Source organism: Sus scrofa, chromosome 10, assembly GCF_054392235.1.
Source record: "Sus scrofa isolate SSC_HxYL_T2T_F1_AM1 chromosome 10, Sscrofa_HxYL_maternal_Yorkshire_Landrace_v2.0, whole genome shotgun sequence".
NCBI classification, from domain to species: Eukaryota; Metazoa; Chordata; class Mammalia; order Artiodactyla; family Suidae; genus Sus; species Sus scrofa.
Window position 1 is genome coordinate 35,621,128 of NC_139392.1, and position 144,179 is coordinate 35,765,306.

Below are 144,179 nucleotides of genomic sequence, written 5' to 3' on the forward strand. Positions count from 1 at the left end.
TCTTTTAAGAATGCCCCGACAAACATTACTGTGATAACTTCTCCACCACGAGATGTATTTGGACATATTCTGATCATGTGTAAGGTCGCAAGATTTACCCAATGCCATGGATCCCTGTGGTAGACCATGAATACAAATATGATATCTCAGCAAAGGACAGTCCAGAGGACAAGAACTCTTCTTTTTGAAGGAATTTACAGAGGCAGAGTCTGCCCGAGTCTTTCTTTTTTCACTGGAACTGCCAAATCCCTCTTTAGTCTTGCATTGCACAGAACTGTCCAGTGCAAGAAGACCATCCAAGAGACATGTGAGAATCTTTCCCTCTGGGAGCCCACAGGGGGCACTCTGTTGCTCCTCCTGCCGAGGCTGATCCATAATCTGGAGTCCAGAAGACAGCTTGAAGCAGATTTTAGAAGTGATTTACATAATGTGACATGTTTTCAGAGGACGCAGGTAGTACTCATAACATAAGTCAATGGGGGATGTGGGAGCCAGGCTGAACACCTTCCTCTAGGACCATGCAGGCTTTCCCCTCATCCTTTTGTTCCTCAGTCATCCTGTAGATCCTCAAGTTTCATGGAAAAGCCCTTCCCCCACCGTTTGCCAGCCTCACTGTTGAGTCCGAGGATGTATGATGTGATAAAGCTGTCCCCATGTTGATAAATCAGAAAACATCCCCCATCCCCCATGCTCTGTCCTTCCAATGCCTCAGTCCATGTACAATGTTAACATCCCCCAAGGGGCAGAAGAATCACCCAGACTTTGCCCAGTTATGGATCATCTTCCATTAGGGGGATCTCTGTAAAAGAAGAGGTGGTTATTATGTTAATCCACCAAAAAACACTGCCAAGATCTGGAATTGGGAGTTTTAGTAACATATCTACAATCAATCAATCAATTTTTAAAAAAAATTTAAGTCACACCCAGATGGGCAGTATCTCTGGAGCTCCGGACTGCAGGTTTGATCCCTGTGGAGCACAGTGGGTTACAGGCGGATCAAGCATTGCCACAGCTGCAATGTAGGTCATAGTGTGGCTCCAATCTCATCCCTGGACCCACAATGGCCAAAAAAGGAAAAAAAAAAATTCTTGAAATCAGCGAGAAGAAGAAAGAGTTAAGCACATAAACCAAGCCCTCTGCACAACATTATCCACTGGAACATCTCACACCCAGCTCATCAAAAATAAATTCTAAGGCTTCAACCATGCACCCTAACAGTCATACAAACCAAAAGGATGGTATGAAGTAGAGGAACGCTATGGGTAACCAGGAGAGACCCTGTTTCCACTCATGATTGTTGCTACTTCCTGTCAGTATCAGCTGGAATCAGTGCTTTGCTTGGCAAAGTGGGGCCGGTGCCTGCTCCCCCAGCAACAGAGCCCTAATTCACCTGATGCATTTTTACTATTTTCCCATGAGCTGCCATCTGCCTTTCCTTGCGATAGGCACATATACATCTTTCATTTTATACCTGGTACACATCACCTGTTGTATCCAGAACCTCTCCAGGGCTGGGCCCTCCTGCCTGCATCTGGGGCTTCACTTCTATCAGGTGTGTGTCTTCTGATCCTAAGCACCCCTCTCAGAAGCCCTGCCTAATTAAGTAAGAAAGGAGAAGAGCCTCCTGGCTCCCATGGATGGCCTGAGAGCCGAGTGTCTCCCACTGCAGCCTGTGGCTGGGTGCTTTTTTGTGCCTCCTGAAATTTCAGTTAATGGGCTCAGTGCTTGCAAGAGGAGGCTCATTCCTTCCTGAAGTGGCCTTGCCCATGGCCTCCACAAGCAGAGAGAGCAAGATGCCTTTATGCGAAGGTGGAAGCACTGATCTGGCTCTGAGCTCAGGTCAGGGAGGGGGCTGTTCAGGGGCAGCTCAGGCTCCTGGGCAGATGCTTACCATCGGTGATGGTGATGCCCAGGCTGGTGGATGCCACCTCCCCTGCCATACTGGGAACCATGTCAGGATTGTCAGAAGTGGGGCGGGTGCCCCCTTGACATGTGGGCTTTGACTAGACTCTGGAGAAGCTCCAAAGAGCCTAAGATGCTGTCACAGGTTTCCAACTCCCCTGGGCCAGTGTCTGTGTCCCCTGAGCTGGGGTACACTGGGGGGCTCTGGTGGTCCATGGGTAAGGGGCAGCCTGGCCCAGGGAGGCCAGGTACCCAGGGCCTAAGGCACTCAAGCTGCCACTCACAGCCTCATCATAGGACGGGAACACGACAGGCACACCATCCACCACCACAAAGTCAGGGTTGCTGCTGGAACTCCTGGGAGGCCCCCTGTGGGGAGGAAAGCAGTGTCAACCTGTCAGGGGACACAGGATCATCCCCCACTGCAAGTTGGGTCCCCAGAGGAGCCCTTCTGGGATGTGGTGCAGGAGCTTGAGCTTCCCTGGCAGGTCCCCTATGGCAGCTGGGGTCCCCCAGGCCCATGCTGCTGGCAGGAGGGGTTTTCTTTTCCTCACTCCTGCCCTCTGGCCTCCCTCTGCTCTTCCTCACCTCCTCTGGTCCCCACAGTCTCCTCATGCTTCCTTCTCCCCAATTTGGCCTCATGGCTGTAATGTCCTGGGCAAGGGACCATGTGGCCCATTCCCACACATTATCCAAAAGTGGCCCTGTAGTGTCCCTTGGAGGGCTGCTGGAAATGGAAAAGCTTGGCAAACTATGAAACCCAAGTGTCCCTTTTCAGTTACCCCTGGGCTGCTTCTGCCTCTTGTTTGTTTTCTGCTACAGTATAAAAATCACACATTTTTCATCAAGACAGAAAAACAACAAGAACAGGAACAAAAAGGAACTCGGAGCACCTGGTCAAGGTCTCTGGGCTCACGGTCGCCTCCTGACCCTGAGGGCACCTAAGCTTCACCCATGCTGCCCAGGAGTGTGGGTTACACTCATGGCTCCCAGCCTCGCCCTGGGCCTCCTGTCCCCAGAACCTGCAACACTGAGTGGCTGAGTGTGGGCATGTCTGTTGCCAAAGCCATAGCTCCAAGGACCACTCTGCTCCTGGCCCCAGAAGCACCAGGGGGGATAGTAAGTGGCCAGTGGAACTCAGATCCTTAGTCCTCTGTTTGGAACTGGTTCTGAGTGAGGTGACCAGAGGTAAAAGAGCAGAAAGAAAAGATAACCCAGCCGGGGGACAGCCCCACACCCAGTGTGCCAGTACCAGGGGTTCCAAAACCTGAGGAACGAGACTCCAGACACTGGCATCTGAGGTGGAGGGAAGCCTCAGGCCACCTCCCTCTGATGCTTGAGTTTGAGTCCACTGGCTTTTCCCTTTTTTTCCCTCAATACATTATTTTTTTTCTTTCTACTACAGCATGGTGACCCAGTCACACATACATATATACATTCTTTTTTCTCACATTCTCAATCTCCCAGGACTCAGCAGGATCTCATTGCTAATCCATTCCAAAGGCAAGAGTCTGCATCTGTTAACCCCAAGCTCCCAGACCATCCCACTCCCTCCCCCACCCCACTGGCCTTTTAGAGCATCTCGTTTAGGGATTCTGGTGGAGGGGGCTGGATCCACCCTTCTTAAGGCCACCCAGAGACTGGGGGAGCTTGTGGGGCCCATGCACCCCCCCAAAGGCAGGAACCCAGAGGAAAGGCAGAGTTTCCTCCAATTCTGTCTTCTCTGCTCTTTCACAGTCCTTGTTAGTAGATCCTGGACAAGCCAAGCTGCTCACCTCCCTGCCTCCGTGGCCTTATGCTGGCCTCCTTTCTCACTCTGGCATCCCTCCCTCCTCACCGTCCCTTTCACTTACAGGCCCCCTGGGTGAGCACCCCAATGCCTCTGTGCTCCCTTTTGCCTTAATAATGTCCAGCACCCAGACCCTCTGAAGTGGCAGCCCCTCCTCACCCCCCACTCCTCAGTCTGTCATCAGCATCTCTTCAGCACCTAGCCCTCTGGGACCTGGAGGAAAAAGTCATTCCTGGACCTGCCCCTGAGAATCTTCTTATCAATTTGCATTGCAGAGACCAACTTTCCTACAACCAGAGAGGAACCCAAGATGGAAAGACTCAAGGGGTTTTAAAAAAATGAAATTTTGTGAAAGAGTTTTAGGGAATTTTTTCTTTTAGGGCTGTACCTGCAGCCTATGGAAGTTTCCAGGCTAGGAGTAAAATCAGAGCTGCAGCTGCCAACCTATACAACAGCCACATCAACTCAGGATCTGAGCTGCATCTGCAGCTCACAGCACAGCTCACACCACAGCTCACAGCAATGCCAGACCCTCAACCCACTGAGCGAGGCCAGGGATTGAACCTGTAACCTCATGGATACAGGTTAGTCTGCTTTGTTATGCTGAGCCACAACAGAAACTCAAACTCCCACCCCTGTACTTTCTTTTTTTGTCTTTTTGTCTTTTTAGGGCCACACCCACGGCATATGGAAGTTTCCAGCCTAGGGTTTTAATCAGAGTTACAGCCACAGCAATGCCAGATCTGAGCCACATCTGTGACCTACAACAGAGCTCACGGCACCACCCACTGAGTGAGGCCAGGAATCAAACCCACTACCTCATGGTTCCTAGTCGGATTCATTTCTGCTGCACCACAAAAGGAACTCCCTCCCCTGTACTTATTAAATGACTTCTCCTTCCAGGAACAGTGATCCACCAGCAGTGGTGCTGAGTGGCTCTTGGTTAGAAGGGTGCTGCTGTGGTTTGTTCCAGACAAGCCACCAGAGGGGAAGGGGCACTGAGGGGGCCAGGCCACATCCAAGGGACCTTGACAAACTCCTCTCAAGTGGTGATGACAGGAAGGATGAAGACACTGACCGCATCTCACCTGTGCAGCACAGGAGCATGGGGACCCCCCACCCTCTGCCCATGGGTCCCCCCCCACATGCTCAGGTCCTACTTGCAGGTAGAAGCTCCTGAGTCCTGCCCTAGCTCCCCATCCAGAGCCTCTCCCCCTGCCTGGGACTTGCCACATTTCTGCACACTGGGTTTCTTCTTCTTCTTCTTTTTTTTTTTTTCTTTTTGCTTTAGAGCCACACCTGTGGCATATGGAGGTTCCCAGGCTAGGGGTCAAATTGGAGCTGTAGCCAACAGCCTATACCACAGCCACAGCAACACCAGATCCAAGCTGCGTCTGTGACCTACACCACAGCTCACAGCAACATCAGATCCTTGACACACAGAGTGAGGTCAGGGATTGAACCCATGTCCCCATGGAACCTAGTTGGTTTTGTTAACTGCTGAGCCACAACGGGAACTCCATGCACACTGGTTTGGAACCCCTGTTGAGTCACGCTCCTTGGATTTTGTCCCTAATTCATTCTGTGTATTTCTTATCCTCCTTGTGGCCTGGAAGTTCCAAGGTAGGTAACAGGCCTGCACATCGTGGACAATGGGGGTGCCCTGGGGGTGGGGGGGGTGCAGCCCTGACTGTGCTCCCCCCCAATGATACCTGCTCAGGACCAAAAACCTGGGGCAAGAGGCAGACAGGGGCTCCTGGGGCAGGGGTGAAAAGAGGAAAATGAGTCTGTCTCCAGCTTGATGTTCTGAACTTGGACAACCCAAAAACCCCAGGAATGTGTTTTTTCTTTCTCCCCTTTTTCCCCTTAGGAGCTCAGCTCTTCCCTCTTCAAGGCTGGATGTCCACTCTCTGTGGCTTGGGGTGGCTCAGGGTGCCAAGGGTCACCCAGGGCTGTGGCACTGACCTGGGGGGAAAGTGGGCCTTGAACTTCATCTGGAACTTCCTGGACAGGATGACGAGCAGCAACACCAGCAGCATGCTGGTGGCTGTGAGTGCCATGATCTTCCACATGGTCAGCAGCGTCTCATGGGAGCTGGGCCATGTTTGCTCTGCCAGGAGAGAAAACAAAGCAGCATGTGAGACACCTGGACCCCACTGGCATGGCTTCCCATGTGCTCATTGGCTGGACTTGACTTCTTTCTCTTCCCCAGCTCCTCTGAGCTGGTCCTCATTTGGAGGCCTCCAGATGCCTGTTAACAAGTGCTTCCTGCAGGCTGCCTTCAGGGGAAAGGCATGTGCCCAATGTGGGCAGAGCTGGGGGTGGGGGGTGCAGGGGGCATGCTCTGGCTCCCTGGTCTCCATGTGCTCACTCCCCTGGTGTGAGGAGACCAGTTCTAATGTTGGTTTGCTAGTAATTTGTTTTTGTTTTTCTTTTTTGGCCACCCAGAGGCATGTGGAGTTCCTGGGCCAGGAATCAGATCCAAGCCATAGTTGTTACCTTAGCCACAGCTGGGGCAACAAGCAACACCAGATCCTTATCCCACTGTGCTGGGGCCAGGAACTGAACGTGTGTCCCAGTGCTTCTAAGATGCCTTAAGTCTCATTGCAACACAGTGCGAACTCCAGGAATTAGTTATTAAGTATGAAGCATGGGTGGTTGCAAATAGCTTAATGTTTTTGCAGAGAGATCTGGTCTTATCCACAATAATATCATTTGTGTTCTGATAACACACCCCTGAGTGGAAGAAAAAGGTGGAGATATGCATCACTGGGTCACATCTGGGGCCTATGTCCCTGTCAGTGGAGGGGACAAGTTGGGGTGAAGGCAGAGTGCACAGAGACCAGGTCCTTTCACGGGTGATAGGGGTTTAGGGATCCTGTTCAGAGGGTCAGCATTTTAACCTGGGCCCAGGCAGGTTGAACAGGGCTTGAAATCACCAGCTGCATGCATCCTCAAAGATGAGTTTCCAGGTCTTGTTCCTAACACTGCGTGTGGGGGAAGAGGGACAGGGCTCAGGGTACAGCCACCGGCCACTCAGTGTGGTCTGGATCTGGACAGTCCGGGGGTGGCCTGGACATGCTCACCTGACTTGATGCAGTAGACTTGGTAGGAAGGAAACCACTCCCCATACTGGCAGGAGATGTACATGTAATCACTGGTGAGGCTGTAGCCGGGGTTGCAGTAAAACTCCACCACGGTTCCATGGTTGTAGCTCACACAAGGCCGTGGGTGGCAGATAAAATCACTCGGTTCACCATTGGAGGGAAGGGGCAGACTTGGGATGTGGGGAAAAATAAGAGTTTCAGAACCACATGCTCATCCTTGCCAAGCCCTCAAACCTGAGGTCAAGCCCAGATTACATGTCTCTCAGAGATGGGCTTATACGTTCATCATCAGACCTATTCATCATTGGCTTATTTACCAGCCAGCGAACATCAGCCCCCACTGTCCTTTCTGGGGAGGTCAGACAGAGCCTGTGATGAGATTCTGAGCATGCGCTGTCATCACACAGCAGACTGAAGCACATCATAAAGGCAAGGTTCATTTTACATGCAAAGGGGAAGACTAGTTAAGACAAAGTGTTAAGCTACTCCATTAAGGATGCCCACTATTATGTGCCAGACCACCTAGTAAATAAAATGAAGATGTCTATGGACCAAATCTTCACTGAAAACAACAGCTCTGCTGAGCATGTCTCTGTGGCTACAGGAGTCATTTGGGGCTGTCCAGAGCTCTGAATGTCACTAGACTGATTCTCAGATGCCCTCCAATGACACATATGAGGCTGTTCTGGTGGCTCTGCATGCAGGCCCAGGCCACAGCCTCCTGGGTGCCCTGACCAGCAGGGAGGAGCCCTGGGTCCTGGACTAGGTTCTGTCAGCAACACACTTTGTGACCTAGCAGAGGTTCCTTCACTACTTTAAGCCTTAATTTTCTCCTCTGTGAAGTGGAAGCTTATCCTACCCCCCCTTTTTTTTTGCTTTGCTTTTTAAGGCCACACCACAGCATATGGAAGTTCCCAGCCTAGGGGTCAAGTTGGAGCTTCAGCTGCCAGCCTACACCACAGACACAGCCATGTTTGATTGGAGCCTTGTCTGTGACTTACACCACAGCTCATGGCAACACTGGATCCTTAAACCACTGAGAAGGGCCAGGTATAAAGCCCATGTCTTCATGGATATTAGTTGGTTTCATAACCTTCTGAGTCACAACAGGAACTCCCCCAGATGCATTTCTACATGGAAAAACAAAATGACACCTCAACCACCTCCGTCTGCCTGGCATTATTAGCACTCGGTCGCCCACCTGGCCAAAGATCCAGGAACTGGTTTTCCTGAGACAGGCTGCATTCCAGACCTTCTGAAGGAAAAGGCTCCTCACATTCCTGTCCCAGTATCCTTATTCTATTCTTTCCCTTGTTTCTGCATTTATTTAGCACACATTTTTTGGATGGCCACTGAAACTCGTTATTACATGGATCCCATCCCATGGGGCTTGCTAAAGTCAGATGATAAGTAAACAAGTGAATACTGATGTGGCTGGATATGCCTTCTCTCTCTGCTGAATAAAACATTGACACCAACACACACACACACACGTGGAGGTGACATGGTGACCTGCATTTCCACCCCCTGCCCCTGGCCCTGGGGGCTGGTTGGCTCCTGGGACCCAAAGGAGCCAGATGCTCTTTCATGGCCAAGAAGGTCTGAAATGTAAGCTGGCACTGGCAGTGGACAAGAGAACCAGGGCTGCAAAAGCTTCTAAAAGGCAAGGCTACCTGGCTTCCCCTGCGATGGAGATGGGCTGGGGACAGCTGATGTGTCCACCCCATGAGGGAGACACTGATGAGCCCCAGATACCAGAGCAAGGGCCCCAGGCTAGAAAGGGAGGCCAGGGTGTGCTGGGGGGTACATCCTGGGCAGAGGGGATGACACACAAGAGGGCAAGCTGTGGGCATGAAGACAGGAGGGGACTTGTGTCAGGAGGGAGGAGCAGCTGCCCACAGAGGAGGAGGGGCTGCCAGGGAGGTGAACATGCCGCTCCATGAGCCCCATGCAGGGAGCTGAGATTCTGTCCTAAGTGACAAGTACTTATAGTGGCCTAGACCTACTTTCATAAGCAGCTGCGAGAACAGGGAGCAGAGGTGATGAGGTTGGCATGGGGTGGCTTGGCAGGATAGTGGCAGTGAGTGACAAGTGAGGAGCATGATGGGACCTCTTTCAGAACCCCCTGATTCTACAACAGGCCTTGCCAAGAGACAGAATTAGGGGGACAAGGAAAGAATCAAGGATGACCCCAAGATTTCTGACATTAGTATCTGGGCAAATAGGGGTGCCATTCACCGTATCAGGTTTTTGTTGGTTTGTTTTGTGGGAAGAGAGGGGTGCCGAGCATCTGGCTTTACATTGCTCATGTCCAAGCTTCCAGTGAGACCATCATCCAAGTGTCAACCACCTGCAGAAAGTGCCATAAAGAACTCAGGAGTCATGAGCCTCAAGATAAGACTTAGGACCACTGGGCAAACTCACAGAAGGGGAGAGGGTAGAGAGAAAAGAGGAGTGGTCCCCACCCAAAGGCTGAGAAATTGGATGGATTGAAAGAGGCTGTGGCCAAGCTGAAGGGGATGTGTCACAGAAGCCAATAGATGAGCTGTTTGGAGGAGGAGGCAGTGGTTCCCAACAAGCTGAGAAAGATGGGGACAGGAGAGGGAGCCTGTGATAGGGATAGAGTAGCAGAGGTGGTTGTAGAAGCCCCAGTGGGGGATCACAGATAAGGCAGGAAACCTGGGAGAGGTTGAGGGACAACTGTAAGTTCATGAAAGCCATCAGCACAAGGCAGGCTTGCTTGACTTGTGGAGATGTAAGAACTGCCTCAGGTCATTGGGTTGGGGGTGGGAGGAGGTCTGCATTCAGATTCAGACCCAGGGCAGGAGTTTGAGGACCACCCTTCTGCTGATTTGAATACACACCCAATGGGATACTAAGGAGGAGCTGCTACTCTAAGAAAGGAAGAGGCTGTCTTTTCCAAACCTCCATGTCCCTTGGATGATAAAACTGTAGCCCACTGGAGATCCTTTGTCAGAAACTTCCTTGCCTGCCAGCTTGCATCTCTCTCAAGCATCCTATCTCGATAAATCTGTTTCTTGCCTATCACTTTGTCTCTGGCTGAATTCCTTCCACATAGAGGCATGAAGAACCTGAATGTCAGTGAGTCCAGACGCAGGATGAGTGATTATAATTTTTAAAACCATGGATTCAAGGCCCAATCTGGCTTTGGGTTGGGTTCTTGTCCAAGCACATGGGTTCAAGTCCCAGTCAGTGTTCTGGCTGGGTTCAGGCCATTAGTTCTGTCAGTTCCACCTGGATTTGGCCCTGTGGGAGTGACCTTGAGGACACAATCTGAGCAGAGCCCCAAGTGGCCAGTGGAGAAGGGGTAGCATGTTCTGAGGAGTGGGGCACAGGGAGGAGCAGTAAATGACTCATTAGAGAAGCTTTGCTGAAGGAAAGCAGCCCAAGGGCAGTGGGAGGGCCAGGAAGACCCTGCCCACCCCTGCAGGAGCCTAGACCTCATTTACACATCCTCTAGGGAGCAGCCAACACAGACGACAATGCAGGTGATGTGGAATGGGAGGAGGAATGCAAGGTCATTATGAAGGTGAAAGATGTGATCCTAGGCACATAAGTAGACAGACTGGCCTCCCTTGGTGCACCCCCTGCTGGGATGCAGGTCTGTCAACATCCAGGGGAGCCAGGGTGAGAATTGTGTTGCCAGAGTTTCCAGTGGGAATTTTGACCTTCCATTCAGCACTTGCTCTTCCACAGCAGTCCCTGAACCATCAGCTTTGGGATCAGTTGGGGGCTTGTTAGAAATTCACAATCACAAGCCACAGCCCAGTCCTACTGAATCAGAAACTTCATTTTAGCAAGATCCCCAGGTGCTTCAAGGTACAGTCTGAGAAGCATGGACCCAGACCACGAGGACAATGATGAGGAGGAGAAAAAACTCTCTTAAGGCTTGAATCTGGCCCTCAGCTGGCCTGGCAGCACACAAGGAGGTGGTGGGAAATCCAGCAATGAATCCAAAGGCATCACCTTCAGACCAGCAGCACGAGGCCCACACCCCTCCCAAGAGCACAGGCACTGCACTGCACACATGGGGAACCACCAAGGCTCTGCCTGCAGGAGTTCTGCTGGCTTCTTTTCATCAAAACTGCCACGGCACCTGGGAGTTCCCATCATGGCACAGTGGTTAATGAATCCAACTAGGAACCATGAGGTTGTGTGTCTGATCCCTGGCCTTGCTCAGTGATTTAAGGATCCGGCATTGCTGTGAGCTGTTGTATAGGTTGCAGATGAGGCTCAGATCATGCATTTCTATGGCTCTGGCATAGGCTGGCGGCTACAGCTCTGATTGGACCCCCAAGCTTGGGAACTTCCATATGCTGTGGGAGAAGCCCTAGAAAAGGCAAAATGACAAAAAAAAAAAAAAAAAAAAAAAAAAACAAAAAACTGCCGCAGCACCATGAAGATGGCCCTGGGGTCATCTAAGTTAGGTTAATGGTTCCAGGAAGCTGCATGGCATGTTCCAAATCCGAAACCCAAGCTATTTCCAAGGCTATGTCCAAAGCTTTCTTTTGGCTCAGGGAATATATGGCACATAACACTTTCCACTTTTAGGCTCCTCTAACAACATGGAAGGCCAATGTATGTGTCCACTTAGGGAAGCAAATGATGACAAGGCTGAGGCTTTGCTTATTTCCAGGCTGGATGGAGCCTGGTGTTTACTTGCTTAGAAGTGTGCTGACAGGTGAAATTTAAGATCAATATCATGCAGCAGCCCTGGGGGAGGGGTTCTGATCTGATTCTAGCTCAGAGTCACCACCTTAGGGTGTCCCTGACCAAATAGGTGAGGCATCCAATGACTGTAAAATTTCAGTCCAAAAAAAAAATGGATTTCACGTAATAAATCCAAAGTGTGTCTGGTTTGGTGACATGGTGAAGCCACAGAGGAACTCACAGTTGAGGGAGCAGGTATAAAACTGATTTTCTCTGACAGCTTTTTGCAGCAAAGACTGGCTGGTGCTGGACTCTAAAGCTGACCTGTATTTCTGGGCACTGATGAGGTGTGCTTCCTCCTTTGTAGGGACCAGAGCACCAGACCAGTCCTGCCTCACTCACCACACGGTGAAAAGAAATCACGTGACATCTGCAGCATTACCATGTTTGGAAGTCTGCGACCATCTTCCCAAACAGGATTCCTACAGTTGTGACACCTGACGGTCATTGGGCAGCTTAATTTTTTGGAAGGGAGAGAAATCAGGGGCCCAAGATTAAAGTTAACACAAATTAACACAGAAAGCACACAGGTAGGGAATTCTCATTGTGGCTCAGTGGTAATGAACCCAACTAGTATCCATGAGGACACAGTTTTGATCTCTGGCCTGGCTCAGTTGGTTAAGGATCCGGTGTTGCCTTGAGCTGTGGTGTGGGCCAGATCCCAAGTTGCTGTGGCTGTGGCATAGACTAGTATGTGCAGTTCTGATTCGACCCCTCACCAGGGAACTTCCATATGCTGTGGGTGTGGCCCTAAAAAGGAAAAAGAAAAGAGAAAAAGAAAGTTCACAGTAAAGGAGCACTTAGGGTGAGTCTCTCCTGCCTCTTCCTGCAACCAGTGAACCTTCTCACCATTAGAGATCATGCTGAATATAAAATGTGGCCAGTGTATCCTGGCAATTTTTAAGTTCCTTCCCCACAAACTGGACCAAGGCACCATACTGATGCATGAATGTGTTGATTTTCCAAACTTTTATTTTCCCTCTCATAATTTTTTTTCTTAAATTTCTCATGCCTTCTCCTTCCTATCAGCAAATCCTAGCAGATGATGGGATAAATAATTGAGCAGCAAGTTCATCAAAATGGGAAGCAATTGGTTATGCTCTGTTCCTAACTAAGTGTGACTACACACACATGTGTTGTATAAGTTACATGTATGTTTATGGTCCTATATTGCACATAGAAAATAACCAGCCAGGTTTCCTGCTCACAAAAGTGCTTCTAAGGTTTACATACATATTTCTTAGTGTTCTGCTAAAAGAGAAAATGCTAGTCTGTGAAAAGTACAATGCTTTCCTGACATCTGAATGTTTTTGAAAACTGCTGTCTCCAGTGAAAATAGGATAAGAGGGGAAAATCAGCCACCAGAAGAGAAAAGGAGAGAGTGTGAGAGTGAGAATGTGAGAAAAGACTGGGGAGACATAACTCATCCATGGACTAAAGGAGCTTTGTATAGTACAGAGCTTACACTTCCCTGGGTTCAAATCTTGGCTCACACACTTAGGAGCCCTGTGACCTTAGGTATGTTATTTAACCTCTTTCTGAGATAATATTAGTTTCCATCTTCTATAAAATGGGAATGATAATACCTATACTGCAGAGCTTTTTATAACAGTTAAAAATAATAGCTGTAAGTCAGCAAGCACAGTGCCTGACACAAAAATATATGCCCAATAAATAGATAGCTACTCTTATCAGTAACTATATTATGTATAAACATAGTCGCTATATTACGAGCCAATGAAATAACATGTAAGCAGAAATGAAAATGACAACTTTTAATGAGCTCTTATGATGAGAGCGGCAGGCACTATTCTCCTTGATCCTAACAATTTTGCACAACAGATGTTGTTATTGTCTCATTGTAAGGGAATCGAGGCTCAAGAAAGTGATGTTACTTGTCCAAGTTCAAATAAAGGGAAGAGCTGGGATTTGACCTTGAGCGAGACTTATTCAGAGGTTGTGCTCTCCCATGGAGTCTTGCCATGGGATTTTAAGTGTGCACAGGGGCAGGGGAGAGTAGGCCACACAAAGACCAGATGTGAAAGCAATGGTTTCATGATCTTCTTGGATGTGGGCTGTGGAGTGAGGTCAGCATTTGGAAACGCCTTGGAGCCTCTAGAGGGAAACAAGGTGAGATTTCCCTCCTGTTCATCCTCAGGCATTATCAGGATGCTGTGGGTGAAGCCAGAGGAGAGGCCAGCTCAGGACAGGGCTGTGGGCAAAGTCCAAGGAGGCTGGCCTACTGGGGTTTGGGAAGCCTTGAAGACAGACCATTACACCAGATGCAAGAGGTGGAAGGAAGACAGGAGGGGCAGCTGCTGCTTCTCATGCCAAGCCAATGAGAGCATGTGGTGCCGATTGGGTTGTGTCCCCCCAAAGTTGTGTTGAAGCCCTAACACCAGGTATCCATGCATATGGCTCCCTTTGGCAACTGCAGAGGTCAGTAAGGTGAGACGAGATCATATCACAGTGGGGCAGGCCCTCCATCCAATATCATAGGTAGTCATTTTTATTTACTTATTTGTTTATTAGTATTTATTAATAATATTAATACATAAGTATTTATTTATTTATTTTTGTCTTTTTAGACCTGCACCTGCACCATATGGAAGTTCCCATGCTAGGGGCCAAATCAGAGCTGCAGCTGCCAGCCTACACCACAGCCACAGCAGCTTGCTTCTGAGCCACATCAGTGATCTACACCACAGCTCCCAGCAATGCTGGATCCTTAAACTACTGAGTGAGGCCAGAGATTGAACCTGCATCCTCATGGATACTAGTCGGGTTTGTTACCACTAAGCCATGATGGGAACTCTGCTATTTAAAAAAAAAAATTGTATTGGCATATAGGTGACTTACAATGTTGTGTTAGTCTCAGGTGTACAGAAAAGTGAACCAGTTATACCCATACATATACCCATCCTTTTTCAGAGCCTCTTCCCATAAGGTTATTACAGAGCATGACAGGTGTTCCTCTACTAGGAGGAGAACCACATGGAAAGCAGATGGCCACATGAAGATAAGGTCTCATAGGGACAATGACACAAGACAACAGAGACAGAGAATGGGAGGGTATAGCCATAAGCCAAGGAAGGCCAAGGCCACTCAGAAAGAAAGGAACATTGTGGCTCAGGGGGAATGAGACCAACTAGCATCCATGAGGATGAGGGTTCGATCCCTGGCCTCACTCAGTGGGTTTAGGATCCAGTGCTGCTGTGAGCTGTGGTGTAGGTCACAGACTCAGCTTGGAACCTGCATTGCTGTAGCTGTGGTATAGACTTGCAGCTTCAGCTCCGATTCTACCCCTAGTCTGGGAACTTCCTAAAAACCCATAAAAAGCAAAAAGCAAAAAAAAAAAAAAAAGCAAAAAAAAAAAAAAAAAAAAAAAAGGAAGGGCTCTACCCTGGGTCTCAGGAACATGATCCTGTTGACACATGGACTTCTAGCCTCCAGAACTGTGAGAGGACATTTCTCTTGTTTTAAGTCACCCACTTGTGGTATTTGGTGATGGTAGCCCTGGGAATCGAGGACCACCTGTGTCTATCCCTGGCTGGGGAAAAAATGGCCAAGCCCTTAAGACAGGTGCACAGGGAAACAACTAGGAACCAGGAGGCCTCCTGGCTCATGTCAGAAGGACTCACTGGAGTAACTAGACACAGAGATTTCCTCAAAGGGATGTAAAACACACAGAGAGATTTGTACAAGGGAGTGGTTATGTCCTGAGATACGCTTTAGTGGACAGAGCAGAGTAAAGGTGATGTGAGATGACTGCAGCCCATGCCTTCAACCTTAAGGACCCCTCGGGGAGGTAGGAGGCTCTCCTATTGGGAAGCAGCAGAAGGAACAAGGCTGAGGAGAGAGTCACTCACAGTTAACTCAACGGGCCACCAGATATTTAAAGTTTGACTACTATGAGCAGGATGTTCCTCTTGCATGCTATTTTAGTCATGGCTGTCTATAGAAGTCTTGTCTTCTCAGCTTCCTATATATTTACATTTCTTCCCAATTCAAAAAAAATTTTTGGGATTAAGATTTTTATGGTGTGAAAATACAGATTAATGTTTGCACCATTGTAGGGACTAGTTTTAAAATCTGAATTCCAATATAATTGGCTTCATCTTAGTAGTAGTAGTAGTTTTTTTTTTTTTTTTTTTTTTTTTTTGCTTTTTAGGGCCACCCCTGCCCCTGTGGTGTATGTAAATTCCCAGGCCAGGGACTGAATTGGAGCTACAGCTACTGGCCTACACCACAGCCACAGCAATGTGTCAGATCCAAGCTTTGTCTGCAACCTACACCACAGTTCACAGAAATGCCAGATCCTTCACCCACTGAGTGAGACCAGGGATTGATCCCACATCCTCATGGATACTAGTTGGATTCATTTCCACTGAGCTATGATGGGAACTCCTTCTTTTTTTTTTTTTTTTAATGGCTGCACCTGTGGCATAGGGAAATTCCCCGGCCAGGTATCAAATCCAAGCCATAGTTGTGGCAACACTGGATCTTTTAAACCACTGTGCAAGGCCAGGGATAGAATCCACACCTCTGCAGCATCCAAGCCACTGCAGTCAGATTCTTAACCCACTGCACCACAGTAGGATATCCCAGCTTCTTTTTAAAATTCCAGCTGTTTCCACCTCCTTAAAGCCTGGACCAATTACCTCCCTTCCCAGAAGTGGGAGAGATGGTGTTATAAAATGAATTTGGTTCTCACCCACCGAAGAACAAACAGGCCAGCATGTGAGCAAAGTCCCAGACTTTTCTGCAGGAGTCCCTGGTGCTGGGAGGAGGAGGTGGAACAATCAGATGCAGGGCCATGTCCACCAAGTGCATAAAATTTAAAGACATCTGGGCACATTTAGAGTCAGGCACCAGCTCTTTACAATGATGAAACCCCAAACCACAAAAAACCCTCCTGTACAAAAAAGAAAATTACAGTGAATATGGGTGTTATGTTACAGGTCCTATGAACAAAACGAATGAACGGCACAAGGCACACAGCTGGACATGGAAAGGTGTGACTATTTCACCTGCCCATCATCCCCAATGTCTACTCACTTTGAGGAAAAAGGGGAATCGTCACTGCTTGTGAAGAGAAGGAATGAGCCCCAAATGCCCCTGCCAAATACTTCTGTGGGCCTCTTGGCCTGCAAATGCCAGGACTGACTGGAGCGACTTATTACCTTCTGTGTTGCACCTGTTTGCAAGCAGTTTTATTACCACAAAATACCAGTCATATGAGTTTCCAGAGAGGGAAGAAGGAAATAAATCCTGCCTGGAGCTGCAATGGAGAAGATATTATACAGTTGAAGGCCAAACACCCTCATTTTCCTATTTGCCCTGGCCATCTATTTTCTGAGTGTAATGAAGTCCCCCTCTTGGCACAAGCTAGTTGCTCAAACCACTGGCCACAGCTCTGTGGTGGCTTGGCTGTGCAGTCCTTTCCCTGACCTGACATTTAAACATCCAACATCAAAAAATAAAGACTTCTGCTTGCACTCCTGTGAGATTTTCAAAAACATGACACTACAAGGCAAAGCAGAAATACATTTTTGTAAGAGCCATGAGTGCAGCAGCAGAAAGGGACTGCTCCACCCCCTGCCCCCCAACCATGAATCCGCCTCAGCCTGTGAAAAAAGGGGTAAAAGATCTCTCTGCCATGAAAGTTGTGGAATACAAATGAATTCAGAACAGTTTCCCCAGGAGAAGCGTGTGTGTAGGATTCCTGTTTTGTATGAGTGGCTTTGATGGCAGAAAACATGCAGCATCCACAGTGACACAATCTGAAAGGGGCTTTGACAAAGCCACAGCACCAGGGCTTCCAACCTACTCCGTGACCTATGATTCAACCCAGCCCTGCATGCCTGCACCTGAGGTCTTTCCATAAAGACACGAGGGTTGGTGCCTGGCTCCAGATCCACTGTTCCCAACAGGCTGCCTTCCCTAGCTGATAGCTGATGGGTTGGGGGTGGGGGTGCTTGGGGGAGGCTGGGTCCGAATCTGGTGGGACCTAAGTGTGAGTATGCAGTGGGAGAGGGGGTTAGCCAAGTCCCCCTTTGAAATACTCTTCTTTCCTTGATTTGGTGGGATTTGGTCCAGAGTTCTGCCACCTCTTTTCCCCTTTGGTGGGAAAGAGGAATCACTTCCCTTCTTTGACATCAATTCAAAAATATCTGTAATTGACTGAAGTGAAAAAAAAAAAAAAAGAATTACAGGAGACCAAAGAAGCTAGAGGGTTGATGGTGGTCAGGTGATTCCACAAAGGCTAAAAGGAAGGCAAGGGACCTGTCAAAGGATGAAGGTGAACAGAGGGCCTGGGGACAGAGGAGGAGGGAGAGTTCAGGGCTTTCCATCAGGTCAGGGGTCATAGAGTTCAAGAGAAAAATAGCCTACGATGTCATAGTCCAGAAGCCCGGGAACTTGGTTCCACTTGAAAAATAAGAACAAAATCTCTTGGTTTTCCTGTGACAGAAAGTTCAGTGTCTCTGGATTCAATATAGAAGAGAAAAAAAAAGAATAATGAAGCTTCTTAATGCCATGCACAATCCATTCTTGAACACAAGAGAGTCATGTGCCTGAGAAGAGGAAGATGAGACAGTGGCAATTATTTATTGTATATAAAAGAGAAATTAAGCATGGGGATCCCCGAGAAATGCTGGCATGACATGCAACAGCTGTTTTCTGGTAAGCACTCTGCTGTAATGTACACACGGTTCATGGAAGTGCTATTAGAATAATTTACTATTGCTTGAAAATAATAAATTAACAAGGTTGCTTGCTATCTTGCATTTCCCTATAATAAAAAGCCCCATTAGTGTCACAGGCAAGGTGGCTGTTGGACAAACAGGACCGGATACAGGAATTATCACTGCCTATAGGATGTGATACAGTAATAGAGGTGCCAAGGTTGCAGCACGCATTTTGAGTTTGAAAAGCACCCTCTGCATTGTTGCAGGCAGGACTTCTCCCTGGCTAGTGTCACTGATGTGAGAGGGAAGAGCCTGAGACTTCTGCCTTCCCAGGCCCAGGGAACACACCTGTCTTCACAGGGAAACAGAGAGCCTTTTGTTTTTGAGAATAAGATGGGAAATGCCCTGAGACATTGAGAGATGGCAGCAGGGTCCCTGATGGGCGATCCACTCACACACTTGAAGGCAGGCATTGGAGGACATGGGAGAATTTCCATGTGATCTGGCCAATCATTTCATTTTGCAAGTTTCTAAAGAGGCAGAACTAGAGAAAGAAGTTTCGTACTTGACACCAGCAAGCTCACTGTCCAAATCAATCTTAGGAACACAATCTTGGGAATGCAAGATGTGAATACATAAAACAGAGCCACTGGGGTAGGGGTAGCTGGAACCAAGCTACCTTGGACCACCCCTCCCTGGCTTCTCAGGGAACTCCTGGGCCTCCGGGCCTTGAGGACAGGGCCAAACCACATGATCAATGGTTTCTGCACCTTGTATAATCCTCTTACATTGGGGAAGAAGAGGGGAGGGTATAGGATCAGATAAGCAGATAAAGCAAACCCCCTTTCTCTCCCTTCCTGTGGATAGAGGCCCTGTTGCTACACTAAGCACAGAGAGAGATAAAGGTCTTTCATTGCTCTTTTCTTCATTTTCTGCAGATTCTGTCTCATATGGATTAAGCACTGGAAGGATCACGGGCAAGGGTGCAGGGAGCATGAGAACCCAGGTGAGGTGGGTGGAGACCTGGCCCTGGCTGGCTGGTCTCCTCTGAACCGTGTGAGGCCTGGGTGGCCATGGGTGAACAGATGGTCAGTGCTATTATCATTCCAGTTGGGGTGAGCAGCATGTGAATTCCTGATAGCAATGACCCCATGACACAGAGTACACTTGGTATGAGAGGGAGGGGAAGGGAGGAAAGGAGGAAGGAAAGAAGAGAGGGAAGGAGGGAGGAAGGAAGGAAGAGAGAGAGAGAGAGAGAGTCAGGGAGGAAGGAGGGGAGGGACAGAAGGAGGGAGGAGCAAAATTCCCACATTATCCATCATTATAGGCAGCATGGCTTGGGCCAAATTGTATAGCATATCTTCTTCTTCCTTCCCAAACTTCTCACATGATAAAAGTCCAGGTTACAAGGAACATTAGCAGAGAAAGAAGTGGCTCATGGGCAGCTGAGTAGAGGCAGAATGCATGGATCTGGCCTCTCTCACAGGATCCAGTAGGGAAGGAGAAGGAGCATAGCCCAGGAGTCAGGTCAGGGTTGGATCTCTAGAACCTTTTGATTTCTGGCTCTGCAACTTACACCCTGAGGCCACATTCCCAACTTACCTGCTGAGGTCTGTCAGGGAAGAGGGCATAATAATACCCAGAGTTGTTCTGAGGCTACATAAAGACAAGAGAAGTACTCAGTGCCAAGAGGACCACCCGCCAGCCTCAATTTCCTCTCTGGCCAGTCTATTGGTGATGAGTTGATGGTGTGAATACGAGTCTCAGGAAAAATGTGAGCAGTCATCCAGGGGAGGAACTCTTTATCACCCAGCCCTTTGTTTGCTCCCAGAGCCATCGGAGGATGGGATGGCCTCTCTGGAACCATGGGTTCTGATTCAGAGAAGTCAAGCAATGAGTCAGCTAGGAAAGACCCTCAGAAAGCAGCTCTTCCTGTTCCCTCACTTCCCATCCTGATGAAGTGAACCCCCCAGCCCACCCAGCAAGTAACACAGTGAGGATTTGAGCCCAGGCCCTAATCTTCAACAGGTAGTCTGGGTCCTAGAAGTACCTAGATGAGCAGTGTAGGTAGATGGTGTGGGCTCAAGTGCCCCATGCCTAGGCTGCTGGTGAGCAGGGTGACCTTGGAAGAGCCAGGAGGCTCTCTGAGCTTCTTCCTCTGCTGTTAGCACCACACTTACTTCTCATGATGCTTGTTAGGACAAGAGGTCATGTAATAAATGTTCCTGAGCAATGTCTGGCATGAAGCGGGCATCTCAAACTTTTGAAGGGACCAGAGGACATTTTAGTTATGATGGCTACAGGTTTTTTTGTTTTTTTGGCTGGCCCAAGGCATATGGAGTTCCTGGGCCAGGGATCAGATCCAAGCTGGGGATTGAACCTGCCTCCCAGGTCTCCCAAAATGCTGATGATCCTGTTGCACCACAGCAAGAACTCCAATGATAGCTACAGGTTGATGAGCTCATATATCACATGCCAGGGAAGGAAGGAACAAGGCTCTGCTTGAAGTTGCTCCTAGGAATTTGAACTTCTGATTGTTCTCCTCTCAATTCAAGAATGTAGATGCAGAGGGAAGAGGAGGAGGTGAGTGGCCTGGGTCCCCCATGTAGAGGCAGCAAGGTGGTGCCAGAGCTGGGGTACCAGGGTGGGAAGATTGCTGGTACTTCCAGCCCCGAGGCCTTGCATAACCATGCTACCAATTCATTTCTGAAAAGGGGGTTCCAGGGTGCAGAAGGTGCCTTTTCCAGGGGAAAGGCAAACCAGTGATGCCTAAGGATTTCTTTCTTTCTTTTTTTTTGTTCTTTTTTCTTTTTGTTTTTTGTTTTGTTTTGTTATGTCTTGTTTTGCTTCTTAGAGCAACACCTGTGGCATTTGGAAGTTCCCACAGGCGAGGGGTCAAATCAGAGCTGCAGCTGCCTTCCTACACCACAGCCACTGTGACACCAGATCTGAGCCGTGTCTGCGACCTAAAACATAGCTCACCACAATACATCCTTAACCTGCTGAGCGAGGCCAGGGATGGAACCTGCATCCTCATGGATACTAGAGTTTGTTTCTGCTGTGCCACAGTGGGAAATCCCTCTAAGGCTCTCCAAGCTCTGAATTCCATGATAAGTGATCCCAAACCAACACCAACAAATCCTGCTGTGACTCAGTTCTGTCATTTCCCTTGATCGACTTAACATTCAACACAGAAGTTTCCAGCTAGTTAAGGGATCCCACTTGCCACTTTCTGACTGAGGATGGGTGGGCAGGAAGGTGCAAGAGACCCAACTCTCCCTTGTTTGTCAGGCTGGCAAGGCAGCAGGAGGCACACAGCTCCATGGGAAGGTGTCGGACTCTAGTTTAGGGATGGCACAGTGACACGTGTCCTCACCATGAACGATAATTTACAGCAGTCTTTTTCAGACAAGGCCTGGCCTCCTTTCTGTGCTTTGAACTTTCCTTTTGTAAAATGGGAACCTCCTTGCCACAGGGTGGACTTTGATGATACTGCAGGTTGTTATTCACCAAGGGTAAAATGCAGGGCAGCTCTTAGCAGAGGAAGCCTGGATTTCTCCACTGTCTTTTCTGTTCCTACACAGGATTCACTTTGAGGTCACAAGTCACTTCTGCACAAGGCAGGCTTCCTGGATGGAGAGATGATACGGGCTCCTCTTGTAACAGAATGAGTTTTGTCATGGGAATAAGTCACACTGCAAAGGCAGCTCGGTGGCTGGGATCCCTCCCTGTCCAAACTGGCTTTGAGTTCTCATCCCAAATTGGAAAATTTCAAGTGATTTTACATTTGGCCAAAGTTTCTTATTTTTGCTTCTTTTCTTATATAAGGATGCAGATTTAAGAGGACCCCTGGGGGCTAGAGGGTTCTTAGGCAATCACATGGCTGTATTGCCTATTAGCAAATCAAAACTGATTCAACTTGCATCTGTGTCCATGTGGGCTGGGAATGAGTGGGAAGGGCCAGGGGGTGGGAACACAGTGGGCTTTCTGAGTTTGGGGACTGGCTGGATTTAAAAACAAAAAGTTCTGTGTGTTCCCATCATTGCACAGCAGAAACAAATCCAACTAGGAACCATGAGGTTGTTGGTTTGATCCCTGGCCTCACTCAGTGGGTTAAGGATCTGGTGTTGCCATGAGCTGTGGTGCAGGTCACAGATGTGGCTCAGATCTGGCATTGCAGTGGCTCTGGTGTAGGCCAGCAGCTATAGCTTCCTATTTGACCTCCTAACCTGGGAACCTCCATGTGCTTCAGGTGCGGCCCTAAAAAAGCAAAAGACAAAAAAAAAGTTTTGGATGTTCAGCTTCTAATGAGGTCAGGTTTGCTTGTTCCTGGGAGCAATGCCTGCCACAAGGCTTAAAAAGCCCATGGATAGCTGAGTGCTGAAGGAACCATCACCCATAACATGGGGAAAAAAACTGAAGGCTCCGACAGTTCCTGGGAAGATTTAGTCCTCTGATTGGGGAAAGTAAACACACAAGTGCAGCAAAACCTCCTGGGGCCCTGGGTTCACACTCTCAGTCTTCCTGGGAAGTCCAAGTCCCTGCTGTCTTGGGGGCAGAGCCCAGGCATCAGGTGGCAGAGCCAATCCAGTCAGAGCAAAAGGTGACCCACCATGCCCACCCCCATGCCCCCAGTTCCTTCAAAACCAGAGACCCTTTGAGAACCCCTTCAATGGGGCCTCAGAGTAGGTGACAAGCTTCTCTACCACTAGGGGCCCAGAGAAACTTACAAAGGGAATGTTGCAAATGGAGCCCCACCTGTGCAGAGAGTGAAATTCCACTGACCACAGGCGGGATGAACCAACCTGGGGGCAGAGATCTTGTGTCACATCTGCCTCTGTGTTCTCCATGCCTTGCAAAATGCTCAGCACATGCACACAAAAGAGTTTGCTGAATGCATAAGTGAATCTAAGAGGCATTTATTTAAAAGAGCATATACCACTGATTTGGGTAACTTTCTATTCAAACTCTGATCCCATTAAATGTTTAACTTGTCCTTTTTTTCTAGATTTGAGCCCATATTTTCCCCTAGAGGATACTGAAAGAAGGATGTGTGGTTTAAGGACCTAGCCCTCTAATTTAATGGTTGGGAAACAGATAGGTCTTTATGTGGGGAGTTCCCAAGCAAGGACTCAAAAGTCCAAGCTCTAGGAGTTCCCACTTTGGCACAGCAGAAATGAATTCAACTGGTATCCATGAGGACTGGGGTTTGATCCTTGGCCTTGCTCAGTGGGTTAAGGATCTGGCATTGCCATGAGCTGTGGTGCAGGTCACAGATGTGGCTCAGATATCACGTCAGTGTGAATGTGGTGTAGAGTGGAAGCTACTAGCCAATTCCTCAGCCCCTAGACTTCCATATGCCACAAGTGCAGCCCTAAAACGCAAAAAAAAAAAAAAAAATTCCAAGCTCTGGCATCAACCAGCTGTCTTCCCAGCCCTCAGAATGATGCAGTGGCGTGATCTCAGCCATTGTTAACCTGCCCCCAGGAATTCCTGCCAATAGGCACCCAGCACCTGTGTTACTTCCAGGGCATTCGAAAACCTGAATGTGAACAGTATGTTCTGAATACTTAAGGCTGTTGGATGGTCCTTCCCCGTGCAGACCATGTTTTTCTGCAGCCACGGCTAGCCAGCATCCTCTGCAGCCCCAACATCATAGCATCAATGGGACTCTGAGCATTTAGTACTGCTTCTGAAATGTGTGTATTTGCAGCCCTACCTATAACCATTTGTTGCAGGCTTGGCTCACATGCTTATTTTTATGCCCCTCAATAACCTCCTATAATCCACCTTCACACCACTGGGCTGGCATGCCTCACACAGACTGAGGCTTGTTGCTTTGGCCAATGAGCTCTTCAGAGCCTCAAAATGCACTGTCCTCCTGAATGAGTGAGACGGTTAGACTCTCTTTCCCCAAATTCCTAAGCAGAGACAAAAACTAAACAAACAAATACAAAAACAAAACAAGCAAAAAAACCTCAAGCATGCTTCTGTTTGGTTTCCAGGGAAAAGAAACCAACAACTCATAAATTCCTAGATAGAATTTTTCATTTCCTGATTGTGATACCATTTACCAGAACCTTCGCTCTACATCATCCAGATGCAGAAGCAGGCACGTGGTCCTTGGTAAGGGTGGACACAGGCACCATGCAGGAGGATGCTCATCTCTGGGATCTGTCATCTTGTTCTCCCCATAAGGGTGTAAGCTCTTCAAAGGAGGGAAGGATGTCTATTTCTTCCTTTCTGTCCCAGAGCCCAACATTTGTATTGCTCTGTGCCTAGAAGGGGTCCTGTAACCACAGCTGACAACCTAGACCAAGTTCTTAGTGCTTACAAATTAGAAACTGCCCACATTCACTATCAAAGCCCTTTAAAAAAAATCTTGAATTGTGTGGGGATTGGTGTGAGAAAGAGAGAGAGCTGAGAACCTTAGAGATGAAGATGGCCTGAGAATCAAAAACATTAAGATACATAGAAATATCCCACTCCTGGGCATCTACCCAGAGAAAACCATGACTCAAAAAGACACACATACTCCAACGTTCATTGCAGCAGCACTTGCAATAGCCAAGACATGGAAACAACCTAAATGTCCATTGACAGAGGAGTGGATCAAGAAGATATGGTACATATACAGAATGGAATATTACTCAGCAATTAAAAAGAGAGTAATAACGGCATTAATAGCCACACAGTTGGACCTAGAGATTATCATGCTAAGTGAAGTCAGTCAGACAATGAGACACCAACATCAAATGCTATCACTTACATATGGAATCTAAAAAAAGGACACAATGAACTACTTTGCAGAATGGATCCTGACTCACAGATTTTGAAAAACGTATGTTTTCCAAATGAGATGGGTTTGGGGGTGGGGGGGGAAGGCACTGAGGGTTTGGGGTGGAAATGCTGTAAAATTTGGTTGTGATGATTGTTTTACAACTATGCATGTAATAAAATGCATTAAGTAATAAAAAAAAGATACAGAGAAATAAGGAAAAGCACTCAGGCCTACTGTGAGAACAGACCCACCAAACAGAAACCTACTGGGCCCTTTGCAGGCTCAAATTTATACATTCATGGATTTTAAAATGATGGAGCTGACATTCTGGTTCAAGATTCTGTGATTTGATGTGTTTTATCCCCACAAATCAGCATTGGGAAAACAGACATAAGATAGGTGTCCTGCCACTTGGTTGGATGGGTGCAATAACACGGGCCCCTGAACCCATCACCCACACTCCTGTGCCTTGGAAATCCTGCCACCTATGGTGCAGCTGCCAGAGCTCTCCCTGCCAAATTATAATCTCCTTCGTGAAGCCAGGCCCCAATCACAGGACTGTTGACATTGAGTGTGACAGGTGTCTCTTGACACTGGAGCCAGTGAGGCTGGCACTGTTACATCAGGGAGAAGAAGCACAATGTGGTGGGAAAAGCCATGGCCAAAAGTTGGAGGTGTAGACAAGTCAAATCACCCTGCGAAGTGTCAGTCTCCAGGCTTGTGAAAGGAGATGCAATACCCAAGCAGCCCAGCTGGCTGAGGTGAGGCTCCACTGTGATGGGGGCAGTAATGAGCCCTTGGGGACAGTGGTCAGGGCTCTCTGCCACCCAGTGGGCAGCAGGGCCTCCTCTGGACTCTGGCCCCCTGAAGCTGGGATTTCCACTGGGAGGAAAACTGGACCCAAAGAACACATCCTTTCCTATGAAATAACTCTTTTACATTTTTTGAAAAATGGCCATAAAGGTATCAAATGGTGAAGAAAGCCAAGCAAATTAGATAATCCATCCCTAGCTAATGCATCTGGGTGATGAAGAGAATGGGCTTTGAAATGGCAAAGACCTGTTTGAGTCCCCACTCCCCCATGTACTATCTTGTGACTCTGGGTGAGTTACTGACCCTTTAGAAACTTGGGTTTGCTCATCAGTAACATGCAGTTAAAATTAGTCTCCAGTTCACAAAGGCAGCAAGGGGACTAAATGAAATATTGTGTCAAACATTCTGACACACAGGAAGCTCTCAAGATTAATGGCAATTATTCCTATTGTTCAGTATTTCCTCCCATGTTTGGGGATTTGTCTTATACAAACACACTTAAAAGTATGTGAATAACCAAAACTGCAGCTGGCAAAATAATGTCATGATGTAATGCATAAAAGCCTGACACGAGTTCCCAGTGTGGCTCAGTGGTTATTGAACCTGACTAGAATCCATGAGGATGCGGGTTTGATCCCTGGCCCCTCTCAGTGGGTTGAGGATCTGGCCTTGCCCTGAACTGTGGTATTGGTCACAGACACAGCTCACATCCCGTGTTGCTGTGGCTGTGGTGTAGGCTGGCAGCTATAGCTCTGATTAGACCCCTAGCCTGAGAACCTCCATTTGCCATGGGTGCAGCCCTCAAATACAAAAAAAGACCGAAAAAACAAAAAGCCCAGCACTTTACTCATACAGTCACCTCCAGATTCTCATTTATTATGCCTCTGTTCACAATTCTCAGAGCAGTAAAAATGGTAGATGCTTGATTGACCACCTACTATGTGCTGGGCACATCACTGAATGCATTACATGCATTGCCACACTGGATACTCACAGCCCCATGAGGTAAGTATCCTCATCTTCCCATTTTACAGACGAGGATGTGGAGGCCAAGAGAAGTTAAGTGACTTGCCCCAGGTTGAAAGGATACATTAGGAAAGTGCGGATGTAAACCCACACTTGAATCAGTACACTGCAGCACCCCAACCATCACCTGGGGCTCATAGCAGGTGAGAAAAAGCATTGGGGCATGGTACAATCTGCAGTGACAGGTATACTGACAGCTGATGGACTGATGGATAGGAAGCTCACAGAGACAGGCTTCCAGAGCTTTCCTGCTGTGGCTCAGCAGGTTAAGAACACAACGTGTATCCATGAGGATGTGAATTTGATCCCTGGCCTTGCCCAGTGGGTTAAGGATCCCATGCTGCTGTGGCTTGTGGCATAGGCCAGCAGCTGAAGCTCCAATTGGACCTCTAGCCCTGGAACTTCCAAATGCAGCAGGTGTAGCCATGAGAGAGAGAGAAAGGTTCCCACAGCTCAACCATCTGGCCATTCACCAGCCATCTGACTGCTGGGGTCAGAACACCCTCATATATTTCAAAGCCCTGAATAGCAGCATGATCCAAATTACAGCACACTAACTGTCACCCTGCCAACAAGAAAAGTCAAACTGTATGCTCAGGAAGACAGGAAATTGAGGGGAGGGGAAGTGTGGGTGACACAGGAAAGGGGCAGGTACTTTCCTTGTGGACAGCGTATCTGTGTGGTCTACTCATGGTCTACTTGCATAAGTAAGGCACCACCTTTGAAAAAGACACAATTCAAGAGTTAAAGAAATACAAACACCCAAGCACATCTGGATACATTGTTGAGAATCCTTATGTCTTCTTTTAACTCACTGCTTAGTTGAACCCAGTTTCTATCAAGATTTTTTTTTCTTTTTAGGGCCATACTCATGCCATATGGAGATTCCCAGGCTAGGGGTCAAATCTGAGCTCCTGCTGCCAGCCTACACTGCAGCCACAGCAATGTGGGATCCAAGTGGCATCTGTGACCCACACCATAGCACATAGCAATGCCAGATTGATCCCTGACCCACTGAGTGAGGCCAGGGAGCGAACCTGCATCCTCATGGATACAAGTCCCATTGGTTTCCGCTGTGCCATAATGGGAACCCCCAGTTTCTCTCAAGTTTTGAGACAAAATCCCCTTCAGACTTCTCTGTGCCTCTCAGTTTGGAATCATGCCTTTGGTAGCATTTAAAGCTCTCACAAACTAATTGCAACAGATAATTGCAAGGAACATGTATTTTGAAGGTAAAGACATAAAAATTATTTTTTAAAAACCGAAGAAAGAAGGTATCAGGTGGCCGTCTAAGTACAGGCAGCCATCGCCTGAGTTTCACCATCTCTCTGGGGCCCAGCCCAGGCTGGCAGAGCAAAAGGGACTCATGTCAAAGCTTGAGACCCATTTCCAATTAGAAGCAGCTGCAGCCTCTTGTCCAGAATCTTAGCTTGTTTCTCCTTGAAGTGAGGTTTTGTTTTACCCCTCTTCCCATCATATCCCCTTAGCTCCAAGAAAACCACTTATGAAGTCCCAAAATGAAGCTCATCAGAATATAAGTCCACAAAAGGCATTTAAACCAATTCCAAAAGATTTTAAAGTAGGCCTTTCAAATTGATAGGACCTTTAACTGATCCTCTATTTCTGGTTGTCTAAGTAGGGAGAAACCTCAAGGAACCAGAAAAGCCCCCATTCATCAGCAGCTACACTCATCTCACCTGCCAGTGGCATCGGGACAGCAGAAAAGCTGTTCCTAGGGGAGATGGGGCAGGGTGTGGGGTGCCCTGGGCCCTCCAGACAAGGGTTGCTAGATTTGGTAAATGAAAATACAGGCCATGGAAGTTCCCATCATGGTGCAGTGGAAATGAATCCGACTAGGAACCATGAGGTTGTGGGTTTGATCCCTGGCCTCGCTCAGTAGATTAACAATCCAGCATTGTGGTGAGCTGTAGTGTAGGTTTCAGACATGGCTAGGATCTGGCATTGCTCTCACTCTGGCATAGGCCAGCAGCTGTAGCTCCGATTAGACCCCTCACCTGGGAACCTCCATATGCCACAAGTGTGGCCCCCAAAAGACAAAAAAAGACCAACAAAAAGAAAAGAAAACACAGGACACTCACATATGGCCAAAGTTCAGAGAAACAAAGAATAATTTTTGACCATTAAGTCCCATCCAATAGTTAAGACATGTTCATAATAAAAAGTTACTTGTTTATAGAGTTCCCATTATGGTTCAGTGTGTTATGAATCTGACTAGTATCCATGAGGATGAAGGTTCAATCCTTGACCTCCCTCAGTGGGTTAAGGATCTGGTGCTGCTGTGAGCTGTGGTCTAGGTTGCAGATATGGCTTGGAGCTGGCACTATGCCAGCTGTGGCATAGGCTGATGGCTGCAACTCTGATTCAACCCCAAGCCTGGGAACTTCCATATGCTGTGGGTGCAGCCCTAAAAAGAAGAAAAAAAATATTTGTTGGTTTTTCTGAAATTCAGATTTAACTGGGTGATCTGTATTTTATGTGACATCTCGACTGTAGGCTCTGGTTCTCTAGGGGTTTCTGGATGGGTGGGCTCCACCCTCCAGCCCAGGTGAAGAGCAAGTGCCACTCATGCCCCTGCTGCCATTCTCACTTCTTCGGGCACCAAGCTCCGTTCTCTTCCCCTCCTTCCCCTCCTTCTCTCAAAGGGGGCTCCATGGCTCCAGCCAACCCACTCCAATCCATGGTCTCCCTTAGGAGACCCCTTCCCTGATCCTCTCGCTGTCACCCCTGACAACACACCTGCTACTCTGACCCCACCCCTCACTGAGATGCATGCATGCAGACAGGGCTTGTAGGAATTTGGTGGTTTCTACATTCTAGTGGGTCTTGTTCTGTTTCCCAAGAAAATCTGCAAATGGGCTATGGTTGAAGGTTCCTTTCATTGTTTCTCTCATATACAGTTCCTCCTGTCTGCTGTATTCAGATGCCAAGAAGAAAATCAGGGTTTGTTTCATTTGATCATAACTTCAAGACCTGAACTGAAGCGAGGGCCACTCCAGCATACCCAACTTGCCTAGGAGAACTTTCTATAGACTCTACACACAGACACTGGCCTGATTCTGCAGTGGACACTCTGACCCCCACGAGACTTTAAACTGTTGATTAGTGCTCCTCAGGGTACCATACTCAAAAAGAATCACATACATTTAACAAAAACAGGAAAGAATGATCTAGTTGTTTCAGGCTTCCAAGTGTGTGCTTATAGCAAACTTTTACAGCTAAGCCATAAAATGCATGGAAATAGGAAGAAGCATTGACACAACAATAAAACAAGGGGTGAGATTAATGATGCCATGATACAATCTGTTTTCATTTGGTGCAGAGACAATTAATTTTTGAAGACATTTCATTTAACTTGGCAAGATTTTTCAGTTCAACCTTTGATGCTTGAAACACTTCTCTTTCATTCACTGTAAGCCTAAGAACCAAGGAAGGACAGTTTTATGTCTGGTTGTAAGTACTGCTTCACAGCAGATGGCCAGGCTTGCTGCCTCTGCTCAAGACAGAGGCAAGCAATGTGTACTCAGGGAATGAAAGTCATTGCTGACCATAATTCTCAGCTCTTTATCTCCTAGCAACACATCCAATTTAATAAGCCACAATTCAGTTTCCAAAAGAATGAGATGTGTTAGCTTCCAGAGCAAGGCACCAGGGTAGGCTGGATGACCAGATAAGGCTGTATAAGCACTTGAGATCCTCAGACCCTTCAAGTTTGAATCCAGGGAAGCCTTGATGGGAGGTCACAGTGCCCACTGGGAAGGAGGTCTGGAACTCAGAGATGTTCACATAGCCATTAGAAGAGGTGAGTGGTCTCAGTCAGCCTGTGATGCAGGAGAAAAAAAGGGAAGAGTCTCATGAGGGTATCTTGGCACACCAGAAAGACAAAGCACTATACTTCTTTCAGAGTCCCCCACTGTAAATGGGGTATGGCTTCTGAGGACTGCCCAGCTTGTTCTTAAATGCTCAGACTTCCTAATGTCCAAACCTATTTTATTCATAAAGCAACAATTTGCTTTTATATTTGCAAGTGACATCAAGAGGGTCAGACAAGTAGGGAGGTAGTGATGGAGGGTTGCAGATCAGGACACCACTACCAGGGGGGCCCAGGCCTGACTACATATCAGAATCACCTTAGCAACTTCTTTATTCTTTTTAGGGCTGCACCTGTGGCATATGAAAGTTCCCAGTCTAGGGGTTGAATCAGAGCTACAGCTTCCAGCCTATGCCACAGCCACAGCAATGCAGGATCCAAGCTGCATCTGTGACCTAGACCACAGCTCATGGCAATGGAGCTCCTCAACCCATTAAGCCAGGGATGAAACCTGCATCCTCAGGGTACTATCACATTCCTAACCCACTGAGCCACAATGGGAACTCCTGGAAATTCTTAAAAACACCAATGCCCAGCCCTGTTCCCTGGGTCAGTGTATCTCCTGGAACCCCTATATTTCTCTTTCTTTCTTTCTGTTTTGCTTTTTAGGGCAGCACGTGCAGCATAGGTACATTCCCAGGCTAGGTGTTGGGAACTGGAGCTGTAGCTGCCTATCACAGCCACAGCCACAGCCATAGCTACAGACACATGGGATCTGAGCCACACCTGTGAACTACACCGTGGCTCACAGCAATGCCAGATCCTTAACCCATTGATAGAGGTGAGGGATCAACCCCCAATCCTCCTGGATATTACTTGGGTGTGTAACCTGCTAAGCTGCAAAGGGAACTCCCAACCCCTATCTTTTATTATGATTAATATTATTAATATTATTATGATTATCTTGTCTTTTTAGGACCACACCCATGGCATAAGGAGGTTCCCAGGCTAGGGTTTGAATCAGAGCTGCAGCCACAGCAACACCAGATCTGAGCTGCATCTGTGACCTAAACCACAGCTCATGGCAATGCCAGATCCTTAACCCCCTGAATGAGGCCAGGGATCAAGTCTGCATCCTTATGAAAGTTAGTCACATTTTATTTCCTCTGAGCCACAAAAGGAACTCCCACCCCTATCATATTCTTAAGCTCCCCAAGTAACCTTACAGTGCCACCAGGTCTGAGAACCACTGAGGTGCCAGAGAGGAAAGAGACACTCCAGCTGTTTCAGTGGGGGCGGTGGTGGTGGGGCAGATGAGCAGGCTGGATACAAACTGGCTTCCATGGCAGCAGATAACAGAACAAACACCTGCCTGACATGATGTGATTAAAGGTTTGAAAATCTAGTTGGGCTTTAGGTGCAAGAGGCAAGTAACATGCAGCAAAGTGGTTCTCACACTGAGAGTCACCCAGAGAGAGGGCTTATAGAACTCACCACTGCCCCCCAAGCAGCCCCCTGAGCTTCTGATTCAGTAGGTCTGGGTGAGATCCAAGCATGTGCACCATCAAAGGCTTCCAGGTGCTGCTGCTCTCACTGCAGGCCTGGGTCCCAGTGTTTGAGCAGCCCTGCTGTTGTGAGTCTGCACCAGGCACACCATTCTGAGTGAGCCTGAGACCTGGACCCCAGCTTCTGCAAAACAGCAACCACCTTTTTGTCCTGTTCCCTGTGCAGTCCAGTGGAACATTCCCAGTTGTTTGGCATCCCCCTCTGTGCAGTATCCACTGTGATCATGGCATGGCATACTGGCTTTGGCAGTCTTACTGGAGGGAATAATGACCCAGCAGAGCTGTTGCTCTTCCTGGGGAGAATAAATTGTGTGTGAAGGAAATAATGTATAATGGAAATACCCACTTTCCCTTCTAATCACCAAGTACAAAGTATATGGGAGAAGCTGCAGCAGAATCAGCTCTTCTTCTAAGCTGACTCTGTTACAGATCATGAGCCTGGGAGAGCTCTGGGTTTAGCACATCATTTGGGTCAGTGCCGAGTTAGATGGTGTCCGTATTGGGGCAAGCCCAGGGCAGTAAGTTGTGCAGAACACAAGGGGTATATACATGGGGCTGTGTAAGTGCCAAACTGGTGTCCTGGAGCCCTGCAGATCCCACAGACCCTGAAGATCCCTCAGGATGGGCCAGATAAGAAAGGCATGGTGCCCAGCCATCTTTCTGAGCAGTTCCAATGTCCTACAATGCCTTTTTCTTTTCCCCCAGAGCTGAAAACTGACAATGTTCATGGTAAAAGTGAAGTGTGTGTGGGTGGGGGGAGGTTGGCCATCAGGAATAAACTAGATCAATAATGGAGAAGAAATGGTAACCAAATTAACAGGAAGAAGGAAATGTGCTAGAAGCCTAGGCAGGGCTCCAATGAGTGGACCTCCTTGGAAGGAAGGTAGTCCTAAGCTACCCACAAAGATAAACTGCATCCTCTAGAGAAACACTAATTCTGACCCACAGGGAGAAGGAGGTATTGGAACATGGCTCTCCACAACACAAAGTTCCCTGGGGGAAAATGGCCTTGGAACAGTGCCCCCCACCCTCAAAAGGAGACAGAAAGGGGCTGTAACATGTGCAGCTAATCAAGAGGAAAAGCTAGGCTCACCCTTGGTTGGAGACAGCCTGTCCTAAAATACAGGGGAAAACTGGCTTCCACTCAATAGTTCAATGTGATTTCTATTTGCACTTCTAGATAATAGAGAGAAGGCTCCTCAGAATTTAGCCCCTGGATCTATAGGTGCAAATAATAGTTACAGGATGAACTGTCACTCCAAGGGCCAATTATATTCCCCCCTGGGGACTCAAGAGCTGTGTCAGGCTGTCTAAAGCAACCCCTGCATGTGTTTGATGCCTGAGCAGGCAGATGGCAAGGTGCTAGGGTTGGAGAGGATTAGGGCCCAGACCAGGGGCACCTCCTTGGTGGAGCTTGAGGGGTCTGGGGAGGGATGAAGGTGGGCTTTGGGGTGTATGGCTGTTTGGAGAAGCACACCTCTCAAGAGCAGCTGGCCAGCTCTTCTCTTGTTGCAGAAAACATCCAAGCTGTGTTTTGACCAGGATTTAGTAAGGGGGGAGAGTCAGGAGGGGCCAGAAAGATCCAGCAGAAGCCCAATTCCGAACTCTGGACAATGACACCCCAAGACATCTATTGCCACAAGGCATTTCAAAAACATCATTGGGGGCAAAAATAACTCCTAAAGAAGCATGTTGTGTTTAAGGACATAAAGGGAAACCAAAAGAGTGGGAGAACCAAAAGATAAATGGAAAATATTAATGCAAGAAGTGGCTGGAGTCCAAAATAATTTTCCTGGCTGATACTCAGATAGTGGGGCAGGACCGGAAGGAATCAGTGGTTCAGCAAGTTCATTTGAATAAAGCACCCCACCTAAAAGCTGGCTGCTGATTCTGTGAACAGTCTCCCAGAATGTAAATACAACATGCATCTCCTTTAAAAATATAACACACAATGTGCTAAACAACACAGGAGGTTTATGGGGGGCGGTGGGAGAAAGCAGGCAGATGAGACCCTGGGCTGCCGCTGCCCCCTAATCCTGAAGCTTTTGTTTCTTCAAGGGGCCATGATGCCTCAGCTCTCGCATAAGGAAATGATTTATTTCCAACTCTGGGGCATGAAAAGTAATAACAGAGTCTGCCAGTTGTTTCCCAGCCTCAACATCCCGATTTTAACATGCCAGTGCTTTTGGTGCAAAGAAGATTGCTCGCCCTCTCCCTTGCATTATGAATTATGCATGGACTTTTTGGTCCTTTGGTCCATGTCCCACATCAAAAAAAATAAAATAAAATAAAATTGGAATTAGTGCAATCTCGAGGGCTTATTTTCACAAACAGGGTCCTCTGGTTCCACCAGGCAAATTTAAAAAATGCACGAGGATAAATATTCACTTTATGGTCTGGATGAAATTTGAATTTGATTACTTTTCTGCTCCTCATGCATTATAAAAAAGGATAACATTAGTAAGAGAAAATAGTCTCTGTAAGATTGACTTTACATATATTTGCACCACTATGGAAATTGGTATAAAGGCTCTGTTATTCCAATTAAATATATAATTGTTCATCATACCCTTCCCAGCCCAGTTACAAGGCTCCTAATTCAGCAACTACATTTGGTTTCATAGTGAATGGAGACATCTGACATGCTGGAGAATAAGACATTTCCCATTTAAACTTTAAAGCTGGATCTTCAGAGCTGCAAAGAACCCAAGGGACAATGTGGAGATGCTGAGAACAGAGCTTTGGCGATCAGAGTGCAGTAGGGCTGAACCATGGGTTGTGTGTGGCTTTGCATTTCTCTCTGGCATCTTACTGGAGAAGCGAGTCCACACTCTACAATCACGTCTGCCAAAAGAAGAGCAGAAAAGCACAGCCTCCGCCCAGTACCTTGGCAAATGGGCAGATTGTCCCACGTTCCATCATCATGACACAGTAAAACCACATTGTACATGTCAGGGTAACGGATCTTGAATCCTTTGTGACAAGTGATTATTAACTTGTCTCCATGTCTGTATGTCTTGTTATGAATCTCAGCATCTTCAATTTGTGGGATATGGCAATCTACATTTGGGTAAAGGGATACATTATTTTTGGAGTTTAAACCATTTTGTGCTTCATGGCTTCACAAGAAAGCTCTTATTTTCAGACCTGGTCTCTACCTACATGGCAATCTGAGAAGTGATTGCTTATGTATCACAAGGCTTGGGTCACAGTGCTGAGTAAAAGAACTGGTTTCATGGGAAAACAGAGAGAGGGACCAATGGGGGGGTGGTCCAGACCCAAAAGGAGCTCTCTTTCCTGCCTGGGATAGGTCACACCCTACAGATGAGCTTATAATTTTAGAAATGAGTGAACAAAGATAGAGGATGGGGCTTCACCTGAAATCTCTATCTGTCTGTACGCTTGGCCATGAGAGTGGGCAAGCATGGTGTGATGCAGCCTGCCTGGCTGGTCTCCTATGCCTCTGCCTGTGGGGTAAAGGGCTGGGCATGATAAGAAAATGTGCTTTGTAGAACCACAGGGGGCTGAGCCATCAGTGTATCTGCTGTTGGCCTTTCCCATCCTCCTTATACGTGTCTAAAAAGTTAATAAATGGAGTGGCACATCCTACTGCCAATATGCCAGTATTTCAAAGGCTCAGAGGAAGCAAAGATGGGGTCAGAACAGAACGCAGGGCCTGGGAGGCAAGAGGCAATGCAGGAGTCAGGAAAAGGGTGGTGGGGGAAGGATGAGCCCACACAACAAAATGGTTAAAAGATAAAAGTAACTCTACAATTGATTCATTCTAATTCTACTTCCAGTTTACCCTACAGGCCAAGTCACTCTTCTGCCAAGTTGGATCCAGTTCACCCTGCCCCCATCCCTGCCCAAAACACCCACCTTTAAAATCCCATGTGGTGCAAGCGGCCTTGGTGTCACCAACTCCTATGGGCACATTCTGTTGAAGGTCTCTGATTTTACGTGCATATATGCTATAAGCCTGAGCCATTTATTTCTACCTTTATTTTTTTTTTCTCTTTTTAGGGCCACACCATGGCAAATGGAGGTTCCCAGGCTAGGAGTCTAATCTGAGCTACAGCTGTCAGCCTACACCACAGCCACAGCAACAAGGGATCCAAGCCACGTCTGCAACCTCCACCACAGCTCAAGGCAACACCAGCTCCTTAACCTACTGAGTGATGCTTGGGACCAAACCCACAACCTCATGGTTCCTAGTCTGATTTGTTTCCACTAAGCCATGACAGGAACTGTCTATTCTTACCTGTAGAGTCGGGTAGATGAGATGTGTTCCCAGTTTGTTGCTTCTTACTTTTTTTTTGAAGCAAGGAAACATTTTAAAATAGCACTTTGAGGATCAGACAAACCTACAGAAATTTCTCAGTGGGTTTCTCAGCCATTCCCTAAAGGCTATGGAATCCAGAAGAGGCTGGTACCATCTTAATAGGAAGCCTGGTTCTCAAGTTCCTCTAAGCTTTGAAGAGTCAGCTGTAAGGTACTAAGCCCTTAGATTCAGGGGGCTGACTGGTGGATGATTCAGGGTGGGGGGTCGAATCTGGGTGGCTTTACAAAGAGCATGTCCAAGGAATTTTTTTTTTTTTTGGCTGCCCCACAGCATATGGAATTCCCTGGCCAGGGATCAGATCTGAGACACAGTCATGACCTGAGCCACAGGTGCAGCATCACCAGATCCTTAACCCACTGCACCAGGCCAGGGATCAAACCTGAATCCCAGTGGTCCCAAGATGCTGCCAATCCTGTCATGCCACAGTGGGAGCTCTGTCCCAGGAGCTTTGATGTGGGGCTGGGGCTGGGTTTACTGGGAGCACTCTGACAATGGCCTCTGGAAACTAGGCCATCAGTGACAGGAAAGCCTGGGGCAGAAAAGGGCCCCCAAGGCAGAGGAGAGCCCTGACAGCTGGAGTGAATTGGTGGTGGCCATTCACCATCTCCTATGGGTCCTCCAGGTCCAAGCCCCTGCAAGCCCAGCTCTGCCTTTACCTCAGCCCTCATTAGCACCCTTAGCTTGAGAGCAGGGACTGTGTTGCCACTGCCTCTGACACTCTGCCTGTGTCACCAGACCTTTGTATATACCTGGCAGAGAATAAATCCATGTGGACCTTTGCCCAGGAAACCTGTGAGCCCATAGCCCCCACATGAGACTGATTGACAGGCTTTCAGGGTGGCTCCGGCAGCTAAGCCGTCCCCAGAGGAAACCCATCACCAGCCCTTCCATGTGCCTATGGATGTCAACAGAGTCTTGGATGGTGAACTGGGTTCTGGTTTCAATTTTACCTCTCATTTTTGCATTTCAGGCTATGGAAAGAGGTCTTCTAGCTGTTCCTCTTTAACCAACAGTTTCTCTACCAGAATAGCTGAATCCCTCCCAAAACAATGCCAGAATAATCCTGACTGGAGTCACAGAAAACTGAGAGCTCTTGGCATACCACTGCTGCTTTCTTCTTAGGGGAAAATGGGAATGACATTTTTTTCAATATCACTACGCAGAAATTACTCACAGCAAATAAAAATGCATTTATCAAGTCACCTATCTGTAAAATCTGGGCTGTAAATAGAGCCTGTGGCAGTCATTTATATGACTAAACAACTATTTTCATGACTGATTCAAAACTTGTTCATGAATTAACTAACATACTCAGAGGGTGGCCAGCAAGAGGCAGTGAATTCAATGGACAGAAATGTCCATTTAGATTGTGACATATGGGTTGTGGCTGACCAGGAGCAGAAGCATCCAAGCTTTGTTTCCAAGGGTGGTTTCTCTGCATAGGGCTCTGTAGGAAGAACATGTCAAACTTCTCATTAGAACTTCATAGAGTTCCTGCTTCAGCTCAATGGGTTATGAACCCAACTAGTATCCATGAGGATGTGGGTTTGATCCCTGGCCTCACTCAGTGGATTAGGGATCCAGCATTGCCATGAGTTGCAGTGTAGGTTGTAGATGTGGTTCAGATCTGGTGTTGCTGTGACTGTGGTGTAGGCCCCTAGCCTGGGAACTTCCATATGTCACAGGTGGAGCCCTAAAAAGAACAAAAATCCAAAATACTTCATGTGACCATAAGTAGAAGTTGGGGGCTATGTGTTCAAAGGGAATCCACAGACCCCCCCCCCAATCCCAGTAATTATGTACTCTACTCAAGGAAGACTTAGCGTAGCAGAGTTCCCATCATGGTGAAGCAGAAATGAATCTGACTAGTATCCATGAGGTTGCAGGTTTGATACCTAGCCTTGCTCATCAGGTTAAAGATCTTGCATTGCCATTAGCTGTGGTGTAGATCTCAGATGTGGCTCAGATCTGATGTTGATGTAGCTGTGGTGTAAGATGGGAGTTGTAGCTCCAATTGGACCCCTAGCCTAGGAACCTCAATATGTGGTCATGGCCCTAAAATGCAAAAAAAAAAAAAAAAAGAACCAATTTACTGTGTTCTGTGTGAGAGGATCCCTATGTCACCTGAGGAGTCAGAAGCTGGAGTTCACACTCTACCAAGGCAGAGCTGCCAGGAAGGCCTGTGCCCTTGAATTTAAGAACAAAACTCAGACAGACCAGCTCTAACAAAGCCTAAACTAAACCATGACAGCAGAATATACCACCCAGAGACTTTAGATATATATTTTTAAACCCACCATGTCTGGAACCAAATCCCCCCAGTAAGGAGGGTCATGAAGAAAGAAGAAAGCAGCCGAAACAGGCAGACGTCTCAACCAGGTTATCAGTAGCAGTAAACAACTCTGAATCTTATATCCATGAAAATAAATAAACCAGGATCCTTAGTATCTGAAAATACACCTATAATATTCATTGCTTCTAAAGTTTCAAACAGAAATAACATGATTTTTCTATAGCACAAATGCATCCAGCCACCAGAAATAATTTGTAAAAGGAATTTCAGAAATAGTGTTACCAAGGACTATGAGAAACAGTTTACCATAACTGATTTTGTCAGGTAGACTCAGGTCAACAGTCAAAACAGCTCTTGTTTGCAGGGCATAAATGTGCAGTTTGGAGCTCTAACTAGAGGCATATCAAAAGCCTCCATTCCAGAAATTCCCTTTCACTAGCCTACCACTAGGGTTGTTTCTGTATCCTGTCTCTAGTAACAATGAGGATTTAATATAATAAATAAACAAGTGAGGAGTTCCTGACAGAGCACAGCAGAGGTGAGTCCAACTGGGGACCATGAGGCTGTGGCTTTGATCCCCAGCCTCGCTCAGTGAGTCAGGGATCTGGCATTGCCATGGGTTGTGTTGTGGGTTGAGGATGCAGCTTGGATCTAATGTTGCTGTGGCTGTGGTGTAGGCTGGCAGCTACAGCTTGGATTGGCCCCTTTGCCTGGGAACCTCCATGTGCCATGAGTGCAGCCCTAGAGAGACAAAAGCCAAAAATTGAAAAATAAAAAAAAAATAAAAAAAATAAATGAGTGGAACAGAGGCCCTAAGGCAGTACTACGCATCTGTACCTACATACAAATCAACTGCTCAGATTAGCTGCAGAGAACAGAGTCCTAAAGGATGGAGCAGGAAAGAGCAAAGGACATTTTATTTGGTCTCATTTATTTGTTTGTTTATTTATTTATTTTATTCTTAGGGCCACACCTGTGGTAAATGGAAGTTCCGAGACTGGGGATCAAATCAGAGCCACAGCTGCCAGCCTACACCACAGGCAGGGCAACATGGGATCTGAGCCACATCTGTGACCTATGCTGCAACTTACGGCATTGCTAGATTCTTAACCCACTGAATGAGACCAGGGATTGAAATGACATCCTCAGGGATGTCATGTAAAGTTCTCATCCTGCTGAGCCACAGGAAATCTTAAATACTTTTTAAAGAATATGTGCCATCTGTTAGATATCCTACTCTTTAAAATATTAGCTATGCATGAAAAGAAATCTGATTCCTCAAAAATGCCAAATTTCAAAATCAATACACTCCCCTCCAATTGTTCCTAGGAATGTGAATACATGATACTAAAATTCACAATTCATATTGGTATGCTAAAGGCTCTGAAAGTCTTGCTGTCAAGAATTCTACTGACCAGAGTTCTCACTGTGGCTCAGTGGAAATGAATCTAACTAGTATCCATGAGGATGCAGGTTCAAACCCTGGCCTTGCTCAGTGGGTTAAGGATCCAGTGTTGCTGTGAACTGTGGTATAGGTCACAGATGTGGCTCAGATCTGGCAGTGCTGTGGCTGTGGTGAAGGCAGGCAGCTGTAGCTCCAAGTCAAAACTTAGCTTGGGAACTTCCATATGCCACAAGTGGTGCGGCCTAAAAAATCCAAAAAAAAAAAAAAAAAAAAAAAAGAATTCTACTGATCTTGTTCAAGCCAGCATTTGTGAAGAGCATTATGCATCTGCCCACTGGTTCATTCATTCACTGAGTTACTGAGCACCTCTTCTAGGTCCAGGGCATTGCAGGGGCTGGGGATGGAGAAAAAGTCAAGAATCCCATGCTTATAGCTTTTGCATAGAGGGAGACTGCTAACAGTCAGATTATCAGGTGAGTGAGTTCACAAATAACAGGCATTGATCTCTTTGATGATGAACACACAACAAGGTAATATGATAGGGACTGACCCAGGGACAGGAAAGGAGCCTCTCAGGAAATGACATTTATTAATCTGAGACCTAATGACAAGAAGAATCCAATCATGTGTGGATCAGGGAAAAGAGTATTTCAGGTGGAAGGAACAGAAACTACGAAGGCCAGGAAAGAGCTTGGGGTCTTTAAAATCACAAAAGAAGATCAGTGTGTCTGGAGGAGAGTAAGAAAGGAGGAGATGGAAAAGCCAGATCATCCAGGGCCTTCAAGAGGAGGGCAATGGATCCTCTTTCATTTTAGAGTGACGGGAGCTCCTGGAGATTCTAAAGTATGGGCCATGACATGCTCGGTGTCGCGTGAGTATGTGCAGCAAAGGGCTAGCCTTACACAGAGGGAGTTTTTGTCTTTGCCCTCAGCTCCTGGGAAGTTCCCTCAAAGCCCTTGGTATGTCCTGAGATGAGTATTTTTGTTTATCTGGGGCTTCCAGGCCATGCCAGATGTGTATGCTAACAATGGGATTTGGGCCAGGGAACACTGACTTCAGGAAGTATTGGCTCCACTCTTGGAAGAATAGGAGACACAAAAGTGGCCACAACAATGCCTATGTGCCGATGCCCCAAATAAAACATTGGACACCAAGTCTCAGGTAAGCCTCACTGCATGTCAGTACTCTATGTGTGTTGACACACATAGTGGCTGGGAGAAAAGTCACTGTGTGTATGAATCCATTCAGAGGACAACTGGAAGCTCATGCCTGGTGACTCTTGGACCCATGTCAGTCTCTCTCTTTTGCTGATTTCAATCTGTGTCCTTTCACTGTAATAAACCATAATCATGAGTCTCATCAGTGCTTCTAGGGAACTGCTGAACCTGAGGATGGGCTTGGAGACTTCCAAACTTGTAGCTGGAATCAGAAGTGACAGTCTGGGGGCTCCCATACTTGCAGTTGGTTTCAGAGGTGATGGTGGGTTTTGAGGATCCTCAAACTTTGCACCACAGAATGTTTTTTTTTTCACTTATTATCTACTACCATCCCTCAGAATCACTGTTCTGTGTTGGTGCTGTTCCACACACTACTGTTCCCTGAAGTAGTTCCCAGAGAACATGGTCCTGATCACCACTGTCTACTCAGGATCAGGGTGAAGATGCTGAATGGAATCAACAGTGGCCAATGATGTCAAAATAAACAAGCAACATAAGGCAGAGAAAAGCAGAGGCAAGAGTGATGCTCTTCAGAAAGGATACAACTGGACAGAGTGGGTGCTTTATAGCAAAAGAGCCACCAACACATGGGTAGTTTTGCTTTGGGAACAGGACTAGTTCAGGCTGTTTCTTTCTTTTTTATAGGATATTGACTCTCATGGAACCTGAAGAACAGGATGTTCAAGACGTCATGGCTCTTAGCTCAATGTTTACAAGAAACTATCTCCAGGTCATGCTTAAACCACTGAGAAGTAGCCATGTGGCAGAGAGGGGGACACAGTAAAGTTACTATAAGCAAGCATGTTTCTTATACTTAGCATTTTTCTTTGACTTATAGATTGCTGTATTTTATTTATTTGTGGTTGACAAAGGCATCTAGCATCTGTGTTTTGCTAAAGTATTTCCTTATAGTTAACACTTGAAGAGTAATTCTTCATGCATTCTTGGCTGTCTACTCTCATACATTTCTTTTAAGCATACATAGAACATTTATAAAAATTGGCCATACTGGGGCATAAAGAAAGTCTCCATACATTTCAAAAGACTGAAATTATACTGCATGTTTCCTGGCCATGGTGAAATGAAAATAGAAATACATACAGTCATCCCTAAGTATCCACGGGGTACTCGTTCCAATTAGGAACTCCTCCCACCCCATGGATGCCAAAATCTATGGATGCTGAAGTCCCTTACATAAAATGGCAAAGTATTTGCACATGCCATATTCATATCCTCCTGTACTTTAAATCATCTCTCAATTACTTGTAGTACCTAATACAATGTAGGTGCTATGTAAATAGTTGCAAATAATAATATAAATGCTAGGTAAATCATTGCCAGTGTGCAGCAAATTCAATTTTGCTTTTTGGAACTTTCTAGAATTTTTCTCTGTGTGTGGGTGAATATTTTCAATCTGAGGTTGGTTGAATCTTCAGTGGAATCCTAGCAGAACATGTGGATACAGAAGGGAGACTTTGAAAATTTAGTAAAATCCCCAAATGTTTGGAAATTAAGTAATACCTTTCTAGATAATCCATGGGCCCCAAAAGAAATCATGGTTAAAAAGAAAAATGCTTTGAATCAAATAACAATGAAAATGCTACATATTAAAATGTATGCCCACAGATAAAACTATGGCTCTAAATTTCCCTCTAATCATAAATGCACATATTAGAAAAAGAGAAATATCTGAAAATCAGGAGTATATATCTCACAGTTGGTTAGAGTTTGCTAGTAACATTGTTTTCTATACATAGTAGATTGTTCTATAAATTTCTAAGAGAGAAACATTAAAAACTTTCATTGTGATTGTGGACTTGTCCTTAAAGTTCCATGAACTTTTGCTTTATGTATTTTGAGGTATAGTACTAGGAACACAAAAATTTAGAATCCATTATTAAGTACCCAAATTAAGAATTCCTCTAGAAAAGTTAGAAAAATGGCAGCTGAACCTAAAGAAAGTACAAGGAAGTAAATAATAATGAAAAGAGCAAAAGCATTAATGAAATGGGAAAAGAAACATACATAAGAGAAAATCCACAAATGCAAAAGCTGGTTCTTTGAAATCAAAAAAATAAAAAAAGAGAGGTCACACACAACCATAAAAGAATAAAGCAGGGACACCATTACAAATCCTGATTTGAAAAATTTAAAAAAAAGTTATGGAAAACTTTACACCAAGAAATTAGAAATGTTAGATTCAACTGAATTCCTAAAACAATTGAACAATAACTGTATAATTTACCAAAACTGACACAAGAAAAAACTGAAAGTGGTTATAATCCTAAAAAATGTAGAACAAACTGAATTCAAAACTAAAAAACCTTCCCACAAAGGAAACTCTAGGTGGCTTCCCATGAATTACACTAAATATTTAAGGAAGAAATAGCACCTGTCTTATTCAAACTCTTTTAAGACTTCTATTCAGAAAGACAACAATCCCTCATTTTATGAGTGTAGCATGACCTTGATGGTAAAAACTGACAAGAACACTACAAAGAAATAAAGACTGAGGCAGGCCAATCCATCTTATCAACATAGATGCCAAATTATTTTCCAGATGGCTATTTGACCTCATATGTAAATTTAGAGGTTGTTGGAGAAACTGGGTTTGGTTTAGAAGGTTTCACCCTAGGAGACAAAATGACCTAATTTCTTGCTTTTCTCTTAATAAACAGAATTTTAAATACTTTATTAAAAAAAGAAAACATGGAGGTCTCTTTCCACCTTGTGGAAAGTAACTTTCATTTTCAACAAGGAGGTGATAGAAGCATTTGGTTGCCAGAATTGAGCCCACAAGAAAAATCAGAGAAGGCCATTTCCAAGGTTCTATCCTCTGTCTTCATGTTCCACTTTGGCACACCTATGGCAAGTATCACAAGCCATGCTCTGAGGCCTGCCAGCACGAGAATCTCCTGGAGGTGCCTGCCAAATTCAGATTCCTAGTGCAGAAAAACCTCTCAGAGTAGGCCTGGAAATGTGCATTTTTAACACGCTCCTAGGGCAATTCCCATGAAGTAAAACATGGAGAACCACTGCTGGATGGATATGCAAGGTGACCAACTAGGTGAAAGACAGCCGTTCAAACACAAAGGTTGGCTCAGGGTTAACAAGCCCCCTGGCCCAGCCCTGAGGACTATGACCTGGAGTAAAGAACAAGTTCTTATCTGAGCAGCTGGGAGTCAGCACTGTAGCTGAGCCTCTCATTCTGCCTCCAGGGTGGTCTTCTAAGATCTGCATTATTTTATTTATTTATTATTTCTACTGCCACACCTGTGGCATATGGAAGTTCCCAGGCTAGGGGTCAGATTGGAGCTGTAGCTGCTTGCCTTCACCACAACCACAGCAATGCCAGATCAAAGCCACATCTGCAAACTATGCCACAGCTCACAGAAATGATAGACCCTTAACACACTGAGTGAGGCCAGGGATCAAGCCTGAGTTTTCATGGATACTAGTTGGGTTCTTAACCCTCTGGGCCACAAGAGGAATGCCAAGATCTTCACTCTAACAGGACTCTCAAGATGCAGACTGGGGAGCCACAGTCGGCCCTAAACTGCTCAAGACTGGCTTAAGGGAAAAAGAACTTCATCTGTGATAGGTTTGGAAGGATACCCTGCATTTTCCATAAGTGGCCAACCTAATTCTGGGTCATTTTAGTTCTGAGCTTGTGAAAAACTGCTTTCTGGGGGAATCTCCATGATCAGCTTGGTGCAACACCTTTCTAACACTCATTTTGTGACCTTTGTACATAATCCGACAAGGATATGGAATGTGGGGATGTTCCGCCATTGCCTAATAATTCTGTGACTTAAAGCAACTCAACTCCCTACCTCCATGGTCCCTGTAGAGAAAGGGCAAGTCTCAGCACTCACAGACCATGGGAGATGACAGGAGGCAGCTGGTAAAGGCTGCTAGGATTGGGATTTTCCTCTGCACTACAGGGGGCTCAGTTGTGCAGGCTTGTGAACCCTTGTCTGAGGTGGTCCAGCTGTCATCTTGCAACAATGATAACTGATCATTTCTGTCATTTATCTTTACTGCATCTGCCCCCATCTGACCTGATCTTATTTCCTCCGTTTTTTTTTTTTTTTCCTTTCAAGTCTTACCAGAGTTAAGTGAAAGACATCATTTTAAGAACAAAAACCCAAACTCACACAGAAGCCACAAGGGAAGGAGAGGAGGAAAGCAGTGACTTCTGTTACCAGAAGCACAAATAAATGGCAGTGCTCCTGAAGACAGGGAGAGGCACTCCCTTCCCCTTCCCATCTTAGAGGATGGAAAATGAGAAGAGTATGTTAGGCAAAAACATGTAAATATTTGCCCCTGTGGGCACAGGCTGCTCTTTCTGATAACCCACATCTAAGGTAAGAAGAAAGAAATTTTAAAGGATAGAAAATGCATATGAGAAGAAAACGATCCTGAATAAAACATTTTTAAAGCATCCATCTGTATTGGTGCAGTTTCTGGAGCTGGAAGACAACTCACCTTAATATAGGAGGAACTGTAAAAAAGAAGTACGGCTGCCTTGCTTTTGACAAATATCTGCCCCCACCCCCAGTTTCACTGAATAAAAGAGTTATCTGCCATCTTTTTTTGCTCCTGAGTCAAGTTGAATTTTTCAATTAAAAATTTATAATGTAATAATCACACTGAAACTCACATTGCACCTTCTCTCCAGGAAACTTAAAGAATCTTCTTCCCATCAAATTACTCATATTTTATAGCCATCCTGGTCAGGTCTATGAGAATCAAAATATTTTAGGAAGTACTTAAAAATAATGCTTGCTGAATGATTTCATTTCCTCCCCTGGTGCATTCTGCAAGGAACTAGAGCAGAGAGGGGTTCACCATGGAGACATGGCAGGTTTGGGCAAAGACAGGGACTGCTCTCCTGTGCTCTATGTGACCTTTGGCCACAGGCAGATGATGAGGTGGAGACAAAGTGCAGCTGGCAGCAGTAACTGCAAGGACACTGGAAGCTTTCAGAAATACCATGGTTGAATTCCCACTGCCCAGAACAACTAAAATAGGAGGTCTTGGAGAAAGCTCCTGGCACCGTTATTTCTAAAAGTACCCCAGCCCTGCCACCCCAGGGGGGACAGGTGGTGGCATCAATCTGCAGCCTCAGAGTGAGAAAGTGAGGCACATGCAGTGAGCAAGAGTGGCTGCCCTCAGTGTCCTCAGCTCCTCATGATCTGGCACCAGAAAAGAAGGAGCCCACGTCTAGCCAGGCAGCCTCAGCTGGGTTTCAGCACTTCCCAGGCTGCCTGGCTCCTGCTCTGCTCCTCAAAGGGGATAAGTGCATGGCCTGCGTGGCCCCGCAGCTTGAAAGCCATGTTATCTGGGGGGCTTGGCAACATATGAGGAACATGTGGCCCCTCTTGGAGGCTCAGACCCTCAGCTTGAACTGGAAGGTGGTGGCTGTGGTGGGGGCCTGTGCCTCAGAGGCCCCTCAGGTCTGCTGGCCACTGGGACCCAGACCTGCATCCAGTCTCTGTGGGTGTCAGCAGAGCTTCTTTCAGTCTGCACACTGCCTCGCTTTGCCTGGGCTCAGGACGTGGCCCCCACACTTGCTGCCTTCCGTGAATTATAATCTTTTCCTGGAGGATTGCTGCTGACTGATCAGAATGGTGCTAGCTCTGGCAGTTTCTTAAGAATTTTTTAAATCACATTCAATTTGATAGGATGAACAAATTTAAGAGAAGGCTATCCCTCAGCCTTCGAAGAAGCCAGACTATTGATGAATCATTGTCTGAATTGGCTGAACAAATGACTATTGAAGAAAACAGCAGCAAGGATAATGAGCCTATTGTGGAGAATGGCAGGCCTCCAACCTCTCACAGTATGCATTCCTTCCTCCACCAGTACACGCGGTCCTTCAGGAAGCCCCTCTTCAGAGACCACATAGCGTTATTGGAGGAGGCGTTGGTTCCTTCATGGCAATGACCAGAAATGGAAGCAGATTAGATATGGTTCATGAAAATCTAAAAATGGGATCAGATGTTGAGAGTGACCAAGCTTCAGGGACATCATCTGATGAAGTCCAGTCACCTATGGGTGTTTGTCTTAGAAATCATATACATAGACGCATCTCCATGGAGGATTTAAATAAGCAGTTATCACTGTCTGCAGATATCAGAATACCTGATGGGCATCTTGAAAAGTTGCAGATGAACCGTCCACCATTTGCTCAACCAATGAGCCAAAGGTCTTGGAGAGTTTCCTTATCAGAAAATGGGTTTGGAAAAATGGAAACCTACATCAAGTTAGAAAAGCTTGGAGAGGGTACATATGCAACAGTATATAAAGGAAGAAGTAAACTGACAGAGAATTTTGTGGCATTGAAAGAGATCCAATTGGAACATGAAGAAGGTGCGCCCTACACAGCAATAAGAGAAGTTTCACTATTAAAGGATCTAAAACATGCAAATATTGTAACCTTACATGACATTGTTCACACAGATAAGTCTTTGACCCTCGTCTTTGAGTATCTGGATAAAGATCTAAACAGTACATGGATGACTGTGGCAACATCATGGGTATGCCCAATGTAAAGCTGTTCCTATACCAGATTCTATGTGATTTGGCATATTGCCACAGAAGAAAGTTCTTGTACCAAGACTTAAAACCACAGAACCTCCTCATTAATGAAAGAGAATTAAAGCTAGCAGATTTTGGACAAGCCAGAGCCAAGTCAGTTCCCACAAAGACCTACTCAAATGAAGTTGTCATGCTGTGGTGCCAGCCACCTGATGTGCTTCTCGGTTCCTCAGAGTACTCAACACAGATTGACATGTGGGGTGTTGGTTGCATTTTCTTTGAAATGGTTTCTGGAAGACCTCTGTTTCCAACTGTGGAAGATGAACTACACTTAATCTTCTGACTGCTGGGAACTCCATCTCAGGAAACTTGGCCAGGTGTTTCTTCAAATGATGAGTTCAAGAACTACAACTTTCCAAAATATAAACCACAGCCTCTAATTAACCATCCACCCAGATTAGACTCTGAAGGAATTGAATTGATAACAAAATTTCTTCAGTATGAATCTAAGAAAAGGGTTTCAGCAGAAGAGGACATGAAACATGTGTACTTTTGAAGAATACATGCTTTACCTGAAAGTGTGTCAATATTCAGTTTGAAAGAGATTCAGTTGCAAAAGGACCTGGGTTTTTGAAATTCTTCCTATCCAGAGAAAGGTGTGTTTGTCATAAACCATTTCATGTGTCAATCATAAAATTTTGTGTGGAATCAAGTGTTTGGTTTATAAATTGATGAATAAAATTGTCAATGTAAAAGCCAATGTACAGTGCATTCCAAAACTGTGTACATTTAGCATTGCATGCACTCACTTTTCTGTTGATGTGGGCAGCTCAGTAATCCTTAAGAAAGAAATCTGACTCAGTCAAAGGAGGGATCCTGAAAGCTGCAAATGGCACAAAGACCTTTTACAAGTGACCTGACTTGATCAGTGTACATGCTATCCCTGGCACCTGAGGCAGAAGATGCATCTTGTGCTTCCCTAGTCATCAGGTTCATCACTTCGAAGCACAGATGCTATAGACTGACCCCATCAACAAGAGGGTCATTTAAGACAATGCTGATCACTCTTGCCATGGTGTATTAGCTTTTGCTGGTGGGAACATTAGCTTCATAGAGTCACCAAATACTGTATGTGGGATAAACCTGAACCTTGAACTGCCTCATAAAATGACTTTCTATTTAAGACATGGGAATAACAGAAGACAGAGCATGCTTTTTAAGTCTGATGAAATGGTTTCAAGCCCAGCCCCCAGCCTTTCTTATCAATCAAGGACTCAGATCTGAAGGCAGTTATTTATTTTGGTGGACGTGGAATGTTCATTTGTCTACACTGTCCTCTTCACAGTGGAGTCATTTTATTTCATACCTACAAATTGTTTTTGTATTTGTTGTCACAGTGTGACAATTTTTTGGTACATTTGGTTTTAAGGTCTTCTCTGCCATTAGAGCCAATAGGTTACAGCTATTGATGTAACTGTAGCTGCAATTTTTGTGCAGGACTGAGAAACACAGTGCATTATGTATTGCAGAATCATTGCTGCTAAATAACTCCTGTCTGTTTATTTAACACAACAGTTGAATGCCTGAAGAAGTTGCAGTGGCTTTATTATATGTGAATGCATCTGTTTCTCCTCACAAAGTGTTTTACTGCTGCATTTTTTGTTTGTTTGTTTTTAAAATTAAACTGCAGTGTTTCCTGGAATGTAAATTTAGCTTTGCTTAACAGTAAAATAAGTGAGCCATCTTGAACACTCTTAAGATCATGCTATGTGTTTTTTTCTGAACATTGGCAAATAGAGTAGCTAAAAAATTGATAAGCACCCTTATGTTTAGGAAACCATGTGATTCAGAAGTTGACTCAAGCAAGTGAATACCTGATATTTTGGGAATCTCGCATTAGACACCAGTAAATTAAGTCACCAAAAGTATTTATTTTTAACTTTCCTCATTTTAGAAATATTTACTGCCTATTATTGGATATTTGTATACTAATACACTTGGTGATACATTGTGCTTTAATTTAATTAAAACTAAACTCTTCTAGTTGAACATGAGAAGTCTTGTTTTTGACTGTTTTAAATACAGTTCTTTTATTCAAAAGGATGATACTTCATTGGGGAACAAGTTATTTCATTTGGGAGCTGTGTGTATGTGTGTGTTTTAATAATATTCACTTGGAATCAGCTGAAAGCTGTAATATGCCTTTGAAATGAGCCATGATAAATACAAAAGAGAGCAATGAGGACTTAGAGGATTTTTTGAAAAGCATTATGGGTATTATCTGTTTACCAGAGAGAGTAAATATTACAGTTTTAATTATGAATCTTTGAACATCATAAACACACCTTGGTGTTGTTACAGTGTTTTAATGAAGCATTTGTGTTCACCTTTAAGGACTGTTTGTTTAGTGCATCTTACAAATGATAAATCTTAATTGGTATATTTTGAAATGGTCATGTAAATTTTTGGCTTATATATCATGAAAATAAGTCATAACTTAATCCTTTTCCTGACATTCACTGTAAAACATTCAGGGGCCCTACCGTTTCTGTTCTGGAAATCTTGTAGTTTATTGTTATTTGACAGTATTAAGTGAAATTTTGTATATTTCATTTTAACTTTATTTGTGAATAGTGATTGTGGCATGTTTGGGGTGTTATTTTAATATTTCGTCATAGTGAAATTTTAATTTTTTTAAAATTTTTTTTCTGGAAGAAATGGATTCATGTGTAATGGTGAATATTGAACCATTACTGTTTTTCATATTTGTAAACTGGTTTTATGCTAAACTCTGTAGCCTAACATACTGCTGTTATTTCTAACTAATGGACACGTATTAATATTGTACTTTGAAGGTTATAAATATTATGTGGAAATTCCTCAATTTTGTTTTGAAATTTATAATAACAAAATCTTCATGTTGTTAAAATGTGAAAAAAAAAATTGAAAAAAATAAATAAAAGTCCCCCAGGTGAATCTGACCGCAGCTTGTTTTGCACAACATCAGTATGATGGAAAGAGCACTGAACTAGGAGTCAGGATGCAGGTCTTTTTTTTTTTTTCTTGTCTTTTTTGTCTTTTTAGGGCCACACCCAAGGCATATGGAGGTTCCCAGGCTAGGGGTTGAATCAGAGCCATTTCTTCCAACCTACTCCAGAGCCACAGCAATGCCAGATCCAAGCCAACTCTGCAACCTACACCACAGCTCATGAGAATGCTGGATCCTTAACCCACTAAGTAAGGCCAGAGATCAAACCCACAACCTCATGTTTCCTAGTTGGATTTGTTTCTGCTGCACCACAATGGAAACTCCAGGATGCAGGTCCTAATCCTGGTTTTGTTGTCAAGTGAATTTACACAGAGTTAATCTAATTTTACGTATACCTTTTCTTCCAAAATGCGGGGAAGGGGTTGTATTTTCCCAGAGAAAGTGGCCCCCAGGACACTAGTTGAGTGATCTTGGAAAGGAAGAGCCCAAGATGGTGGCTTTGTTCACTGTACTTACTATGTCAGCAGCCCTGTGCACACAGGGAATATTTCAATCCTTTTCCAACTACATGGTCCCCTCTCCATCATACTGGTCATGTCCCTGCTCCCTGGACCATAAGCATCCTCACCCCTGCTTAGGGATATGTAGATTCTAGTCTTAACAGAAGTTGCTTGGAATAATAGTGGCACCTCTTAAGCTGCAGGCTTTGGGTACCAGGAAATTAATATTTGTAAGTCCAAACTCTTATAAGTGAGATTACTTGGAATAAACTATTTGGAATGGAGTGAAGGGAGAGAGGGCTGGTTCATGTAGCAGTGCAAAGTGAGGAGGAGAAGAAAGGGAATCTGTGTGAATGCACAAAAAATCATCTGCCTTAATACCACCTTGCTTCTGGAGAGCACATTCCTGCTATCAAAGCATTTGAAGGGAGTTCCCACTGTGGCTCAGTGAGTTAAGCATCTGAGGTTGTCTCTGTGAGGATGTGGGTTCAATCCAAGGCCTGGCTCAGTGGGTTAAGGATCTGGTATTACTGCAAGCTGCACATAGGTCGAGATGTGGCTCAGATCCAGTTTGGCTGTGGCTGTGGTGTAGCCAGCAGCCACAGCTCTGGTTTGTCCCCCAGCCTGGGAAATTCCATATGCTGCAGTGATAAAAAGAAAAATGTCAAAGCATTTATTGCAAATGAACTTTTTTCTTTTTTACATTTGTACCTCTCAAAGTTCCCTGAAGTCTCAGTAGGGTAAGGATCCAGCATTGTCTCTGCTGTGGCATGGGTTCAATCCCTAGCCTGAAACCTTCTGTATGCTGCAGGCATAAACAAAAACAAATAAATAAGTAAAAATATAATAAAATCCGTGTGTCGGGCAGAACTGCCTGACAGCAGGGAAATCTGGAAGGAGTCCAGGTCACACTGACAGGACCTGAGCTAGAACAGATTTGTCCCTAAATCACCAGTTAAGTCTGAGAAGGCTCTTACCTTCTCTGAGACTCAGTTTCCCTACTGATCAAACAAAAACTAAATGCAAACAAGGGCCTGAATTATCTGATTACGGAGTCCCTTCAACTCTGAATGTTGATGATCCTTTTTGGCATAACACTGGGTTGTGTAACTGATGACAATTGGGATTTTGTGACACCAAGAAGAAAATCAGACCTAATGCTGGAGAGGAAAAAGTGCTGGCTGAGAACTAGTCACAGATCCACTGCTTACTCCTCAGCTGTGTGACTTGGACAAAGAAGATGAATGTCGCTGAGCCTCAGTTTCCTAATCAGGAAATGAGGACAATAGGACTTGCCTTGTAGGGTTCAATGAGATAGTGAATCTGACTGTACTTTTAAACTCTAGTGACCTATAAAGATGTGAGTATTTATTATTGTTATCAGGCTTATCACCATGCCAAAAAAATCCATTAGCCTTCCAAGAATTACCTGACAAGGGAAATAAATGAATTCAGCAGCCCTTACCATTTGGCCAGTATAAATCTTAATCAAGGAATAAAGACAATTTATAAATCAGGGGACAAAAGAATTTAGCTTTGTCCCTACTATACAACACGTGTGGAGTAGACAAGTACCCTCCCCTCACCCCTGTGAGCCACGTCCAGAGGCTCAGACTGTGATGGTTTTCTCCACTGCAAGGGTAACAGATTAATGTCTTTATACAAACTTTTCAAAGACCAACAAAGTCACCATTTTATTTCTTTTTTATGGCTGCACTTGCAGCATATGGAAGGTCCCCACCAAGGGGTTGAATCTCAGCTGCCATCTAAGCCACAGCCACAGCAATGCCAGATCTGAGCTGCATCTGCGACCTACACTGTAGTTCACAGCAATGCTGGATCCTTAACTCATTGATCAAGGCCAGGGATCAAATCTGCATCCTCATGGATGTGAGTAGTCAGGTTCTTAACCTGCTGAGTCACAGCAGGAACTCCAAAATCACCATTTTGATTCAAAATAATTATACCATCATGCTGAGAAAGGCAATACCTGTTATTCCAAACTTCCTAAAATGATGCTTCCAGCACAACATTGTGACTGGAAATGAGGAGGCCTGTGCCATCGATCAGAAGCACCTTGCTTAATCCAAAAAGCTGACTCTCTACTGCCTTCCCCACACATCTGGAGCCAAGTGTTAAGAATTGTGCTGACAGACCAGTACAAGAGAAGCCTCTACTCCCAGGTGGTTTTGCACTCCCCTTTTTGGAATTGCTATGCAATACATAGTTACCTACAAAGGTGGAAAGATGCTTACCTAAATAGGCCTAAGCCTTTTTTTCCCCCCTAGGATGACAAAGAAACAGAAGACCCTCATCTTGGGCAATAGTGAGGAAGCTCATTGGTTTCCTTTGTTCTCTGATGTTTTTGAGCTTATCTGTCTTTTAGGCACTGGGTGGGTACCTTGGTTCATAGGTTTCAGCAAGTAAGTTTTAAGATGCAAATGAAATAAAATTTTAGTTTCTATAACTTAAGGAAATAATAGCTTGCTTGGACTGCATGTAAGAGGAAAAAGTAAATTTATTTTTAAAAACCTAAATTCTTTGTATAAATTTTGACTGTAAAAAATACCTTGGAAATAAAAGCAAAGATATCAAGTCCTTTAAGGGTTAACACATAAATTACCCATCCTTCATAATTTCCATAAGGAGGAGCAAATTTGATGTTTGATAAATGTATGTCAAATCAAATTATCTTAAAAGTGTCATAAAGAAGACAGACACTAAATCAGAACAAGAGTTCACATAGCATTATTATAAAAGCTCCATCCTCCAAATCAATAATGGTGTTAAGAGAAAGTGAAACCCCTTCTAATGATATTGATGAAATATAAATTCTATGCCTATTGGCAGTTCAGGGCTAGAATTATTTCCTGATTCACAGTTTTTCCTATTTCAGCCTTGTCAATCATGAGAGATATGTCATGAACAATTTGGCATTGCAATTAAACTCAGTGACTTCTTTTAAACTCTAAAAGTATATCCAAAGAGTAAACACAAACAAGCAAAATATATACACACACATATAGATACACACACCTACATATAAAGTTGTTTCAACCAACAGACTTAGAGATAATTAGTAGAAGTAAATGAATATTTTGTCATGACCAATAAATTTAGGAATAATTGCTAGAAATAAACATATACCTTATCAATCAATCATTACTTGCCACAGTTCTTTCTTTCCTTAAATGAATCATGTCTAACACAGAACTTGATAAGGTGTAATTGATTTATTCCTCTAACACATGCATCTTCCATATCATTAGACACAGTTTGGGGCCAATATATTTCCTGCACATTTTATTGAGGAACATAAGTGCTGAGTTGGCAGTGCACTAATAAATAGCCCCAATGTTATCTGAGTTGCTCTCTTGCATTGACAAAAATGGTGATAAATCAGATGATAATTGAGACAGAGAAGGAGGATGATTATTTGTAATGTCCAGATGCATTTCTCCCCTGCCCCAGCCCTGACCTCACACACAGGCTCCTCCATCAGGCTGCAGGATCAGCTTTGAAGCAGAGTGCATCCCAAGGTACCAGCCAGTCTGGCACCCAGCCCTGTACCCCAGTGGCCACATGCCCATCATGTGAGTGGCTTCCATGTGGTAGAGTGGGGGTGGGGGAGCACTTTACCTTCCTGCACACACATGGGCTTATCACTTGGGACTCAGCCGAGGGTTCATTTCAGGTGTTTCATACACAATCTCATTGTAGAACCCTTCAGCATGAATCTGTCTTGGCAGTGCAACTGAGTGACAGAGCTTTCAAAGAAAACCCCTCCGCTGGGCATCCTGAAGCCATTCTTGGGAATGCCTGGGTCAGTGCACACCTGAAGGTCATCGAACCCTACATGGACAGAGAGAAGAAAAAGTGCCTCTGAGTGTTCTCCTCAGATGCCAAGGGTCTTCCAGTATCCACGGCAGACATTGTCCACTTTCTAACTCTGTGGGCCACTCAACTACACCAACAAAAGAGCCAAGGTCATAAACATCCCAGTGCACTCAGTTGCTCTGCTTTTTTTGCCCTTTGCTTAGTCAAGGGCCCATAAGTGATTGAAGTTCCATGGCCCCATCAGTCCTTCAAGGAAATCCTAGGAGTAGGGAGATGGGGAAAGTAAATGACAAAAGGTACAAAACAGGAAACGTCATGGCCAAAATAGAAAGTGCAGAAGGGATCCAAGGAAGGTGAAATACTAGGAAAGGGGGAGATGGGTAAGATGCCAAGGATAGAACCAACTTTGCAGAAGAAGGTACTGGGGGATGGCATGAGTGATGGCTGGGCTGGGAGACAGCAGGAGTGTCTTGGGAGCAACAGGTGGCTGAGAGCACTCTAAGGCATGCGAGGGAGGAGGTATGCTGCCCACTGCCCTCACCCCCAGCTGCCAGGCCTGGTCCATGTTCCTCCTCCTCTGAGGGGCCTTCCTTGAGCCTGCCCTCCCCCACCCAACTCCTTTCTCCACCACTGAAACACAAACGCAGCCCTATATGGATGACCAGTAGGCACATGAAAAAATGCTCAACATCACTAATTATTAGAGAATTGCCAATCAAAACTACAATGAGGTACCACATCACACCAATCAGAATGGCCATCATTAATAAGTTAAGAAATAACAAATGCTGGAGAGGGTGTGGAAAGATGGGAACCCTCTTGCATTGTTGGTGGGAGTGTAAATTGGTACAACCACTATGGAAAACAGTATGGAGGTACCTCAGAAAATTAAATATAGAACTACCATATGACCCAGCAATCCTACTCCTCAGCACATTTCCAGATAAAACTTTCATTCAAAAAGACACATGCACCCCTATGTTCATTGTGGCACTATTCACAATAGCCAAGACGTGGAAACAACCTAAATGTCCATTGACAGGTGAGTGGATAATGATATGGTACATATACACAATGGAATACTACTCAGCCATAAAAAAGAACAGAATATTGCCATTTGCACAACATGGATGCAACTAGAGATTCTCATATTCAGTGAAGTAAGATAGAAAGAGAAAGACAAACACCATATGTTATCACTTACATGCAGAATCTAAAATATAGTGTACACAGACACACGCATACACACACACAGATATAAAATAAAATATAACACAAATGGACCTATCTACAAAACAGAAACAGACTCACAGGCACAGAGAACAGACTTGTGGTTGCCAAGGGGGAGGAGGAGGGAGTGTGAGGGACTGGGAGTTTGGGGTTAGTAGAGGCAAACTATTAAATTTAGGATGGACAATCAATGAGGTCCTGCTGTACAGAACAGGGAACTTATCCAGTGTCTTGGGATAGAACATGATGGGTGATAATATGAGACAAAGAATGTATGGGTCAAAGAATGACTGGGTCACTTTACTGTACAGCAGAAACTGGCACAACATTGTAAACCAACTATACTTAAAAAAAATCATTTGGAGAATGGCCACCTCTCATTCTGGGTTATGAGCCCCTCAGGACTGGTGCTCAGACTTTTTTACTTTTGTACCCACAGAATCTATCACAATCCTGCACAGAATGTGCTCCCTCGGTGTCTGATGAGTGAACAAAGAGAGTTGGCAAAGGGAGTGGGAGACCTACTGGGGTGACCCTCAAGGGCCAGCTAAGTGTGGAGCCCAGCGTGGAGCCATGGAGCAGGATGGTAGGGACCACGAGGTCAATGGAATGCAGCTTGTGGGATTCAGTGGAGGTGGGCCCTGAGCTTGGCTTGGAGATCCATGTCTGGCTGAGATGTGGTGGACTTGAGAGCACAGGGCTGCCAGAGGCAGTAAAGAGGGCACTAGAGTATGAGACATCCTGGTCCAATTTTTTTTTTTTTTTACCACATCTGCAGCATAAGGAAGTTCCTGGGCCAGGATTGAAACCATGCCACAGGTGCAGCCTGAGCCACAGCAGTGACAATGCCAGATCCCTAACCTGCTGTGCCACTAGGGAACTCTAAGGTGATCTTGAAGCAAAGAGGATGTCGAGAGCTGACAGGGGAGGCCAAGGATAAGGAGGGGGTCCACTGTGGGCACAAGGCTCCAATGTACCATGCGAGGCAAAGGATGGAGGCATTCCAGAGAACCTTAAGCCCCTGCACACCATGAAGTCCTCTACTCCACTTTCTTACAAATCAACCAACAAGGAGTTCCCATCATGCCTCAGGGGTTAACTAGCCTGACTAATATCCATGAGGACATGGGTTCGATCCCTTGCCTCACTCAGTGGGTTAAGGATCCCACATTGCTATGACTGTGGTGTAGGCTGGCGGCTACAGCTTGGATTGGACCCTTAGCCTGGGAACCTCCATATGCTGTGGGTGCAGCTCTAAAAAGACCAATGCCAAAAAAATATATAATCAACCAAGTCCTTACTGAATAAATGCCAAGAACAAACATGCGTGACTCCAACTGGACATGGTTGGTGAGCCCACCCACCCCACCCCCAGTGCAGCTGCTGGTAGCAGGTCAGGACATGGCTGCCTTAGAAAATCTCAGTCCAGACCCAGAGGCAGCATTCCTGGGGCTCATGGCAGATTTACTTGGTTTCCAGGTGATGCCAAGATTCCGGGCTCATGAGACACCTGATCCCCTGTACCACACTGGGCTTGCAAGGCAGTTGATTTCCCACCCCAATGTTCATGGGCTCAGTCACCACTCTCCCCGGCTGACCTCATGACCCCACATTCTGCCAGCACTGCTGCACTGCAAGTCACACACTGCACGTGACACCATGGTGGCAGGAGGTCCAGCAGTTGTAATGTGCTCTGTCCACTGAGGACACCAGGCTACAGACTGGGTGGAAAGCAAAGGTGGGAAGCAGGGAAGTAGACAGTGAACACCTCTGACTCTCCTACACCTTTAAATGGGAGCGGGTCTGCTGTTTTATCAAACAGAATATGCTTTGACAAAGGAGACACTGCCCAGGCCCCCCCTTACCTGCAGTCACCTGCCTGCCACACCATGAGCAGCCCAACAGCACAGAATGCATTCAAGCCCCATGGAGGGTGAAGGATGCCCATCTGGGGGAGGGCAATAAAGCACTGGCAATCTGTTAAGTGATGGCTTCATGTTTGTATTCCAAGGGAAGGTACTGGAGAGTGTCAGCTGCTTTCAAGTTATGAAGGTCAAGGATTTCTTTCCAAATCAGGTCATCTCAGGGCGACCCCTACAAATGTATTTGCATTATGGTATTGAGGTGGAATGAGCAGAAAATGCATTCTGATCCACCCCAGCCTAGACAGGGCATGAGCAGAAACACACAGATCTCTTCAGGCAGTCTGTGGGAGAAAGCTGTCACACATACACCCTATGTCCAACAGAGCCTCTCTGTTCCAACAGCACTGGGCAGGGGACACTGATCAGGCAGTGGGTGGCCACAGAAGGGTAACCAAGGGTAAGAGGAGGGGACAGGGTTCTGGAAGGTGAATCCTCACAGCTGGGCAGACACCAGCCAGGCAGGGGGACGGAAGGCACTGTGGGGAGAGGTTGGGGGCATGGGAGTGGGCTGAGCACCTTTCAGGAAAGAGGTAGCTCTGCCAGGCTGGGGGCAGGTGTGAGCTAAGGGTTTGGAGTCAATGAGGAGGCGGGGTGGGGGTTGTGCCAAATACTGAGAGCTTTGAACAAAGACATGACCAGGGTCAGATGTGTATTTTTGAATGATCTTTCTTGAACCCACACAGACAACTGACTGATATAGACTAAGCAGGAGGCAGGAAGCTCATCATAAGTGCTTCTCAGGCCTCCAGCTGCACCTCAGGAGCACAGGGACACCTTTGTACATGGACAACCACTGGTCCAGGCTCTCTAGCTGAGGTGGGGCCCAGAAGCCCCACATTTTAGAAAGCTCTCCCATTGACTCTGAGGCAGCTGGTCCCACACCTGCCCAAGGACAAGTATCTGAGAATGTGGGATCTCAAGGATGGATGGATAGAGAGACAGCTGGGTGGATGGATAGAGGATAGGTGGGTGGAAGGGTAGGTGGATAGAAGATAAGTGGGTGGGTGAGTGGATGGATGGATAGAGGATGGATGGATGGATGTAGATGGATGGATGGATGGATGAATAAATATGGATGGATGCAGAGAGGATAGGAGGGTGGATGGATGGACAGAGGATCAGTAGATAGGTGGATAAGAGGATAAGTGTGTGAGTGGCTGGATAGATGGAGGATAGGAGGGTGGATGGATAGAGGATAGATGGATGGATAGAGGATAAGAGGGTGGATGGATGGATGGATGGATAGATGGATGGAAAAATGATAGATGGATAGATGGATGGATGGAGAATAGATGGATGGACAGAGGATAAGAGGGTGGATGGATGAACAGATGGACAGAAGATGAATGGCTGAAGGGTGGGTGGGTGGATGAGTAGATGGCGCCACATGCTCTGCTGGGCTCATCAGGCTACCATTCCTACCTCATCCCAACAAAGATTCACAACTATGGCTCTGATATTCCCAGAAGCTGATGTGCGCCACAGACAAAGAGGGTGTGAACACTCTCCCCCATCACAAACACACTCTCTCCTAATGACCTCTCAGCCTCAGTAGACTGTGTTTCTTAGATTTTTATAACCTTCCAATCCATATCCTCAAACACCCAGTCCTCCTCCTCCCTCTCCACTCAGGGAAGCACCCAAGGCAGGTTGATGCTAAGGATTTGGCCAGGACATCTGTTCCTTTCCAACCAGCACACAGGCACCTCTTGGACAGCTGCACCCTGCTCACAGAGGAGCCATGCTGACTGCAGGGGCCCAGGCTCCACCCCTCTTCTTGTTACATCTCTCTGTCCCCAGCCAGAGATGTTCTCTGTCAGAGGAGGACAGACATTCAAGAAAGTGCTGAAGATGCAGCCCTGAATCCATCAGAAAATTGCCTCCAGCTCTCATAAATAAATGATGACAGTGTCATCGAAATGACTATGGGAGAGCAGCAGAATTTCCTGACAAGCCCAAATCTGTACTCCTTCTTTGCTTATTCTTTTCTTTTCTTTTTGTAATTTTTATTTTTTTAAAGTATAACTGATTTTCAGTTCTGCCAATTTCTGCTGTACAGCACAGTGACCCAGTCATATAGATAGATAGATAGATAGATAGATAGATAGATAGATAGATAGATAGATAGATACATAGATACATAGATACATAGATAGATAGATAGATAGATGTTCTTATTCTCATAATATCTTCTATCATGTTCATCTCAAGAAACTGGATAAAGATCTCTGTGCTGTACAGTAGGACCTCATTGCTTATCCATTGTAAATGTAATAGTTTGCATCTATCAACCCCCAACTCCTGTCCATCCTACTCTCTCCCTTCCTTTTCAAAAGAGCAACCAACCCTTTCTCTGCTTTCACAACACCATAGCTGGCCGTTGGATCTCTTCCTGTGCCCAGGACAGTACTGATGATCAGGATGCTGCCAGCCATGGAGGCCAGCCCCTGGCTCAGAAGAGAGAAATAATAACAAGCAGTAAAAAGAGAGCAATCAGAAAATGGGATGGTACAAGAAGAAAATATTCTTCCTTTTGGACAACTAATCCCATTGAGCAAGGTAGTAATTTTCTAGGGCCTGCCACGGTCTCAGACTCCACTTTTCAAATCACCCCCTGGTGGATCAGCTCCCAGCACAGGTCCTTTTTCTGTAGGTCTGTTCTCTTAATGTCTTTCTGTAATGTGGATGATCAGCCCCATCAGATAACACATCCATTAAGGAGGTGGGCTGCTTTAGGTGTTAGGGAAGAGGATGGAAAATAATGCGCACTGCCCAAATAAACTTTATTTTCCTTTTTTCTTTTTGGTTATTTCATGTCTTGGTTTATTAACTAGCTATAGGTCACATAGGTGACAGAGGTAGTGACATTCCTTTTAGTATTTTAGTTTTAAAAGTATGATTACCATAACCCAGCTCTGAATACCAACATATCCTTTCCATAGAATTCTGTGTTTTCAGGGTTATTGAAGTAAAACATAACCAGAAGCTATGATTCCGTATTGATTTCCAGATCAGAAAATGCTTTGTCCCTCCAAGTCATTTAACATCAGTATCCGTACATGCATGGTAAAAGCAGCTTGGTTTTGAGTGGTTTTTCTGGCCACACCTGTGGAATCTGGAAGGTCCCTGGCCAAGGATCAAATCCACACCAATGTTATGTGTCACAGCTATGGCAATGCCAGATCATTAACCCACTGTGCCACATGGGAACTTCCAAAGCAGGTTGTTTTGAGGGTTCCTGTTGTGGCTCAATGGGTTAAGAATCTAACTGGTATCCATGATGATGAGAGTTCAATCCCTGGCTTCACTCAGTGGGTTAAAGGATCTGGCATTGCAGCAAGCTGCAGTAGAGATCACAAGATGCTGCTTGGATCCTGCATTGCTGTGGCTGCAGCAATCCCTAGACTGTGAGACTTCCATCTGTCATGGGTGTAGCCCTAAAAAATAGGGGTGGGGGAGGTTGTTTTTGCAAAATGTTTTGTCATAAAATCCAAATAATCATACCAATATTAACTTCCTGGGTTGGGAATGATTACATAAGTTATGATTTGGGGGAGGCTGGGTGAAGATACACAGGATGCCTATTTTTCCAGTCTCCTCTGAAACCATAATTATTTTAAAATTACTTTTTAAAAAACATGCTAGTCATGGAAACAGGGGATAAACATTTCAGTTCAAATTTTAAAATGAAAATCTAAAAGTTCTTAGGAGAGCTTGGGAGTCACCTAACAATTGTGATACTTTAGTAGGGGGGGGAGGGGGAAATAAGCCCAGTGCAAAGGCTTATTTCCATCTAAGGCTCCTCCCTACTTCCGGCAGTGATAAGTGTTACAAGGCATGTTGCTCTGCTCTTCCCAACTCTGAGACCAAGGAGGCTCTGAATTAGCATCAACTCAAAAGGAGCAGGCGAGAGAGAGGCCCTCAATTTTTGAAAACCCACGGAGAGATCACCGTACACAATTTATTTCCATCGCTCTACATTTGAGGCTGATTCTCACCAACCACACAATCCTGGGTTGGCAGGGTTTCATCTAGCGACTTCCAGGGGCGCCAGTGGGTTGGCTTGGCTCAGGGCGAGCTGGTCCTTCTTCTGCTTCTGCAGGACCTGCTCCTCCCACAGTGCCTGCTCCACCTGATCCACGGTGAGTACTACAGGCCTGTACTTCTCATGGAAGAGCCGCTCCTTGGCCTCTGAGTGCAGCTGGTGGGGCCCGACAACACGCAGATGTGCTGGCAGGTGCAGGAACTCGTCATCCTTGATGTCACAGTCGTGCATCCGGATCCCCAGCACCCACCAGTGGCCCAGGAAGCCCACATCCAAGATCAGGTCAGGGAAGTCCGCCCAGTGGGGATGCAGGTAGCAGCAGCGGGTCTGGTAGGGCTGAACTGGGCGTCAAAGGGTGCCTCGTACACCAGTGAGCAGAGGCCCATGTTCACGTGGCACAGGCAGCCGCGACCCCGCAGCCAGAGCAGCCGCCGCACAAATGCTTTGGAGTCCCAGCTGCGTGTGGCAAGCGCCAGCAGCAGGAGAGGCCCTGGCGCAGCCGCAGTGCCTCCTCAAAAGTTGCCCCGCTTGGCGCTAGGTCGCCGCAGGCTGCCGCACCGCCCAGCAGCCCCACGTACAGGGCTTCCTGCCTGGGCCATGCTCCTGCGCTGCCGCTGCCTCGTCCCTTCAGGCCTCTGCATAGTCTTGGAGCAGCACACAGGTCCTGGCTCCCAACAGTGCCCACACGCCAGGCTTTCTGGCCTCAGCGTCACCCGCCTCCCCAGGGCTTTGGGACAAAAACCTCTTCAGTGCAGCCGCCGCCATCCTCTTCCAGCTTGGAGTCCTGCTCAAATACTCTTATCCTAGGAACCAGAGTCCTGAGGTGCTGATTGCTGTCTTTCTTTTTGCTTTTTAGGCCATACCTGGAGCATATGGAAGTTCCCAGGCCAAGGGCTGAATCACAGCTGCAGCTGCCAGCCCACACCACGGCCAGGGCATGGCCATGGTTCTGAGCCACCGACCCTATAGCTTGTGGCAACGCTAGATTGTTAATGCAGTGAGCGAGTCCAGGGATTGAACCCGCATCCTCACAGACACTATGTCAGGTTCTTAACTCTCTAAGCCACAGCAGGAACTCCTCTCAATTGCTTTCACTCCAATTCTTCAAATTCTACATATGCTTTAGAGCTTAGTAGCCATGGCTTGGAGAAAAGAGAATTCTTTTCTTATTTCTGCCAATTTCTGCTGTACAGCACAGTGACCCAGCCATATATATATATACACACACATTCTTATTCTCATATTACCTTCTATCATGTTCTATCTCAAGAGACTGGATATAGATCCCTGTGCTGTACACCAGGACCTCATTGCTCTCATTGCTTATCCATTCTAAATGTATTTATCCAGAATTATTTCCAATATGTTTCTGGGAAAGGGAACATTCCACCTCACACCAGTCAGAATGGCCATCATTAATAAGTTCACAAGTAACAAATGCTAGAGATGGTGTGGAGAAAAGGGAACCCTCTTACACTGCTGTGGGAATATAAATTGATACAACCTCTATGGAAAACAGTATGGCAGTACCTCAGAAAACTAAATATAGAACTACCATAGGACCCAGCAATCCCACTCTTCAGCACATATCCAGAAAAAACGTTCCTTGAAAAACACACATGCAACTGTATGTTCACTGCAGCACCATTCGCAATCGCCAAGACATGGAAACAACCATCAAGAGATGAATAAATGAAGAAGTGGTATATATACCAATGGAATACTACTCAGTCATAAAAAAAGAACAAAATAATGTCATTCGCAGCAACATGGTTGGAACTAGAGACTCTCATACTAAGTGAAGTAAGTCAGACAGAGAAAGACAAATACCATATGATATCACTTATATCTGGAATCTAACATACAGCACAAATAAACGTTTCCACAGAAAAGAAAACCATGGACTTGGAGAATAGACTTCTAGTTCTCAAAGGGGGAGGGGAAGGGAGGGTGGTGGACTGGGAATCTGGGGTTCATAGATGCAAACTATTGCCCTTGGAATGGATAAGCAATGAGGTCCTGCTGTACAGCACTGGGAAGTATATCTAGTCACTTATGATGGAGCATGATAATGTGAGAAAAAGAATGTATATATGTATGTGTGACTGGGTCACTTGGCTGTATAGTAGAAAATTGACAGAACATTGTAAATGAACTATAATGGAAAAAATAAAAATCATTTAAAAAAATGAAAAGGGAACATTCCATTTTAATAAGCCCTTGCAAGCAGGATCCCCTAACAAACAGTTCCCACAAAGTTCACTGCAGAGTGCAACATCTGTATACATGATGGTTCATTTTATGTGTCCCATGGACTAGGACATGGGAAGATATTTGGTCAAAGCTTTAGTCTGGCTGTGTTGGTGGGGGTGTTCCTGGATGAGATGTACTTGGGAGTGGGCAGATGGAGTAAAGTGGATTGCCCTCCCTAATGTGGTGAGCCTCACCCAATCAGTCGATGGACTGCCTGACTCTAAAAGGGAAGTAGAAAGAATTCTTGCTCTCTCCTGTCTTTGAGAGGGCACTTTGATCTTCTCCTGCCTTCAGACTCAGGAGGGACTTACACCATCGGCTTTCCTGGTCCTCAGGCCTTTGGACTTTGACCGGACTGACATCCTTGGCTCTCTTGGGTCTCCAGGCTGGAGATCTCGGACTGCCTGGCCTCTGTAATTGTGTTGGCCCATTCCCTATAGCACATGCAAGTGGCCTATGTCCTGTTGGTTTTGTTTTCTCTGGGGAACCCAGACTAATACAGTCTTCCTAATTCATGCATTTTTTAACATGTTTATATTGTTCATTCCTGAATCTCTTTCCAATCACTTTATATTTTAGGTATATGTACTTGAGCAATTATTGCAAAGGGTTTTTTTTTCTTGTTTTTACCTATTAAATATTTAAAACTTTTTTTCAGGGCCACACCTGCTAGGGTCCCAGGCTAGGAGTCAAATCTAAGCAGTAGCCTCTGGCCTATGACACAGCCACGCCAATGCCAGATCCAAGCCGCATCTTCAACCTACACCACAGCTCATGGCCATGCTGGATCCTTAACCCTCTGAGTGAGGCCAGGGATCAAACCTACAACCTCATGGATGCTAGTTAGATTCGTTTCCACTGAGCCACGTTGGCACTCCATATTTTTTAATTTTTTATTAAAGTTTAGTTGATTGATAATGTTCAACTTCTGTTGCACAGCAAAGTGATCCAGTCATACCTATATGTAAATTCTTTTCTTTTTCATGCTATCTTCCATCATGTTCTATCTGAAGAGATTGGACATAGCTACCTGTGCTGTACATTAGGACCTCATTGCTTATCCAAACACTTTATAAATATGATGTGAGGGAGTTCCCTTTGTGGCTCAGTGGTTAACAAACCCAACTAGGATACATGAGGATGCGGGTTTGATCCTTGGCCAGTGTAGGTGTGGTGTAGCTCACAGATGCAGCTTAGATCTGGTGTTGCTGTGGCTGTGGTGTAGGCTGGTAGCTGTAGCTCTGATTTGACCCCTAGCCTGGGAACCTCCCTATGCTGCAGGTGTGGCCATAAAAAGAAAAAAAATGTGATGTAAACAGTGACTGTCCCCATACTCAAGAGGATGCTATTTCTCTCTGGACCCTTGAGTTCAGGTAAGAAGCGCACTGAGGCAGCAGGCTGAGGCAGAGGGGGTTGTGGGGTGGGTGGGTGGGGCAGTGACTGGGCCCTGTGTTCTGAGCAGCCTGGTGTGGAGTCCCAGCTAAAGTCCCCTCTGGTGCATTCTCAGCATGTGTCACCCTCCTACGTGCTGGCCTCCCCGTCACTGGCATTGATTTTCCTGCCCAGTGTTTATGAGCCCAGGAATGAGTCAAAGGTAGGCTTGGAATATGCACTAGTCCTCAGTGGGGCTGAGAATCCCTGTCTTCACACACAGAGAAATGCACACGCCTCAGTCTCCTTATGAGGTCCTGACACTTCTGCTTTGATGACTTCTGAGGTTGCTGAAACACACCAGCCAGTTTTACTGTGAGCAACATAAGAAGTCTTTTCAAAGAATCATAAAAATGAAAGAGGTGTGAAAAGCGATCTTTTGGCTTATTATAACTGAAAAGTAATATCCTCGAAAGGAAGAGTGTATCAAATGTAGCCAAATCAATTTAGAACTAGAGCTGGCTTTCCGTCTCTCTGTAAACTGCTATATGAATATTTTTGGGGAAGAAACAGAATATAGATACACATAATTGATTTTTTATGCATTAACTTAGTGAGAGGGTCCCGGGGCTAGTGAGGAAAGGGAGCCCCTGCTGAAGTTGAAACAGCCACACTGGCTGATTTTAACTGGAATTTAGAGCAAGCCCTAAGCCTCCCCCCACCTCTCCTGAGAGAACCCCTGTCAGTTCCTCCCACAGCACCCCTGTCTCACACCATTGGAGTCCAGCTTCGAGGTCCCTGGTCTGACCTCTTTGTCTCCCAGTGGAGGAAGTGGAGGCCTGTAGAGGTCAAATGTGAGTCCGGCCAGTCCTATGGCTAATCACAGAGCTGGAACCAAAGCCTGGGACTCCCACTCACAATCTGGTGCTCCTACCCCTGACCACATTGTCCCACTTTCCTTTTTTCTGTCCTAGTTCATGTCTGTGACTCAAATCATCATAACATCACAGTCTCTTTGAGGGAAAGAAGATCTGCAAATACGCTTGAGACCCCATATCCATTAAAACAGGACTGAGCCAATAGCAATGACGAAATAGTTAATGATCCTCATGGTTCCCCCAATGCTCTTTCTCAGCATCAAGGGGCTGGGGAAACTTTCTTGTCCACAGAATGTTCAAGAATCCAGGCAGTCAGACACGAGACATCCACTGACCATAGTGGGGATCTGCAGAGCATTTCTGGTGATGGAAGACACTTTGAGGAGTTCTGGTGTGGCCCAGTGGGTTAAGAACCCAACTAGTATCCATGAGGATGTGAGTTCAATCCCTGGCCTCACTCAGTGGGTTACAGATCCAGCGTTGCCATGAGCTGGGGTGTAGGTCACAGATGTGGTTTGGATCCTGTGTTGCTATGGCTGTGTTGTAGCCCAGTGGCTACAGTTCTGATTCAGTCCCTAGCCTTGGACCTTCCATGTGCCACAGGTGTGGCCCTAAAGATAAAAAATTTAAAAATTTGCTCTTGAGGAGGTCACAACCTAACCCCAGGTATCAGTGCCATGAAATGGAATTAGTCCTGGAGAGCAGAGTGTGTATTGCCCTCAAGGGTAAAAGAACAGAGAGAGAAGCAGGCAGAAAACTTGAGTAAGTCCCTCTTGACCCCACTAAAAGTGAACATCCAATTCCAGCTGCCTTAGGCTGAAATCTATCTTTTTCTCATCACCAGCAATACAGACCAAGTTTCTTTCCAACCACCTAACCACTAAAATATCTCTATTCCTCAACAAGCCTTCATACCAGAAAGGGAACTATTCTCTTGGATGAGAGAATAATCTTCCAAAAAATATTTCCTATTTGTAAAGATTCTAAAAGTTTCATCCTCTGGGCTTGTTAAATTAGCACCAACTAAAAAGCACTGGGAAGGTCCTGAGAGGCTGATGACTCGGGGCCCCTTGACCATCTCCTTTCTGCCAACACACACCACACCTCAACCTCCCCCACCATCTCAAAAACCCCTTGCTCTTACTACTATCTTAACTTATTCTTTATTATTTCTACTTTTTTTTTCTTTTTAGGGCCACACCTGCAGCACATAGACGTTCCCAGGCTAGGGGTAGAATCAGAGCTGCAGCTGCCAACCTACACCACAGCCACAGCAACACTGGATCTGAGCTACAAGTGCCACCGACACCACAGCTTATGGCAATGCCAGATCCTTAACTCACTGAGCAAGGCCAGGGGTAGAACCCGTGTCCTCATGGATACTAGTCAGATTCAATTTCTACTGAGCCACATCGGGAACCCCAATTTATTCCTTTAATGAGTGCACACATTAATATTATCATTCCAGAAATGGTGTGAGCTGGTATTGTATCTGTCACAAGGTATCAGCAACAAGAAGAAGAGACAGAAAGAGGTAATATTAAAGAAATTACATTAGGCAAAACCTATTTGGCAAAGAGTCAATTCTCTAATATTGGTATTTAAAACACAATGGTTCTGGCTGTGGGTGACTTGATAACATAGAACTACTTGACATGCCAGAAGTTTCTGGCTGCCTTGCAGCCAACCACACTTTGGGGCTGGTCCACAGTAACTTGTCAGCCCACCGGAGGCTCCTGACATGACTTCAGGATGATGTCATACTGTAGTGTTGTTTCTGAGCCTGAGACTGTTGAGAAGTTCTATTCTGCAGGTCTGTCCTAAGGTAACATCAGGCTCAAACATTCAGAGGATCCCCTACTCCATGATAGACAGTTTAAGGGCTGCCAAAAAATTTCCAAGAAATTCCAGAAAGACTGAGTGAACTGGGCCCCTAGACTGCCTGGAATGCCTCAACTCTCATGGAGATGGAAGAGTAGGGAAGCTCATTCCAAATGAACCCACCTGGAGAAGAAAACCCAAAGTGGGCCAAAGAAGGCCCTCACTGGAAGAAGAGGTGGTCCCAGAGTCAGAATGCAGTGGAGACATCAATTTAACAATTGCACACTATGAAAATGAACATCAGAATCAATGGGAGGAGTTCCAATTGTGGCCCATCAGGTTCAGAACCTGACTAGTATCCATGAGGACACAGGTTCCATCCCTGGCCTTGCTCAGTGGGTTAGGGATCCGGTGTTGCCATGAGCTCTGGTGTGGGTCATAGACACGGCTTGGGTCATAGACACAGGGGTTGTAGAGACAGTTTGGTTCTGGTATCACTGTGGCTGTGCTGTAGGCCGGCAGCTGTAGCTCTGATTCAACCCCTAGCCTGGGAACTTCCATATGCTGCAGGTGCACCCCAAAAAATAAATAAATAAACAAATAAAATGGGAAAAAGTGATGTGCTTTACAAAGATTCATTTGTAACCTGGGTCTCCACATCAAGATCATTAGTCAGCGTTTCTTGGCCGTCTCTGTTCCACGCTAAATCATCACCAGCTTTGGTAAAATTACAGCTTTTTGTTTTCAAAAAAGGAAAAGGAATAAAGGGAGAGGATATCTGAAAATAGTAGAGTTGGGGAAAGGAAAATTACAATCTGTGTCTATATTCAGTCCATCCACAAACAGTGCTATCACTTCGGGGAGGAGCTAAGGGGCACTGACTCAGAGGATGCTATGACCTCAGGCTTCCTGCTGAGCTGCCTACATCCAGGTCCTGGAAAGTTTGATCTGCAAGCTGTGGCCTTATATTAGGTCAGAAAATCAATTTTCAGGGTCCCCAGCAGCACTTTTTAGAAATGAAATAGAAAGGAAAAGTCAGAGGGCATCCTCTGTGGCAAGAGTGAGTGCTCTTTTGTGTGGTTTTATGAGTTTTATTTGTGCACACATGCTAGTCAGCAATGTACTTCTTTCCATGGTCCATCAAAAAGATTTGAAAACCACTGCTTTAAATATACTTCCCTGTTGGTCTGTGTGAAAATATACATTTACTGCAAATAACCCAGTGGGTGCTTAAGGGCTGAGACTGTGTGCTTTGAGTCCTGACTTTCCCACTGCCTAGCTGTGTAAACTTGGGTAAGTTTCTCAACCTCTCTGTGTTGTGTTAGATCTAAAATGGGTCTTCTAAAGATACTGCCTACATCTAGGGCTATTATGAAAGTCAAGTGAGATGTAAATAAAAGTAAACAAATGGTTAGCTCATGGTAAGTGCATCATAAATATATGTAAGCTGTTATGTTATTATATTCAAACAGCTCCTTAAAGAATGAATACATACAACTTCATAAAGAGGCAATCTCCTAATTTCTTAGAGCCACCTTAATATTCCCAAACATTCCAGCTCATTTTTTATCCTAACTTTCCCTAGAATTAAGTATCTTTGAAAATGACTGCTAAACAAGGAAGCAACATCAAATCTGTCTAGAGTCCTTCTCTTGGCCAAACAGTTAAGACGTAAAACAGTCAATAGTAGCACACAAACACCCAGAGAACCGAACTCTGATTTCTTTAAAGTAAGAGCCAAGCTTGACTGGGAATCTGGGGTGAATAGATGCCAACTATTGCCTTTGGAATGGATAAGCAAGGAGATCCTGCATATGGCACTGGGAACTCTATCTAGTCACTTGTGATGGAGCATGATAATGTGAGAATGAGAATGTATGTATGTATGTGTGACTGGGTCACTTGGCTGTAGAGTAGAAAATTGACAGGACACTGTATACCAGCTATAATGGAAAAAATTAAAATCATTAAAACAAACAAAGACCCAAGCTTGGAGGAGAAATGGGAGGGCTGTCTGCTTTCAGTACCCTGACAGCTCTGGCCTTTGTTTTAAGGCCAGGAGCCCAGCCTGTTCCTGGAGGAAACCTCTCCAGGGCACACTCTGAGTGAGCAATCAGGCACCCCCTGATCCGGGCACAAGGATGTGAACATTCCTGGGCACCAATGCATCAAACCAGAGCCAAGCAGAAAATACTGAGGATTCTAAGATTTATGGAGTCAGGATGCAGAGCCAAATAACAGGTTTCAGATGGATTTTCCAGTAAGAGACAACCCACCAAAAAAATCCAACAAAGGAAATCAAAGGTTTCTCAATTAATTTTGTCTGTGAATTTAGTGCTATGTCATTCCATAATTCAGTGCATTATCACTTGACATATTTAAGAGGTATTGGGGGGGGGAAGGGAAGCTGACTACTGTTACCATTTATTAGGCTAAACAGATTTTTCAATGAAAGCACGGTATCTCCTGGGAAATACAGTAAAGAAACTGTACTTTCTTTACAGTAAGACTAGGCTAGTTACTATAGTAATATTTACTATATTACTAGAGGAATATTTATGTTACTATGTTACTATAGTGATATTCCTGCTATACCAATAGTATGCCATACTATTTGTCACAGCAAATTTATACTAACAAGATACCCCTTAAACCTAGTTTTCTGAAGACACAACAAGTTGGGGCAACACAGGATTTATCTAGCTGGCTTGAAAACTCAGCATTCTGGATTCCATTATCCAGAATCTACAGGAGAACATTGCATACACACTTATAAATACAACAGCAACTTGGCATATTTGGATAGTAATCAGGCTAGGAAACATTTCCCTAGAAACAGGGAGAATGTTTTAATGTTTCAAGAAATAACCAGAGATGAATATAAAGTCTGCTATGTCTGAGCAAGTAAACACAGCAAGAATAAGTCTTAATAGCATAATTTTGACTTGATTAAAATGGATAAAGACCACAGATGTGGCAGTCATAGCACTCCCCATTTGATGCCAGAACTGATATTTTTCCCCTCTTTATTTAATTCACTTTGATTACCCAATTATTCCTAAATCCTTTCACTCAGTTTCAGCTCCAATAAAACTGATAACAATGTGAACTCATAATGCGATTTCACTCCAGTCTCATGCTACTGCTCTATAAAAGCATGCCCAGCCACATAATAAAACTATTCCAGATTGTGATATTATAACAGGGGGAAACAGAATAAACCTTTATCTATTGAAAATAAAGTAAGCCCAGAAAACCATCAGAAAAAATTGAGGATTTCTTCCATCAATGGGGAAGGAGAAGGGAAGATGGTGGCATGGAAATTTCACAGTTGATATAAACTTTAGGATTATCAGTTGAGAAAGATTTGAAGAAGCTGTGGATAAGTGTAAAAACTCATTGATACATTGAAAATGTGGCTCTTTTCAAGCGCAAAGTCTTATCGAGTATAACGACATTCCCTGTCAAGCTAGTTCTGTGACCCTAGATGGGTAACTCCATCTTTCCAGATTTTAACATCTTATCACTGAATGAGACAGCTAGATGATTTATCAGATCTCTTCCAAATCCCATAATTTCTACTCTCTTTTTGGTAAAAATCAGTAGCAACCACTCAAAGCACAAGCACTCAGACTGAAGTGGCCCAGAAGACAACTCATGATTAAATTTTAAAAATTCCAAGAACATATTTTCAAAATACTTGTGATTATTTGTTGTTGTTGTTGTTTTAAAAAAATCAAATGTCTTTCACATCACCAATTATTAGAAAAATGCAATCAAAACTGCAGCGCAGTATTACCTCATTCCAGTAAGAATAGCCATTATTAACAATTCCACACAAAATAAATGACGGCGACGGTGTGGAAAAAATGGGACCCTCCTATACTGTTGGTGGAAATGTAAAATGGTGCAGCCACTATGCAAAACAGTAGGGAGAGTCCTTACCAAACTCAAAATATGATTACATATGATCTAGCAATCCCACTCCTGGGCAAATATCTGGAGAAAACTGTAATTTGAAAAGATACATGCACCCCTATGCTCACAGCAGAACTATTTATAATAGCCAAGACATGGAAGCAACCTAAATGTCCATCGACAGATGAAGAGATAAAGATGTGGTACATAAACACACACACACACACACACACACACACACACACACACACACACTGGAATACTATGTCACTGCCATAAAAAAGAATGAGAAAATGTCATTCTCAGCAAAATGTATGCAACTAGAGATATCACACAATAAGTCAGAAAGAGAAAGACAAATACCATATGATAACATATGTGTGGGATCTAAAAAACTGATATGAACAGAGTTCTGGTCATGGCTAAGAGTAACGAACCCAACTAGTATCCATGAGGACCTGGGTTTGATCCCTGGCCTTGCTCAGTGGGTTAAGGTTCTGGCACTGCCATGAGCTATGGTGTACGTCACAGATGCAGCTCAAATCTGGCATGGCTGTGGCTGTGGTATAGGTTCCCAACCCCTAGCCTTGGAACTTCCATATGCCACAGGTGGGGCCCCAAAAAAGACAAAAAACACATAAAATTTTACAATGATACAAATGAACGTATTGACAAAACAGAATTAGACTTACAGACATAGAAAACCAACTTACAGTTATCAAAAGGGAAAGGTAGGGGCAAGAATAAATAGGAGTTTGGGATTAACAGAAACATACTATTATAAATAAATAGATAAAAAATAAGGACCTAGAGTATAGCACAGGGAACCAGATTCAATATCTTGTAATAACCTACAACATAAAAGAATCTGAAACAGTATGTGTGTGATTCATATATATATGAATCACTTTACTGTCACCAGAAACTAACACATATATAGCAATATTTATCATGTAGGTATAATATACATATATTAATATGTTTGATATCTATATATATAATGTTATATATATATATATATATCTGAATCACTTTACTGTCACCAGAAACTCACACATTATAAATCAGCTATCCTTCAATTTTAAAAAAAAATTTAAAGAGTTAATCAAAAATCAACTTCCCTTGCCTTTCTATCATCAACAGCTTTAGAGCAACATCAAAACTGTTTCCCCATATAGAGAACTGCACCATTTACAGAGTGTTTAACATTCGAGGTCGCTTTGCACCCACACCGTGAGATCAGGATAGCAGTTCGGTGGAATTCATTTTCACGGTCACTTTATGAACATCCAATGTTAGCAGAAGTAACTTGAAAACAATCTTTTCAGAAACACTGCATAGTCCATTCACCTCCACCCCCCTGCTGTGGCTCAATCACAATCTGGAGTCCAGATCATCTGTGTGGACTAATCTTCACTTACATTCTCAAAGGCCCTTGGGACTTTTTCAGCATTTGGGGACAGAGAGGAAGAGCCAGGTACTAAGTGAAGCAGAAGATGGAGAAGAGGCTGCTGGCTGAGTGAGGTCAGGACAGTGCAAGAGGACTATCTTCTTTTACCAGCAATATGATCTTTAGTCCTATGAAGAAGTGAACCTCAGTCCAGGCAAGGAACAAGGAATAAAGAGAGGAGGGCTCTGTTTTGGGGGTTCTGCTTGTTTCTCTGTTTTGAAGATGATTAGCTAAAGGAAAATCTTGCTTTCATCAACTTTATAAAGTCACCATAAAAAATGTGTCTGGATAACCACTATTTCATTTTGATCCCCCTTGTATTCAGCTATCTTTGGTCAAAGCCACATTACTTCTCATCTTAGGGAATTTGTGCCAGCAGGTTCTAGGTCTGACTGTGTCAGGAGCACGTATTTGAATAGCAACATATTTTATTTTACTTTATTACTTTTATTTTTTATTTTTTTATGGCCATGCCCATGGCATATGTAAGTTCCCAGGCCAGGGCTCAAATCAGAGTTGCAGCTGAGGCCTGTGTCACAGCCGCAGCAACACTGGATCAGACCCACATATGTGAGCTACACCATAGCTCATGGAAAAGCTGGATTCTTAGCTCACAGAGGAAGGCCAGGGATCAAACCTGCATCCTCATAGATACTAGTCCAGTTTATAACTCACTGAGCCACAATGGGCACTCCCAGCAATGTATTTTCAATACAAAGTTTAATCACCTATCTCCCTTACAAAAAAAAATTTAAATCAAATGGGATCTTTATAAAATTATGTTGAAAACTACCAAACAATATGCAAAGATGTAGAAGCTGGAACTTTTCAGTGAAACAGAAATTTCAGAATGGCTATTGCTGGAGGGACTCTTTGAAGTTACCTAAATAATTTCCCCCTCATTTTATAGCTGAGAAATTTGAGATCAAAACATTTAAATGACCATGCAGGCTCCCGCAACTCTACATGAGAGATAAGAACACCTGGTCCAGATTCCTGATCCAGGCTCCTTCTGACTTGGAGGTCAGAAAAGCAAACTTCAAAAGGGGCTTCCCTTATTTGCCCTCTGCTTGAATTGCATCCTGATGTGATGGAAACCTATATCTCAGACCCGTACCAAAATTTCCCACTAGGAAAGCAAAAAGGACTTCCTCTAAATTAGGAGGATGATAGGAATTCATTCAACAGGACTGTATAGAGTTTGTGCTTCTCTGACTGTAAAAATTGTGGGTCCATTGCTCTCCTGATGCATAGAGCTGATTTGTTTTGTCTTCTAACAACCATCTCAGAATCTCAGAGCACAGCAGGCTAAGACCTTATGAAAACCTCCCACACTGGCCAAAAGGGCTTCAGAGTGAAACTGCAAAAGGCAGCCTCATATGTGCGTATTCACATCCATCTCACAGATGGCCACAACCACAACATGTGGATTGGCCTCCTGCATGGCTGAAGCCCACTCCCTGTATTATCAGTTATTGTCTGTCTACCTACTCATTATCAGTTATTTTTGTTACAGAAGGCAGCTCAGTAAGGAAAGGGCTAGGGTTTGGGAGACATAGGCTCTGGAGGAGATCAGGAGCTCCACAGGTGCTACTCAAAGACCTGGAGTCCTGCTCAGCATTGAGGGGTACAGTCTGAGCCCTCCTGGAAGTGAAGGACCTGAGACCCTAGCCAGAGCTGCCCAAAACAGCCACATAGCAGTGGCCACATGCTTTCCCTGCCTGACACCACAGCAGCTCAGGATTCTCGTGGGATCTAATGAACATGGACATGGAGGAGCCTCCCACTTCCCCCATCACATGCACACACATACACACACACACACACACACACACACACACACATCTGAACTTCTCATCAGCCAGGCAGGCAGTTAGGGAGTCAAAGCAAATTACATTTGGAGGACACAGGAATGTCTTCTCAGTCTCCACAGGAAACCTTGCTTCTGGTCCATTAAGTTTGGTGCCAACAGGGAGGGTCCACCCCAGGGGCAGCTATTCTAAAATGCATGAGGCCTGGGTAAAGTCACCCCTGAAAATAAGATATATTTTGCCAAAGGACTGGTCTTTGGGGATAATCCTGTGCCATGTCTTTGATTGACAGTTTTGAGATCTTTTTGCCCCATTCACAAAGCACAGGTTTCCCCATGTGACCTCTGTGGCTGATAAAGTGTCCCACCAAGGTCACCAGCATCCTGTGTCTGAGTGGTAACATCTGGTGTACACGTTAACTCTCACATCAAGGCATGTCTGGGATACCTGGGATGATGAGTTGGCCCCGCTTGTGGCTCATTGGTAACTAGTTAGAGGTGGACCTGCAGCTTGAAAAGGCTGCACTTCTTATCTTTTACTGCATCCTGTGGTCCTGCAAGGGCAGCGCTGTCTTTAGGGTGGATAATGCCCTTAGCCTAGCAGAGAGGGCAGTGACTACAGCTGGGACTCTGGAATCAGAGCCACCTCTGCCTTGGTGTCTAACCCACGATGTTTGTAGATGTTTATATGAGCACAATAGCGATGCTGTGGCCTCAGGCTGCTGCAAGGATCCACACTCTTTGCATTCTATTGGGAACCCAGGTATAAAATTTCATAGCGCACTGATCTGCAAACCTGTGGGTCACACAGCACTTTCTCAGGAGCACCTGTAGATTAGGTGCCTGGACCAAAATAACTGCTAGTATCTAGTCGTAGGATCAAACACAATGAACCCATTAAAATGACTTTGAAGACTTCCTGGTCATTAAATGTTCATGACTATGGGACAATTCCCCACATAAATAGTTAACTAAAAAAACACACACAAAAAAGTGTATACTGCATGAAGAATTTTTTGAATATACAAAAAGGATGTAAGTGCATGGAAAAAAAAAGAAATATTCCAATTTATTAACTGCATTATTTAGGCACTGAAAGCTGATGTATGATTTTTCCCTTCTTCTTTACACATTTCTGTACTTTCCAACTTCTATGCAATGAACAATTATAATCTAGAACAAGTATTATTTTTTTTAATGAACACTCACACAGCCATTCAAGGTGGGTGTCAATCTTTCTACAGACACGCCTGGTCTCAAAGATGCAAAGCAGAACAAAAGAGTGAGGTTCTTCTAGAGGACCATGTACTGAGGATGAGTGCTGCTTTGATGGGTATTAAATTCCACAGAGGTGCCTGCAAATAACATAACGTTCCTTTAGTGGTTCCTCTAAGTCATCTCCCTGCCCGAGGAATGGCATTAACTCTGAGCGCCCAAGACTGTGAAAGTCTGTGGTGAACGACTAAGGGCTGTTGACATCTATGCTGCTGGTGTGGTTTATAGCTCTGCTCCTCAAGAGGGGTGACTGCATCCTGAAAATAAATGGTGCTCACTCTGGGCAGGCACCAGAACACCAGGAGAGAAGCACCACAGATGGATGCCGAGGATAAAGTGGCTATCCGGTCAGCATTGATAATGGACCGTCACATCCTATCTGAAACTGCTTAATTTCTGAAATGCTGATTTATATATATAGATGCTGTCAAAGGAGTTAGTGGGTGAGTGAGGAAAGGAGGTGAATCAGAAGTGGTTTGATGAAATTCCCCTGGTTACCCAAATGAATACTCTTCCCCTCTCTGATCTTGGCCTTCACACTACCTGGAGGATAAAGGGAAACCTACCAATGATGTAAGATATTCCCAGCTAGCCTTGGGCTGCTTATGAGCAGCTCTGCTTCCAAAAAAAAAAAAAAAAACCACCAAAAAGTTACTAAAAGGCATTGAAAAGATGGCCCTTTTTTAGCTTCAGATTTCTACCCTAATTTATGGTTTAAAATGTCATGTTATAGGAGCTCCATGTTACAGAAGTGGCACAATGGGTTCAGTGATGTCTCTGGAGCACTGGGACACAGGTTCAATCATGGGGTCCAGAACAATGGGTTAAAGTTCTGGTGGTTCTGCAGCTGCAATGTAGGTCACCAGCTATGGCTCGGATCTGATTCCTGGCCCAAGAATTTCCATAGGCCTTGATGTGGCCAAAAAAGAAATAATATGGTATAAAATAAAATAAAATGTTACAGTCTTACAGTTGCGATGGAAGAGGGTGTTTACTGAATAGAGGACTAAGTTAATTTAACATGAATGCAAAGAAAAAACTATCAACAGATACCTGTTTATTTAGAAGTTGGCTCAGGTTTTGGATATTAGTTATTTTTCTTGCAAAATTTATAAAATCCCAGCCTTCTCTAACATAGAAGCCAGTAAGTCTTCCTTTCTCAAATGTAAAAATGCAGTCTGTATTATCATTATTGGCCAGAAAACAAAACAAAATAGGAAAATATGCACTTGGGACTCAGATAAAACTGAGGCTTACATGCTATCACATGTCTGCTGCTTCTTACAACTGGAAGATCAACCTAGAACTCTGTGCTCCAGGATCCAGAAGTTTGCTAATTTTCTCCAGGTGCCAATTAATTTTCTAATTTCATCTTTTGCTATGATTTCAGCAGGAAGCTGCAGGGAGGGCTCCTACCTTCAGGTGTTATTAGTTAACAGCTAACAAAGGTGAGCCAGAATCCTATGCCTCATTTGCCTGGCTAAATGTTTGGTTCATTTTGATACTCAAAATCTTTGATACCAACCAATCTGCAAAAAACATGATTCTGGTTGCATGTAAGGATTCTTGGATCCTGCTGGCCCAGACAGTCATAACTTGAGTGGCCATGCAGATGAGACTGTTGGATAACTTCAAAGTTGGATAGGAAGAAAATGAACCAGGTGCCATTTAATTCCTTTCATGGAGACTAAAATCTGATCCATTAGCAGGCAGACAGGATAGGCTAGGAACAACACCAGCTCTGGCCTCAACTCTGCGTGAGAGAAAAAAAGTGGCCCATTAGCCAATTGCTCCTCAGGTGCGTCTAGGTCTCAATCACAGCTGGGTCCATCACGGCAGTGACCCAGGACCTTCAGGAAATTACAAGAGATTCCAGAGCTTTGATCCCTTATCTATAAACAGAGGGGGGTTATTAATTAAATTTTATTAATGTATAGTTGATTTGCATTTTTTCACTTTTTTTTTTTTTTTAGGGCCACACCTGTGGCATGTGGAGGTTCACAGGCTAGGGGTTGAATCAGAGCTGCAGCCACCAGCCTATACCACAGCCACAGAAACATGGGATCTGAGCCATGCCTGTGACCTACACCACAACTCATGGCAATGCCAGATCCCTAACCCACTGAACAAGGCCAGGGATCAACCCACATCATGATGGATACTAGTCAGGTTTCTAAAGTGCTGAGCCTTGAAGGGAACTCCTAGTTGATTTAAAATATTGTGTTGGTTTCAGGTGTCCAGCAATATCCATCAGTTATACATACACATATATGTATCCCTTGTCATATTCTTTTCCCATATAGGTCACTACAGGGTATTGAGTGGATTTCCCTGTGCTTTGCAGCAGGTCCTTGGTACTCATCCTTCCATATATAGCAGTGTGTGTGTCAATCCCAAACTCCCATTTTATCCCAAAGAAGAGGGTTTTGAAATAATCCTGTCCATCTCTCAGAGCTGGGGGGCACCCAGGGAGGCAAAAGGATTCCTAAGTGCTTTGAAGAGTCCAGAAGGCTATTTGAATGCAGTTTGTAAATGACCCGATTGGTAAGCTGAGAACCAAGAGCAGCAGATTTGATGGAACTCACAGGGTTTGTTGAGTGAGAGGCTGGGCTCCCTTTCCAGAGACTCAAGGAACACCCCTATATTTCCCCTGTCTCTACTCACAGTGCTACCCCTTGGTCAGGGGGGCAGTGGGAGAAAGAGAGGATGGAAGCCAATAGGTATATAAGTCACTTCCAACTCAGGAACAGGTCATGTTACCTGGTGACAAGTTGTGGTAGCTTGTTGCTAAGAGTCTAAAGACCAAGCAGCTTAAGTGGAATGGGGCAGGCGGGCAGGAAGCAAAGAGGGAACAGAGCCCTGCTGGATAATAAAGACTCCAGCCGGCCTTTGTCCCCAGTTCCTAGCAGGAACCCTCTAAACTCTGAGAATGTCCTTGGTGATAAGTGGGCCCCAGATACTCCATGCTAATGAGATGACTTGGAATATGGACAGGCCACATCAGGAAGACCAACCATGTGATTAGAGGTTTGGGACGTGGGATGGGGTGATGTCAGCTCAACCTCTGACCTCTGTGGATGGGTTGAGCATTGGAGGTGGAGTTCAGCCACATGGCCAGCAGTTCCATCAGCCATACCTATGGTGATGAAACACCAGTAAGACACTGGCCCGTGGATCTCAGGTGAGTGTCCCTGGCTGATGAAATACTCTGATACAGCAGCAGTGTGACTTTTCCTGATGACAAGGGCACTTGGTCATGGGGACCCTCTCATGCCTTACCCTCTTCATCTGTTTGTGTCTATTTTCCTGTTTTTGTTTTTTGCCTTTGAGGGTCAGAGCCATGGCACATGGAGGTTCCCAGGCTAGGGGTTGAATTGGAGCTGCAGCTGCTGGCCTACACCATAGCCACAGCAATGCAGGATCCAAGACAAGTTTGAGACCTACACCAGAGTTCATGGCAACACTAGACCCTTAACCCACAAAGAGAGGCCAGGGATTGAACCTGACTCCTCATGGATGCTAGTCAGAGTCATTCCTGCTGAGCCAAGATGGGAATACCTCTTCGTCTATTTTCCAACTGGTCCTCACTTGATTTCTTTAGAACACAACCATAACCATGAGCATAGCACTTTCCTGAGTTCTGTGAGTCATTCTAGTGAATTATCAGACCTGAGCAGATAGTGAAATCCTCTAGTTTGCAGCCAGTGGGTAAGAAATGTGGGTGGCCTGGATGGTGTAACCACGCAGGACCCTGGGAGGCCTTTCCAGAGTAGACCCCACTCATGTCCTTCACTCCACCTTTTTTATCTAGAGAAAAACTTCAGTCAAAGAATAAATTAATCAGAGAAGTGAGAAAATACAGAAAGGAAAGCTGTCAAGCAAGATAGAATAATGATAGTTTAGCCATTCAACAAAGTCAGGGACATTTAGTTCTTCCTCCAGGACTATAGATAATATTCTAAGCCATGTCCTTGGGGCTATTTTGCAAGTACTGAAGCCCCCACCAGGTGGAGGAAGTCAACTGGATGCTGCCCACAAGCACGCAGACCCCAGACCAGTTGGAACCAGGAGGTTGATGATGCTGACTCCCAATGACCTCACCACCCGCCAATCAAGGAAATGTCCATGAGGTGACTGTGCCTGCTCCTTGACACTAGGACTCCTCCCTACCCCATCCAAGGGGGAGGGGTGCACAGTCCTTCAGGTACTAGTCTGCTGTGGTCCCTCTCTGCCTGGTAATTAAGGCTATTTTTTTCTGTTTCTTCCAACTGTGTCTCTGAGTTTCTACTTAGCATTGGTGTACAAAGGCAGCCAAGATTTCAGCAACAGTGGCTGGTATCTGAAGTGGGGGCAGGCTTGTTTGGGACCATGCCCTTCACTTCCAGAGACTGTGCTGAGTCTGGTAACTGGTATCAGGATTGTACTTCAGGCCTTGTTGGCCCAAGGTGCCAGGAAGATAGTGAGAGACCTGACAAATGATCTTGATCTGGATTTCAATAAGAAAACCTGGGGCTGAATTTCTTACTTTATCATCACTCTGTGATTTTATGCAGGTTTCTAAACCTGTTAATCTCCCCCAAATGTAGTCTCTGGACTGGTAAGATGGGGAAAAATCACACCTGCCACGTGGGGTTCTAAGGACTGAAAGAATTCACACCAAGCCCTGAACACCCAGGGAGTGGAGGTCTGATCTCAACAGAGCAGTGGGGAAGAGCCAGGAACTGCAAATAGCAACAACTTAGTTCAAGTCCTGAGTCTCAGGGTGGGGGGTGGGGCATGATGTTGCCTTGACCTGCAGGCCTGGGGGGGAATGAGTGGGGCAGATAGATTCTGAGAGGAGGAAGATGTCCAGATGTGCTCAGAGAAGGGGGTTTTCAGAAAAACCCCCTTCTCTGAGCAGAGTATCTGACAAGTGATTCCCCCAAGAACAATCTCTCCAAGAACACAGGTGGTTCCAGGTTCAGCCTGGAAGCAAAAGGAGAGGCTGGGGGAGTGGGACTATTGGGCCACCACTTACTTTCTGTTTCCTATACAGGGGCTAAAGATAAACAATCATTTGAAAAAAAAAAGTTTCTGCTGCTTTTTTTTTTTTTTTTTTTTTTTAGGGTCACCCCTGCAGCATATGGAGGTTCCCAGGTTAGGGGTTTAATTAGAGCTGTAGCTGCTGGCCTATATCACAGTCTCAGAAATGTCAGATCCAAGCCACATCTGCAACCTACACCACAGCTCACAGCAATGCTGTATCCTTAACCCACTGAGTGAGGCCAGGGATTGAACCCGCAGCCTTGTGGTTCCTAGTCAGATTCATTTGTCCTGTGCCACAACAGGAACTCCCTCTGCTGCCATTTAAAAAAATTGTTTTAGAGAATAGATATGATGAATAGGGTGGCTGCTTTCCCCAGGACCTTACCCTGAGTTTCGAGAATCAGAGAACAAAATTAATAGGACCAAGCCTGAGCGGGGAGAGAGTGCTGATCAGAAGTTCTGATTGCACAGAAGGAGATGTTAGATTCACACAGTCTTTCTTAAAATCTTGCATTTACCATGGTAGGTTTTAAAAAAAGTCAAAATAAAAATAGGGCTGATGGCATAGTTAGACTCTAGATGAAAAGGTGCCTCAAAAGTATTGAGATATGGGGTTCCCATAGTGGCTCAGCAGTTAACAAACCTGACTAGCAACCATGAAGGTTTAATCTCTGGCCTTGATCAGTGGGTTAAGGATCCATCATTGCCATGAGAGGTGGTAGAGGTCGCAGACACAACTTGCAACTGGCATTGCTGTGGCTGTAGTGTAGGCTGGCAACATCGACTTCAATTCACTTCCTAGCCTGGGAACATCCATATGCCATAAGTGTGGCCCTAAAAAGAAAGAAAAAAGGTTGAGATGCTTTTCTTCTGTTCTTGGCCTCAAGGAAATTGGCTTCAGTGGTTAAGGCCCGTGTACAAATCCTGGAAGGAAGAGCACCATGGATGCACAGAAAGGCATAGGCTTGCAAGAAACATGATAGGAAAGTGTGGTGGATGAAATTTAAGATGACTTGCAAAAAAAAAAACTTAAGGACCCTAAAACACTAGGGGTGGAGATGGAGGGTGACTCTATTCATGTACTTATCCAGTATCCAGTAGCCAGACACAAGGCCAAGTGCTTCTGGGAAGCAGAGAGGAGGAATGCCTCTCCATTTTCCATCAGTTGGCTGTGGATGCCAAAAGAACACTGCTGATACTCAGCAGCTTGCAGAATTCTCACTAACAGCTCCTTCAGTCTTAGTGCTCTCTCTGCCTCCTCTTCCTCATCCTCCTCCATGCCCTGGTGAAGGGGGATGAGGGAGGCCCCATGCTGGGACCCTCTCCTTGCCCTGATAACTGCCACTGGTTATCTAACTTTTTCTTCCCTGAGTGTGAGCCTGTGCTTCATCCATCCCTCATTCAAACAGACCTATGCCAGGTCAGTGCTGTGCAAGGTGGTGTAGGTTGAAGACATGGCTTGGATCTGGCATTGCTGTGGCTGTGGCATAGGCCAGTGGCTCCAGCTCTGATTCAACCCCTAGTCTGGAAACCTCCAGATGTCTCAGGTGCAGCTCCAAAAAGACTAAAAAAAAAAAAGTCAAGAGAGGAGAGGCAGGCAGAGCCCCTGCGGGCCAGGCCTCCTTTCCCCTCCTCACAGCTTCCACCATGTATCTTTGCTCTCTGAGGCAGGTTCATCATGGTGTCTGGCTTCAGGTCGTTCTTGTTCTTCTAGCAGAGCATGGCAGTGATGATAATGATGATGATCCTGACCACAGTGATGGGCACCAGCACCTCGGCATTGATCCACAGGTTGTCGGGTGGGTTCTTAAACAGGGCTGTGGGGAAGAACCAGGGGGAAGCATGTGATGAGGAGCATGGGGAAGGCAAAAGCCACCTGTCCCCTATGGACTTCCCTATGATTAAGAGGAGGATGAGGAAGATGGATTGGCGTCCATGTTCCCCACTGGCGATGTCCATGAGTCAAAAGAGAAGAAATTTGAGGATTAGCGTGGTACTGCAGTCAGGAGGCAAAGGCCACTGAGATGACTCTAAATATTGTAGTGGAGTCACCCTCTGAGTGGGCAATGAATGAAGCATACCTGAGTGGAGGGATCTGCCCTGCTCCCTAGGGGCTGGCTGGGGAGGCTTGGAAATGGCTGGTTCTAATCAAAATGATCAGGCTGTTCTCAGGGCCAGAGGAGAGCAAAGTAACCAAAGAGACTATCAGTAGGAAGAATGTGTTATTAGAACAGTAGGTGCCTCCAGTTGGGGTGGGGCTGTAATTAATTTACTTGCAAAGGGCAGCAGGATGATGGTCATGTTCTATATTGTGATGGGGGTTGGGGTTACATGGGTATAAGAATTTGTCAAAACTCATCACATGGTAGAGTTAAGAAGTGTGCATTTCATGGCATGTTAATTTTATCTAAAACATCATGAATATTGCCCTCTAGGCCATGATATGCATGCTAAAGTGTTTTGGGTTGAATTCTACAGATGTTAGCAACTTACTTTGAAATACATCAAAAAATATTAATGGATTAATGGATGATTGGATAGAGGAGCAGGTATGTGAAAATAAAAAGAATAAAATGCGTGTTGTAGAATTGAGGTAGCAGGAGCATAGTGGTTATTGAACAGTTCTTTCAACTTTTTGGTAAGCTAGCTAGGAAAAGGGTAGAAAAAGAGAAAGCCTTCAATATGAGATGAAGGAGTTCCCCCCTCCCATGATCCTTGGTGGGGAAGCCTTGAAAATACTTCAATCCAATCAAAAGAACTGGAGTAAAGAAAACAGTAACTAAAACAACTGGAGTCTGTAGAATATCCAGATAAAAGAAAACCAAGGACTTATCCACGCCAGAGGAGGTGCTGTGTATGGCAGACATCTGGCCAGAGAGAGGGTCTGTCTGCTAGGCCAGGTGGCTGTGACTGGCTGTTTGAGCTTAGTGATACTGTCTGTCAGTACCATGCAAGATCTCTTTTCTCCCACTCCCAGATGATCTCATAGCCTCATGGTTTTTTAAATACCATCTGTGCTGCTGATGTTCCTTTATGTATCTCCAACCAGGATCACTACCCTGAACTTCAGATTCCTACATCCAACTGCCCACTCAAAACTCCAGTTGGATACTTGAGATATCTGAAACTTAATATACCTAGAACCCAACTATCAATCTCCCGCACAAAACCTGTTCTAGTGATATTCTCCATGCCAATAAATGACAACTCCTTCTTTCCAGTTGCTTAGGTCAGAAACACGGCCTTCAATGTCGACCCTTCTTGTTTACTCTCAGCCAACATCCTATTTATCCACAAACCCTGTCACCTCCATCTTCAAATTATATCACATCTCTCTATCACTGTGGTCCAAGCTGCCAACATCTCTCACCTGAATTACTGCCAGTCTCCTCCCTTATCTCATATAGTCTATTTGCAACACAGCAGCTGGAGTGATTCTTTAAAAATTTAGATCCCAGCATTCCTCTGCTCAAACCCTCCACAGGCTCACATCCCATTCAGAGTAAAAGCCAGGGTCCTTATAATTTCTCTAAGACCTTAAGTGATCTGCCCCTCCAACCTCCCTGTACAGCCCTTACACCTCTTCTCTTAACTCTGCTCCAGTCCACCTCCCTCCTACTGTTCCTCAAATAGGCTGGACGTATTCCTGCCTCAGGGCCTTTGCACAAGTTGAATCCTCCACCTAGAACACTCTGCACTTAGATATCCACATGGCTCCCTCCCTTGCTCCTTCAGGGCTCTGATCAAGTGTCCCCACATCTATGAAGCTTCCCCTGTATTCTATAAAAATAACAAAGAGGTCCCTAGTGGCCTAGTGTTTAAGGAGTCAGCAATGTCACAGATGTGGCTAAGATTTGAACTCTGGCCTGGGAAATTCTACATCCTGCAGGTAAGGCAAAAAAATAAATTCCCTGTCCCTAACACTCCCCATGCTCCTCTTGCTACTTAGTTTTTCTTGAAATCAGTACTTCTCAAACTTTAATGTGCAGGCCAATACCTGGGAATCTTGTTTAAATGTGGATTCTGATTCTTTGGGTTGGGATGGGTCTGCCAGCATTAGGGAAGGAACTTCATATTCTTTTTGCTTTTTAGGGCCACACCTGTGACATATGGAGGTTCCAGGGCTAGGGACTGAATCACAGCTACAGCTGCTGGCCTACACCACAGCCACAGCCACGCCAGACCCAAGCCATGTCTGCAACCTACACCACAACTCATGGCAATGCTGGATCCTTAACCCACTGAGTGAGGCCAGGGATCAAACCCACAACAACCTGGTTCCTAGTCATATTTGTTACCAATGAACCCTGATGGGAACTCTGAAACTTTGTATTCTATTTCAAGCTTATCACTAAAGGGATGTTGCCTATAAGCTTACATTATACATAATGGTCCTTCTCTGGGACTCTTGTGTTCCAGGTAATGAGTATTAAGCTAAAATACACTTGTTTAGCTCCCAGGAAACATCCAACCAGGCCCACCTGTGAATGAACATCCCCCTCCAGAGGCTGACTGGAACTGGGAAAAATGTGACTTTACTCCCTCCCCTTTTTGTATAAAAGGAGCCTGAATTCTAACTCAGTCAAGGTGGTTCTTTGGGACACTAGTCCACCATCTTCTCAGTCTGCTAGTTTTCCACATAAAAATAAAGTCACTATTTCTTGTCCCAATAACTCATCTGTTTGTTGTCCTGTCCTGCAGCCAACAGTACGAGCTTGGACTCAGTAACTTGCCTAAGAAGCTCCCAGGTGGTACCACAAGGCAGGCCCCAGGCCATACACAGAGTGATGAGGCTTTTATGTATGAATCACTCTCTGCCATGATATGTATGGATTTGGTCACTATCTGCCACCCCCCACTCCTCCATTAGAATGTACACTTGAAGAGAGCAAGCAGGCTTTTTGTCTCTTGTTTCCTGCAGCATCCCTAGGACATATAACAGGGCCTTGCACAGAGTAGGAGCTCAGTTAAAAATTGAATGAATGTATAGCTGAACTACCAGTATTCCTGCAGCAATTTGGGTTCCCATACAGATTTCCACGAAGGATAGAATAATAGCCAGTCTAAGGAAAAATTCCCTCTCCTCAGTAGTTCCCGTCTATATTTTATTTTTTTTTAAGTGAGAGTTGCAATGTTTATTTCAGGTTTCTCCTTCTCTCTCTCTCTCTCTCTCTCTCTCTCTCTCTCTCTCTCTCTCTCTCTCTCTCTCTCTCTCTCTCTCTCTCTCTCTCTTTTTCTCTTTTGCCATACCCACAGCCTGTGGAAATTCCTGGCCAGGGATTGAATCTGTGCTACATCAGTGACAGGAACCACAGTAGTGACAACACAGGAGCCTTAACCCACTAGGCCATCAGAGAACTCCCCCAGCCTGTGTTTTAAATTAGAGACTTCCAATCTGGTTTATACATCAATCTCTTGTATGTCCGGTCAGCATAAGTTGGTCCTCCCGATCCTGCTGAATTCTGGGGGCTGCTAGACCCACAAAGCTGAGGGTTGAACTCTGGAATATAAAGACCCCACCAGTAAGTGCCACATAGTGACGACCAGCCTGAGGAGCCAGCTGGCCTTTCTCTGACTTCAACCACCCCCTGACTTCAATCAGCACCTCATTAGCCATGATCTGCCTCTCCTCAGGCACCACTTGTCTCTGGAGTGCTATTAATACAAAAAAAAATTGTATTCCACGTTTTTTGTCAATCGGTGATTAATCACATTATTAACGTCTGAAAACAGCACATTAGATAATGTGCTTCTGTTGATATTAAACATGTAATTGCTACTACTTTTAGTAATTCAGTATTTATATGTGAGTTTTAGGCCATTAACATTTTTTAAAGCTTAGTGCTTCTGTGAAAAACATCAGTATGCCTCTTTATGGCTCTGCTATCCTATCATGAAGGAGAATGATGTACAGTGTATCAGAACCTGATACCCTAAATATATATATATATATATTTTTTCATTAACAAGAATGAAATATTTATGCATGTTCTAATTCTACTCAGCTTTATTATTTTGATGGATGTGTGCCTTTTTGGTGCAGTATGGAAAACCTTTTCATCTCTCTTTAAATGGGGAGAGAATAAATCTATGTTATGTACATTAATAAATTCATTTAACAGTCAAAGTGATAGTAAAGTCAACTGAAGTCATCCAGACCCAAAATATTCATGAGCACGATGACCTAAAACTACAAAGTCATGCATAGAAGTGAAAAGGAACAAATGGTTCTTTACTTTCTGAGAATGTCAGAAGGATAGGAAAATGACACAACACATGATGAGCTTCTACTGTGCAATAGGCATGGGGATATGCTCTTTGTCATGGCGCTAGTCTTATAACCATTTTGCAGATGAAGAAACTGAGCCCCAGGGAGGTTAGAATTTTTTAGCAAAAAAAAAGTTCATTTCTCTGAAATCTACAATTTAAGTCAGTTCTGACTTGATGCACCTGAATGGAAGTGTGTGAGTGTGCATGTACACACACACACACACACACGAAGTATTTGTCAGAGGGAAAGAAGAAGTCAAAGGGCCCACATAACCTAAACACAGAAGGAATTATTTTCCTGTGGAGCAAATGTTGAAAGGAGAAGGAATCCACTAAAAAAGTTCTCAGCTTGTTTTTGTGGATGTCAACATCAGCATTCATAATTGCTGTGAGTGGATGCAGGGGAGAAGCCAGCAGCTGCTGAGAGCTCACACCCATCACACCACCACCCCCACATCCCACTTGGGTGCAGCCCATGGGGCTCCAGTGGTAGTGGCCCCTTTTCTGCACCTCTGTCCTCATCGCTGCTGCTCTCCTCCTTTGGGACCTCCTCACTGGCTCTCAAACCCGCCCCTTCTACCTGGAACGTTGTCTCAAGGCATCCTCAGGTGGGCACCCAAACCCTACTCTCTCAATATCCTCCTCTTCACATCCCAACGACTTACAGTCACAGTCATTACCTCCTTGGCGTCCCCTAGCCCTTTCCCTGCTTAATTTTTCTCCATGGCACTTATTATCATTAGCATCTAATGTATTACTTAGTTATTTTGTCTATTTAATCTGCCCCCCAGAAATGTAAGCTCCATGAGAGCAGAGGTTTTGTAAGAATGAATATAAGCTTCATTCACTGCTGCCTCTCCAGTGCCTAGAACAGCGCCAGGCACATAACAGGTGAACCACAAATATTAGTTGATGGAATGAATGAGTTCCCTTCACCAAAGGGTCAGCCTAGGACTTTTTGTTTTTGTCTTTTTAGAGCTGCACTCACAGCATGTGGAGGTTCCCAGGCTAGGGGTTTAGTTGGAGCTACAGCTGTGGGTCTACACTACAGCCACAGCAACTCAGGATCCAAGTCACATCTGTGACCTATACCCCAGTTCATGGCGATGCCAGATCCTTAACCCACTGAGTGAGACCAGGGATCAAACCCTCATCCTAATGGATACTAGTCAGATTCCTTTCTGCTGCACCACAATGGGAACTCCCCTATGGCTTTCTGTAAGTGATATTTTTAGAGAAATGTCTGATGACCATTTAAGGTAAACCACTTCCTTCCCTGGTCTTCTTCTGCCCAGGGAGAATTTCTCCTCTGCCATCAGCTGGATAACCTCTCTGAGGGGCCTCTCACGCCAGATCCAGCAAATGGAACAGGTGAAACCTCCATCAGGAATGCAGCCACTTCTTTAGAAGTCATTTCAGGCCCATTACCCAGAGAGGGTGTGGGTCAAGTGGGCATTGCATGTTCCCTGACCCAGCCACTGAGAAGGCATTGCAACACACAGCACATGACACTCTATTCAGAGCAACAAGTTGTCTGTTCAACACTGTGACTCTCTATTCAAACTGCTGAGCTCGGATTCACATCACAGGCTGATTTCAAACCTAGTAGGAGAAAAAGAAATTTAAAACACCTCTGGGCCTCCCCTTCTTCACTGGCCTTGACAATAGCTTCACCTGATCCCAGGATTGAGGCATTTCCAGGGGCTGCCCTACAGCTCTACTTCCTCCCTCAGGCACTCGAGTTTTCTCCAGGGTTTTAATTCTAACCTGTATCTACAACATTCTCAAAATATGAAGTGTTAACTTTAACCTCTCTCCTGGGATCCAGGCTTGGAGTCCCAACAACACCCCTTAATAGCTTGTCACCTGAACTCAACATGGCCAAATCTGAACAAATTACCTTCTACCCTCTCCAAACCTGTCTCTCATTTCATTAGCAACACCCTAGTCTCTGAATAAAATGGGCTCTTAACCTTCAAGTCACCTTTCCATCTTCATTCTCTCTCTCCTTGAGTCCCTCTACCTTGTGGATAAAAGAGGCATTTAGTTACCATTTACTATGTGCTTCATAGGTGCCCCAGGAGTATAGTAAACACTTCACATGCAATAACCACCTCATTTGATCCTCCCAGTAGCTCTTCTAGGTCATCATTTTTTATATCACCATTTTACAGATGAGGAAAATGAAGGTCAGAGAGGGTCATGCAATTGTCTCCTGTCTTATGGCAAAGGCTCTGCTCTCAACTGCTCTGTGGTGGCACGTTCCAAACCCATGCCTCAGTCAGGGCCTTGCAGAGGCATCTAGTGAAGGTGTGTACTTTGCCTTCAGAAGGACAGAGCCAGGCAGTAGCTGGAGCTGGATATTCAAAGAGGAATGAGATGTGTACCTGCTTTTAAAGTGCTCATGAGGGGGGGGGGAGAGAGAGAGAAAATAATTCATTTGCCCAATGTGCAAATAAGGGCAATGGAAGCCCCTGGAACTCGGGGAACATAGGGGAGGGGTCATGCTTCAGTGGTCAGGAAAGGCTTAAGAGGAATAGGGAATGTGAAGAATGAATCCTCCTGAAACAGCAGGTCTGAAGGAGAGAAGAGAAGGCCATATACACTGAGGAAGAAGCCTGGAGACCAGGCTGTGAAGGGACCTGAATGTTTGCTGAGCAGCTGATGGGAAAGTCTTGAAATACCCACTTTAAGAAGACTGGGAGTTCCCTGGTGGCTTAATGGTTAAGGATTTGGTGTGGTCACTGCTGTGGCTTGGATTCAATCCCCAACCCTGGAACTTTCACATGCTATGGCTATAGCCAACAACAAAAAAGAAGAAGAAGAAGAAGAAGAAGAAGAAGAAGAAGAAGAAGAAGAAGAAGAAGAAGAAGAAGAAGAAGGAGAAGGAGAAGGAGAAGGAGAAGGAGAAGGAGAAGGAGAAGGAGAAGGAGAAGGAGAAGGAGAAGGAGAAGGAGAAGGAGAAGGAGAAGGAGAAGGAGGAGAAGGAGGAGAAGGAGAAGGAGGAGAAGGAGGAGGAGGAGGAGGAGGAGGAGGAGGAGGAGGAGGAGGAGGAGGAGGAGGAGGAGGAGGAGGAGGAGGAGGAGGAGGAGGAGGAGGAGGAGGAGGAGGAGGAGGAGGAGGAGGAGGAGGAGGAGGAGGAAGGAGAAGAAGAAGAAGAAGAAGAAGAAGAAGAAGCCTGTGGCTGAAGAAGAAGAAGAAGAAGAAGAAGAAGAAGCCTGTGGCTGCTGATTTTGTTTCTCATTTTTGGCTGCCCTGTGGCATATGGAGCTCCCAGGCCAGCGATAAGATCTGGCCCATAGCTGCAAACAAACCACAGCTGCAGCAATGCTGGATCCTTAACCCACTGTGCTGGGCCAGGGATGGAACCTACAACTCCCAAGATGGCAAAGCTGTGTCTGTGAGGATGTGCTGGTTGAGCAGAAGTGAGCTGTACCAACAACACATGGGCTAGACCATCACCAGGGAAGTCACACTTACCCTGGATGAGGGCAGGACAAGAGGAAGAGAGGAAAGCTATGAGTCAGGTGTTAGGCTCCTGAGGAGTGTGGACACCAATGAGACTGATGGGAGATGACCTTCCAGTCCCAGTACTCTCAGTGTGCTGCCAAATCTAACATTTCTACCACATAGGCTCTCACCTCCATCACCCCCTCTCCCCTCCCTTTCTTTGTGCCCTTATCTGGGTCCCCATGCCTGGGCCACCAGAAAAGCCTACTCTTTAGTTAAGCCTCCTCTCATCCTGGACACTGACAATGACAGATTAACCTTTTAGGTAATGGGTACTTTCAACACCACCACTCCCTGGCATAGACATCTCCAGTAGTTCCCACAGCCAATCACATTATGGGCAATCCCCTTCCTCCGCCAGCCAAGGGCCGAATCTCCCAGGCAATAATCATTTCTTTATTTTCTTTTTTTTTTCTTTTTTTTTGCTTTTTATGGATGCACTGGGCCTAAAGCATATAGAGATTCCCAGGCTAGGGGTTGAACTGGAACAAAAGCTGCCAGCCTACACCACAGCCACAGCAACATGGGATCCGAGATATGTGTGCAAACTACACCACAGCTCATGGCAATGCTGGATCCTTAACCCACTGAGTGAAGCCAGGGATCAAACATATATCCTCATGGATACTAGCTGGATTTGTTTCCACTGAGCCATGACAGGAACTTCAGCAATACTGATTTCTAATCCCATCAACTCATCTTCAGGTTTCTGTACTCCAAGCCACTTGAACTCCTTGTTTTTCCAGCCGCCCTGGTACTTTTTGCTCCCTCCATTTGCTCCTGAAGCTTCCTTTTCCTAAACTATACACTAGCCCTCTCTCCCTGCTGAAACTGGAGCATGCAAGACAGTTAAACACACTTCTGATGTCAGCTAGATCTAGGTTCATATCTTGGTGACCTAAGTACTAATTCTGCAATGTTTCACAAGATGGTTAACTCTTCTGAGCTTAGGTTTCCTCACTTGTAATTTGGAGCCCAATAAAATTGCCCCAGTGAGAGAAGAAATTGAGAAAATCTAGGCAAAACAATAAGCGTAGTAGCTGCCATAGGGGAGGGTCTTCAAAAATGCAGCTGCTACATTTCATATCACTTCTCTGTCCATCCTTCTCAGGTGGACATCCCTTCAGAGAGATCAGTCCCTCTGTTGAGCCCTGCATCACAAGGCCTCCTTGATGCAATCCTGCATTCTACTCCTTTATATCTGCATTATACCTTTTCTGCTCCTTGCTTCTTTTATTTATTTTTGTCTTTTTGCCTTTTCTAGGACCACTCCTGCAGCATATGGAGATTCCCAGGCTAGGAGTCTAATTGGAGCTGTAGCCACCAGCCTGCAGCAGAGCCACAGCAACTCAGGTGGGATCTGAGCCACGTCTTTGACCTACACCACAGCTCATGGCAAAGCCAGATCCTTGACCCACTGGGTGAGGCCAGGCATCGAACCCACATCCTCATGGTTCCTAGTCAGATCCATTAACCACTGCCCCACAATGGGAATTCCAACCTTCTCTGCTCCTTAAAGGCAGGCACCAGTGCTTGCCCACGTCTGTGTGTCCTCCAGCACTGAACACAGCTCCTGTAGGACTCTACAAAGCTCGCTGAATCAAGTGGTGCTTTATTCCCTGGCAGACAAATACAATGTCAGCTGTGATGATTTTTCAACCTGTTCCAAAGTTTATACTGGGAGGGAAAGTGGGTAGCACCTGGGGAAAAGCAACATTATCATCATCCTAATATCCAAAACATATGCCTTACCCCAAACTTATCACTTCAAACAATGCAGGAAACAGCTGGTTGGTTTACCTATCACTTCAAACAATGCAGGAAACAACTGGTTGATTTAAGAACCCTTTAGAACAGAGATACGTTTAGCTCTGGGTCCACTAACATGAGTTTGGGGGAATCACTCGGATGTACAAGGAACACTTAATGGCATTAAAAATAATGAACTGAATGACCATCAGAAGGACAACATGATGCAGGGTCAAGGCCACCCTTTGGGAGTCAATGGCACTCAGGATCTTGGCCACTGCAGTCCCAAGCAAAGGCTTCCCATTGTAGAGGATGTCGTATGTCAGCTCCACAGGGTCCTTGGGTCCTGGCACCCGCTGCATCTTTACCATCTTTCAGAAAAAGACTGGCCATGTTTACAGGGCATCTTTCATCAATCATACAATTAGCCTGGCAATTGGCCAGCTCTCTCCTGACTTTGAAGCCTTCTGTGGCTAAGTGGACCCACAGCATGTATTTTAGACACCAACCTTCACATACCTCCCTATCACCAACATCTCAAGAGGCCCTGCTATCACCAGAGGGGGAGGGAGGAAGGAGAAAAAGGTTTTGAAAATATAAACATCGGGAAAGAAGAACGTTTGAGCCTGGAGAAGGAAACGCTGAAATGGTGATGTGATGTCTTCCAGCCAGAAAACTCTGGCCCCAATTGAAAACAGGCCTCCACATTAATTCAGGGCATGTTAGGTTATTCTCAAACAAGAATTCTAATTTCAAGTTCCTGCAATTGCCAGAGAGGGAAAAAAATGAACATATATGTCTGTAATTCAAAAGATAACTGAAAAAGGCTATACTTGGAAACTCAAAGCTCTTTTTCTAAAATAACGTTTTTTGCTTTTTCTCAGTGTGCAAGTCATACATAATAACTACAGAAAATGTGAAAATACAGAAAAGCAGGGAGAAATTCAATAAAAAGGATTCTGTAACCCCTCTACCACAAGCTAATTACTATTACCCTTTTGGAGTATTTGCTTCTATTCTTTTTTTCTACGCAATCCTTTTTAGGTGTTATTTTACAAAATTATTTATCATATGTTATACTATTATCTATTGTCATTTTTACTTGCATCCATAATGGACTTAAAAATAACAAAAGCATAAATATTCATTTCTTTCCTTCTTTCTTTTTTGGACCACAAACGTGACATATAGAGGTTCCCAGGCTAGGGGTTGAGTCAGAGCTGCAGCTGCCAGCCTATGCCACAGCCACAGGAATGCCAGATCTGTGCCACATCTGTGACCTGCACCACAGCTCATGGAAACACAGGATCCATAACCCTCAGAGTGAGGCCAAGGATCAAACCCACGTCCTCATGGATACTAGTCAGGTTCATCAACCACTGAGCCAGGAGGGGAACTCCATAAATGCTAATTTCTACATGACATTCCAAGGCATGCCTCATAAACTTACTTAACCAATCCTTAATGGTTAAACACTTAAATTGTTACTCATTTTTTAGCTTTTAACCAACAATTGATAATCATTATAAGTGCATAAAACATAAATTTTAATACCTACGTAACGTTCTACTCTATGCACGCCTCATAAACTTAGCCAACCCTTCATTTTTGACATTTAGGTTGTTATCAACTTCTCACCAGTATAATGAACCACTGATAAACATGATAGTACACTATGGTATTTTCCTAAGTATATATTACAGATTGAGTTTCACAGGATATTAAAAGATGTTTAATTATTAATGTTTAATATTAATAAATGATATATGGAATCTAAAATATGACACAAATGAAGCTATCTATGAAACAGAAACAGACTCACAGACACAGAGGAGACCTGTGGTTGCCAAGTGGGAGGGGGCGGGGAAAGGGTGGAATGAAGGTTTGGGTTTAGCATATTCAAACTACTATATATAGAATGGTTAAACAAACAAAGTCCTACTGTATAGTACAGGGAATTCTATTTGATATCCTGATAAACCATTATGGCAAAGAATATAAAAAAGAATATATATGTGTAACTGACTCACTTTGCTGTACAACAGAAATTTACAATATTGTAAATCAACTATACTTCAATAAAATAAACAGAAGTAAAAAAGGGGAAAATGCTACAAAAATGTGTGTAGCAATATTGTCCATAATAGAGAAAACTCTGTACATTCAAAAGTTGCCAACAGCAGGATGGATAAGTGAGTTATGGTACACTCACACAATGAAATATTGCAGAGGAGTGAAAATGAACTGTGGCTCTTTCTATCAATATGAGTGAAATCAAAAACCCAATATGGAGCAAAAGAAACAAATCACAGAATACAGAATTCAAAAACAGCCAAAATCAGGAGTTCCTGTTGTGGTTCAGCAGAAACAATCCGAACTGGTATCCATGAGGATGCGGATTTGACCCCTGGCCTCACTCAGTGGGTTAAGGATCCAGTGTTGCTGTGAGCTGTGGTGTCACAGATGCAGCTCAGATCTGGTGTTGCTGTGGCTGTGGCTGTGGTGTAGGCCAGCAGCTGCAGCTCTGATTTGACACCTAGCCTGAGAACTTACATATGCCATATACGTGGCCCTAAAAAAATGAAAGAAAAGAAAAAACAGGTAAAACCAAATGATATACTGCTTAAGGGTACACATGAAGATGGTAAAAATCTATATAGAAAATACAGACATTATTTCATACAAAATTCAGAAGCACATTAAGCTCTGATGGAAAGGAAGGGAGTAGGTATCTTAAGAGGAGACATAAAAAAGGGCCTCTGGGGTAAGGAAACAATAATGTTCTTACCCGTTGAGTTTGTGGATTCCTTTTTATTAGCGTTCTTTAAAATCTACACATTTTTATACTGTGTATATATTTTGAATATAATGATTACAACTTACTACAACCCAATTAAAAAAAAGAAACAGTTAAAAAATATGACCAGGGACTTCTCTGGCGGTCTAGTGGCTGGAATTCAGTGCTATTGCCACTGTGGCCTGGGTTCAGTCCCTGGTGTGGAAACTGATATCCCATATCAAGATGCTTCATGTTGTGGCCAAACAAAACAAATCAAAAAAAGACCAGACTCTCACAACAGAAGATATTTGAATAGCCAATAAGCATATGAGGCAGTGGAATAACGGGCTCCACATCTGGTTGGAGGGATTGTCAACTATAAACTTTGAGAAAAGATCTGGCAGTTTCTCAGAGAATTAGCATACACCAACCCTATGAACCAAGAATTCCACTCCCACATACCCAGGAGAAATTAAAGCATGGCCATAGAAGACTCTTCACAGAAACTTTGTTTATAATAACTAAAAATTGGGGAAAACCCAGGTATCCACCAACAGAAGCATGGATAAACAAATTGTAGTATATTCATCTATGGGAATATTATTCAGCAATAAAATAGAATAATCTACTGAATGACACGACAGTACAGAATAATCTCAAAAACACAACACTGACTCAAAAATGCTGTATACAAAAGGGAATATGCTGTAGGATTCCACTTATATGAGGTTCTATAACACTCTGAACTGATCTATGGTATGAAAATGATATGGGGTATCAAATATAAAACAGTAACATAATACACTGTTAATTATAGAACTGAGGTGGTAAGTGTATGGGTGTTTACATCATAATTTTGTCTACTTTTTTGTGAGTCTGAAAATGCTCATAATAAAATCTTGGAGAAATTCAGATATTACTATAAACAAGGACCTTGTTTGCATTTAAATGTAGAAGCCAGTATATTGAAGAAAGTTAAGGAGATGATGATGATGATGATTATTTTTACTTGCAGGTCTTTTGAGAGTCTCTGGTATGCCAACATGCCTTGGGAATCTTCAAGGAGGTTCTACAGGATGCATCCTTGACCAAACTGACCTGGCCAGAGAGCTCTTTGCCTCTGGGAACCTTTACGACCATTTCCTGGTCACTCTCTGAGAAACACCGCTTTTGCCTTTTCATCTTTACATTCACTTGTGTCTCCTCAGAATGAACTTCTGGCAGTAAGGTTGGGACCATCTAAAAGGTTCTAGTCTAAATTGCCCACATGCCCTCCAGAAAGGTCATGACCACCTCCTGTGTTTGGGAGCGTCCTCTTCACTTTATCCTCATCGGCACTGGACAGTACCATTTTTACTGATCTTCTGTAGGTGAAAACAGTATAGTTAAAACTTGAATTACTTGGGAGTTCCTGTCATGGCACAGTGGTTAACAAATCCGACTAGGAACCATGAGGTTGCAGGTTCAATCCCTGGCCTTGCTCAGTGGGTCGAGGATCAGGTGTTGTCGTGAGCTATGGTGTAAGTTGCAGATGCAGCTCATATCCCATGCTGCTGTGGCTCTGGTGTAGGCTGGTAGCTATGGCTCTGATTAGACCCCTAGCCTGGGAACCTCCAGGTGACACAGGAGCAGCCCTAGAAAAGGCAAAAAGAAAAAAAAGACAAAAAACACAACAAAACAAAACTTGCATTACTATGATGACAAAGAGAGTTAAATGTTTAAAATTGCTTCCTGGCCATATGCATATCTTCCTTGGCCTCAATTTTTAAATACATCCACTAGAGAAGTATCTTTAGAGTCTCAACATCTAAATCTCCATATTCATGAAGGTGGCTAATCTCTTAGAATTATCTGAGCCCAGATGAAAGGCTTCTACTTGTGAAGGATAATGTAAGCTACGTAGACTGAATTTTTCCTGGGAAACATGGGCAGACCTTGGGCATGTGACTTCTGTCCCCACTGGGAGAAGAGGTAAGGGGTAGGAGAGCCTTCATATAACCAGGTACAAAGTGAATGAACAGTCAAGTATCTGATAATGTCACTCAATTGCAATTTAATAGCAACTTCTTCTCCCCAAGATTTCTCCAAGGATGATGTTAGAAGGTGATCTACAGCCTCAGTCAATTAAGGATTTGCAGAAATCAACCCCTACTTACTTCACTCAGGCTTTCCAGGCAATGCAAGGGGCCAAAAACACAGAGTACTCAGAAAAAAAGTGAGGAAAGAACATCTCACAGGGCTCTTGTAGACACTTAGAATGTGTTAGGTTTCTTAGGTTTCCAAATAACACCAGGATTGCAGGGTGATTCTGCCCTTCAGCGGAGACAAATCCCATTCGACTGAATCCCAGCAACTTCCGTTCTGCACTTTGTAGATGTGTGAATTACAGGGCTGGTAGAGAGCCCACAGAGGGGAAATCACAAACCTGGCACTGCAATTAACTATGGCTTTGCCTCATGACAATGCTAGGGGTCCAGTCGGATCTGTAGCCACCTGCCTACACCAGAGCCACAGCAACTCAGGATCTGAGCCAAGCTGTGTATGTGACCTACACCACAGCTTATGGTAACACTGGATCCTTAACCCACTGATCAAGACCAGGGATCAAACCTTCAACCTCATGGTTCCTAGTTGGGTTTGTTAACCATTGTGCCACAATGGGTACTCCCTCTCTAGATTCCTTATCAAGTTCAAGTAAGAGCAGGAGCTTCTTTACCATGTTCTAGCCAATCTGTGTATCTGGACCACCCCTAATTTCACCAAATGAGAACCCAATTCTGGCATTTGTTGGGCTAACTAACAAAGCCCTCCGGAGAAAGGGTGAAATTACAGACATGCTTCTGGAAATTGCCTCTAGAAAGCGGGCATCCTCAATGAACTCCAGCCGACTGCCCCTGGGGTATGAACTCCTGATTGCTAATTGACCACCTCTAGGGTGTAACTTAACCCAAACACACAGGCATGGCATCACACTGTCTAAGACAAAGTTTTATAGGAAATTACAGACGCATCCAATAGGACAAGAGGCCAAACTTGGACACTGTGAATGGGGGACCTGGAGTCTCCTTCATGGGTGTGACATTGATGCCCACAGGGAAGTCCATTCCAGAAGATGAGTTGTTTGTACTTCCAAGATATCCTGGGGACATGATCTGAAGACAGATGCTGGGATATCATGAACAGCTGGTCCAGGCACCACTCCATGATGCGGGCAAAGCTCTGATTGTGCAGGCCCATCAGGGAATTGTCCACAACCTGCAGCACTGTGGATACAGAAGGCAGAGGGGTGGTCAGAGGGGAGACACCCTGCTGACTCAGAAACTACCACAACCACCCAGGTTTGGTCATCTTGACCTTACTCTGGGTTACAGGTTCAATCCCTGGCCCAGCACAGTGGGTTAAGGATCTGGTGCTGCTGCAGCTGCGGATCAAGTCAGGACTGCAGCTTGGATCAGCTCAGATCTGACCCTTGGCCTGGGAGTGCAATATACTGCAGGATGGCCAAAAATGGGGAAAAAATGTTAAAAACAATTCACATTTTCCTAGATCAAAACTTACAAAGGTTTGGAATGGAGTCTCGGAAATTACTCCTTTGAAGCCACACATGCTAAATAATCCCCGTGGAGGGTAGAAAGCAGCTTTCTTTCCAGTGCCCTCATTAGGGACTCCCAGCTCACCTGTCAGCAGGACTATAAACAAAGGGAGTTCCCATTATGGCTCAGTAGAAATGAATATAACTAGTATCCATGAGCATGTGAGTTCAATCTCTGCCCCACTCAGTGGGTTAAGGATCTGGCCATGAGCTATGGTATAGATCACAGACACAGCTTGGATCTGGCATTGCTGTGGCTGTGGTGTAGACTGGCAGCTGCAGCACCAATTCATCCTAGCCCAGGGACTTCCATGTATCATTAGTGTGGTCCTAAAAAGCAAAAGCAAAAACAAAAACAAAAAACCAACCAACCAAAGATGAAACTTCCCTGAACTTCCCACTGTGGCTGGTTCCAGAGAAGCCTCCCTGTGACTCCTCTGACCTGACATTGTGTCAGCTGAGGAAGGGCCCACAGACCTCCTCACCCCAGAAAGAGAGCCCATAAAAATGACATTGCCAGCTGCTAAAGGATTACTTCTATGCTAGCCTCTCCTGACCCATGGAGAGAGGTGGGGAGACATAGCACAGTCCAAGATACAGTGTCATCATGGGTCACTTTCTAAGAATCCCAGTGGCGATTCAAGGGCAGACATGGAAGAGAAGGGTCCAAGTCTCCAGGGGATGAAAACATCCTGGAAATAGACAGTTGTTATGGATTCACACATTGTGAATGTACATCAGGCCACTGAACTGTACCCCTAAAAATGCTTAAAATGGGAGTTCCCATCATGGATCAGTGGTTAATGAACCTGGCTAGTATCCATGAGGATGTGGGTTCTATCTTTGTCCTCACTCAGTAGGTTAAGGATCCAGCATTGCTGTGAGCTGTGGTGTAGGTCACAGATGCAGCTCAGATGCACATTGCTGTGGCTGTGGTGTAGGTCAGCAGCTACAGCTCCAATTTGACCTCTAGCTTGGGAACCTCTACATGTTGTGGGTGTGGCCTTAAAGAGACACAAAAAAAAAAAGAATAAAAAATGCCTAAAATTGTAAATCCCATGTTATGTGTTCTTTACCAAAATTTTAAAAATTAAGAGAAAAAAATAAATCCCTCCAGGGAAGTGCAGGAGGCCATAAGAACCTCCCACAGAGTCATATGGAACCCACAACTGGACCACTCCCATGTGCTTCTATTTGCAAAGAGATTGTGTCCTTCTCCAGAGGCAGCTGGCTAGGTTTGAATCCTGACACCCCCTTATTGTGTGTTCTCTGACAAGTTGCTTAGTTGCTCTGGGCCCCACTTCCTCATCTGAAAACACAGTTATCATCAGCTACTCCTGATTGTATGTTGGGAAGCACAGAATACTTTATGTCTACATAAAAATGCTTCCAGCCTCATGCTATGAAGCACTTGAGAGGAGGCCCATAAACAGTAGCTGTTGTTTCTCAAAGGTGCCTCCTGCTTTGCTGGACACACCTTCAGCAGAGGATGGGATCACATGGAAAACATAGAGCTGTATTCCGGGACTGGAGTGCCTCGCCTTTCCACTGAGAAGCATGGCAGGCCTCAGGCTCCTGGCCCCCTCTGCCCACCTGGCAGGCAGTGGAAAAAGATGGGTGCCCACAATGACACAAAAGCGGCAGGAGGGGGCTTGGATCCTGGTATGAGGGCTCTGGAGGACTGCAGCCCCTCAGCACATCAGCTAGGATGGCCACCCACCCTTAACCACCACTGACTCAGCTCAGTGGAGGTATGAAAGTCCCAGCTGGGTTCAAGGGAGCTTTCTTCATAAGATTCAATAGCTTTCACACCACTGGTATCTTATTCCTTCTTGGTTACTGGGCTCTATGAGTCCAAAGATCAGGTCGGGTTCAGTCCCCTGGACCCAAGCTAAGGTATGTTATTTGGATTGAATCCCACACACTTGGAGTCAAAGCAACCTCAATGCATAGCTCACATCTTCTCCTGGTCTTAAAGGTGAGGTGTGACACCCAGAGGGCCTGAGCTGACCTGCTAAAGTACACACTAGGTTGATAAGTAGCAAAGGTGAGACTGGAAGAAAACCTCTGATTGCTGGGTCTGGGATATTTGACTTTGGTGAGTGAAATTAAGACAGAGGCATAAATCTGAGGGGTTCTCGCCTCTGTCAGGCAGTAATCTTAAATCTATATGTCTCTACTCCACCTCACTTATACACTTTTACCATAGAATCCATGACATCAGGGTGGGTCCTGGGCTGTTCTCTGTAAAGAGGGGCTGCAGGAATCATCCCAAGCCAGTGATTCTCCACCAAAGAGGGCCCCACACTCAGAGAGAAGAGTGGATAGTGTGCAAAAACATATGGAATATAAGTTGAGTTGGAAAACAGATGGAAACACGTCAAGCTTTTATAATACAAATTACAGGAAGAAAAGTTGCTTCTAATCCTCTTGGCTGTTAGCAACCTGCAGAAGAAAGCATGCCCAGGATGCATGTCTGGGCAGAGTGGTTACTTGAGGGACTGAGGGTTTGAACAGGTTGAACAAAGCCATCTTCATCTCTCAATTCCCCATCTCCTTCCTACCCCTCTGGAGATGATGATAAAAATTGGTGGTGACCCCCCAAGGGTCTAGGAGGTGGTCATGAGGCAAAGAGAAGGAAGGAGGTTTATCCTGAGCCCTGGATCTGCCCCCTCTCCCCATCACCAGTGTGAATCAATGCATCCTATCTGGTCCAAACACAGTGATGGGGACCAATGGGTATTCTGATTACCAACAGCAGCAACAGTGAAAACAAGTGAGGGGTGCATGGGGGAGTGGGTAGGAGGGGGTCAAGTCCCAGGAGAATCCTGAAAACAAGACCAGGTATGGAGTTTTTTACACCATACTTTTTTTTTAATGTAACTAAAACAGAGGCAGAGCAAGACCCAGGTACTTGAGAAAGGCTGGAACAGGAGGCTGTCAAGGACAGGATGTCTTACTATTTTAAATGTAAATCTTAAAGTTAAGAGAAGGGGGAAACATCTGCAGGTTGAAAAGCAGCATTCCCTGGGCAGGAAATGTGATATTGTAAATGTTACATTACCTGCTGGCTTCTAAAATGTATCACTGGGTTAGCCCTGTCTCTCATGGGCCTAAACTCTGGTGGATTGTCTTTGTTTGTTTGTTTGTTTGTTTGTTTGTTTGTTTTCCTTTTAAAACACATTTCTTTAGTTGGCTTGCTTAGCAGGTAAAATAATCTCCCAAAATCCATGGCCTTGCAGAGGAGAAAGACAGGCAATTTTCTGCTGTTCAGGAGAGGTTGGTAGCAAGCTTCATCAAGTGCCTTGGTTAGCATTCCAGGCAGCAGCCTGTCCACTGCTTGTTTGGGGCAGCAAGTGAGGGAGGACACAGGGAAGGGAAGAAGGAGGCTTGAGAGGGCCTGCATGTCCAGACACACCTTGCAGGACTTGCAAAATCTCCCTCCCTTCTTGTTAGGGTCTGAAAAGGTGTCCTCCCACCACTCATATGTTGAAGCCTTAACCCCACCCCCCAACTCCAGACCTCGGAATGTGACTGTATTTGGACATAGGCCTTTAAAGAGTTAATTAAGATGGAGTTCCCACTGTGGCACAGCGGAAACAAATCCAACTAGGAACCATGGGGTTGCTGGTTCAATCCCTGGCCTCACTCAGTTGGTTGAGGATCCTGCATTGCTGTGAGCTGTGGTGTAGGTCGAAGACATGGCTCAGATCTGGCATTGCTGTGGCTCTGGCATAGGCCAGCAGCAACAGCTCTGATTAGACCCCTAGCCTAGGAACCTCCATATGCCCCAGGTTCAGCCCTAAACAAAGACAAAAGACCAAAAAAAAAGATAAAGTGAGGTCATTAGGATGAGGCCTAATCCTACAGACAGTGTCCCACAAGATGGGGAAATTAAGGCACAGGGGGGAGATGGCCATCGACAAGCCAAGTAGAGAGACCTTAGAAACAAACAACCCTGCTGACATATTGACATTTAACTTGCAGCCTGGAGAGGCGTGAGAAAATAAATTTCTGTTGTTGAAGCCCCCCAGTCTGGGGTACTTTGTACCAGCAGCTCTAGCACCCTCCTGTCCCTCCCATTTCCAGCTCAGTGGGTCACTTTGCCCCCTACAAGCAGCTGTCCTCTCTTTCTGCTCTTTGCTTCTCCAATTTTCAGAGCTACTGTCTGGCTTTTGAAAAGCACAAACAAGAACTTTTTTTGCTGTTTCATAAATCTCAGCTGGGAAATGTCAAGGGAAGAAAAAAAAAAAAAAGGAAAATGTCACCCAAACACTCTTCTACTTCTATCTGCCCTCAGTGTCAGGACATGCCCAGGTGCCACCAGGATTAGTGTGGGCATGCCCAGGGAGGGAGAAAAGTGCGTGCCTGGCATTCCTCTGATTTTTCCTTTGCGTTTTGTAGGGCAGTACAGAAAGGCCTGTGATCTTTAAACAGATAGACAACCAGGCATATGGACAAGCCCTGACATCCACAGCTTAAGGCTGTACCTTTTGCTGGGTACCCAGTTCTTCAAAGAGGAGGCATCTGGGTGGGACTGTCAAGGTAGCTGTTTTGAGTTGGTTATTTAACCCTCATCTTCAGTGTGAAGTCTTTTCACATCTCAGCTTACTCCCCCTACTTCTGGTCCTAGGGAAGTAACTCCTTGGCTTATAAGACAGGATCCAAGAAAAGACACAATCCTATCATTGAATGAGTTTTAAAAATAAACTAACCTGGGGACTTCCCCCATCATGGCTCAGTGGTTAAGGATCCGGCGGTGCTGTGAGCTGTGGTGTAGGTTGCAGACATGGCTTGGATCCCGCATTTCTGTGGCTATGGTGTAGGCTGGCTGCTACAGCTCCAATTGGACCCCTAGCCTAGAAACCTCCATATGCCATGGGAGCGGCCCTAGAAAAGGAAAAAAGACAAAAAATATATATAAAATGAAAAATAAAATAAATAAACCAACCTGATAGTGTGAAATATGAAGCAAAAGAAGAGATTACCTGTAATTACCCAATAGTCTGTGATTGTTTCTGATATATCAAGGTTGGGATATTCCAGCGCTGAAACAAACAAGAAACACATCAACATACTTTCACAGGTTCTGTATGTAAATATTGTTCAGTAAATGGACACAGCTGACAAAAGACCAAACAGCTAAATCTTGCTTTGTCATTCTTGGGAGCTCTAGGACATACAGGTTGAAACTCTCTGGCTGCTCAGAAAACAATAATACTCAGTAAAGGGCTAACGTTCAAAAGAAGAGTTTTCTAAGGCTTTTGGGTTTCTGCTTTCAGTTCCTCCATCAAAACCTTCTTAAATGAAACACGTTAACTGTCAATACCTACAGCTAGAACATGTCTTAACTAAAGATTTCTTCACTTGAAAAGTTACCCAACCATCACTACCATTTTTTAGGAATGATTATATCTTGAATGAATTTTTCTAATGTCAAAGACTAAGTTTAGTAGCCAACAGTTCCATTTTTTTTTCTTTTTTACCAGTATGGTGACAATCAGAGTTAATACATGTAAGGGCCTTAGTACAGTACCTGGCACATAATAAGTATTTCATAAGTCATAGTCATGTTATTATTACTATTCTCAGAATACCAAGATGATGAAAGAAAACAAATTCTTCACATGTTGCCAGGCAACATAATGCCTTTTTTTATATCATCTTTTCCATAAAGTAGAGTCATCTTTCATTAAAACATGGAAATTCACAAAAGCATGCCATTATACAAACATTTAAAAAAATTCCAAGTGGCTACATGTGCTAGTAAGTACATTCACGTACATCATCTGACTTATTTACAATACAAAAAGCAACCATAGAAGGAAATTGAAAAACATTTGCTAACATATGTTTAAAAAAACTTTGCCCAGTGACCTTGAGAAATGTACCAATGATTAAATTGAAGTGCACAGATTTTCACTTCCTTTGGCTACCAAAGAAGTGTTTGGGTACAAAAATGTAGGCTGCATCATCTTCAAAGTTTATGCCTGCTGCATAGCAATGAGGACTATGTTGCAGGAGCCTTATAGGAAGATGAGACCACAAGCCTACAGGGACTTTATCAAGTGAATGATGCTGACTGCACATGAGTGGCATTATGACATCTATTGCAGGGCAAGGGCTGAAGGCTTGGGAAAATCTGCTGATGGCAGAAGTGGGGGAAACCATAGCAACCCAGATTGCCATGAAGACTGATGCTCATCAGGCAGTATTACAAGCTCAGAGGCAGATGGCTTGGATTCAAACCCCAGGTTCCATGTCTTACTAGCTGCGTCAGAGCGGGCATGTTGTTAAACCTCTTGGAGCTTCAATTTTCTCTTCTGAAAAATGGTGCTAATTTCACACTTACCTTACAAGATGGTTGTGACGATTAAATGAGGTACGAGATAAGTGAAGGTTAGAAGCACCTCAATAGTACTTTTTTCAATGTGCAATAAACTTTTCATCAATTAAATCACCTTTTATCACATATTTCAGTCACAATAAACTCTTTATGACCAAAGAGTTAGCATGTGGCCTGGCACTAAGTTTTGCTAAACAGACAAGGCCCTGGAGAAGATGGCAGAGTCCCTGCAGGATGGGTACATACTCACGTTCAGCGATGGTGAGCAGTGGGTAGGTGAGGTAGAACCCCACCAGCTCAGCTGAGAGCTGGTGGAGGAGGCTGCTAGCCACTGTGCCATTGAGGAAGGAGTATGATTGCCCACCATGTACACCAAGGTGACGGTCTGGGAGGCATTGGACATGCTCACCATCTGAATAGACACAGGAGGAAAGGGGAGGGAGACATCCCAAGTAAGATGAGGATCTGTTTCATGAAGACCGTGAGGAGGAAGTTTAAGCAGAAGTTGAGGGCAGGAATGAAAGGGAGGTGGGAAAAGAGCAAGGAGGAGACAAGAATAATAACAGTTGTCACTTAACAGATGTGCCAGGCATTGTGCTAAGGGCATGTCATCTCATTTAATCCTCACCACAACCCCAGGAGGCACAGCCTGTTATGATTCCCTTTTACAGAGGAGGAATGTGAAGCCCAACATGATCAAGGGACTTTCCCCAAGGTCACACAGCTAAGAAGTGACAGGGCCACGATTCAAATCCAGGTAACCTGGCTTCAGGGTTTTGAGGGTTTTTTTTTTTTTGGTCTTTTGGTCTTTTTGCCTTTTCTGGGGCTGCTCCCATGGCATATGGAGGTTCCCAGGGTAGGCGTCTAATCAGAGCTGTAGCCACCAGCCTATGCCAGAGCCACAGCAATGCCAGATCTGAGCCACATCTGCAACCTACACCACAGCTCACAGCAATGCCAGATCCATAACCCACTGAGCAAGGCCAGGGATCGAACCAGCAACCTCATAGTTCCTAGTTGGATTCATTAACCACTGTGCCATGATGGGAACTCCCAGGTTTTTTGTTTTTTTTGTTTTGTTTTGTTTTTTTTGTTTTTTGTTTTTTGTCTTTCTGTCTTTCTAGGGCCACATGTGAGGCATGTGCAGGTTCCCAGTCTAGAGGTGTAATCGAAGCTGAAGCCACCAGCCTACACCACAGCCACAGCAATGCTGGATCCTTAACCCATTGAGCAAGGACAGGGATTGAACACTCAAACTCATGATTCCCAGTCAGGTTCATTTCTGCTGTGCCATGATGGGAACTCCCCCTGGCTTCAGGTTTTAACCACTAGTTGTGTGTATCTTTTCCAGAGCTAAACAGCCTCAGGCTACATTTATGGTTCTAACAATACACAACAGGACATAGGAAGGTAAATTTAAGGAAGGCTCAACTACTCAGACAAAGAAAGCAAATTTTGGGGAATTCTAAAGGTGAAAGGATGAGGGATGCACACAGTCAATCACCAGCCTAGTAACAGACAAGGTGACTGAACCTGATGACACAGGGAATTCAGAAATAGAAAACAGCTTCTTGAGAGGGCGATTACATTTCCTTGTGGTCTATTAATTCCATGTAGGATATGTTAATATTACTATGAGATGGGTGGTTTTCTTCTTGAATTTTGTCTAAGTCAGTTTTTCAGTTGGGAGAAAATCAGATTTTATGGGTCAATGTATACACAAAAATATCCCACAGATGAGATTTGAAAAACATTCAGGGTAAGCAGGCACTCAGAAGCTTTGTCAGCTTCTGGGCTGGGTGCCTGCCCCTTCTCTCTCCAGATCCACTTGCCAGCCCATGCTCATCCTACTCAGTGCCCCCAGAGACAGACCCTTGTGGACCACCTCAAAGGCTCCTTGGGCCCCTTGCTTCAGGCTCAGGGAGCTCAGGGGGACATGGGAAAGAAGGGAGTGAGGTCTGAGAGCTGGTGTCAGGGACTCCCTCTGGTGGGGTCACAGATCTTTCTGCACAGCTCTGGCCTCCTGCTTCCCATGGCTGCTCTCCCCCCCCCCCCCCATCAACCCCAATCGTCACTGCCTTGGAAGCTGCACTGTCCCTGTGGTTTCCCTAGAGCCCACCTGTACTTTGCAAAGTCCCTTTCACTGGACTTGCCTCAAATTACCTTAATTTGAATGTGTCCTCTCTTCTTGCCAGGAGCTGACTGATACCAGTGTGTCCCAAAGCTTTGTGTATTCAGACATAAATATCGTTGCAACTTTCTTTTCATTTTCTTTTCCTTTTTTTTTTCCAGGGCTACAGGTGCAGCAAATGAAAGTTTCTGGGCTAGGGGTTGAAGCAGAGCTGCAGCTGCAGGCCTATGGCACAGCCACAGCAATGCAGCTTGTGGCAATGCTGTATCCTTCACCTATTGATCGAGGCCAGGGATTGAACCCACATTCTCATGGACACTAGTTGGGTTCTTAACCTGCTGAGCCACAATGGGGATCCTCACTGCAACTCTCCTTTTAAAACTAACTGTGAAGAAGACTGTCAAGAGTAGCTTCTTGACATTATTTCTGACTTTTTCCCATGACTGGAAGTTCCTTTTAAACTCCCTAATGCAGAGTTCTCTCCTCTAGGAAGCTGCAGCCATGATGGAAGTTTGTGAGGCGCGACCAAGCTCAGGCGAAGGAGATGAGAGACAGTGGCGGCTGTGGCCCAGAGCTCCTCTCAAGGCCTGTGAGCAGCTGCGGGGGCAGCACCCTTGGGGAGCCGGATGGCCATTGGCGGCGGCAGCGGCAGCGGCAGTGGAGGTGTTTCTCGCCTCCTCTTCGTCTTTTCTAACCGTGCAGCCTCTTCCTCGGCTTCTCCTGAAAGGGAAGGTGGAAGCCATGGGCTCCGGTGGGAGCCGGCTGAGGAGCTGCGGTGGCACCTCCCCGCTCCTGGAGTGGAGTGTGGGAGAAGCGGCGGCGGCGGCGGCAGCTGCTCCGGGGAGGGGGTCGGAGTCGCCGTCCTTATTTCCAGGGCTGGGAACACTGGAGAGTTGGTCTCTCTCCTCTTCCTGCCTCCAACATGGCGGTGGCGGCTGCACATCCAGGGATCCCGGCCGGTTTAAAGCCTCCGTTCCGCAGCTGCCACCGCACCAGCCCTGGCCCAGGCTCCAGAGACCCAAGGAGGAGGCAGCCTTTCTGAGGATTATTTGTCTTCTCCCTATTCTGCTGCCACCACTGCCAGACCTCTGGCTGCTGAGGAGAAGCAGGCCCAGTCGCTGCAACCATCCAGCAGCCGCTGCAGCAGCCATTGCCCAGCTGCAGTCCAGAGCCAAGCAGCAGCAGAGCGAGGGGCATCAGCTACCACCAAGTCCAGAGCCATTTCCATCCTGCAGAAGAAGGCCCACCACCAGCAGCTTCTGCCATCTCTCTCCACCTTTTTCTTCAGCCACAGACTCCCAGACATGATAGCCATCATCCAAGAGATCGTTAGCAGAAACAAAAGGAGATATCAAGAGAATGGATTTGACTTAGACTTGACCTATATTTATCCAAATATTATTGCTCTGGGGTTTCCTGCAGAAAGACTTTAAGGCATATACAGGAACAATATTGATGATGTAGTAAGGATTTTGGAGTCAAAGCATAAAAACCATTACAAGATATACAATGTATGTGCTGAAAGACATTATGATACCGCCACATTTAACTGCAGAGTTGCACAGTATCCTTTTGAAGATCATAATCCACCACTGCTAGAATTTATCAAACCTTTTTGTGAAGATCTTGACCAATGGCTAAGTGAAGATGACAATCATGTTGCAGCAATTCACTGTAAACCTGGAAAAGGATGAACTGGTGTAATGATTTGTGCATATTTGTTTCATCCGGGCAAATTTTTAAAGGCACAAGATTTCTATGGGGAAGTAAGGACCAGAGACAAAAAGGGAGTAACTATTCCCAGTCAGAGTCACTATGTGTATTATTACAGCTACCTGTTAAAGAATCATCTGGATTATAGACCAGTGCACTGTTGTTTCGCAAGATGTTGTTTGAAGTTATTCCAGTGTTCAGTGGTGGAACATGCAATCCTCAGTTTGTGGCCTGCCAACCTCCAATTCAGGACCCACATGATGGGAAGACAAGTTCATGTCCTTTGAGTTCCCTCAGCCATTGCCTGTGTGTGGTGACATCAAAGTGGAGTTCTTCCACAAACAGAACAAGATGCTAAAAAAAGAAAAAATCTTTCACTTTTGGGTAAATACATTCTTAATACCAGGACCAGAGGAAACCTCAGAAAAAGTAGAAAATGGAAGCCCATGTGATCAAGAAATTGATAGTATTTGCAGTATAGAACGTACAGATAATGACAAGGAATATCTAGTGCTCATTTTAACAAAAAATGATCTTGACAAAGCAAATAAAGACAAGGCCAACTGACACTTTTCTCCAAATTTTAAGGTGAAGCTGTACTTCACAAAAGCAGTAAAGGAGTCATAAAGTCCAGAGGCTAGCAGTTCAACTTCTGTAACACCGGATGTTATGACAATGAACCTGATCATTATAGATATTCTGACACCACTGACTCTGATCCAGAGAATGAACCTTTTGATGAAGTTCAGCACACACAAATTACAAAAGTCTGATTTTTTTAATCAAGAGGGATAAAACACCATAAAAAACAAACTTGAATAATCTGAAAATGGATGTTTTTTTTTTTAATGGCAGTAGGACATTGTGTCAGATTACCAGTTGTAGGAACAATTCTCTTTTCCTGACCAATCTTGTTTCACCCTATACATCCACAGAGTTTTGACACTTGTTGTCCTGTTGAAAAAAGGTTGTGTAGCTGTGTCATGTATATACCTTTTTGTGTCAAACCGACATTTAAAATTAATTTAGGATAAATAAAGATGGCACTTTTCCCATTTTATTCCAGTTTTATAAAAAGTGGAGTCAGACTGCTGTGTATACGTAGGAATATTTCATTTTGTGTCCTGTCACCAACTGAAGGGGCTAAAGAGCTCATGAAATACGGGTTGACATCCTACCCCTTTGCTCTTGTGGCAACAGATAAGTTTGCAGTTGGCTAAGAGGAGTTTCTAAAGGGTTTTGCTACAGTCTAATGCATGTATTCGGGTTAGGGGAATGGAAGGAATGCTCAGAAAGGAATATGCTTTATGCTGGACTCTGGACCATATACCATCTCCAGCTATTTACACACACCTTTCTTTAGCATGATACAGTTATTAATCTGGATATTTGAGGAATTGGCCACAGTCATTGCTTGCTATTTGTGCATTTTATTTTTCTAAAGCATATTGGTGCTAGAAAAGGCAGCTAGAGGGAGGGAATCTGTATTGGGGTCCAGGAATGAACCTTCCACAACATCTTAAGAGTCCACAAATGAAGGGATATAAAAATAATGTGGTCATAGATAAGAAACAGCAACAATGACTTAACTATATAAATGTGGAGGCTATCAACAAAGAATGGGCTTGAAACATTATAAAAATTGACAGTGATTTGTTAAATATGTTTTCTCAATTGTAACGACTGATCCAACTCCTGTGTAATCAAGGCCAGGGCTAAAAGTCAAATGCTATTAATACCTACATCAGTCAACAACTTACTCTTATTGTATTAGTTTTCAATCATATACCTGCTGTGGATGCTTCCTGTGCTGCCTACAAGCTTCTTTTTTCTCATTAAATATAAAATATTTTGTAAAAAAATAAAATAAAAAAATAAACTCCCTAATGCAGAGCCCAGAGTTCCATGATTGACAATATACAGAGTCAAAATTTCGGATCCTCTACTTCCTCTCTGGAAATATTTTCGGAATGTGGTTTAGCCACAGGTATTCATGCCTCTTTCCCCAAGCTACCAAAAAGAAGGGCACTTCATGCTGAATAATTCAAAAGATATCACCATACTGTTACCCCAAAAAGATTAACTAAAATAACTTTGTAACCTTTATTTCTATTGTGAACATTCTATTTTTTGCTTTTCAACAAAACTGAATCTCACTGGATCCCAAAGAGCTTTGTAGTATGGTACCTCTGCTCATGCTACACTTGACCAGCTAAGTTATAAGTTAGACAGTTTCTAGCTGTTTGTTTATTTGTTTGTTGATTTTTAGGGCTGCACCCATGGCATATTGAGGTCCCCAGGCTAGAGGTCTAATTGGAGCTACAGCTGCTGTCCTATGCCACAGCCACAGCAACACAGGATCCAAGCCTACACTTTGGCTCAGGGCAATGCTGGATCCCTGACCCTCTGAGCAAAGCCAGGGATCAAATCAGAGTCCTCATGGATACTAACTGGTTTTGTTACCACTGAGCCACAAAGGGAACTCCTCCCTCCCTCCATTTTTTTAAGGGCCGCACCTGTGGCATATGAACATTCCCAGGCTAGGGGTCAAATCAGAGCTGCAGCTTCCAGCCTACACCACAGCTCACAGCAACGCTGGAACCTTAATCCACTGAGGGAGGCCAGGGATTCAACCTGAGTCTTCATGGGTACTCATGGGGTTTGTTACCATGGAGCCATGAAGAGAACACTCTCCCTCCTTTTTAAGGATGAATAATATTCTATCATATGTGTATTCCACATTGATTTATCCATTCATCCATGGATGGACACCTGAGTTGCTTCCACTTTTGGCTGCTGTGAACAATGCTGCTGTGACCATTAGTGTTCAAATATATGTTCAAGTCCTTGCTTTTAATTCTATTAGGTATATACCCAAAAACAGAATTGCTGGATCATATGGTAATTCTACAGTTTTTGAGGGACTGCCATACTATTTTCCATGGTAGCTGCACCATTTGACATGCCCACCAGCAATGCACAAGAGTTCCAATTTCCTCTTACCAACACTTGTTATTATCTATATTAAAAAAAAAATAGCCATCCTAATAGGTGTGATGTGGTATTTCATGGTTTCTATTTGTAGTGATTAGTCCTGCTGAGCAACATTTATGTGCTTATTGGTTACATAAAGAAGAAATGTCTATTCAAGTCCTTTGCCCATTTCTTAATTGAGTTGTTTGGGGGTTTTTTGTTGCTGAGTTGTAGGAGTTCTTTATGTATTCTAAATATTAACCCTTAGAGATACATGACTTGCAAATATTTCCTCCCAATCTGTGGGTTGCCTTTTGATTATGTCCATTGATTCACAAAAGTTTTCAATTTTGATGAAGTCCAACTTATATATTTTTTCTTTTGTTGCTTATACTTTTGATATCATATCCAACAAATCATGGCTGAATCCAGTATCATGAAGCTTTTCTCCTCTGTTTTCTCCTAAGCATTCTATAATTTTAGCTCCTACGTTTAGGTCTTTGATCCATTTTGAGTTAGTTTTTGCATATGGTGTTATTTTGCCTGTTGATATCCATTTCCTCATACCATTGGTTGAAAAGACTGTCCCTCCCCCTACTAAATGATTTCATCTAAAGTAATTTGACCATAAACATAAGGATTTATTTCTAAGCTCTCTATTCTTTCCATCAGTCTATATGTCTGTCTTCATGCTACTACCACATAGTTTTGATTACTATAGCTTTGTACTAAGTTTGAAATCAGATAGTGTGACTTTATTCTCCTCATACAAAATTGTTTTGGCTATTTGGGGTTCTGTGAGATTTCATGTGAATTTTAAGGTGGATTCTTCTGTTTCTGCAAAAAATAAAGTCACTGCAGTTTTGATAAAGATTGCATTGAATCTTAGAGTTCCCATAATGGCACAGCAGAAAAGAATCTGACCAGGAATCATGAGATTGCAATGAATCTGTGGATCATTCTTGGTAGTACTGGCATCACAATAATAATAAATCTTTTAATTCATGAGCACGGAATGTCTTTCCATTTATTTGTGTTTTTTGTATCTAAGAAAAATGTGACCATTCTTGAGGGTTGCTTAACAATAACTGTAAAAAAGAAAAGTTCACAGGCCTGAAACCAAGATCATGTCACTGCTCCCTGAAAGTCATGCCCTGTCCCCTGGTAGAAGCAGCCCCTGCAGGGGACACTGTCCCATTATCCCATTTACTCTTAGACTACTGTGGGTTCTGACCTCATCTCTTACTGATTCATTTAGCTAAGTGGAACCATAATGCTGATGGAATGTAAAGCTGTTGTTTTCATTCCTAGTATCTGTTCTCCCTTCTTCTATGTCAGCCTCACAATTTTCCTGATAAGAGGGAAAACACCTCTTCCCTCCTACAAGTTCATGAGCTTTGGTGGGGTTGCCCCATCCAGGTTCCAGAAGTGGGCATCTGAGCCAGACTTCATTGACAGGGACATGTCATATCCTTACCACAGTTTCTGGTCCAGAAATAGGTATAAGATCCAAGAGGGCGGCGTTGCCGTGAGCTGTGGTGTAGGTTGCAGACACGGCTCGGATCCTGAGTTGCTGTGGCTCTGGCGTAGGCCGGTGTCTACAGCTCCGCTTCAACCCCTGGCCTGGGAACCTCCATGTGCCGTGGGAGCGGCCCAAGATATAGCAACAACAACAACAACAGCAAAAGACAAAAGACAAAAAGACAAAAAAAATAAAAAAATAAAAAAAGATCCAAGAGGGTTCGATGAAAATGAATCCCAGGACATTGACTGGAATGACACCCAAAAGGCCACTCTGGTTCCATAAGACTGTGTGTGATAGGAATGAGGTAAACCTGGATGTGCCAGAGGCCTGAGGATGATGCCAGCACAGAGCAAGGAAAGCTAAGAGATGAAGAGAGAACATCATCAAGAAATCAAGGGTGTTCCCATTGTGGCTCAGTGGAAACAAATCTGATTAGCATCCATGGGGACACAGGTTCGATCCCTGGCCTCGCTCAGTGGGTTAAGGATCTAATGTTGCCACGAGCTGTGGTGTGGGTCACAGGTTCAGCTCAGACCTGGTGTTGCTATGGCTGTGATGTAGGCCAGGCAGCCACAGCTCTGATTCAATCCCTAGCATGGGAACCTTCATATGCTGCAGGTGCAGCCCTAAAGTAAAAGACCAAAAAAAAAAGAAAGAAATCATGTAAGCACCTGGATCCAACTGTTTCTGAAGTAAATAAGCCATAAACCTCTCAGTTACATGATCCAATCACTTCCTCTTTTTGCATAAGCCTTGTGAGCTTGGATTCAATCACTTACAATCAAAAAGTCCTAATTAAGTCGATCTAACCTAGCCCCTAATATCAATGCTATACAAGTAAAAAACAAGTCACTTTTTCAATGACTCTCTAGACAAATTAAATGTTTACATGATCTTATTATACACAATATCCAAGGTGCCCCACAAATTATATTTAATACAATAAAATCAAAAGCTATAAATTACAAAACCAGGTGCTGGGACCATATATCAAAGACAAACACAGGGGATGGTTAGCATGCAGTTGTCTATGCATGATAGATAGCCTAGAGTTTTACTAAATCTACACAACAAGTTTGGCTCTGGGCTTCCTGTCAGCCAAGGCAAAAAGGGACATGGGGATAATAAAACAATTCATCCAATTATCCAAAGAGCTGTTGATACATTTAAGAGCACTCAAATCTATTTAGATGTAATTTTTGAATCTCCTGTTGTAGTCTTTTCCAAGGAAGCTTTGTTACTTGCTTTATAAGGTTTCATCTCATGGCCCATGACTATCATACAACAACACAAGAGAGGCTTCTTAAGGCCAAGGACAGCTAATTTATCTTGGTGTCCCTTCTAGTGCCTGATAAAGAGCAGGTGCTCATTAAGCCCATACCTCCTTAATACAATTAGAGTATGCTTTGCTGCCAAGCTCCAATAAGACTCATATACCTGTGAGGATCACAAACCCAGTTAGACAGAAAAAGGGCTCCCACAAAGGAGCTGAGTCATACTCCTTACATACATCTTATGGCTGTGACATATTTTTAGATTTTTGCCTAATATGAATCAAATCATAATGAGATACTTCCTTATATACTTTGGATGAATCTGGAAAAGGAAAGCTACTCATTCAAATTAAATTGTATGCTTTCCATTATTCACTTATGCTAAATGACAATTTTAAAATCTTTGCATTTAATTGAAAAGTCTTTTAGTTCAGTAAAGGCAGAGACATCTGTTAGTACAGTTAATTAAAGAACTTTGGGGGCTGGATGAATATCATTAAGAAGTATCTGTATAGAGGGAACATTCCTGAATATAATCAAAGCCATTTATGATAAACCCACAGCAAATATAATACTCAAGGGGGAAAAACTGAAAGCCTTCTCCCTCAAATCTGGAACAAGACAGGGATGCCCACTCTCACCACTGCTCTTCAACATTGTTTTGGAAGTCTTAGCCACAGCAATGAGACAAACAAAAGAAATAAAAGTCATCCATATAGGAAGAGAAGAGATAAAACTGTCGCTGTATGCAGATGACATGATTCTATACCTAGAAAACCCTAAGGACTCAACCCCAAAACTCCTTGAACTGATTAATAAATTCAGCAAAGTGGCAGGATATAATATTAACATTCAGAAGTCAGTTGCATTTCGGTATACCAGCAATGAAATAATAGAAAAGGAATACAAAAGTACGATACCTTTTAAAATTGCACCAAACAAAATCAAATACCTCGGAATACACCTGACCAAGGAGGTAAAGGACCTATATGCCAAGAACTATAAAACTTTCATCAAAGAAATCAAAGAAGATATAAAGAAATGGAAAGATGTTCCAATTTCCTGGATTGGAAAAATCAATATTGTAAAAATGGCCATACTACCCATAGCAATCTACAGATTCATTGCAATCCCGATCAAATTACCCATGACATTTTTCAGAGAACTAGAACAAACAATCCAAAATTTTATATGGAACCACAAAAGACCCAGAATCGCCAAAGCAATCCTGAGAAACAAAATCCAAGCAGGAGGCATAACCCTCCCAGACTTCAAGAAATACTACAAAGCCACAGTCATCAAAACAGTGTGGTACTGGTATCAAAACATACAGACAGACCAATGGAACACAATAGAGAACCCGGAAATAAACCCTGACACCTGTGGTCAATTAATCTTTGACAAGGGAGGCAAGAACATAACATGGGAAGAAGAAAGTCTATTCAGCAAGCATTGCTGGGAAACCTGGACAGCTGCATGCAAAGCAATGAGATTAGAACACACCCTCACACCATGCACAAAAATAAACTCCAAACGGCTGAAAGACTTAAATATATGACAGGACACCATCAAACTCCTAGAAGAAAACATAGGCAAAACACTCTCTGACATCAACATCAAGTCAGTCTCCCAAAGCAATAGAAATAAGAGTAAAAATAAACCCATGGGAACTAATCAAACTGAAAAGCTTTTGCACAGCAAAGGAAACCCAAAAGAAAACAAAAAGACAACTTGCAGAATGGGAGAAAATAGTTTCAAATGATGCAACCAACAAGGGCTTAATCTCTAGAAAATATAAGCAACTTATACAACCCAACAGCAAAAAAGCCAATCACCCAATGGAAAAATGGGCAAAAGACCTGAATAGACATTTCTCCAAAGAAGATATATAGATGGCCAGCAAACACATGAAAACATGCTCAACTTCGTTGATTATAAGAGAAATGCAAATCAAAACTAATACCAGTCAGAATGGCCATCATTAATAAATCCACAAAGAATAAGTGCTGGAGGGGCTGTGGAGAAAAGGGAACCCTCCTGCACTGTTGGTGGGAATGTAAACTGGTACAGCCACTATGGAGAACAGTTTGGACATACCTTGGAAATATATACATAGAACTTCCATATGACCCCACAATCCCACCCTTGGGCATATATCCAGAGAAAACTCTCCTTAAAAGAGACACATGCACCCACGTGTTCATTGCAGCACTCTTCACAATAGCCAGGACATGGAAACAACCCAAATGTCCATCAACAGAGGATTGGATTCAGAAGAGTGGTATATATACACAATGGAATACTACTCAGCCATAAAAAAAGGATGACATAATGCCATTGGCAGAAACATGGATGGAACTAGAGAATCTCATCCTGAGTGAAGTGAGCCAGAAAGACAAAGACAAATACCATATGATATCACTCATAACTGGAATCTAATATCCAGCACAATTGAATATCTCCTCAGAAAAGAAAATCATAGACTTGGAGAAAAGACTTGTGGCTGCCTGATGGGAAAGGGAGGGAGTGGGAGGGATCTGGAGCTTGGGCTTATCAGACACAACTTAGCATAGATTTACAAGGAGATCCTGCTGAGTAGCATTGAGAACTTTGTCTAGATACTCATGTTGCCACAGAAGAAAGGGTGGGGGAAAAATGTAATTGTAATGTATACATGTAAGGATAACTTGATCCCCTTGCTGTACAGTGGGAAAATAAAAAAAAACAATTAACCATTAAATTTTCAAATTAACAAAATAGATTTTAAAAAAGGAGTTTTGAATTAGGTGGCCAGGACATGGTACCATTTCCAGCTCTGCTCTTAACAACCCATGTGACTGAGCAAAGTACTCAACAAATACAGAGCTTCAGCCTTCCCTTTGTAGAAGGCTTCCCTTCACATGGGGCATAGTGCATTGTACATTCCAAATATTTAGTAAATGTGTGCTTGACTCAACAGAAAAAAATATTTAAAGTGGGATATACCAATATTCCTATTAGATGTCATTTTTTGATGTGATATTATGAATGAAATACTAAAATTCCATGACAAAAACACCCAGTGAAATAAGCTTACATGGTCAACTTGAAAAACTAAAAAGGACTACTAAAAAGCTAGTGTGCCTAAGGACAGATTATGGAGAATTAGATTCAGATATCACCAAGCTTCCTTCACACAAAGGAGGAATGGATGATCTAAAGAAGTGTTCAAAGCTTTCAATGCAAAAGCTTTTCATAAACCAAACTGACACTCAGTCATTTTGCCCTGTCTCTGAAGCTCCTCTCAGAGACTGAGTTAGGGATATAAAAATCCCCAATTAAAACTGACTTCTCATGAGTGATGGAGTGGAGCTCCATCCAAAATCGAGCAGAGCAGAATCTCATTAGGAATCAGATCTGAGCAATAGAATCACTGGTGTAACAAGAGGGGAAAATGAAGATTGATTCATGAATATCAGAAAGTTGAGCTCTCCGAAAACAAGATGCAATGTTCTGTATGAGCTTCTCAGACAGAGCTCCCTCTCCTGAGTCTCTAAACTCCATGTCTCTGTGTGTGTTTCAGTCTGTCTGTCTGTCTGTGTGTGTGTGTGCATGTGTGCGTGTGCACCTGCTCAAGGAGGTTGCTTCTCTTACCATTTTTTCTCATGTCATCTTCCTTTCATTCTCATCACTGGTTTCTAGGCATCTCAGATTCTAGGGTAGACTCTGACAGCAGACTATCTGGACTCAAATCTCAGCTCTACTCCTGACTTACTACATGACTTTGGGCAAGTACTTAAACTTCCTGTGCCTCAGCCATCTCACCTATAAAATGAGAATGAAATAATAGTAGCCACATCATAGAGTTGTTGTGATTATTAAATGAGTTAGTGCAGGTAAGATATTCAGACTAGTACCTATCACCTAACAATAAATAAATGCCAGTATGTATTAACATTATCAGTTATATACACTACCCTCAACACATACAACTGCCATGAAAAAAGATAATTTTCTTTCCTTATAACTGCTGATTATTTTCTTCACAGTACTTATTAGAATCTCATATTATTTAATTTATTTGTTTATCTTCAGTCTTCTTGCACAAAAATATTATCTCCATGACAACAGGGACCTCATCCCTCTTTTTCACTACTTGTCTGGTTGCCAAGAACAGTCCCTGGAATACAAAAGCCTCCATAAACATTACTAGAGTAATTGAATTGCAGTTACAACTGTCCTGCATTAGATAAACTATTTAAATTTCTGAGAACAAAGAACAAGTTTGAACAGTGAGAGGTACTGTGTTATACAAATCTGTTTGCTTCCTGATTTGTGATAGCACCAGTAGCAAGAGACTGGAGAGCAGATGGTTTATCTGCAAACATATTTGAAGCTATTTTACTCCTGAGTTTGAATGAAGAATAATGTCTATATTTGAAAAGAAGGGCAAAGACCTCACTTTTTTCCTCCCTAGAAACCTCTGGAAGCAAATAAGCCTCTCCAATAACCTCTCTTTGCTTTGGTTCTGCATTCCTGCTCCTTCTCTTCCTTGTTACCATTTCCTATTCTGATATTTAGAACATTATTCTGAGAGCAGACAGTGACGGTTCAGCACCACGGACAGCAACCTGCGGGCGTGAAGGCATTTTGAAAGCTCCATTTCATGGTTCAGAACATGAGACAGGCAGGTGTTTGGAGTTAAGACCCCCATATAAATTCCTTTATTTCTCAATGGACTGCATTGAATTTTAAAGGAGAACAATTCATGTCTGCTTTTTATTTGTTTGCTTTGTGAATGGGGAATGAATTTGACTTCTTTATCATGAAACTGTTTTCAGTGCCTTTGCATTCCGGTCACTGTGTTTGGGAGGGTGGGTTTATACATACTTTGTCTCATTTAATTCTCATATCAACACCATGAGAGAACCAGATTTAGAGGTAGAAAACTCAAGATTTAAATTCTGACACCAGGGAGTTCCTATTGTGGTTCATTGGTAATGAACCCAGCTAGTATCTGTGAGGATTTGGGTTTGATCCCTGGCCTCACTCAGTGGATTAAGGATCAGGCATTGCTGTGGCTGTGGTGTATGCTGGCAGCTGCAACTATGATTTGACCCCTATCCTGGAAACCTCCACATGGCCCAGGTGTGGCCCTAAAAAAGCAAAAAAAAAAAAAAAAAATTCTGACTCCACATTGGAAAACCACTTAACCCCTGTAACCCTCTTTTCTAATCTATAAAATGGAGATGATATCTCCTATTACCCTGGAAAATCCAGTCTAAAACTCCTCTTTATAGGAAGCCTCAGTATTCCTATCTGTGAAACTGGGGTAATAACTGTGTATGGTTGGTACAGTGGGAGGTAGGAGTAAGACAGCAAAGGTAAAAATAAGTGTGCTGAATGTGGAAGCTAGCGAGAGTAACCTGATACCAGCAAAGGGAGAGGACTATGACACAGGGTTGAATATGTGGTGAAGGGTAAGAGCAAAACTTCAGAGGACTTGAAAGCCAAACCAAAAAAAAAAAAAAAAGTCAGATATATCAAAACCAAAATGGAGATATGTGCAGGTTCACTCTGGTTTCAGGGAACAGTAAGCCTCTGCAAGAGCAATCTCTTCACTCTTTCAATCGACAACTACTTATTGAGTATCTGGAGTATCTGCTATGTGCCAGCACTGTGCTAAATAAGCCATAAGGTAAGGACACAGACCCTGTCTTCAATAAAGCTTACATTCTGGAGAGGGACTATAGATTCCCCACCACAATACACAAATATGTAAGATGCAATTGTCCCTCATTAGTTATACCTATGAGAATTTGAATACAGGTCTGAATAGTGAGGAATGCCATCCAGTACATTAGTTGTTTCTGAGTTTTGTCAAAAGAGTAATAAAAGTTCAGATGTTATGATCTATTTAATAAGAAATTGAATCTCCTCAGCTCCTGAATTTGGATAGAGAAGGCTGGTACATGCTGGATAGAGAAAATAACCAAGAAGCTAACATGGGGGGAAAGAGGGGAGGATTTTTTCCATTCAGCAGAATGTCAAGTGGGAGTCTGTCTTTTAATTGCTCAGTGCAATGATTCAGGAGAAAAATAGTCTCTAAGTGTTCAGATTTATGCTCAAAAAGCTACCTGATTAGGGTCATCCACCTCCCTTCCCTCACAGGGCTTACATCAGGGTGAAGAATCAGCCCTCATACCTCTCTAGCTCATGGGTTAAGGTAAGAAAAAGACAAGGAGCTAGGAGTTGTGGTCTTGCAGGGAGTGCACTGTGTGGTCAGGGTCTATCCCCTCGCATCACCCCTATGCAGGAAGAGAATGGGAACTTTCTCACTGTGGCAGATCATCTCTAAAGACAGCTGCTGACTGTTCCTCCCCTCCCTGTATGCACATACTCCATCAACATGTGGAGTCTCTTCTCCCCCTGAATCTGGGCTGGCTTTATAATTGCTTTCACTAATAGCATGTGATGAAAGAAATGTGCCAGGACCTCAGAGTCCAGGCTTTAACAGTCCTGGAAGCATCTGCTTTCTCTCTGGGAGGAAACCAGCTGCCATGTAAGAAGTTCAGCTGCCCTGAGACCTCCATGCTATGAGGAATCATAAATTGGAAATATGGTGAGACCATGCAGTGGAGAATTGTGGAAGCTCTACATATGACTCCAGTTGAGCTATCCAAGCTGGTTCTCAGATATTTAAGCCAACCCAGACTTGATGAAGTATATATCAGTCATCCCCACCATAAGCTGGGGAATAGGCTACACGAGAAGGATGTAAAGGTCCAGCCAGCTGGATTCCGAGTAAGGCAACTCACACATCATATTCTAATTAGAACACAAGCCGTCAATGACACATCTCCTCTCAATGTAGCCATTGGGTTCAGACTGACAGAAGAAACTGAAAAGAGGAAGGACAGAGGGAATCTGAGGTGGGCCCTGGTGGGGAGGGGTGGAGACAGAGGGTGTGACAAGCTTCCCAGAAAGTCCCTAGACATCATTCCCAGTCCTATTAACAAGAGTAATTTATGTTGTTAAAATGAACCCTCACTGATGATTTTCCAGATGTTATGGATCTATTTAATAAGTAATTGAAGTCCAGAACTGGGCTAAATATCTGCCATACATAACCTCATTTAATTCTTACAAAGGATGCCATAATCTGACCATTATTAGAATCTCTATTTTATAGGTGAGAAGATCAAGGCTCAGAGAACTCAGATGACTTGTCCAAGATCACACAGCAAATGGCAGAACTAGGATTTGAATCCAGGTCAATCTGGCATCATAGCGCAAATAAACATCAAGATCTGGCAAGTGTGGTGCAACAGCTATTATTTTAATTGCTTATTTAATTTTATTGAACTTTTATTTTCAGTGCACATTCTTATTCAACACAAACTTCACTGGCACTTTTTAAGAGAGTTTAAGTAAATATAAAATTTGTCTGTAGTGACAGAATATTGTTTTGTTACATTGTGCTTTTACATTTTAATTATCAAAATTTATTTTTGTATATATAGTGAGAAAAAAGGGAAAGTATTAATAAATAGATTTCAATCTTCCACCCTTAGAAGTACTAGGGAAGAACAAAAAGAAGAAAGATGATATCTGAGAAGTGCTTCAGAGTTTTTGCTTTACTGCAGCTTTCAGACTGCAGTAAAGATTCTAATTCCTTTGTGATTATTTTGGACAGAGTAATGTTTCTCTGAAAGTGACATCATACCTACCTAAATGTGGCTGCAAGATAACTGGGCTTTATATGAGCTGCAAAAATGATTTTTTTAGTTTTCTCAAAAAGCATATCACTTGCGTATTAATAAAGTTACACACTGAAGTGAGGCAATTTAAGGTACCCTTTCTTTTTTATTTTTTTAAGGGTCACACCTGAGGCACTTGGAAGTTCCCATGCTAGGGGTAGAATTGGAAATACAGCTGTCGGCCTCTACCACAGCCACAGCATCACCAGATCTGAGACAAGTCAGTGGCCTACACCACAGCTCAGAGCAACACCAGATCCTTAATGCACTGAGCCGGGCCAGGGATCACACCCATATCCTCATGGATACTAGTTGGGCTCTTTATCAGTGAGCCACAGTGGGAACTCCTTAAGTTAACTCTTTGAATGTTGAGGCCACATAGTAAAGTTTACTTTGGGGTTTACCATTATGCACTTTGGGCTGGGCAAAATTCTAAGTACTAGAGATACAACAATGAATTTTCTTAAGTCCCTCCTCATGTGGCATTTAGGTACTAGTGGGAGAAAGCAGTTGAACAGAACACAAAAGCAGTAAGTACTATGAAGTACAGAAAGTAGGCTAAGGAGCTGAAGAGAGCCAGGCTACCTTAGTTTGGGCAGTCAGGCAAAGCTTCTTGGAAGAGGTATCACTGGAGCTAAGATCTGAGTGATAAGAAAGAGTTGCATGGGAAGATGTGGGGAAAGATCTAGGGCAAAGAGAACACCAACTGCAAGGGTCTGTAGGAGGAACAAGGATGGCATGTTTAAGGAGTGGGAAGAGAGCCACTGTGGCTGGAATGTGATAAGCAAAGGGAAAATTCTACAAGGTAGGACTAGAAAAAAAGGCAGGCATTGGATTGTAGGGCTTTATGGTCACCATAAGGAGTTTGGGTTTTACTTTATTGAGGTGGGAAGCAGAAGTTCCCCTGTGGCACAGCAGGATGAAAATCTGGCATTGTTACTGAAGCATCCTGGGTTGCTGCTGTGGTGTGGTTTTGACCCCTGGCCCAGGAACTTCCACATGCCATGGGTGCAGCCAAAAACAGAGAGAGAAAATGACAGAGGGAGGAACAGATGGAGGGAGGGTGAGGAAGCTATCAAAGGCTTTAAATGAGAGCGTGAGATAATCTTCCTACCATATTTAAAAGATCAGTCTGGCTGTATTGTGAAGAATGGATTACACTGTGGGAGAGGATGAAGGCAAGAGTGGAAGTAAGAGAACTTGTTCAGCAGTTATTACAGTGGCCTGGCAAAGCTGATGGTAACTGAATATAAGAATCACTCCTGGAGTTCCTGTTGTGGTGCAGTGGTTAACAAATCCAACTAGGAACCATGGGGTTGCGGGTTCATTCCCTGGCCTTGCTCGGTGGGTTAAGGATCTGGCATTGCCATGAGCTGTGGAGTAGGTTGCAGACACAGCTCAGATCCTGTGTTGCTGTGGCTCTGACATAGGCCAGTGGCTACAGCTCTGATTTGACCCCTAGCCTGGGAACCTCCATATGGCACAGGAGCAGCTCAAGAAAAGGCAGAAAGACAAAAAAAAAAAAAAAAAAGAATCACTCCTGACAACTTCTACTCATTTACTGGTATGTAAGAAAATGCCTCTTACCTATTTTTCAGCCTATCTAAAGTTATTGTTTTTGAGGTTACAATATCCTCTATTTCCAGTTTCAAACTTCCCAACAGACACATGTATATGTGTACATACATCTAACACACATGGTTATAAACATACATTTGGAGCATGTGAACTGACAGATATCAGTTTGAAATATCTCCAGAGCCTGAGATTCACACACCTTGTCTCTGGTCTGATTTCAAGTGCCTGTTTGTTTGGGGCCTCAAGGCAATGGACTCACAAAGCATCACACTAACAGTCAATAGCTAGTTCCCAAGACTGAGATAGGGAAACAGTCACCCCATACTCCCAGCTCTTACAAGTGGTAACATCAGATGACTTTATGACAGTAGTGCCCCCTTGAGTGACCATGAGGCAATACAACATGGAGATGGAAGCTGACCATCAAGCTGAACTCACCAAGGCAATGGAGATGCTGAAACAGCATCCACACTGAAGATGCCATCTGTACAGAAATGGGAAGAACATGTCTGGGAGTAGAATTCAAAAGTTGTGCTTTGGGCTTGTGCACTGCCTCAACAGCTGCCATTGATGCCCCCTCCAGTGCTGTCCAAACCAGAGATTCTGGGATCCTGAGCCCCTACTTCACAGATATGATTAAAGGAGTCCAATGACTTCAGGGGCTGTTTGTCTACAAGTGAAAGGAGAACTGAGAGTTTTAAAGTGACAATTTCATAGTCCCTGTCATGCTCAGTGGTTAACAAACCTGACTAGGATCCATGAGGATGTGGGTTCCATCCTCGGCCTCAATCAGTGGATTAAGGATCTGGTGTTGCCAGGAGCTGTAGTATAGGCCACAGATGCATCTCAGATCCTGTGGTGCTCTGTCTGTGGCATAGGCTGTCAGATACAGCTCTGATTCTACCCCCAGCCTGGGAACCTCTATATGCCATGGGTACAGCCCCCAAAAGACAAAAGACAAAAAAAAGTGACAATTGCATTCCAACTTGTGATACCTGAAAGTGCCTAGGACTGCTGTTAATATACTTGAAAACAATTCCTAAGGACGGGATGTGTGTGAATCTTTATATAAGGCATAGTGCTACTTTCTTCACACTTAATAAATAATGCATTTATTTCCTATCAAGATCACTTTGCTTCAATATTTGACTATGATTAAAAACCATGTGACTGTAAATGCAAATAAATTATTCACAAATTACAAATTATTTCTTCTCATGGGAAAGCTTCATAGGATGCCTCTGCACACTTGTTCTCAAGCCTGAAATTCAGCCCTGTACCCAGGGGAGAAGCATCAAGCCAAAGTGGCTCTTTTCTGGATTTGGGACACAGTCAAAATGAAATCTGGCTTTTGGAAAAGTTTCCATTTTCCCTGACCACTCATCCTCTCATTCTCAAAGATACAATTTCCACCCTGTGATGCCACCTGGGAAATCTGAAATGCTTAAACCTCTTGGAAGGTCCAGAAAGCCCTCCTGATGCCAACTTCCTTTGAAGAGTATGCCTGCAAAATCCCTCATTTGTACATGGTTGCTGGCAGTAGCTAGCTATTTGGATACATGTTAATTTATCTCTAGCAGGTAGAGAAGGAAAGGGGGACATGTTGGTACTCACAGGGTCTTTTTGCTTAAAGTCTTCCAGGGATTCTTAAAAAAATTGTCCTAATACCACGCAAATCCCCAGTCTGTGTTGGTGGAATAATGGGCTTATCTTTCATGAGTGGATTAGGCTTTTCCATTATGAAAATAAAATTTGTTGGCTTTAAGCTGTCAAATCTATTAGTTTTGGGTTTCTTGGCAAAGTGACTTACTTGCATTGGGTTCAGAGTAAAGCATTTTCATGCAATTGTTTTTTGTTTTATTTACCTATTTATTGTTGGCCACATCCACAGCATGTGAAAGTTCTGAGGTCAGGGATCAAACTATGGCCACAGCAGCGACCTGAGCCACAGCAGTGGCAATGCCAGATCCTTAACCTGCTGAGCCACCAAGGAACTCCATGATTGTTTTTTATTTTAGTATTGGGGTCATTTGCTACAGGGAATGAAATGAACTCTGATGAATTTAATCCAAGGACTTAAAGGAAGGCTTTTAAGAACTCATAGACTCATCAGGAAGGGTATCAAATTAAGTGCAGAAACCAGGCAGATCTGGAGGCTCCAGCACAGCCTCGTTGGCAGAAGTTCTCATCCAGGCTGCATAATAGAATCATCAGGGGAGATTTTAATAGCTTTTAAAGAATATTGACATCTTCACCTCATCCTCTGGGACTCTGATTTAACTGGCCTGGGATGGGGCTGCTTTTGTTAGAGACTTGCTGTTAGAAATGACTGCTCTTTGCATATATGTATGTGTGACTGGGCCACTTTGCTGTGCAGTAGAAAATTAACAGAACAGCGTAAACCAAGTATAATGGAAAAAAATAAAAATCATGTACAAATAAATAAATAAATAAATAAATAAGAAATGACTGCTCTCCAGTCATCATCAGTCCCTTAGCCACACTACTCAAGACTGAAATCCCAGAGAAGGGAGGGTACTACTGACTTCCTTTGATTCACAAACATGCCCCTGGGCTAGGGGAGAACAGGGCACCTGGTTATGAGTCATTGGGGAAAAAGTAATTCCCCAAAACAAGACTGGGTACTTTTCAGAGAGCAAATGGAAGTTGGGCAGCCAAAATATCAAAATGACAATTCTCTATGATTTCACTTTTAGATATAAAGTCATAATTGAATTGCCACACAAGCCAATGGAGTGCAGATTCCATGATTCTGAAATTTTGTGTTTTTTTTCTTTTTTTTTCTTTTTAGGGCTGCACCTGCAGCATTTTGAGGTTCCCAGGCTAAGGGTCTAATTGGAACTACAGCTCTCGGCCTACATCACAGCCACAGCAACACCTCATCCTTAACCCACTGAGCGAGGCTGGGGATTGAACACACAACCTCATGGTTTTTAGTCAGATTTGTTTCAACTGCACCACAATAGTAACTCCTGGAATTTTATGTTTTATCAGGACCACCCTTTTCAAAACAACAGGAACTCAAAGAGATAGATACATGAACAATGCCCCTAGCATCACATTAATGTTCATGGTCAAGTTTACCATCCCAGCTGCAGCTCAAATGAAAAACACACCTTTGCTGCAATGAGCCATGTGCCAAGGAAGGGGCCCAGACTTTCTCTTATCACTTTAAGGACCTGGAGGTGCAAGTCAGACAATGAGGATTCCTGTTTTTTCTATCTTTAAATTAGAAATCATGATGCCTGAATGGACTCCCACTAAAAAAAAAAAACAGAAAACAAAAAAACACTGTGTTTTCCTGACAACAAACATCTCCCTCTCTGCCTTCTGCATCATTACTTCAAATGCTCATAGTAACCAAGATGAAAACTGTTTCTCCAAACAGCACTGAGCACTTGGTATTCATCTCATGACAGTACTGCAGGTGGATCGAATAATGAATAGAGTATATGGGACAGAGAGTTTTTGATAGGAAATATTTTACCTGTGTCTGGGTCAATAAAATCCAATCTTGCTAAAGAAGCAGAACCAACACAGTGACCTACACAGCACAATTATCACCACTCTTGACATCTCTGATGCCTCTGAGATTGTTTCAGCATTTGAAAAGAAGCGAAGCTTTCTCTGAACAGCCTAAATAACAAAAGGTAGAACCATATCCATGACTAGCCCATGTGAAATGCCCTTTGGGGACAGATGAGAGAGAGAGAGAACCTCTTTAAATCCTGCCCCATGTTACCTGTAACTGTCCCTTTGTAAAGACAAAGAGAGTGAGTCATCTCTTCACTCTAAGGAGTAATCTGGGGTCCAAAGACACCCTGAACTCACTGCAGTCACAAGTAAAATTCCACATGTATGTGTTCCCTGGGCAGAGGCATCACAGGTCCCATCAGATTATTTTTTGTATGTATTTTTTTAAATTTTAATTTAATTTTTTTTAGGGCCACACTTGTGGTATATGGAGGGGTCTGAGTGGAGCTGTTGCTGCCGGCCTACTCCAGAGCCACAGCAACATGGGGTCTGAGCCGAGTCTGTGGCCTACACCACAGCTCATGGCAACGCCAGATCCTTGACCCAGTGAGCAAGGCCAGGGAACGAACCTGAAACTTCATGGTTCCTTCTCAGATTTGTTAACCACTGAGCCATGACAGGAACTCCTCCCATTAGTTTTTTGAGAGGGCTAGTGACCCACAAAACAGCATAGCCTGACAATCCTTTGGAAGCTTTACCTTCTTCTTCTCCTTGCCTATTCTGATGCCCTCACCTTCTACAAATAGATCTTATCTCCAAGCCATTTGAACATCTGGCAAAAACCAGCTCTCTCCTCTAGTACTTGATGGTGGTATTCTCTTTTTCTTGTCAGTGGTCTGTCACTGGTCAAAACTGGAGGAACCAGCAGCCTCAGATAATCTCAAGGGCCCACCACTTAGGCAGAAGGAGCGTCTTTACAAAGTGGTTTGTCACTACCCTATTTTCAGAGGGCTATGGCCCTCAGAGATTCTGATTTGTTAGAGAAAACAAGATTCTTATACAGAAAAATAAAATGTGACTGGGGGTCTACTGGGGGAAAGATATATATTTTATGGTGCTTTTTTTTTTTAAGTTTGAGCTACAAAGGCACTTCCAGATTCAAAACCTAGTACCCATAAGCAAACAGCCAAATAGGAACTATAACTACTCAACTGTAGCTGGTTGGAACATTATAGATTGTGTATTTCAGATCCCTCTTCCTACACCCACCCCCTCAAATCAACATTAACCAGATAATTTCTCTATGTATCTCTCTACTCTTCGGTCTTGCATCTTCTTTTATTGTTATATGGACAGTGAAGGAACCAAAAAGGCTCAAAAGCCCCTCAGGACCTGCAGATGCCTGGCTAACAGTTTTCACATGGTACCCTATAGGGTGAGAAGGAATGCACTTGAGAGTACCTCAAGGGCAGGATTCCATGAAGCCTCTCTCCATACTCACAACAGCCATCATTAGTCATCCATTCAAAACAGATGGAGTTAGCAACTATTATGAATCAGGCTACATAAAAAGTTTAAGTATAGGAGTTCCCATCGTGGTGCAGTGGTTAACGAATCCGACTAGGAACTATGAGGTTGCAGGTTCGATCCCTGCTCTTGCTCAGTGGGTTAACGATATGGCATTGCTGTGAGCTGTGGTGTAGGTCACAGACGTGGCTCGGATGCCGCATTGCTGTGGCTCTGGCATAGGCTGGCAGCTACAGCTCCTATTCAACCCCTAGCCTGGGAACCTCTATATGCCGCAGCAGCGGCCCAAGAAATGGCAAAAAGACAAAAAATAAATAAATAAATTAATTAATTAATTAAAAATCCTTCTAAAAAATAGTTTAATTATAAATGGCCTCCATCCTCAATAAACTCAGATTCTAGTTGAGGAGACAGCCATATATCCCATTAGGAACAGTACACTATAACCAGTGAAATGACAGATAGGAACAAAGTGCTAAAACCCAGTGAAGAAGGAACAGGCTGATTCTGTGATCCAAATACCAGATCCTTACTATTCAAAATGTAGTGTGGACAAGCAAGATGGGCATGACCTTGGGCTTGTTAGAAATGAAAAAAAAAAAAATCAGGAGTTCCCATTGTGCTTCAGTGGAAACAATTCTGACTAGCATTCATGAGGATGCCAGTATAATCCCTGGCCATGCTCAATGGGCTAAGGATCTGGCATTGCCATGAGCTGTGGTGTGGGTCACAGACATGGCTCAGATCTGGTGTGGCTATTGCTGTGGCATAGGCGCACAGCCTGGGAACTTCTGTATGCCACCGAGTGCAGCCCTAAAAAGCAAAAAAACAAAAAAACAAAAAAACAAAAACAAAAAAAAAAAACAAAAAACAAATGCAGACCCTCAGGCCCCACCTCAGACCTGTTTAAACAGAATCTGCATTTTAATAAAATCCCAGGTAATTTATGGGCACATAAGAGCTTGAAAAGCACTGTGTTAAATGTCAATGAGAAAACAGGCACCTGAGTCCCTGCTGATGTACCTACCTGTAGCTGCAAGTAGAATGTGCCAGGAATAATCAGGGGAAAAGATGTTTACATATGCTTCAATGTATATGGATGCAGGATTTAGAAAAGCCTGGCTAATTAGACATAAATGAAATAGTTCATCAACTCCTACACCAGACTCAGACCCTCTTGGCCTGGGCATTGGATAATAGAGGGAAACTAATCAATGCTCCCCCCACGGCTTAGCTGCCTAATCACTCAAGACCTGTGCTGTACTATTAATGGTAAAAGTGGGATTGTAACCCAACTCTCCTGACTTGCCCTCAGGAGATTTAATATTTATAGAGGGGTTATAAATACTGATTCCAAAGTTAGGGAGACCTGAGTCTGCATTTAAGCTTGGTCACTGGATAATCATGGACAGGTCATTTGATTTCTCTTCACGTCTCTCAAATCTGCATCTGTAAGAAGGACTAATTTATCTCAAAGGCTGTCATGGGAATTTACTGAGATAACATTTGTAAAATGTCTAGCTCATGAAGTGCCTGGTAGATAGATATTTTCACTATTTTTAGCTGTTGCAGCAGAATCTGGCCAGCTGTTCTCCAAACCCATTTTCCTTCATTCCTGAGTGCACATCTGAGTACTTTTTGCCAGGCTCCATTCCATTTGGAGCAGCCATGAACTTTCAGCCAATGGAAGTTGGAAGAGATAGATAGTACTTCCAGGCCTGGCCCATCAACACTTCCTCTGCTCTTTCCCCAGCATGCTGCTAGATGGAGTCCCTTTGGAAATCATGGAATAAGAACTGGCAGCACCTCTATCAGCCTGGGCCCCTGAATGATGACTGTAGGGAGCAAGTGACCTTTATAAATGACTGGGCTGTATATGAGTGAGTAATAAACTAATATTTTGTTAAGTCAGCAATTTGAGGATGGATCTGTTATAGCATCTAGGGTGTCACCTAATTATGGCTGGGCAGGACAACATTCACATTTTTCACATTTACCTCATGGAGTCATTGTAAGGACTGAACCATGTAAATGTGGAAATGCACAATAAATTCATAAGGGCCCAGCAAATGGTTAGAGAGAATGAAAGGAACATTAGATCTGGAGTCAGGACCAAGTACAACTCCAAGTACTCCTGCACACAAATTGGATGATCTCAATAAATTATTCATACTCTCTGAGCTGATCCAGAAAATGGGGATAAGAGTAACTCTTCACAGGGCTCTCAGGCGGTATGACAGGCTTTTACAAGTGAATGCATCATAGAAATGAAAGCTGTTATTCCACAGGCAAAATGACTTAGTGGTTAGGAACTCGTCTTCCTGAATTCAAACCTCTGATTTATAACTTCCTGGTTAGTAACCTTAGGCAAATTAATTACCATGTATGTGCCTCAATTTCCATATCTGTAAAATTGGGATAATAGTAGAATCTACTTCATGTGGTTGTTGTGAGTATTGAATGAGAAGACAGCATAGAGTTCCTAAAACAGCATCTAGATTATATGGCAAGCAATTAATAAATGTTGATAACAATTAAGATTAAACAGACGTAAGAATTACAAGCTTCAAATACCCAAAAAATATTCTGCTTTGAGCACTTTGGCCTCCTTTCCCATTAAAATATACAGTATTTGATAAATATAAATATTTTTGACAACTTACAATTTTTTAATATTTGTTCTTCATGAAAATTGAGGGGGAACATACCTGTTAACAGACTGTCTCATATTCAGGAATTATCCACAGACTAGAGCAAATGGGAATACCAATAATGGTGACATTGGTGTATCATTTTCCTAACCCACTCTCTGGGTTTCAGCACCAGAAATATCATGGACTTACCACTGCTGGAGTTCCCAACCTAAAATGGACACTTACCAAACTATATTTAGAACTGGAAAGATTCTAAAATTTGAAGTCTTTGTTCCACCAATAAGAAAGCTGAGATTCTGAGATGTTAGGTGTTTGGGCCAAGATCACAGCTAGTTGTAAGAAGATGGACCCGAATCCAAGTCTTTTAAAGCCCTGTTCTTGGATTACTCTATCATTCTTCCCCCTGAAAATCATCTTCCTCTAATAGATGATCCTAAGTTTAATTTCCAAGATTTCAACTACATGTAGGACAGTTCTAATTTATCAGCAGGCTTCCAACCAACCCTGATCAACACTGGATTCTAACACACCTCACCTTGGGTTTTCAACTTCAGACCATTACACTGGTCTTTCCATTAGTCTGGGGGTCCTCAGCCCTGTCTGGACATTAGTGTCACATGAGAAATTTTCTGAAAAATGCTGATGTCTGGGCTCCATCCCAGATCTATTACATCATAATCTCTGAGGGTGGGACCCAAGTGTCACTGTTTTTTTAAGTTTCCAAGTGATGCTAAACTGCATCCATAGTTATAAACCAGTGCTTCAGCTCATGGACTTTTGAGGACAAGAGGGCAAAAGCTGAAATGCTAGAGCTTTGATAGAACATCCCATTCTCCAAAGCTCCATGGCTCTCACTCAGTCATTCAATGAACAGTCAAGATCTTCTTTGGGCTAGCTGCTAAGGATACAAAATCAGGAGACCACAGTCCCCACCTCCAGAGGTCATGGTCTAGCAAACTTCCTCCATTTAGTGGGCTGAACCTTTTGGTCAGTACATATCCCCTTCCCACCATGCAGCCCTGCCCTTCCAAACCAGTTTCTGTGGTCTGCAAGAGCCTTGCAGATGATCAACAGCTGGGGCTGAGAAAAGAGATGGTTAATAACCTTCTTCAATGATTCTGTCCTTACTGGAAACTGATCTCGACCTTCTGACATCTTGAAAACCAACCAGCCTTTTCACTATTAGATGTTATCTCTTTCCCATTAGTGGGCCTCCTACAGGCCAAGGCAGATGGAAGAAATACAATTTATTTATGATTGAGTGAATAATCAATTATTAGGGAGATCCATGTAATACTTCTTGCTATTCACCATGGTCATGTTCTGTTGAAAATGCCGGAAGTCACTTGCTTTCATGTGTTCACAAAGTGTTTGATGACAGTGGAGTGGTTCCAATAAATACAAGTGTTAGGAATGGATGGGCCGAAGTAAGTCTTGGCTTGAACAAGGCTGAGAATACCTCCATCATCAGTAACCAGGTTTCTGTGACATATTTAATCACCAGCAGAAATTGAGTTTTTCAGGCAGCTTCTTGGTTGAGTTATTCACAGATTCTTCTTTTTTTTTTTTAATCTGGAAATACCTTGACATTTGAAAGATGTTAAAAGAATTGCGGATATAAGCAATGATCCATAGGATAATTTGTCTTTCACAAGATAAAATAAAAAGCTGTTATGTTGTCTCTCCTATCAAAGATCATTTATCAGCCTTTAATAAAACATTCTTCTGAGTATACTATCACTTATTATGGACATAATTAAATTCATTATATGGAGTATAATTTCCCCATAAAGAAAATGCATAAGTAGTTAAATCTTTTTCAATGAGTCAAGTAGCAGTATCCACAAGGGATTCCCTCTGAACCAAATTTGCCAAAATAAAAAGTGCCAGATATCTTAATTCAACAGAAACAATAATAATACCAAGCAAGGTGCAATTTGAAAACAATCTTGAAAGACACAGGTCCTCAAAAGCTTTGCTGACTCCAAAGCGCAAATTGGCAAGATGACCAAATGATCTCCCTGTGATCCAAGTTTTCTAATGGACAGGCTATGTTGGGACAGGGTTGGGGGGACCTCCTATCTGAGAATGGGAAGCACCAAGGCTTCAATAGCAAGTTAAGCCCCAAGTTGGGTTGTAAGGTTCAGGAAGCTGTGAGTGCCAAAGAAGGAAATCATGTCTGTGCTAGGCCAAGGGCAGCTGCCAACGTCATGGGATAAGCAAAGCTCCTGACCCAGGGAGATGAAAAATACTGCTTATTTTAAAGATGCAGGAAGAAAGTGGTACAACATTGTAAATCAGCTCTCCTTTAATTTATTTTTTAAATAAAGATGCAGGAATAAATAAATTATCAAAGTGAGATTGGAGAGTGAATAAAGATATTATGATAGACTGATAAACTCTAGAGTGGGACTGAAAAGAGAGGGATAAGATCGTGATACAATAGTGTGATACTGTAATTTATAATAGGAAATATATTCTTGGTCTTCATCTACTCTTCCTGCTCCTAAAACCCTTGGAATTCTCCAAGTGCTGCTCACAATAAATCTGGCTTTTGTTATGTTTATGAAATGATTCTGGCTCTCAATGACTAAGGATGGAGGCTGCCAGGAAAACCAACTGTGCAATTAAAGGATTGGAACCTTCAATCCCATCTCCCTGACCTCCTGGGAGGGCAGAAGGTCTGGAAGTTGAATCAGTCATCAATGACAGGTGACTTAATCAATCATGCAATCATGCCTATTCAATAAAGTCCCCATAAAAACTCAAAAGACAGGGTTCAGAGAGCTTTCAGCTTGGTGAACCGGAATGCTTTCATGTGCCCCCAGGACTATCCCTAAACTTTGCAAGCACAGAAGCCCCTTTGTTCAGGACCTCACTCTATGAATCTCTTCATTTGGCTGTGGATTTGTATCCTTTAATAGTCTGTGTTAAACAAGGAATCTAGTGAGTAGTTTCCTGAGTTCTGCAAGCCACTTTACCAAATTAATCAAGTCCAAGAAGGGGTGGTGGGAATCTGTGATGCACAGGTAACAACCAGGACTGGTCAGAAGTAGGGAGAGTCTTGTGGGACTGAGCCCTTAATCTGTGAAGTCTGACACTATCTCTGGGTAAACAGTGTTGAATTATGTTGAACTGTAGGACATTCAGCTAATGTCAGAGAATTGCTTGGTGGTATGGGGGCAAAACACATACACACTGTAATTGGCATCAAGTTTTGGTTTTTCTTTTTTTTTTTTTGCTTTTTAGGGCCACACCCACAGCATATGGAGGTTCCCAGGCTAGGGGTCAAATCAGGGCTGCACCTGCTGGCCTATACCACAGCCACACCAGTTCCGAGCCATGTCTGCAACCTACACCACAGCTCATGGCAATGCTGGATCCTTAACCCACAGAGTGAGGCCAGGGATGGAACCCACATCCTCATGGATACTAGTCTATTCATTTTAGCTGAGCCACAAAGGGAACTCCCTGGATTCAGAATTTTTAACAGAAAACACACAGAACTACAGAAAACCTAATTTGTATCCTCACCACACCAGTAGATTGTAACAACAAAGCTACAGTCAGTGTTTATAGAAAACTCACTGCTCTCAGGCTCTGTACAAAGCCATATGTATGGACAATCTCAATCTCACAACTCTATGGAGAGCATGGTCATGATTCTCATCACATAGTTGGAAAAGCCATGTTATACCAGAGTGAAACAACTGGCCAGAGTCACTCTGACTTTAAGTGGTGGAGCTGGTCTTAGAACCAGCAGAGCTCTTGCTCATATCAACACACCACACTGCTTTTGACACAGAAGGAATACCCATAACTAGAAACAGAATGAAGATCCACACCCTGTGACAGGGCCACCAGGAGGAAAAAGATAAACAAGTGCAGCAACACCAAGATTGTAAGAGGCCAGTGATAAAGACAAAAATCATCCAGTGAAAGACAATTTCTAAGCAGATAGCAATCAACAAAGCTGCAGAGTTAGGCTCAGGGCTAAAGTCAAAGATTGGTCTGGAAACTTGCACTTAACAGCTTCCTAAACTTGAAATTCAAAGCAAAAATCCACAATCTGCCCCTAAAATTAAGAGTTAAGGCTGAGCATTCCCTTTGAGGCTCAGTGGTTAATGAACCCAACTGGAATCCATGAGGATGCAAGTTCACTCTCTGGCCTTGATCAGTAGGTTAAGGATCCGGTGTTGCCATGAGCTGTGGTGTGGGTCTTAGATGTGGGTCAGATCCTGCATTGCTGTGGCTATGGTGTAGGCTGGCAGCTGTAGCTCCGATTTGACCCCTAGCCTGGGAACATCCATATGCCTCAGGTGCAGCCTTAAAGAGCAAAAAAAAAAAAAAAAAAAAAAAAAGGTTAAGGCTGAAATAATCAGAATAACCTTAGGATTCCACCTTTCACATTTAGGAAAAGGATCTAGGAAGGATTACCCCAAATGAAGCCATATGCAGCCCTCAGAGTATGGGCAGTACCTGACCCAGAACAATATTTGCCAGACCTGAAGACCAAGACCAAGACCAAATGGCCATGTGAATAGTTGTGTGGATAACTACCAGAGAGAAGGTCTGCGGGGAGAAAACAAGTGGCTGTCCTGCTTCCTTGCCTGTTCTTCTAAGCTGTATGCCAGAGGGAATCAGTTCTACCCTCACAATGTCTTTTTTACCATCGGGAAGTGTTATGCCCACCATTCTAGATCAGCATCTCTCTAGGTGAATATCTCCAACCCCTGAATAGTCCACAGTCACATCTCATGCAAGGTCATTGCAGTCAAGTCTAGCATATCAATCTCCAAAAGGGTACCCAGCATGTAGGATTCTCCCGCACAATTTCCAGTCCCCTTGCCCACCCCTCAAATAAGACATTTGTTACTACTATTCAACTCAAAGGAGAATTTCTCCCTCCCACTTATTCTATAAAGGAGCTCATATTCTAGAACTAACCTTCATAAACTAGGTTAGTTTATTAAATAAAGGCCTTGGTTCCCAAACCTGACAAAGGCACCATCAAAAGCAGGGGATGAAGGAAGGACAAATGGAGGGAGGAAAAGAAGAGGAAGGAAGAGCAGGAGAGAAGAGGGGGAGGGAGGAGAGAGAAAGAGAGAAACAGAGAGGATGGGGAGAGGAAGCAAAGGAAGAAGAGGGGGAGAAAGCTGGGTGGTGGTTTCTCTCTCTTCCAAAAGGATCAGGGAAACACTAATTTAAAATCACCAGCAAGCAAGTAGTGTTTGTGCCAGTCATAGAAATCTAGTAAAATTTTAAAACTTATTTTTACAATGTAGCATATTCATAGAAAGTCCTCAGATACATGTAATTATTACATATATGCCAAGAAGGAACTCAGTGACATTCAGCATTATTTTTTTTCTTTTTGTCTTTTCATGGCTGCACCTGCAGCATATGGAGGTTCCCAGGCTAGGGGTCCAATCAGAGCTACAGCTGCTAACCTATGCCACAGCCACAGAAATGCAGGACCTGGGGCTCATATGTGACCTACACCACAGCTCAGGGCAACGCCAGATCCCTAACCAACTGAGCAAGGCCAGGAATCAAACCCATGACCTCATGGTTCCTAGTCAGATTTGTTTCTGGTGCACCATGATGGGAACTCCTAATATTAATGTTTACTTAATTTCTTTTTTTTTAATGGTACAGTATTTCTATCTTAGCCTAGTGGAAAGGATAAGCATATTTTTTGTGAAGCCTTAGTTTTATACCCATTAGAAACAAAATAGCAATGTCCCATTATTCCTAACTTTATTTAGCCTAGCTCTAGAAATGTCCACAGATAACTATTCAAGAAAAAATAACATGCAAAAATGGTGAAGGGGAAAAAAATTTTCAATATTTCCACATGACATGTTTGCATTCCTAGAAAATTCAAGGAAATTAACCAGAAAATGACTTGCTCAAAATTACAGATACGAATCTTCAAAAATCAATAATTTTTGCTTACACTGGCACCAGGCAGCTTAAAAATAAAAAATCGGGGGGGGGGAATGCTACTTGCAATAGTAATATAAAAAGTTAAATTCCTTTATATTCATTTAACTTGAGAGGTAGAATGCTTAAAGAAAACTGAGAAACTGATGAAATTTGAATAAAGCAAATGATCTTCCCTGCTCCAAAGGAAAATTTCCAACTTCCTCTGAGAGAAAGAGGAGGAAGCAGAGGCCTGGGCATGATGGGGGACAGGGGGTTTGGCCACAGGCTTAAAAGAGACAATTAAGGGCATAGAGATGGTTCAGATGGTAAAGATGACTATATGCCCTATGTTGACATAAATGAATCCAATAGCTTCTAAGACCTATTGGAATACTTTCTAGAATGGGGCAAATACAGAGTAAATCTCATCTAGAGAAATAAGGAATAACACTTGTTCTTCAAAGAAATGATAGTGAATCCACCCTATTGGATTGTAAACTATAAAGCTGCCGCCATCAAAACTGGAGGAGTTGTATTAAAAAACAAGTGTCACTGGGCTGCCATACACTTCAGAAACATAATTCAAACTATGGAAGGATTGTAACAAAGTATATATTAGATACAATACAAAAGTGAAAAAGTAACTACTGTTAAATGTCAACTCAAATAAAAATGATTTATTTTCACCCTGGGTCCTGATGATACAAAATAAATTTCAAACAGGCAACAGATTATGTATCAGAACGACCAGAATTATATTAGAAATGAAAAATGAAGATGAGAGCATGGTCTTACTACTAAGAAATAAAAGAGGAAAAATCAACAGGTGGGAAAATAAATTAAAAGTAATGTAGAAATATGACAAACAGAACTGATAAATCTTTCACTACCCAAAATAGTGCATAGAAAGAACTGAGATAAATCTATACAAAAAGTCCAAATTCAATTCCTTAAGTGGGCCAGAGAAGATGGTCCACTTAACCCAAAGGATATCTACATAGGAAAAATAAAGAGAAATGTACCATTCCTGTTCATCACAGCAAAAGCAACCAAAATAACTTTAATATAATTCTAAACACATTAAGCTAAAATAAGTACAAGTGGGAAAATTCAATGCAAACAAGTAGTGATGGTAGATTATTGTTGCATCCTTTCACTAGCAGCAAAGGGGAACTCCTCCCACATGATATCCTGGAGTGCTTATGGCTGTTTCCTGGTGGCCATGTGCCACCTCTATCGGAAGCCGAGGCAAATCCATAGAAACAGAGAGTGGACTGGTAGTTGCCTAGGGCTGTGAAGGTTGGGGGAAGGGGGTGGGGAGTGACAGCTAAAGAGTACAAGGTTTCTTTTGAAAGTAACACAAGTATTCTAAAATTGTGATGCTTGCATAACTCTGTGAATATATAAAGTCACTGAATTATACACTTTCAAGGGTGAATTGCATGGTATGTGAACTATGGATCAATAAAGCTGTTCAAAACCACATACACACCCCATTAATAAGACCCTACCTCTGACCCAGATATGCGGAGGCCTGCGGCCAAATTTAATTTGACTTAGGAAAATCAAAAGCTGACAGGATGGTTCTTGTAGCCCAGTCTTTTGGAACAAGTCCCTGCCTGCTAAACATATTACAACTTCTAAATGGAGACCTTGGGTAGAGTTCTCAGCTCTCTTCTCCCACCCTTGCTTAGTCCTGATAGTCCTATCATTTCTTCTTTTTTCTTATTTAAAATCAGTCTAATTCTCTAGAAAAATGGGACCAGCACTAGCTTGTCTTCCCTCCCAACAATTCTGCTAAAAACACACATCTCAATTCAATGTTCAGACCTCAGGTTATGCTCTTCACAACAGGAATGAGACATCTAAGAAAGAGGAAAGCTGTCCTGTATAACTGAGCATAAATCATTGGAAAAGCAGATGGAGAGATCTGGAATGAAGGGACTGAGGAGATGGAGAGGAAAGGGTGATTGAGATGGGAGAATGCTATCTATCCTCATAATGATTCCAAAGGACCCTCCACTTTTCATGATGTCTACCAAAGCTGCAACATGCCTGGCATGATTGCATGACTTACAGAACCAATGAGGTGGCTAAGTCTGCCATTAAAGGTGCCATGGGGGAAGATTCCAAGGTGGCCTGCCCAGCTTAAGATGGGACCCTGGGACAGGGGAGATCCTGGGATCATGAGTCTGAGATGCTCAAAGAAGTTTTGAAAAGGGCTTTCAGCTTCTTTAAGCCATGCAACATTGGGGGAGTATTAGTGGTGTCCCAAGTCATTTTACTCTGAATGTAAGAAACCTATTGAAGCACCCGTGTGACCATGGACACCTGAACAAAGCACTAAATCACACTGCAGCAGCATTAGGCTCAGGTACTATCCTCTCGGTCAGCCACCAACCCTCTTCTTCCTGCAGCCAGACTCTTGAGTGGAAATGCAACTCTAGCCTTTAAAACTCCACTCGGGGATCCAGAATAGCCAAAACAACATATTTTTCTCTGTCATAGGACTCATAATTCTTAATTTCAAAACTTACCACAAAACTACAATAATCAAGACTGTGATCATGGCATAAGGATAGACTTACACATAAATGGAGTAAGATGTAGAGTATAGAAAAAAACTCCCACATTTATGGTCAATTAATTTTTTACAAGGGTTCCAAGACCACCAAGGGGAAAGACTGCCATTTCAACAAATGGTATTGAGATCGCTGGATATCCACATGTAAAAGAATGAAGTTGGACCTCTACCTAACATCATACACAAAAGTTCATTGAAAATACATCATCAACCTAAATGTAAGAGCATCAACTTTTAAAACTCTTTAAAGAAAGTATAGGACAAGATCTTTTTTTTTCCCCTATTTTATTTTATTTTTTTAAATTATTTTCCCACTGTACAGCAAGGGGGTCAGGTCATCCTTAGATGTATACATTGCAGTTACAGTTTTTTCCCCCACCCTTTCTTCTGTTGCGACATGAGTATCTAGACATAGTTCTCAATGCTATTCAGCAGGATCTCCTTATAAATCTATTCTAGGTTGTGTCTGATAAGCCCAAGCTCCCGATCCCTCCCACTCCCTCGCTTTCCCATCAGGCAGCCACAAATCTTTTCTCTAAGTCCATGAGTTTCTTTTCTGAGGAGATGTTCATTTGTGCTGGATATTAGATTCCAGTTATAAGTGATATCATATGGTATTTGTCTTTGTCTTTCTGGCTCATTTCACTCAGGATGAGATTCTCTAGTTCCATCCATGTTGCTGCAAATGGCATGATGTCATTCTTTTTTATGGCTGAGTAGTATTCCATTGTGTATATATACCACTCTTCTGAATCCAATCCTCTGTTGATGGACATGTGGATTGTTTCCATGTCCTGGCTATTGTGAATAGGGCTGCAATGAACATGCGGGTGCATGTGTTTCTTTTAAGTAGAGTTTTGTCCGGATAGATGCCCAAGAGTGGGATTGCAGGGTCATATGGAAGTTCTATGTATAGATTTCCAAGGTATCTTCAAACTGTTCTCCATAGTGGCTGTACTAGTTTACATTCCCACCAGCAGTGCAGGAGGGTTCCCTTTTCTCCACAGCCCCTCCAGCACTTGTTATTTGTGGATTTATTAATGATGGCCATTCTGACTGGTGTGAGGTGGTATCTCATGGTAGTTTTGATTTGCATTTCTCTTATAATCAGCGATGTTGAGCATTTTTTCATGTGTTTGTTGGCCATCTGTATATCCTCCTTGGAGAAATGTCTATTCAGGTCTTTTGCCCATTTTTCCATTGGGTGATTGGCTTTTTTGCTGTTGAGTTGTATAAGTTGCTTGTATATTCTAGAGATTAAGCCCTTGTCAGTTGCATCATTTGAAACTATTTTCTCCCATTCTGTAAGTTGTCTTTTTGTTTTCTTTTTGGTTTCCTTTGCTGTGCAAAAGCTTTTCAGTTTGATGAGGTCCCTTGGGTTTATTTTTGCTCTAATTTCTATTGCTTTGGGAGACTGACCTGAGAAAATATTCATGATGTTGATGTCAGAGAGTGTTTTGCCTATGTTTTTTCTAGGAGTTTGATGGTGTCCAGGACAAGATCTTCATAAACTTGGGTTAGGAAATGGTTATTTAGATATGACTCCAAAAGCAGAGACCGCAAAAGGAAAAAACAGATAAACATCTTAAAATTAAAAACATTTGTGCTTCACAGAAAAGAAAATCATGGGCTTGGAGAATAGACTTGTGGCTGCCTGATGGGAAAGGGAGGGAGTGGAAGGGATCGGGAGCTGGGGGCTATCAGATACAACTTAGAATAGATTTCCAAGGAGATCCTGCTGAATAGCATTGAGAACTATGTCTGGATACTCATATTGCAACAGAACAAAGGGTCGGGGAAAAAACTTATACATGTAAGAATAACTGGATCCCCATGCTGTACAGTGGGAAAAAATAATATAAAATGAAAAAACATTTGTGCTTCAGAGGATACCATCAGGAAAGAGATAAAACCCACAGAATAGAAGAAAATATTTGCAAAATATATATTCAGTAAGGAACTTATATCCATCATACATAAAGAACTCAAAACTTAACAATAAAAAGACAAATCAATTTTAAAATGAGCGAAGGAAACAATGATATACCAGATATAACTATTAGAATGCCAAAATATTGATATCACCAAATGTCAGCATGGATATGGAACAATAGGAACTCTTGTTTGTTGCTGGTAGGAATGCAAAATGGTACAGCCACTTTGGAAGATCTAGTGACTATATGACTTTCCAGAAAAGGCAAAAACTATGGAGAGTAAAAAGATCAATGATTACCAGGAGTTAGGGAATGCAAGAAGGATGAATGGGTGGAGCATGAAGGGCTTTTAGGACAGTGAAACAATTCTGTATGACAGACACTGTAATAGTGAATACATTATATGTCTGTCAAAACCCATAGAATGTTGGAGTTCCTGTTGTAGCTCAGCAGTTAATGAACCCGACTAACATCCATGAGGACACCAGTTCAATCCCTGGCCTTGCTCCATGGGTTAAG

At 44.0% G+C, this 144,179-nt stretch overlaps 4 pseudogenes; 2 read left to right on the top strand and 2 right to left on the bottom strand.

The window, feature by feature from the left end:
• Positions 1-770: 770 nt before the first annotated feature.
• On the bottom strand, positions 771-60,948 carry LOC146398979 (sushi domain-containing protein 4-like; annotated as a pseudogene).
• On the top strand, positions 47,156-48,726 carry LOC146398980 (cyclin-dependent kinase 17 pseudogene; annotated as a pseudogene).
• Positions 60,949-62,540: 1,592 nt separating the features above from the next.
• Positions 62,541-63,323, bottom strand: LOC146398981 (mitochondrial import inner membrane translocase subunit Tim29 pseudogene; annotated as a pseudogene).
• A 46,717-nt stretch (positions 63,324-110,040) lies between these two features.
• Positions 110,041-111,222, top strand: LOC146398982 (phosphatidylinositol 3,4,5-trisphosphate 3-phosphatase and dual-specificity protein phosphatase PTEN pseudogene; annotated as a pseudogene).
• Positions 111,223-144,179: the final 32,957 nt, after the last annotated feature.